Source organism: Chaetodon trifascialis, chromosome 19, assembly GCF_039877785.1.
Source record: "Chaetodon trifascialis isolate fChaTrf1 chromosome 19, fChaTrf1.hap1, whole genome shotgun sequence".
Classification (NCBI taxonomy): domain Eukaryota; kingdom Metazoa; phylum Chordata; class Actinopteri; order Chaetodontiformes; family Chaetodontidae; genus Chaetodon; species Chaetodon trifascialis.
Window position 1 is genome coordinate 8,492,023 of NC_092074.1, and position 110,173 is coordinate 8,602,195.

The 110,173-nt window shown below is 43.1% G+C and overlaps 6 protein-coding genes across 10 annotated transcripts; 3 read left to right on the top strand and 3 right to left on the bottom strand.

Annotated features, from left to right (window-relative positions):
* Nucleotides 1-25,235: 25,235 nt before the first annotated feature.
* Nucleotides 25,236-26,969, top strand: irak1bp1 (interleukin-1 receptor-associated kinase 1 binding protein 1). Its single transcript, XM_070987515.1, has 4 exons — nt 25,236-25,529; nt 26,284-26,365; nt 26,462-26,592; nt 26,694-26,969. The coding sequence occupies exons 1-4, from the start codon at nt 25,255-25,257 to the stop codon at nt 26,953-26,955; spliced, it is 750 nt and encodes a 249-aa protein (XP_070843616.1). The 5' UTR covers nt 25,236-25,254; the 3' UTR covers nt 26,956-26,969.
* A 361-nt stretch (nt 26,970-27,330) lies between these two features.
* Nucleotides 27,331-29,512, bottom strand: LOC139347754 (uncharacterized). Of its 2 annotated transcripts, none has more exons than XM_070987517.1 (7): nt 29,241-29,512; nt 28,839-29,027; nt 28,537-28,626; nt 28,178-28,272; nt 27,830-27,990; nt 27,589-27,705; nt 27,331-27,506 (listed from the first exon to the last, which is right to left on the bottom strand). In XM_070987517.1, exons 2-7 carry the CDS (start codon nt 28,961-28,963, stop codon nt 27,396-27,398), a joined length of 699 nt encoding a protein of 232 aa, XP_070843618.1. In that variant the 5' UTR covers nt 28,964-29,027; nt 29,241-29,512; the 3' UTR covers nt 27,331-27,395. The 2 variants fall into 2 exon arrangements, with proteins under 2 accessions (XP_070843618.1, XP_070843617.1); XM_070987516.1 differs by having other exon boundaries at nt 28,839-29,078.
* Nucleotides 29,513-30,807: 1,295 nt separating this feature from the next.
* phip (pleckstrin homology domain interacting protein) lies at nt 30,808-64,001 on the bottom strand. Of its 3 annotated transcripts, none has more exons than XM_070986896.1 (40): nt 63,832-64,001; nt 63,660-63,718; nt 63,545-63,574; nt 63,334-63,393; nt 60,175-60,325; nt 59,821-59,919; nt 59,360-59,520; nt 55,774-55,995; nt 53,457-53,557; nt 53,012-53,082; nt 52,523-52,623; nt 52,008-52,048; nt 51,322-51,420; nt 50,440-50,596; nt 49,558-49,692; nt 47,634-47,762; nt 47,283-47,508; nt 45,509-45,643; nt 43,861-44,044; nt 43,670-43,772; nt 43,354-43,491; nt 42,584-42,681; nt 42,248-42,455; nt 42,005-42,115; nt 41,631-41,738; nt 40,560-40,684; nt 40,204-40,286; nt 39,955-40,066; nt 38,479-38,540; nt 38,213-38,368; nt 37,432-37,552; nt 37,106-37,231; nt 36,886-36,961; nt 36,542-36,601; nt 36,301-36,453; nt 35,592-35,744; nt 35,200-35,411; nt 34,865-35,106; nt 34,437-34,583; nt 30,808-34,294 (listed from the first exon to the last, which is right to left on the bottom strand). In XM_070986896.1, the coding sequence occupies exons 1-40, from the start codon at nt 63,869-63,871 to the stop codon at nt 33,585-33,587; spliced, it is 5,505 nt and encodes a 1,834-aa protein (XP_070842997.1). In that variant the 5' UTR covers nt 63,872-64,001; the 3' UTR covers nt 30,808-33,584. The 3 variants fall into 3 exon arrangements, with proteins under 3 accessions (XP_070842997.1, XP_070842996.1, XP_070842998.1); XM_070986895.1 differs by having other exon boundaries at nt 34,437-34,586; XM_070986897.1 differs by lacking the exon at nt 63,832-64,001 and having other exon boundaries at nt 34,437-34,586; nt 62,735-63,393; nt 63,660-63,717.
* Nucleotides 64,002-67,515: 3,514 nt separating this feature from the next.
* Nucleotides 67,516-75,833, bottom strand: hmgn3 (high mobility group nucleosomal binding domain 3). The gene is made up of 6 exons (XM_070988092.1): nt 75,674-75,833; nt 73,594-73,644; nt 73,293-73,322; nt 71,018-71,068; nt 69,996-70,094; nt 67,516-68,381 (listed from the first exon to the last, which is right to left on the bottom strand). Exons 1-6 carry the CDS (start codon nt 75,686-75,688, stop codon nt 68,340-68,342), a joined length of 288 nt encoding a protein of 95 aa, XP_070844193.1. The 5' UTR covers nt 75,689-75,833; the 3' UTR covers nt 67,516-68,339.
* A 5,566-nt stretch (nt 75,834-81,399) lies between these two features.
* On the top strand, nt 81,400-88,406 carry enpp5 (ectonucleotide pyrophosphatase/phosphodiesterase 5). The gene is made up of 4 exons (XM_070987607.1): nt 81,400-81,652; nt 83,132-84,034; nt 84,414-84,590; nt 85,978-88,406. The coding sequence occupies exons 2-4, from the start codon at nt 83,155-83,157 to the stop codon at nt 86,379-86,381; spliced, it is 1,461 nt and encodes a 486-aa protein (XP_070843708.1). The 5' UTR covers nt 81,400-81,652; nt 83,132-83,154; the 3' UTR covers nt 86,382-88,406.
* Nucleotides 88,407-90,064: 1,658 nt separating this feature from the next.
* Nucleotides 90,065-102,633, top strand: clic5b (chloride intracellular channel 5b). Of its 2 annotated transcripts, none has more exons than XM_070987317.1 (6): nt 90,065-90,622; nt 98,598-98,707; nt 98,790-98,915; nt 99,541-99,647; nt 99,900-100,081; nt 101,006-102,589. In XM_070987317.1, the coding sequence occupies exons 1-6, from the start codon at nt 90,065-90,067 to the stop codon at nt 101,168-101,170; spliced, it is 1,248 nt and encodes a 415-aa protein (XP_070843418.1). In that variant the 3' UTR covers nt 101,171-102,589. The 2 variants fall into 2 exon arrangements, with proteins under 2 accessions (XP_070843418.1, XP_070843419.1); XM_070987318.1 differs by lacking the exon at nt 90,065-90,622 and adding an exon at nt 94,159-94,609 and having other exon boundaries at nt 101,006-102,633.
* Nucleotides 102,634-110,173: the final 7,540 nt, after the last annotated feature.

Genomic DNA, 110,173 nt, shown 5'->3' on the forward strand with positions numbered 1-110,173 from the left:
CATTTTGAATACAAGACTTTCACTTGTAGTATCTGTATAAGGATCTGGACACATGCTCCTGCCACCACAGGCTGGTTGCATTGTGGGGTATTTGGAGTGTAGTAAAGTGCAGCGCACTGAGTTCATAGATGGGGCTGGTGTCCAGGCTTTATACCTGTACAAGAGTTCTGGTTGATTTCTGTGGTATCAATCTTGTCATCCCTAAGAAAAATACCGATTTCTTCCTGTTCCGTTTCTATCTATTGCTTTAACAGTGAGTGACAGAATACTATGTCCGCCCGTGTCCAAGGTGGTGATGCATGCAGAGGAATGCACACAGAGATTTTGTTTAATTCTTGGGAAACAAAGTCCACAAAATAAACAGATTTGAAGTCGACACAACTACAAAGTGGAAATCATCACATTGGCTGAACCACATGAAACAATAACTATTAAGTCATTCTCCTGCCCTCTTAAAATCCATAATATGTTGAGTCTGTTAATCGTTTCCTCACTGGGTAGGGACATGCTGAAATGTGCTGACAATCAAAATAGCATTTGGTTTATTTTCTCTCCTCATGGTTACCCTGTATACATGAACATAAAACATGAAATGCAGTTCATGGCACTGACCTCAGTACCCTGCCAAGCAACGAGTCCGTGTGTGTGTGTGTGTGTGTGTGTGTGTGTGTGTGTGTGTGTGTGTCTTTACCCTGTTAGGTTTCACATTTATCTTGATTGTTTCCTTCCATGTCTTCTCTTCAAAAAGTTTTCATGTTTCTCGAGGGTGAAACTTAATGTCGACTGTGGTCTCGGGGTTTGGTTATTTTTGAAGGCAAATGCAGAGGAAATATCCCAAACATTTTAACGGCCTTTCTTCAAAGGATGTCGACTCTCTGTTGAATTTAATTAACAGACAGAACCGAGATTGGCCTTAAATAGCTTGGCTTTTTACGGTGCTTTTCAGAAATAAAACATACAACCACATTTAGCAGTCATCAAGTCTATGGAATCACCACCCCGGTTTATTTAAGCACAAAATTAGGCTAAAATGGGAGAAGTCTTTATAAACATAGCGGGACATTTCTGGGACGAGCTTGACTTGACTTCAGGCATTCACACCCAAGACACCACCTGCAGATTTTCACAGTTTACGTTACAAAGATAAATATGGAAATGAGATAATTACATATGCCATCGCTCTAATGTAATCTTCTATTAAAGTATTTTGGGGCTTTTGGGCTTTTAGCAGACAGTCCCTGGATGGACATGGTCACTGTCTTAACAGTCACCTCATAACTGAAACTTTTAAGGACATACAAGCAAACTAAATGGACATTTAATCCAGCTGATGACATCTGACGTAATTAAAAGTTAAATAAACAATCTGAACAGTTACACTGTGTACATGTCATCACTGTCCTACGAAAACCTTGCATCTTTGGAACATCAACATTTATGAGCTGAAAAAACAGATTTTCAGATTAGTGGCAATGCATTTTTCAGATAATCCAGTTGGGTTTTTAATGGTTTGTTTTGCTTTAGAAGAAGGACAATTTTCTCAACCAATAAAAGGTTTAGAAGTTCAAGAATCACCATGACTGGAGATATGAGGTTTTCACTAGACTGGGATGAGAAGTTCTTTTTGTTTGCAAATCTTTGCACGTTGTTTTGTCCTGTTATAGTAATGGCCAAGCTAGAGCAGCTAATCCACTTCTCCTTTGCTCCACATGAGAAAGCACCCCCCTGAGGACAGCCTCAGTACTGCACAGTTCTCTGTTCTGGAAACCTCTGTTATAAGGAAGGAAGGAAGGAGGAAAGGAAGGATGGAAGAGAGAAGGTAAGGAGTGGTCCAGATGTGGAGGAGCTGGATGCCTCAGAAAGCAAAGGGTGTAAGGGCAGGTAAAGTGACAGCACTTGCGTATGTGTGATGTCTTCATTGGTCCATTGCAGCAAAGACCAAGGACTGCGTGTGTGTGCGTGTGTGTGTGTGTTCGTGTGTGATGTCTTCATGCGGGTCCCAGTGGGCTGTAGATTTTAACAGAGCATGGATCACAATTACTGTTCCTCAGAGGGAGAACGGCAGAAAGGGAACTGAAAGCTCTCTCATACACACACACAGACACACACACACACATACATACATCTGCTTTGTTCCTTTAGTCCAGCAGCTGAAATTCCCATCAGAACTTTACATCGTAAAGCCCCATCATCATCATCATCATCATCGCAGCCTTTCTTTGGTTTTCTCCTTTGTTCTCGGGTCTTGCTCTCCATTCTTTCATCCATAGGTCACACACTATTCTCTTACAGTATTTATAACACAGAGCAGAAGTGTGTTTACTCTTATTTTTAAAAGTAAGCGTCAAGCCAACTCCCGCTACAAATATGAGTTCGTGACAACAGAATGTTTTCAGCAGATTTGTGTGTGTGTGTTTCTGACTGAGCCTACTTTTGCGGACACGTTTCAGAGTAAAGGCCAGTTAATCAGGGATGGCTTGTCCAACATGGGGACAGAAGCTGTGTCCCCAATTGGGAAAAAGTTGACTTGTGGGTCAGTGGTTATAGTTAGGGTGAGAGCAAGTCTCAAGGAAATGACTGTAAGTCTATGTAATGTCCCCGAAAGTGAGCTAAGTTACACACGTCTGTGTGTGTGTCAGCAGGCCCGAGCAGTGAAAGCATCAGCTAGTTTGAAGTTTCTCCCCTCAGGGCTCCATCCAAGAACAAAGATGGTAAAAGTTTTATTCTTCAACAGAGTAAAGTGTGTGTGTATGCTCTTGAAACACACACTTCACGGCTCACGCAATCTTTTCAGAGTGCCAAAGCCTCGGCAGAAGTTTTGCACATGGCAGCTCGGGGTGCGACAGAGAATCACAGGGGTGACAGCAGTGACGACTAAAGCAGAAGTCACATCAGTTGGTGACACGAGGACACACACGCGCATGAAATGAGCCACCTCGGAGTTAACATCTTGCCAGCTCATTACATTCACTTGAACAGTGGCCTTTAACACACAGTGCCACCTAGAGAGCTGCACGGCCCCCCCACACTGAACACAGAGGAGCCTTGCATTAGTTCCCAAATCCAGTAAACCCAAAAGGGTGAAGTGAGAAAAAGACAAAAGCTAACTGTAGCTCTGTGTTACGTCACACGTGGAATAAAAGCAAACTACAGCACAAAAAAATTAAACTGATGATGCGTTTATTGTGTGTGTGTGTGTGTGTGTGTGTGTGTGTGTGTGTGTGTGTGTGTGTGTGTGTGTGTGTGTGTGTGTGTGTGTGTGTGTGTGTGTGTCTGCACATTCCAACTCCTGAAGTGGTGTGAGGGTCAGAGGTGAGCCGTATGCAGCCCCTCATCAGCTCTGCTGGGGGGGAGGCTTGTCTCAGTGACGCACACACAAGTAGACGCACTGTTTTTGACCACTTGCTCTATTTAAGTGACGCGAGTGAGAAACCCACAGCCTGTGTCGGCAGCAGTCAGCAGTGAGTAAAGATGGAGCACTTTAACTCTCAGAGCTGAAGAGCTGACATGGATCAGCGTACGATGTCATGTTGTTTAACACACACACACACACACACACACACACACACACACACACACACACATATATACATGTTTTATATATATACACATATATCTAAAATATTTTAATTGAAAATGCCATTTTTCTGATTTTCTACTCTTTGCCATGAATTTCAGTGGCATATAAGACGACTCGCCAATTCAATTGCAAAATCTGGAGACACTGGCCACACGAACAGCATCTTCAGATCTTTTGGAGAATCATGGAAGTAAAAATAAGAAAAACTGAATCCTCGTTCACAGTTTAAACACTAATTTTAACAAATACATTATACAATACAAATTTGTTCATTTTTTTAAAGCATTAATGTTTTTAAACAACACATCTTAACACAAGATACTGAAAGGACAAAAAAAATGGTAAAGTTCTATATGTTTTCAAAATTAAGTAAAGTAGGTATAATGTAAATATACACATTTACAAATAAATATTGTCTCAGTGTTGTGCTTTTTAATAACTACTTTCATAGGTTTTGTTATGTGGTGGTTTTCTAATATTCATATACAAATTGTACATGTTATAATATAAAATATGAGACAAAATGCAAGTCCTTACTACTGCTACTAATATGAATAATAATAACCTATACCTATATAGCATATTTAATAGAAAAAAAAGGAACTACACTGCTCTTTACAAAAGATGAAACAATAAAAAGACAGATGCAAGAAATAAGAACATTACAAACTCAGCAAACACAAATACACAAATCATATACTGCAGTATTTGTATTCTACTCTATAAACAGGCACAGGTAATTAAATAATACAGACGTGTGTTCGTTCACATCTCTGCAGCCTATTTGATAGTTGTTTAGTCATTTTATCTTAAATGCTGTAAAAGAAACCCCTTCAACAATTAGTCTAAACTGTAGCAAGGTAACTTGACCCCCACCCCCCACTGATTTTGTCACCTTCACGTCTCTAATTTAAATTTTGAGTGTGTATCTGTGTGTGTGTGCTTTCACTAAAAACAGTATTTCCATATAGAAGCTGTGAAGTTAAATTCCCATCTGTGCTTTTTTCACTCTCTCTACTCATTCATTCAACTGATTTTTGCTCACTTCCTTCTTTCATCCTGTGTTCATACACACTGGCTCTCTCTCTCTCTCTCTCTCTCTCTCTCTCTCTCTCTCTCTCTCTCTCTCTCTCTCTCTCTCTCTCTCTCTCTCTCTCTCTCTCTCTCTCTCTCTCTCTCACACACACACACACACACACACACACACACACACATAAGACGCACCCACACAGCCAGCTCCCCTCCGCTCTGCTTTAAAGCATTGCCTATCCAAACAGGAAAGTGGCCTCTGCCCCAGCAGCAGTGGAGGGCACAGCAGTGGAGATTTCATTAGTCACAGCTAACAGGCTAATTATCCGCTTCAGCGCACCTGTAAAACTTAACTGTGTGTCAATCTCACACAATCACAGACACTGCATATAGGTTTGTGTGTGGGTGGGTTCGTGGACATGTGGGGCGGTGGGCGGGTGTGAACTGGTGGGAGTGTAACAAACCCGTCTGTTTCTGTGTTAATATGTGAACTGTGTGCCAATCAGGCCTATGTGGGCCTGTGAGCGTTTTATGTGCAACAGGCAATCAAAGCTACAGCTTACTTATTTATTTTAAAGGTCTGGGAAACTCAAAATCGAAAGCTTGGAACTAATCAGCCGTCAGCTCGAGAAGTGTCATCAGCTACTGTTAAACACACAGTGTGTCATTTCTACTGTTAGGGATATCTCAACCAAAACATTGAAAAACAAACAAACAAACAAAACATATAGTTTGATGACGTCGAGAAGTAGCGTGGGATCATGGGAGTTCTTGTCTTCATTGTTAAAAAACCACTATTGTGGACTTGAGCAGAAATGTTCATGGACGAACATAGCTTTAGTCATTTTAAGACATTTCAATATGGAAATGTTTCATATTATACATTTAACTGCCCTCATGTTGTTTTCCACTTACATTTTAGCATCTTTATTTTGTGGCATGAAACTTGGTTTTACAACAGTTGGAATATGTTTTGTGTCCAATGAGGGAACGCCGCTCTCAGCTGGGTATGTCTTTTTATGTGTGATTGACAGCGATTAAAAAATGAGATGGATAAGTCTTGAACTTTGTAAGGATAGACTGCTGAAGAACAGCATCACCCAATAAACTCCCAGCATGCCATAGCAGCATCAGTCGTGTCAAGTTTACACTGAATCAGTAATGATGAGGAGAGATAGGGAGGGAGTCAGGTAGAGCAACAAAGTCAATGTTGGGAGGAGATTGGGATGGATGGACGGGTCAACAAATCATCTGACGAAGGGCTATTATGTTCTTTACAATCAGCTCAATTTTCCACCAGAAAAATTCTAAATAACTTATTTCAAGAGACAAAGATAAAGGTTAGGAGTCGACAAAAGCTCTGCAAATTTCAGACCATTAAAAAGATCTTTGGGCTCATCGATCAACAATTAATCGAAATGTGTCACAACATTCCACTTTAAATGAAGCACTGTGGGGCTACAGAGATGCCCCAGCCTGCAAATGACACTCTCCAGAGGTAAGAGAACATGCTTGTTTGTTACATCATCATTTTTCGCTAAAATTGTACCTTTTTGCATATTATTCCTAGTCCTAATAGTCAGGATGTGAGATTCCAGTGTTACTTGTGCACTGCCGGTCTGGCTTGATGCCCTTTAACATTCTTTTGATAGGAGGAGACGAGGAGAAGATCAGGAAAAGGAGAAGACTGCAACAATCAAATGACCCTTTCCCCTGTTTGATGGTTTAGGATTTCTGTGTGTAAAATAGCCTAAAATAGAAAGATGAAGGAGAGCAGGGGCTACTGATGTGTTCAAGAGTCTTTGAGGTTGGGGGAATTTCTCACCATTTTACTGCAAGTGCCAAAAACCCGCATCCTGCCCCATGAATAGAGCTGGACACACACACACACACACATCACACACATATACACACACACCGGTTCCCCCCCTGCCTGGCAGCCTCTTTGTAGCCATGTTGTGATTGTATCAGATGTGGAGTGATAGAGGTTAGAAGTATGGGGGTGTTGGTAGGGGGATGTGTGAATTTGTAATGTGCTTATGCTGGGACCGCAAAGACAGGAGATAGGGGCACCAGAGCTGTGTTGTACTCCCACACACTCACTCAAACACACACACACTAACACGCTGTAGGGAGTGCAACTCTAGCTCCCTGAACTCCTTTCATCCTGCTGAAGGTGGAAGTGAGTGCAGAGGTTTCCTGGAGTCCCAGCGAGATTCAGCACTCTCTATATCCTCTGCAAAACTACGGCCTGCTGACAACGTGTGTGTGTCTTCGTGTGGTTCAAAGGCTCCGAGTGCACAATGTTGAGGTGAGTTATCAGTGTGTGATCTCTGAGGCTATGTGTATAACACATCACAGTTTGAATTATTGCATTAGCCCATATTGCACCTTTATTAAGGTGGCTCTGCAGAGGTGAGGCTGAAGAGCAGGGAGGGGTTTTAAAGATGAACTTTGCTGTTCTCTACATGCATGCTCTGAGGTAGAGGACTACAACTGCAGGCCTTTTAAGATCGTATCATTGAGCCTCCATGTGTGGGGGTGGCCGAGGTCCGAGAAGGTCACCAGAAGCTAAAGAAAGAGCAGCAAATGGTGACACTTCCGTTAACGGCAGGTTAGAGGTCAAAGGGGAGCCGTACTGGACTGCTGGACTCGACTAAGACGACATACCTACAGCACACTGCACTGGTACATAGAATCAATGGTAGTTTGACTTTTACACTCTACACTTTTATATAACATAGCTCATAATAACCTATAAGGCTGTTCTTCTGGTGAGGACGGGCAGAATTCGAGCTACAACAGCCTCCAAAATCTCTTAACTTCATCCCATGTTTCAGATTCCTCCTTCACCTTCCTTTTTTGGCTGTTTAAGGACGCGAATGAGACTTCAAAAAAGAAAGCTCCTTTCTTTGTCTCCATTTTACCAAAGGCTTTCTTTAATCCCTTAAACCTGCTCCAGCTCTTGAGTTTGACAGGCAGACTTGCTGACTGTGGTGATTTTGTGTGTGCAGTGGACCATGACACACCCACAGCCACATATACTGTACCATACACACTTAACATATGGGTGTGCCTCTAAAAGTGCATGACTGATGTCCCGACTGAATTTTAACAACATTTATTACTGTTTAAAATTTATGATTATTGGAGATTATTCACTCATGATGAGGCACAGAAGAGGTGACACATTAAACAAATCTTCGCTTACGTTTTGCCAGGAGGAATCTCCATACCAAACTGAAACAGAAAACTCAAACTCAACTTTGATTTAGGGTGTTAGGACGTTGTATTTGATAATGCAAAGATTTTGGTGTGCATTACTTCAGCATTCATTCTCTGTAGAATATATTTGTAGCATCTCTGTGTCACAGAGATGCTACAAATTTCTATTTTTACGATGTACACACAGGCTCATTGAGAGCCGAAGTCCTGAAATCACTTCCTGTCTAGACGCCGGTCCACGAGCTTCTGTGATTCAGTGAAATCCCTCATGAGGGGTTTTATTCACATTGTTTTTTTACTTCCTGGATTCTTAGAAAATGAGTATCTACTGTACAACAGCACCTGCTGGAAGTTGGAAGTTGTGATATTAATAAAGTTTAATATGAATAAAAGAAAAACACTACAGTCCACTTTTGAGTAAGATTAATGTGTGTTCCCGTGCTTGATTTTAGTCATAGTTTAGTATAATTACAAATCTTTGTATGATTTTGAACAAGTTTTCAGTTTTTCTTCTGCTCTCTATCTTAATTATCTTGGTACCGATGGCACCAGCTCCTAGAATGGTGCACACTATGGTCACACGGGACATGACAGGCACGCACACACACCAAGATCAGAGGATTTCCTGCTGCTCAGTGTGGTCGTGGCAGTGTGAAGGTGCCTCCTGGCAAAGAGCCTTAGCTGGACAGCACAACGGGGAAGAGGAGAGTGTTTACACACTTGCACCACAACACACACGCATGAATGCGCACGCACGCACGCACGCACGCACGCGCGCACACACACGTCTGGCTCCTGTCTCCCTCTGTTTCTCCATATAATATATCAAAGCATCTCTGGGTGTCTATGGATCTCAGAATATCCGCCCCCACTTCCTCAGCCGACATACTCCCTTTATCTCCCTCTCTCTCTCTCTCTCTCTCTCTCTCTCTCTCTCTCTCTCTCTATCACACACACACACACCGAGCATAGTGATGAAGGATGGTACCTCTCCGGTCTCCAGCTGATGTATACACACCATCCCAGAGAAAACACCTGGAATAACACCACAAATGTACGTACACACACACACACACACACACACACACACACACACACACACACACGCACGCACACACACACAATGGCACACATACGCACAGTGGCCAGAGTCACTGCACCGCTGCTGAGCCAAGATAACCAAAAACTCACACAACTGGACTGTTGTGTTAGATCTGACTGTGGTATCTTTATGCTAATACTTGAAAAAGATACCTGCACTCTGGTGTGTGTTACGACTTTGTCTCTTTTTATGACATTTCAACCAAGGTCCTCCTCTTCAGGCCATCACCCAATAAACTCCCAGCATGCCATAGCTGTGTAGATTTTCAACCAACGTCCCACGTCAGCAACATTACTGTCATGGAAAATCCTATCTTGCTTTAACGAGCTTATTAATTTGACCTTATTTTGACTTGATCCTTAACATGACTGCTCTCTCTGCCAAAAGGCACACACATGGCTTCAGAGGGCAAGACTGAGCTGGAGGACGCAGTGGAACAAATGGCCTGAAGCAGGCCAATGAAAAAAAGAGAGAAGGCGAGAGACGGAGAGAAATAAAGAGAAAGTGTCTTTGTTTTAGCTCATGTGGAAGAGGCAAGACATAGAAAGAGTATATTTGTATCGAGATGTTAGCTGTTGGTGTTATTGTGCACATGTAAGCAGGAGAATGAGTAAAGAGGCCTATCTATGATAATAATGTCTATCTCTGTTCACTTCCTGGTCAGGAGGAGGAGGAGGAGGAAGAGGAGCTGGAGGAATAAAAAGATAAGAGAAAAAACAGTAGAGCCATTCATGGAGCATGTTCCTTTGGGAATGCGGTGCTTTGTACAGAGAGGAACAGTGTTTCTGTTGGAGAAAGAGAGGCAGCGAGAGGAGCTTCATGATCAATCAAAATCATAGAATAGGTAAGAATTAAATATAGAGAAAATGCAAGCCTGTTTGATCTATATGTAGATATAAATACAGTACACAGTGAGCTGCGCGTGTGGTCCCGTCCTCTCATCCTGTTTAGGAAGGAGAGAGAGAGACCCCTGTTTCCTTTGGCTCTGAACCCTCTGTTGTGACTACATTACAGCCCCCTCCATCACCACCCCCATCTCCATATGTCTCCTATAGTAAACGCTCTCCACCAGAGTCCACATGAACAGGGGTCAAACCTTTCAACATTCTCCTCTCTAGCTTTTCATTACGCTCTTCAGTGTTCTGGAAAACATGACAAACACGGTGTTGCTTTGCTCTCATGTTATCGGATCGATCAAGTGCTGTCTCATGGTAGCTAATCATTTATCGTATATGTTTGTCAGATTCCCTACGTTTGTAGGACTTGCAACCTGGAACACAGCAATACGATATGATCCCTTTGATAACAGAATTGGAGCTTCCCACACTGTCTTTTTGTCAACATGTCAAACTAATCGGGTACACGCACAGGCACTAAAAGAAAGAGAAGAAACCTGGAGCGAATTTCTTATGTTTACCCAAAATATACAGAGCCCGATTCCCTCCATCCCAGCTGAGCGCTGACAAATCCGCCAGCTGCTTATCAAATTAAACCCTCATTAGCAGCATAAACACACAGGCTCACACACTCGCACAAACAACTCATTACCAGCACAAACACGCTCGCGCCTCACACATGTTTAGCCACCTTTCCAGTTCAGTGTTTGTCACTGGCTCTTCAAATAATCCTGCACCAAACTAGACATGTGTCCAGACACTGTAAACCGGCCTGTGTGTCATCAACTGCCCCTATCATTATTATATAGCATGGGCGGAGAGATCAGAAGGATTCAGAAATATATTTCTGAACTAATATATAAATGACTGCCTCCACATAAATATTTTTCGATGCACGCAAACATTTATTGTTGTCTTATTTCTTGTAGCATCCTGCATTCACTCCTCTCATCACACACATGCTTATGCATGCATTGAGTAATGAATGCTTTAGCTGTTAGCTGATGGATGATCCAAGGTTGTCTTATCAGCATTATATAGCTAACCTGCTATCAAATGCATGTGTGAATTGAGCCACATCAGTCCCACTCACAACATGCAGTGAAGCTCACACATGACAAGCAGTTAAATACAGGTTCAACAGTCCATATACAAATATAAAACATCCAAATATGTTTTGGGTGAAAACTGCAAATACTTTAAAATACATATTTTTGTGGATATCTACCACAGTTATTTAAAACAAGAAATATTTGCATGTGCATCAAAATTTTTCTTATTTCTGAACCTCATGTTTCTTATATGAGGATTTCATTTATATATGAATCCTGAAATACATTTATAATTGCATTCATTAATAAAAAGTCTGATCTGACTCCATAGCCCCACAAATATTTAAATGTGCTCAAATGTCCCCCAGTACACTAATTTAAATATAAATGAAATTTAAAAAAAACAAACAAACAAACAAAAAAAAACGCTATGCTACGACAGACAACCAGCACCGCCACCTGAAATTAGCAAATGTAATTGTGCACATTAGCCCATACATTACGCTTGGTATCTTGGCGTAAAGTTAATATCCTTCAATGTCCGTAATCAGTTGTTTATGGTGCACTTATTGTGATGAGCAAGCAGAAGGATTTTTGGGCAGCCTCGGAAAAGAAGAAAAGTAAGTTGAAAGCAATACTTTATTTACTTGTACTTGTTAATCCCTAATCCCTGCCATTACATACAGTGAAACAAGATATATATATATATATATGTGTGTGTGTGTGTGTGTGTGTGTGTGTATATATATATATAAAGCTCATGCCATCTGTTAGTGAATTTTTAAATATTATAGAATGACAGGAAATTTCTTTTCAAATTATGAATTTCTTCTGGATGGGGGGGCCTAACAGATTTGGTCCCCACCCCTAATGTTGACTCCATGGCTGCAGCCTTGGAACTGCCCCATACAGCGAGTGCTCCTGACCTGTGCCTTCACCTGTCAGCAGCTGTCACACTGCGTGTCCGGAAGCATGCGCAGATTTAGCCCCATAACGTCACACCTGATGAGACACGGCACCCTGCACGGAGCCCACAGTCTAATTCTTTCCATGCACACTTGTTAACATGTTGGATTTTCTTTGTAGCCACCATAAAGCAGAGAGTGCAGGTAACACAATCTCATGAAACTTCTCTCTGTCTGGCAGCTGTTAGAGGGATTTACCTCATAACGTAGTAATGTAAACCCCAAAAGTAAGACATTGCCGTAAAAAGGACAATTTCATTTGTCTTCCTTCCTCTTCCTGTGTGGCCCTCAGGGGACGTCTGGCCGGTAGTGGAGGGTGAGAGATTGGGGGAAGCAGAGAGTAAATGGAACACTTAATATGCACTCCATCAGCATAAAGCAATCATCAGATGATTTTCAGGTAGACAGCGGTGTTTGGATGAACATGACGATGTGCGTTTATGGGCCGTGTCCTAGGAACGGACAAATGAGGAGAACCCAGTAGTGAGCCGAGACGTCCAAGTGGTAAAAGGCAGCCAAGACCCAAACTCAGGACTTATTGCACGTAAAAGAGGAAGGGGGAAAAATAATCCAGCGTCAGTTCCAGTACAGACACTCTAAGCATCATTAAACAACACTGCTGATGCTCCCTCAACACATTTCACACAACCTGCATACATCACTCAGCCGTAGAGTCTAGCCCAATTACACCGACATGAGATGATTCACTCAATCACATATAATAGAAATCACATCAGGAATATCCGTTTTCCACACTTCCTTCTTATTGAACCAACACAAGCAAGAAGGCCATGTCTCAAAGTCTTTGTCAACATACGGTTTGCCAGAACTTCCTTCACACATCCTCAGGAGTAGGAGCGATTTTGGAGACGTATTTCATACAACTGCTTCACCACTCAGCATTTGGTCTTGGTGGTTTATGGTTGTTTGGTGAAACGTGCTGACGAGCCATATTGTTGCTGGCGAAATCATTTCTGAAAGCAGACCTGCAGCTTTCTAAGTTAAATCACATGACTTAACTTTGCATCTCTTGTTAAGCATGTCCGCTCATAAAAAGTGGATCATGACGTTATTTTCATTGTTTATTTGTGCTCATAGAGATGCAGTCTGTGGCTCTTAAATGCTTGCCCCAAAATGAATCCAAACAGAAAATTCAGACTTCTCCCTCCTCCTCCTCCTCCTCCTCCTCCTCCTTCGTCTTCTTCCTCCTCTCTGGAATTCTACTCTCTCTCTATTCTAATAAATCTGAAGGGGCCTTTCCACTTTTACAGGAACAGCAACTCATTAAATGGTTGATTTCAGATGGCAGAGTGTGAATGTTTTGAGTTAACTTTATTGATCTGTGAGCGAGTCTGCGGGCCAGAGAGAAACTGACGTCCCCTCCGGCACATGGGCAGTAGATTTACACCTCTGCCATTTAAAGACACCTCTAAACCCAGATGGCCACTGGCCCGCGCTCCCCTGTGCTGCCCTGGCAGAGACACTGTAGTTGTCCCTCCTGCACACATATTCACATAAACACAGCAAAAATGCCCCCGGAAAAGGACATTTTACTCACTTACCTGCATGAATACACCTCTCTCCTCCAAAGAACTGGAGTGATGTGTAACGGCCCGTGAGTTCATGCCTGGTTTACTTAAGCCTCCTTCAAGCTTCAACTCTGTTGCACGTAAAGAGGTTGTGTGGCGGTCATACAGAATAAATTCATATAAAAAAATGATTGAATTTTTAAATGATTATTTGAGGGGATTTGCTGTTTTATTAGGCACTGTATATTTAGAAAGATGGACAAGTTGCAGAGCCCAGGGTGGTTGGAAGACAGGGAGTGTTGATAAAACTCCAGAGGCCAAATTTCAGCTCATAAACACAAAATTAATGACATGCAACCTAGCTCACTGGACCATGAGAATAAACCCAAATGATTTTATTCTTCTATGACATGTTTTTGAAATATGGCAGCGCTTTCTCTGAGGGTGCACTAACGATGAGAACTTGGGGGGAATATGAAGGGCCTGAAAGACGTCACAGCTCGGCTTAATTAAGGGGTCTTTGGTGTTTCAGATGCTGCAGCCCCTATTTGCCCTCCCTTCGCCGTATCAGCCAGGGAGAGCTTTGTCTTTCTCCTACGTATGACATCACTCCCTGAGCATGAGCCACTTCCCATAAACCTCTGTGGTCCCCAGGGTTTCCAGCCCATGAGATCAGGGAATAGGCAGAGTGATTAAGAAGAAGCAGGACGACTTTTTATCTGGAGTAATTTCAATTTTATCTTGTCAATTTCTATTTAAGCAACCGGCAGGTCCCTTGGAGAGGCCATGCTGGACATTTTGCAACTGTTATGCTCATTTATTCATTAAAACCTCATCTGTGTGTATCCTAGTAATCTGTTTAGATTCTCTCTTCCGTCTCCCCCTATATGTGTCTCTCTCTCCCCCTCAGGGCTGAAAGCTGTGAGGCTGTAAGGTCCCTCTCTTCCCACAACTGCTCTCAATCGCCCTTGTGACTGCTCAGCTGTCAATCAATTCAACATCAGACCCACGCTGAGCAGATCAAGCAGGCTGGCACACACACACACCGAGTCTCTGACATACACACAAAAACAGGGCTTGTAAGGGGGAGTGGAGAGATGAAGGGGGTCCTGTCAGCACCTGCTGGGCCTCGCCGGAGAATCTGCAGAGACACAGATACACCCACATGCATATACACACCGCAGGGCACTGGTTGTAAAGGTACCACTTTAATTTTGGTCGTATTTACTCAGCCTCCCCCCAAGTTGCCTCCAACCATGCTGTCCCACAGTGTCAGTATGAGCCGCTCTGCCCTTTAACCGAGGAAAGCACTGGGCAGCTGAGAACCACGATGCAAAGCACACACGCACATTACAAAGACACACACACATGCATGTACAGCAAGTCAAGGGAAGCCTGAGGTCATACACACATGCACAGACACACGAACATATCAACACACACCTAAAGTCAGGTATTTTCTATGAGCAAGGGAATCTTACAGAAATATACACTCAATTCTGGAGGTCCTTTCTTATGAACGCAAAACCTCTAGATTCATTTCATCTGTTTCTGTCCAAAACCACATTCACACACACGCACGCACACACACACACACATACCGCATGCAGACACAACGCATGCACACAAACATACACACAGTCCATTAGGCTCATGTGTTGGGCCCAAACCACGGCCCAGAGTGCTCTTTCATGGCTCCATCATTACATCAATAAGTCTTCACATTAATCTCAGCACAGCAGAGCACACAGGCTATTACCAGACCAGCCCTGCACCACAGAGGCTCACTCCGAAGCAGACATGGGCAAAATAGTAGTCAAATATATTCTGGATACTTGATAAACACACAAGGCGTGCTCGGTTTGTCTCGTTTTTGCGAGGGATGTGTCCTGTTTTGAGGCTGGTTAAGCGGCAGAGGATAAATTACGTATGCCTCAAGTAGTTCAAATGCATGAAACCATATCTAGATATATTTGGCCATGTGTGCTCTGAACAGCCCTCAAAAAGACTTCTTTAAGAGGTTTTTTTCTATGTAAACTGCTGATTTAATACAGAGGCCAAAATTATTTTTGAGGAGCTGGTTTCAATAGTGACTAACGAGAATCTTTCGCCAAAGCCTTTTCAAATCTGTGTAACATAAGATCATGCCCTTTTAATGAAGCTCTTGAGAGTAGTCTGAAGAAAAAAATACATGGTAACTAACAGAGATTAGCTTACTCCATCACTTATTATGAAATCAGTCTTTGGTCTGCAGTTAAGAGCTCCTGTGAGGAAACGGCTGCATGGTTAATAATCACTAAGATGAGCTAAAGCAACTGAGACAAGGCTGCCATCACAAACACAGCATCAATCACATCCAGCAACCAAAAACACAACATTTTTGTGCAGTGCAATGATTGCCAAGCTCAGATATAGAGAGACGACAAGAGATGGGGGGGGGGGGGGTAGGAGGAAGAAAGAAATTGAGTGGAAGTGAAAGGAGGGGTGTTTAGCCCTCGTCTGTCTGGACAGGAAATGGGGTTCTTTAACCCTTGACCCAGGTCCACTATGCGGCTGTGAGTGTGTATGTGTGTTTATCCCCTCGCGTATGCCTTAGAACAGGTTCTTTCAAACGCTGGTTCGATGGACAGATGGTCCTTGTTGTCATGGCAGTCCATGCAGGTGTGCATGTGTGGAAGGCTTTCTGCCCTAAGGTGCATGAGGGCAGTTGGGTGGGGGTGTTTATTATCCATAGTGCCAACGGGCAGCAGAGTACTGCCACTCCCAAGAGGTAAGAGGAATGATGGAGGAGGGGGAGAAGAGGGGGGAGAATGAGGGAAGGTAGGACGACTGGAGAAAGGAAAGGAGAGAGAGCGGTGAGCTGTAAAACTCTGAAGGAGCGTCCACTTTTATCACCTTGGATCTGTTCTTGGATGAAAAAAGCTGCGAAGTATGTTTTTCACTCGTCTCTCATTCTCTGCCATAATAAGAGAATAAAAGAATATTGCCTCAGAAACCTCCGCTGTTCCCGGAATGGCAGCCTCAGCTCAGATGACCTCAGATATTGTTCCGTTGTATTCTTTTATTCTCCTTTCAACATTTTCGGACCGCAAATGTGAGGCGGGAGGAGGAAAGAGGGGGTGCAGCGTGAAGGGAGTTGAGCAGCAGGGCCAAGGGTCACTGCTGGAGATTCTTCCCTGAAGGCAAGTCCGCTGCAAACGGGGTAATAATAAACGTTTGGCGTTTTGAGTTTCTGAACCCCGCCACCCCACCCCTCTGTCCCGAGTCCACCGGCTACAGCTCCTGTACCACACTTAAACGCATCAAAGTTAGCATCAAATACTTGGCAAACACTTAAGTAAAACAGTGATCTTGTCTAAGTTTTAAAATTAAGACAAAACAAATATTCATGAATGGTTTTTGTTTAGCAGTGCAAACGAAGAATTAGAAATTGGCAGATTTTTGTGGGTTACTTACTGCCAATATGGTGTAGCCTCATTATGTCCCCTTAGCTCTTGTAGAAACAGCCAGCATTGTTATTGCCATCGTTGTTTGCAAAGCTCAATTCAAAAGCACTTATGAGAAAATGTGTATTTGGGATCATTTGAAGCCAAGTGGCTAAATTCTGTGGAATCTAGTCCCCTTTATTTGAGCAGCTTTAAACCAAACAATCACAACTTTAAATTAACTGAGGACACACTGAAAACAAAACTGATGTCAGTCCACTTTAGAACAAATTTGATTTACTATGTGCAGCACCCAACATCTGCTTGAGAAGTATTTTGATTGTCAGAGTAATATTTTCAAAAAAACATCCCATATACCAACTACAACAAGAAGTCAAATTAAATCAGGTCAAGTATCAAATAAAAATTTGAAATAAAAAACAACAAAAAAACGAGCATTTCTGAAAACTAATGACAGTGAAACCCCAACTTAAGTATTAAAATGAGGAACAATAATAAATGAAATAACCCTGAAACACACACACAGTTTGGCATAGTGGAAATATGTCTATACCACCCGTCCCAGCCCTCACAGTCCGGGTTGTTTGTTTTTGTGTTTACTCTGGAATGTCAGACATCCGAGGACACAGCCGAGAGGAAGGTCAAAACCACAGAGCTCCAAAGACTCAACAAACATTATTAAATTGTAATTTGTTATGAAAGGTTTGTGGAAAGTAGTGTAGTGAAACCATTAACGATTTCTCTGGTTATTTTTGTGTCCTTTAAGGTCTTTATGTGCTTTAAATCTAAAGTACACATATACTTGACAACTATGACACGCATGTACTGAAGACAGAAGTTCTGCATGGCATGCTGGATCTCAAGCGTACAGTATATCTTGCGAAGAAATTTGATTACAGGAAGTGATACATTATCATACAAAGGTGAACGTGGCACTGAGAAGTAAGGGCTTAGAGGTATTTAGGAGTTTTAGGTAGACAACAATAGGATGACGAAGTGTGACTGGAGCCCACAAAAGACAACTAATCTTTCTTATGAATGCATTTAATGACACTTAAAACAAAACGTGCCTTTATGGAGATGAATTGGAGCTTATCTGCCAGATAAATTAAATTTTTTCTAACTTATTTATCAAAGCCTGCATGAGAGGAAATGGAGCATTTTTTACTGTATCCACAACACATTCACTAATCTCTATAAACAAAAAGAAGATGATGAAAACAGGCTCTCGAGAAGTAGAGCTCCGACTGATTGAGAGATCTGATGCAGGGATCTTATAAAATCAGACTTTCCAGTTCATGTGTCAGAAAGGAAGCCTGAAAGAGGGAACAAACAGGGACAGGGTGCTGAAAGGGTTGTTAAGTCTGTGATGGATCATTCTCTCAAAAAGACATGATTCCTGCAGTAACAATGAGCTTTGTGGGGAATATCGCTGAAGCCTCCATGAGGGGAACATGTGTTGCTGTGTGGGCATTTGTATGATTCTGAGTGTGTTGTGTGTGTGTGTGTGTATGTGTATGTGTGTGCTGTGCACTCATTAGTGAAAAGCCTCAGTGCAGACTAGCTCCAGTTACAGTAGTAAACGCTGCCTTTGAACTTTTAATAGAGCCCTGAAACTCAACCAGGCCTTAAAAAACACAGATCTGCAGGAACAGAAAAAAATGGACAGAAAGAGGTGGAAATGGTCAAGAATAAAGCAAAATGGACGTAAAGGCAAGAATGAAAAAGGTGAGAGGACGAATGAAAGTCGTTTCATGACGAGCGTGGAACTGGAAAACTCTGCAGTCACAAATGTATGGACTGACCGGAGTCAACAAAGAGGCCATTATTACTAATGAAGCACAACATATATAAAAACACACCTGTTGAACTGACTGATAGAGCCACATTCCAGCTCTCTGACATGAGCAGAAACATGCCACCACATTAATGGCATATCAAATATCTCAAAACACTCTCTCTTCAGTGCACATGCACACATTATGATCATCAATAGAGCCACTGCTTAGCGCAGGCACCTGTGGGTGTACCTGGACACGGTAATTAAAACATGCAAACCTCTGAAAGCGTGTGTGTGTGTGTGTGTGTGTGTGTGTGTGTGTGTGTGTGTGTGTGTGTGTGTGTGTGTGTGTGTGTGTGTGTGAGTGTTTAAGTGGGTGGGTGTCTCTGCTGCAAAAGCTCCTGGCATGCCTTGCAATAAACAGATGTTGAGTCTTTATGAGGTCTTTACAACAGGTTCAGCGGTGCCCCAAAGTTGTGTAAGTGTGTGTGTGTGTGTGCGTGCACGAGGATGGCTGAGCATACATAGGCCTAACATCGAAACCTCTCATCAGCACTATCATAAAAGAGACCGCAACTGCCAAGGGAACAGGAAAGGTGCGGCATTCGTCCCAAATGTTGAGGGAATTTGAATTATTTTGATAATGTGGCGAGTTGTCATAGTTAGAAACAAGTTGTTCTTATCTACATACACAGCGACAGCGTTAAAGCCAGGAAAACTCTCTGGAAGCCATGTAAAATGTTCCATCTATGGTACTGTTCGCCAAAGCCCACCTATAAATAGGTTTTACGGCAAGCACGTTGACTTCTCATAGCAGAAACAGCACAGGTGTCACTTATAACGTTAACTGTCCAAGGAAATCGTGCCATTGAGCCAGTCTGCACAACACCACAACCATGGAACAAGCTCCAATAAACAGAAAGCATTATTGTTATTAAGGTAATTAATGACACCTGTGCTTTGCCTGCTATGACATGTCAACATATCTGCTGATACAAAGGTTTATTCAGTGATGGGAATGAAAAGGGCTGTGGACAGGACTGTTTGTTTGACTATGAGCTGTTTACAGAGATGGACGCTGTGGAGCTGAGCGACAGCATGAGAAAATACCTCTGATAATACACTGACATGTTGAGAACTCGGCAGTGAACTCGCCTCCTCGCTCGTCTCTCAGGACCTCTGGGCGTCACTCCACAGCTAATGAGAGAGACGTTCATAATTTCCTAATCTGCTCACTCCTATTGCAAAATTTTATGAGCTATTTTATAATAATATCCTATCCAACAATATCTAACCCTTGCTTCCCTTTGCTGTTGTGTTGCACATCTGGACCTGGGGGGTCACTGTGTAACGATCTGAGGGAGACATTTCATGCTTTCTAAGTTTAGGTAATTATCAAATGACCAGTTGCTTAGAAATTGACACCCCTGCACTGCGATATGATGTTACTCTCTCTGCAAGATAAACATTTTCCCAGAGGTCTAACAGAGGGATGGGGAGTATATCTGCTATAGACATTAGAGGACACTAAATAACCACAGATTTTATCTTTCACTTTTAACCTTTTTTCCCCAAAGAGGGTTGACTGAGCCCATCTTAAACAGTCCACAACTGTCCAGTGCAACTGCAGCCTTCAACTAAAGACCTTGAGCGACTCCACAGCAGCGAGGGCCAGAGCTGCCATTGAGGACACTGAGGTCATGTCTTTCTTATTTCCTTGAGTTAACTTTCCACAATTAAAAAGACTGCCATTGTTTACATTTCATAAACCAATTCCAGTATTGTTAGGCTGGCTACTTTTAAGCCAACAAAATAAAATGCTATGAAACACCATTTAGACCTTCATGTTGAGAAACATAATCCAGAGAAAGTATAATTTAACAGTTAAGTGAGTACAAACAATATGAAAAATCCAAGAACGTCTTTTTGGTTTCTGGTCATAATTGTCAGTGTTGAGAGGGCGGTCTCGAGACTTTCTGAAAGCCCGGCTACAGCCAAGACTACAGCTGAAGTAGGAGTTAAGAGCAGCGCTATCTCGTACTCGGTCCCCTTGTGCACGGGCAAGAAAAAACAACAAGGGCTGCAGCATCATCATCTTTTGTCCAAAACATCCTTTTTAATCATACACAACCCAGCTTGGTGCAGGTCATAGTGTAGAAATGTTATGACCCTGTTTACGCTCATGCTATAATTACACAGTTGTTAAAACTCAGCTTTTCTTAAAACTATGAAAGCCAAATAACATAATGACAGAGTGAAACACAGAGATTGTTCATCTTATCCATCTAATGGCCAAGAATCTGCAGCTCGAGTTATGAGTTGACTATTAGCCCACGAGTCCAGAACACCTCCTGCTGATGAAACAATGATCACCACCTGAACCGATTGTTAAACAGAGCTGAATACTGTTGGTTTTATAACCAATAAAACTGTTCATCCGAAGAGTCTGGAGACGTAAACATTGAAAATCTCCATTATTGTGTTTTCTCATTCTATCAGCATCTGTTTTTAACAGGGAGGGAGATTTGTGTCGGGAAATAAAAAATGAAACTCGACTTTTTTTTTCTCTCTCTTTTACAATAAAGTCCGAGACAGATGACAGCTGTGGACACACAGAGTGCACGCTGCATGTTTTATCGCCTTCACCCATAAATAAAAAACGCAGAGTGGAAGAAATACAGTCAAAATATACGATTTATGGCAACGGGCACAGGAGGGAGTCTGGAGATTTCTTGGACAATATGAAAATAAAACTGCAATAAAACTGCATGGGCCTTGATTGTGGTCTATGGAGAGACATGGAGGGCCTCCAACACAGCTAACTTTATTACTTCATCTGAGAGAGCGAGAGAGAGCGAGAGAGACATCAACTGATTCAGAGACCATTACAGTCAAATCTTTTTTCCCTAAGTGGCCACAGTCTCCATCTCAGGACCCCCAGACCCTTTTCACCCAACATCCAGGGACACAGTGGAGGGCAAAACCTCCTCAATTCAGTTTACCCAGCTTTTCATTCACGCAAACCAACACTTTTTTTTTGGTTTGCATAAATCTTTACAACATAATTTCATGGCAGGCGTCACATTAAGCACTATTAAACTGAAGGTAGTTATATAAACATTGGGGGAAAGAAAAATTAATGCTTTTCAGAGTAAAATGGATTCTTGTTTATGTAAGTGGTTGGTAACCTTATGATGATCACCAACTGAACAAATAATTTACCACCACTTTCATTTACCACAACATCACGGCACCCAACTAGTCTGCTCTAAGCCTTTAAAATCATTGTGAGGGAGCCGTCAGACGAGGGGAAAGGGGGACAAAGCAGAGCCAGGGGAGATGTGAGACAGCTAGGAGATGAGTGAAAATGGTCTGCAGGGCACTCAAGGAAAAAGCTCTGGACTTCCATGTGGATCTAACGGTACGGGATGTCCTCTCTCGCTCATTCTCTCTCGTCGCCTGTTGCACGGGGCTGCATCTTTCTTGGCTGGGGCAGCGCATCAGATCTAGAGTTTCACAGAGCATACCGGGGGACCGGCGAAACCAGAGACAATAACAACAAATACGGCCTTGTATTTTTAGGTTGTGATTATAAAGCCCGTTTCACAGTTTAATACTCCAGGGAAACCAAACAAACTTTGTTGTTTAAAGAAACCGGCGTCCAGAATCGGATCAAATCTCCGCTGCTCGCAAATGTTCTCGACAAATGAAAGAGGAGGGCACAGAATAGGTCCACAGTACAAGGAGAGACTGCAGTTTACACGGCCTCCAAATTAACACATTAATGCACAAAGCCCCATCGTCACACAGAGTAACATTTTCTTCGCTGATTTCAGATACACTGAAAATAGAGGCTAAATTTTGCTTATTTTGATCCAGTATGTTTCTTTAGTATTTTGCTTATTATTGTTTCTTTTATCATATTATTTTATTATAATTATTGCTATTGCCTCATTCTTTTAAACACTGCTTTAAAACAATCAAACTAACGTGAGGACATAGATCAAATACAATACTAACCTATTAGCGTATTTGTAAGTAACTGATGATCACAATATGATAAACTGTAAGGAAATAAATTATTCAAACTCATTATTATCATTGTAATTATTAAAATTATTAGTCCCCTCTTCCAATTATCAGAATTACCAAAATAAATATTTGATAGTTTGAATTATTTTCAAAAATGGCAACAAGCTTAAATAATACAAAGGGAAGTAACTACAAAAGTATTTACACTGGTGCATTGAAGATTATGCATGCCTATAGTTTATACTGTACCATTATGTTAGACTTTGTTGCCATCTGCTGGCCAAAAAGACATCCTGACCAACCCAAACCATAACGTACACATTGTGCTTTGACTGTCAAGAGTGACTGATAGTATGTATATGGTGCTGCTACATATGAAACAATATCATGTTTGCTGACAACACACCTGGAGGTAAACTTTAATACACAGAGACACACACACACACACACACACACACACACACACACACACACACACACACACACACACACACACACACACACACACACACACACACACTGATAGCAGTGCAAGGCAGTGGTCTGACAGTCAGGAGCAATTTGGGGTTCAGTGTCCAAGGACCACCACCGCCCAGTTCCCATCTAATATAAACCTGTTTTATACTCAACATCTCGCTTTTTCTACATTTTAGTCAGCATTTTCTTGAGGAAGTAATTTTTATTATGTTCATCATCTCTCAGCATGGTGTCAGGGACCCAAACTCAAATGGTAATCTGAATTTGATAAGAAATAAAAGCTTGTTTAGTGCACAACAGGATGTTGCTGTCCAAAATTATCTTATTTCTATGTTGTTGCTGTTTTAAGGCTTGCTGTCTGGATGTGCAGAAAAGTATTAAGGAAGCCTACTTTGCTTTTAAGTACACTTCTGCTTCTAATACACACACATCTAGACACTGTAAGTCAAACTGTTAAGTGGAGTTATGCATTTTTATCAGAATTTAATTTACACAAAGAATAGCTTTAGTCCACACCACAAAATGCTTTGTACAGGCAGATAAAATAGTAAGTATAAAAACAAACAGACAAGCGAACATTTAACATCTGATAAAAGAGCATAATGAAAACAGGTCAATTAAGGTTTTGCTGTAAAAAGTACATTTTGTGGAGTGATTTAAAAGTAGGTAAGTCTACTAAGTTCAACAGCTGAAAATGTATTTCTATAATATTTAAAAATTCACTTAGTAATGGGATGAGTTATTTCTTATTATTTATTTTTACAATAATGTCTAACAGTATATCATATGTCTTTTTCTTTTTTTTTAAACCTTGGGAGATGTGTCCTATCTCCAATATAGAATTACAGATGTAGGTAATTGGAATTGAATTAACACTGAACATTTGCAGTGTTCGTAGGTTGAAAGCACGTAATTTTTGACATTTTTTCATATAATAGTGTTGACCCAAATACAATATAAATTGAGTTATATTTTTCAAATGAAGGTTGAAATAAATACACAAAAGTGTATGAACCATATGGACAGGCACAGGACTTTTCTAAATGATATTTTGACTGGTCAGAGCAAAATGTCCAACATGTCTGCCATAAACAGTGTGTGTAGACACTGCCTCTGCTGGTTAGTTTGTGTTTGGAGCCGGTGTAGTAACCTACCTGCTGCAGGTACTTGTCAGTCGTTTCTCCAAAGCTTTAGATACATTCTCTTTAGCAAGCCGCTGGGAAAGAAGGATTAAAACAAAACCTGAGCACTGAGACCTTCAAATCAACCAATTAAGTCAATAAATAGAGAATTCAACAGTCAAAAAATTACCTGCAGGCCATGTTTTGGGTCGGAGAACAGATGTTTCAGCAGCGGGGGAACTAGTTCAAGTTTAAAAAAAAAGCTAGCTAACTTAAGCCACCTTCATACTAAATATTAGCGTTAGCTATGCTCAGCTGTGCAATAATTCATTCAGGTGCTAATTAAAACTCAAACTATGTGAAAAGAACAAACGGGGTTGTTCAACAACACACGGAACTCAGCGACTCACAGCTTCTTGAAATGTATTGAGACATTTTTATTTAAAAACATTAGTCATTTGTTTGAAAACAGAGTTTCACGCATGCGTCACAAATGAGGTAATTAGGGAACGAATCACAGGCGTTATATAGGGGACCCAGATCACGTGATCACAAGCTCGCGATTCTGTAGTGAAACAAGAATGTAATCACGTTACACTCAGTCAGATATATGCAATAAATATGCTGTTAACCTCAAAAACTTCCAACATAGATCAAAAATATATTATTTTCGTCAGTAAACAACAGTAAACATTGTGCAAAAATAAAACGATGTACAAAACTGAATAATGTAGCTCAAAGTTGTTTTTTTTTCATAATACTACCTTTCAAGAGAGAACCAAAAATGAATTGAAAATTAACTAGACTAGACCTTTGCATTTTTATATGGTTGTAGTTTAATAATTTATACAAATTATGTGTGCTTTGTTACCAACAGTCCTCTTACAAATCTCACTTCGTCATTTAGACAGGCAGGATCTGACAGGATCTGTAGTTTTGTTTGGCGGAAAGAGCCTACAAATCCCGACGAGCATTTCGCTCATTGCTATAGCAGCGGGAAGTTGGTTCGCGTCTACTATCATGGACAACCAGAGTAGAGTCTTCGCTGCCATACTACCGGCTGCTGCTCGAGAATTAGACGGTAATGAAAACCAGCAGGGAGTCGAAGTGCGAGCAGTCAGTCGTCAAAGCCCCAGCAGCCGGGTGAGGGAGGTTCAGGTCACCGGAACAGCGGAGGTTTGCTGCCCGGCGGACCGAGTGTCGGTCCGGGTCAGTGTGGGCAACAGAAAAGAGTCAGTCAGCGAGGTGACCAGCAGCGTTTCACGGCGACTGGAATACATTTTACAAGCTGTCAGGTGAAAACATACCAAAAAGTCCAAAGTGTCTAACTTAGTAAGAGTGGAAGAGTTATTTTCAATGAAACTTCAGTAAACTTTAAGCTAGCTTGTAAGCTAACGTTGGAGCGTTAACATTGTTGCTAACTTTAGGTCGCTGTGGGAAAAGTGAATGTGCGAGCGTTACTGTTTACTGAGGCATTAAATGTAAAAGTACTGCATTCATAGGTTAGCTAGTATCAGCAGCGAAGTGTACTCAAAATATCAGTGGTGAAAGTAGTCAGTGTAATTGTCCATTTCAGAGGGTCAAGTTGATACTGATGCATTAAGGTACAAGCATTTTAATGGGTTTAATGGTTTTAAGTTGACCTCCAAAGAAACTAGTAACTCAAGCTGTCAATAAAATGCACTGGACCTAAAAAGTGTGATACAAAATAGCATAAAATGGAAATACACATGCAAAGTAATTCAAAATTGTACAGTGGTAGTAGTGCCACTGAGTAGTACTCTACATAGTCATGGATTTCCACTGAAGCATTAAAGTACCTTGAATGTATTACTAGTAGTAGGATTGAACAAGTACTCTAATAATAGTAGTCAGGGATGAACCAATAGTTAAGCATGGAAGCTGTATGGGAGGCAAATTAGAGTTTCTATATCTGTCTATGCTCACTGTCCATTCATGTGAAATATATGTTTTACAATCGAAGGTACATCAGGTCATTTCATCTCGACTGCAGTGGATGTAATATGTTTTCATTCATCCATTCTTCAGACAACATGGCGTCAGTGACAAAGACACCTCAGTGAGGAGGTTTCTCCACCGCGAGGCAGACCAGTATCACATGGATGCAGAGGTGGAGTATTTGGACAAACCGAAGTGATCCAAAGGTGTCATGCAGGTTATATGTGTGCTCAGCTGTTTATGACAGTGAAACTAAATCTTCCCACAGGTCACGGTCACTTTCTCAGATTTTGAGAAGATGGAGAGAGTATGTAGTGTCCTGCTGGAGAAGCTGGACAAGAGTGTTTGTGTTGGGGCACCGCAGTTCTACCACAGTGCTGAATGCCTGAGTCAAATGAGGTATAAAAAACACACCTCAGCAGCACTGTCATATCAGGACAGACTCCTTATTTTGATGAAATGCAGCCATTCTATTTCATGTGTGTTTGTCTGCACTCCAGGCGGCGTGCGTGTGTCTCAGCAGTTGAAAACGCTCAGCAGAAGGCATGTGAAGTCAGTCAGCTCCTGGGGCAAACACTGGGATCCCCCCTACTGGTCAGGGAGGAGGAGACAAGGGAGTGGAGGAATGAGGATGAAGATGATGGAGGCAGACGCCAAGGTGCCACACTGCTTCCCCACCTCCCCAGTACACCCACAATCACTGCCTCCTCGCGGGTGTCTGTGTCTTTCAGCCTCAGGGACAGAAGCAGGAAAAAAGTCTGAAGACATTTGTCACTGAATCATGGAACCAAAGAGCGGACTGTCACAGTTTAAAGTATTTTATTGCTGAGTGGTAATGGCTGAACAAAAGTGCAAATTTTCAAGTTTTTTTTCTACCTCAGCCAACACAAAAACTACATAGACAAAAAAAATAGATTTCAAACACAATTGTTGTCATTTAACTTAACTCCAGCCATTCAAATCTGTATTTAAAAATCAGGCAGTAATCTGTTTTTACATTCTGGCACATCAAATTAAAATACTGTATATTTTTACATCACAAAGAAATAAAAGTTGCACAACTGAAAGCTGTTACTCCACATCTGCAAAAGACACCCTCACATCGAGATCCAGCAAGGAGGGATCTGATTGACCTGCGTATATCTTGGCCTTTACAACTACCAGCTCATTGTTTCTACAAAAAACCCATCACAGCCGAGCAGTCAGTCGTCTTCACTCGCGTCCTCAGGGAAGAGCTCTCTGAGCCAGGGCTGCATGACGAACCGCTCCCCATCAAAATGTGTAAAGTAATTCTCCAAGGTGGGAATGTCCGGCTAGAAACATCAACAGTGAGTCCAAGACATACTGAATGCGTGTGACATGGTGTGTTTACATGCTGTGATTTTCTGTACATACCCTCATCCCTTTGATGCGCTCCAGTTGTGTCTGAGGCAAGTATCCAACTAACACAGAGGAGGGTCCAGGCCCGCTGAACAGCACTTTATAATGAGGCGTATTCTCTGCTTTGATGCTCTGCATGCACACATACACAGTCACAGGACTGGCTAATTAGAAAATGTCCATGAGTTTGTGAAACGGTTAATGAAAAGAGGAAGACTTTCAAGAAGCAGTGCTGTGTAGCATTGTGGCTGCTAACCTCTGAGTCGGAATACATTCTGTTGACCCACTCTGGAGGGGCTCTCAGCTCAGTGTCCCAGCTCACCACCACTCCAACCATATGGCCTTTCCTCTCCATCACCACCTCTCCAACCCGCAGAAACACATATGGAGGACGAGGGCTGCGTGCAATCTTTGAAGCTGCAGGAAGGGAGAATCTCGTGTGCTGCATTCAGATTAAACCCCCAGGTAATTTCCCATCTTACAAAAAGACAATCACTAATGATGCAAGAGCTTGTATTCACTTGCCTACTGTGGGGGTTTTTCTACGTAACTGAAATTTAGATAAAAATGTCAATTTGTTTGTTCCTGAAAAATACTCACAAACCTCCAAAGAATCCCTGGTCATTGTCAAAAATCATGGTCTCCAGGGCAAGTGACTCCTGTGCCATTTCCTCTTCCTGCCTCAAGCTAACCAAAGACCTTTGGAAAGCAAAAACGCTGTCAGTCTGACAGACAAGAGAGCAAGCTGTGTGTGTGTGTGTGTGTGTGTGTGTGTGTGTGTGTGTGTGTGTGTGTGTGTGTGTGTGTGTGTGTGTGTTTCCGTACTGCTACAAGAAATTTAAACTTTAGAAGTCACCTTGAAAAGGACTGCAAGAAGTGCTTGGTGGGATGGGAAAGGATCATGCAAATGAACATACAGTGTCTCAATCACAGTCTTTCTAACTGCAAACATCCCATACTCACTGGATTCTGGACATCTGCTGGCTTGCCCAGTCCATCCAAGCAGTGCCATTAAGGTAAAATGTTCTCCACTCTTTCCAAATTCGAAGCAGCCTGAAACACCATGGTTATTGACTAATTATAGACAAAAACAACAGATGATACCTCTAGGGACGCACTAGTTTTACTGTAATACTTGTACACTCTGGAATTTGATGCATATGATTGAAATGAAGGTCATTTCTCACAACTTTACATGCAAAGTCCATGTGCGATGCACTGACGTACATATGAAATAGAACGGGCCCTTTACGCACGGATCCTACCGTGTGCTCGCGTGGAAGCGCTGCGCCGCCGTGGAGCCACTCCACCTGCAGATGAAGTACTGCGCGGGCACCGCGGACAGCAGCAGCACGAGCTGCAGCGCGGCGGCGGCCGTCAGCTGAGGCATGGCTGCGCGGCGTCACCTGGAGCCGGGTAGACGCGTCAGGTGGAGGAGCCGAGTCTTAACCAGTCTGAAGTCGGTGTGAAAGAAATCGCACCGAGTGCAGAGCGCCTGCTGTGAACTGGGCGAGACGTTTGGAAGCTTTCTTAGTCAATACGGTTAAACTTTAAGGAAGTAAAACGCTCATGTAAACAACATATGGCGCCACAGAAACTGTCGCGGCAATGCAAGACAAACGAAGGAACTGTCAAAGCTCGTTATTATGAGTAATTATGACTCTTACCTCGTATTAAAGTCCAAACTCTTTCTCCAACTATCTGCCAAACATTGCGCCCTAGACTGTGTTTGCGCCTGATAACCAGAACCGTGTGACACGGTTTCACTTCTGTTTTATTTACATAAAGCACACACGCGCCCATGCCGCCACCACCTGTGTATTTACATTTTCCGTACAATCATGTCAAACAGGTAGTCCGCCCAATCGCCGCAGCCCACGGAGGAACCGGCGGGCCTTTAGCGGCGCGCCACGTCAGGAGGAACCGAGCCCGAGTGCTCCGGACGGGGAAGTGCTTCACACGCAGTTCCGCTGTGGCAACGCAAGGTGGGAGAGTTGTTCAGTCACTCAACATGAACACTCTGTTATTATTACTAATATGCTGCGTTATAGTACTGTATTTTTATTCTGTTTTACTTTACTTTAGAGAACAAACTGATGACTGTGACTGATAAGAATTTAGATTAAAAACATCCTGTGAATGGAAGAGCGCTTTTTGTTAATGACAGTCAACAAAAGGAAGGAAAAGTGGATATGGAAACACAACTGTTTATTTACTTAAAATATTGGTATGAACTAACAGGACAGCAGTACTCCCCTACACATACATTCTAGCCTTATGCTTCTTTTTTGCATTAATTCCTTTATATATAAAAAGTATCCAAACTAACAAAAAGACATCCTCATCGATCAGTTCACGTGAAACAGACCCCCTTTCCCTTTCCGTTCTCTCCTGTCCCACACCCTTAAAACTTAAAACATCCCAAAATGCTTCATGGTGGCTCACATGCAGCCACTTCTCCATCTCTCTCTCACACACTCTCTCTCTCTCTCACACACACACACACACACACACACACACACACACACACACACACACACACACACACACACACACACACACACACACACACACACAGTGACCTTTAACCTCTGACCACACACTGTGATGCCCAGTCAGAGGCCACAACCAGCACAACTCTGCCACACTTTAGCACAGGCCCGTGGTAAATGTACGTGTACACAAGCTCCAAAATGCAGTGCAGGTTCCCATAAAGTGAGAGGGCTGATCTGAACTGCTGAGACAGTGATCCAGAATTTGTCAATAAAAATCAACTTAAATCTGAAAACCTAATGAGGTCCACGCTCTGAAGCACTGGGGGCACTGTGACTGATGGGAAATAAGAGGGAATGAATGAATAAAGCCAATTCTTGCTTATAAACCGCCAGTGACTTGCTCTTAAGGCCCCTTTGAAATGATTAGTTGTACAATATTCCTAACATGGTGAAGGTAACCCGACCAGCAACACTAAATCAGCTCTTTTACTTCGACCGGTTTGATAAATTCAGGTAGCGTGGGTGATCTGGTGAAGAGGTGGAAACAGCGAAGAAGAAGAAGTTTGAAGTCTACTTTAATATGATGGAAAGATGACGCACATCCCAACCCATCCCCTTATTATTGTAGATTCAATGGCGGCTGTGTAGTAGGCCAAAGGCAAGGTTAGCCACCGGCCGTTCCTGATTAAAAACAGCCACGCCAAAATCCAGCAAACATCTGGGATTCTCAAGTACTGTGTTTCGTTAGTCAGCTCATGTAAACATTGTGTTTAAAAGTGAGCTCACCCCCTACGGTTTGAGAAGCCGGGCTCTAAAATGTCGTTACCACACTCTTCTCATGATAATCTGTGCATATAAGTAAATATGATTATTTGTGATTGAGATTGAAAAAAAAAAAGAAATCCAAGACCATTATGTGCCTATGAAGAGTTTATCTCTGCACACAAAGTGCATAGTTTTGCGGGCAAAGATCGTTAGCTTCCTATGGAAACCTCAAAAATAATTATTTTCATGCCGACGGTCATTCATGGAGGAAGGTGTCAGTGTTTCAAGCTGTCTCAATCTGGAATAAAACTCTTCATATACACAATATAAACAAATCCTTTGTGAAGTAAATATAAGCCAGACTGACTAAAAGAAACAAAAGTTATTAACTGTATCCTGAAAGAAGTGTGAGGAGTGTGAAACACCTTTCTAACTCCACAGATCTAACCACTGAAATGCTGACAGCACGCTCACTGCGGAAACAGTAAAACTGTTGCAGAAACTAAAACACATTCAAAAGCCATGTTCATAAACTTCAGTGCCCAAAGACAGAATTTGGCATTGACAAACCCACAACAAAAACAATGATAAACAGATGAGATACATGTTCAATAATATGTCACAAGAAAGACAACAGACGAGCCAGGTGTTTATAGATGCTACTGTCCAGTTCGCCCCAGTCAAACCTACAACACACGTGGCTGATTTTGGCATCCAGTTGCTCTGTGCTGGGGTGAAAACAGAAACATGAGGACAGAGGAGGCCATCATCTTCATAGAGTCAGTCCATTATTTGTGTGTACAGACAGAGAGTGACACAGTGTGTTTGTTTCCAGTGGGACTGTCCAGTCTTTTGTCTCTTTCATAAGCCCTCTGTACGAGCCCGTCGTCCGAACCTGTCCCAGAGGTCCAGTTCTCCGAACCAGCAACAAGAACCGAAACCAAAAGAAACAAAAAAAAGGCCCCAAAAGCAGAAACTGAGGATTCAATATGCCAGTATAGCAAAGGCACACAATCAGGGAGATGATGTAAGACTTGTCGCTCTCTCGTCCAAAATCAATCCGATCGAGTTTGATCTGGCTTGATCCCGTTTGCTCCAGGTGTGAGAAGGTGCTAGAACATGCGAGACAGAATTACTGTGTGTGGATGTGTGTGTGTGGTCACCATAGAAACATATCAACATTTAAAAAGTCAATTCATATATGGTAACAATTTTAAAATACACAGGGTTACTCCTTACAACTGCATTGATAACCGGTCTGTGGTAAGTGCATCTCAAAGCTAGTCACCCAAAGCTCCACTGGCTGTACCTTCGGTATAAACTGACAATAGGTTGGTTATAGGATAATATATTGACATGAATAATGGTTTTACGACAACAGTAAAGTCTTTTTTCAACTGCTATAAATACATTTCTTTGAGAGGTTTCACAACGATCAAACCGTATGCCACTGTTTGTACGCTGAAAGAGAATGACACACGCAGTTGTGTTATAAAAACACGCACGCTCCTTCAATTACACACACTCGCATAGTCACGACTTAGTTCGTACACATACAGGCACATGGACTTTGCAGGGCAGAGGCCAAGCACAATTATAGACATGTGCATGCATGCACACACGCGCGCACACATGCACACACGCACGCACGCACGCACGCACGCACGCACACACACACACACACACACACACACACACCAAAGACATAAAGGCACAAGGTATTGCTAATGTTGAGGACGTGTTGAAACATGATCTATCTAGACATATAAATGACCCCTTTCACTCATGCATCCTTTTTGTCCTCCTCACAGTAAGAACTTCTAGAAAAGAAAGAGATGCTTTTTCTTTCTAATTAACATGCAAAAAAACAAAAAAACAAACACCCACTCAGACCCACACACATCAACGGTAAACAAAACCTACAGATCTACAGTACCAACAAAGGTACACCATTTGGTATTTTAGCGCAGACGGACACGCTCAGGTTGTGTAAGACTTCCGAAAACAGAGAGCTGATCATCACGTACAAATCTTAGAAAAAGCAGAGGGGGGGTTGTATAAAAAAAGAGCGGGAACAATGAAGAAGGGGGGCGAAAGATGTTGTCAGGCCGGCGGCCTGTAATCCATCACAGGCCTAACAATTTCAGCTCAGTGGGCGTCTTTGACTTACCCAGCAGAGACTCTTGAAAAGTCCTCAAAAATAGCAAGAGTGAGACAAGATACATCCAGCTCTCCTCGTGAATTTTTCAAGTACTAAAACTCTGTTCGACTACTGTTTTGCCCAGTCTGACACCAACAGTGTTTAAGGTCAGACGGCGGTGCAGAGTGGTTCAGTGGACAGGAGGACAGTCGTGAGACCACTCGCGTAGGAGTCGGTGAGCTCCTGTGGGATCCAACATGGACCAATAATGTCGGAGGACTTGGAACAAATGAACATGCGTCGTCAGGAAGCCATTGGCTGGCGTAGCGATGTGCTCACTGTGCCAAGAGGAAGGAGGAGCGGACAGATAAATGTGCTGCTGTGTCTCTCCACAGCCGCGGCTTCAGGTAGCAGCAGCTGGATTGGCGGCTCCCCGGACGTACACAAACATACGCGCACAATAAATGCATACAACACCGAGCACGACCTCCTCAACTTACGCCCCCTCCCGCTCCTTCAATGCACGAGTGAAGAAATCTCAGCCAGATTTCTTCAGTGTCAGAGCAGCCAGCCCCCTCCTCACGTCCTTTGTGTCTGTTCTGTTGTCTCCATTACCAGCCTATCAGGTTGGCTTTGGCCTTTTCTGTCAGCTTGCGGACGCGTCCCTTTGAGGAGGTGCCAAAGGTGATTGATGAGTCCTCAAACAGCAGCTGCCTCTGCTCCTCCTCAGAGTCCTCCTCCATGTACCAGGCAGACCTTCGCCCTTGGTTGCGTGTGCGCATCGACCCTCCTGCCCCATCCCCTGCCTCCTCCTTTGGAGACTCCTTGCGATTGGATCGCTGCGGAGCAGGTTGGGGAGGAGGCGTGACCTCCTCGTTGGCTCTCCTACTGCTCCTCCTCAGCGGAGAGGGCTCAGGTGACTCAGCAGGAGGAGTGGGTTCATCAGTTCTTACCAGTCGGGGCCGGCCGCGCCGTCTGGGCGTCGACACCACACCAGAGTCCGACAGCACAGATGTTTCCTGCGCGGAAGACGTCCCGCCTTCATCCCCTGTCGACTGATCAAGCTCATCGTCGGGGGTGGAGCTCCTGCGGTTGCCACTGTTTCTCATCTCCTCCAGCTCCTGCTTGCTCTTCCTGCCTCTCTTTTTGCCAGGAGGGCGACCCCGGGGTCTGGAAGGGCTCGCCGGAGTCGTGGCTTCTGGAGGACTCACTGGCAGGTCCGCTCTGGATTTCCGCCCCCTCCTGCCTACGCCCAAGGTCACATGACTACTGTGGCCATTCAGGTGGACTGTGCTCTGAGACGAAGGGGTGGTGGGAGAGCCTGATGGGGCAGCATTGATTTGCAGGACAAAAGGAAGAAAACATATATCAATAGCAGGCAGGTGACGATAAATGTGCATTTTATGACTCGAATCATAAACCAAAGCACCACAAGGTCACTTCTTTGTGACACATTCTCTTACCAGGTGTGTGTCGTACAGGAGTCCTGAGTTTCCTCCGGGTGCTTCCTCCACTGCTACTTTCCACGGCTGGAGGGGGTGTCACCTTTTCAGGAGCTGGTGGCGTTGAAGCTGATGCAGAGTTATGAGCCCTCAGTGAGCGAGTAGACTCTGTTGATGGCAGAGAGATATGCAACAAAGGAAGTCAATAAAACATGTTTGATGCCGTCACTTCTTGATGATAAACTTCATGTCAAAGCTAAATGAAAAAAATCAATACCACACGAAGCCAGCAGCTCGTTAGCTTAGCATAAAGACTGGAAACAGCTAGCATGTCTCTGTCTCAACATCAGCAGGAAAAGAAATACGAGCATTTCCTGTAAAACTATTACTTGAATACAAGTTGTTGTGCTGTTGCTCTATGTGTGCACTGACATCAGAAGCGGTCTCACCTGCTGTGCTCTGTGTGTTGCTCGTGGAGTTGTGTAAGGAGGATGAGGAGGGTGGAGTGTGCGTAGAATGCCGTGCTGCACTTCGTGTACGCCCTGCAGCCAGTGTCTCTGCCTTCCCATTCACCAGCTGAGAGGGCTGTTTGAGGGGGGCGCTCTGCCTCAGAGAGGACGGTCGTGAAGGAGCTGGTGATGGCTCCCTTTTCCCAGTCACCCTGGATGACACACGTCTCTTCCTCTCTGGGCTGGAGCAGGATGGGAGGAGAGAATGCAAAAGGATCACACCTAATGCGCAGCAAGAGACCCCAGAACAGGAAATAAAATGTCCCTTTTTCTACCTGGATGCAGTGCTGCTGGTTGGAGATTCGCTCCTCCTCCTCCTCCTCTTCATGGCGTGCCGTGTCTGTCTGTCTGTAGTGTGTCGTGTCTGTCTGTCAGTGCTCTGTCTGGTCAGTTTATCAGTCAGGCCGTGGATGGCCTTGTAGTCAGCCAAGATGGAGCTGACATGCTCCTCAAACAGCGCAGAGAGCCTCAGACTCATACTGTAGATCTGGAGACACAACAAAGCTGCACTGATTCGACTGTCACACTAAAACAAGAAGAATTTCATTTCATGTGTTCATCGAAGCATGAAAATATTAGCACACTGCAAGGTGTATGAAGCTTAATGCACCCTGGTTTTAAGGACCGTGTGTGTGTGTGTCTGTGCGTCCATGCATGTATGTCTCACCCGAGACTTCTTACTGGGCGTGTAAGCTTTGGAATTGCTGAAAATGAGCCGGACATCTTTGCAGAGCTCAATGGGAGACTGGTACTTTCCGTCTGTTAGCGTGTTGAGAACGGTGCCAAAGTCCATTGGTGACTCGACTATTTGCAGGTAGTCCTGGGAGAAGCGGAGGGAAGTTGGGACATTTCAATTACAGGCTTCAAAAGATGAGAGCACAATAAGGAGCAAAGGAGATGAAGAGAGGGTTAAGACGTAAGCATTTGGGAGACTCCAAGTCTCACTTTGAATGAGCTGGTAAGAAGCTGAACCGACAGCAAAGGAATTCCAGCCTTCCTCTGGTAAAAAGGGAACCGTAGCCCACTGAAACTGTGAGTGCGTTCAGTGTTTCTGCTTCACGACTTCTCCATTAGATTAGTGTTCATTACAGATTCTGAATGAAGAGGCCCGTTCTTCACACCTAACAATCCCTTCGCTTCAAAAACCACTCCTTATTTAAATGAACTGCAGCCACTTGTGCCCCTGACTGACTGTAATGCAAGATTCAAGGACCAAAAAAGGAAACTGAAAATGCAAATGAACATGAGCCGAATGGGAATTCACAACAAACTCAACTCAGATCACATCCAGATGAGTTTGGTTTGTTTGTGAGGAAGGCAGAGTTCACGTGCACACGATACTGAACAAAGAAAGCAAAGAGTCGCTGCGTAGGTACCGGGTATTCCTGCAGGTCCACGGGTTCTCTGAAGGGCTCCGAGTCCTCACACTGAAAGATGAGATCCAACAGCTCCTTGCAGCGTCCCCTCCATGCATGAGGGTCGTATGAGGGGGGTCGAGTTCGCAGTTGGCGCCGCATGGGTCGACGACCCTACACACACACACAAAAAGATCAAGTAAAAAGAAAGAACTGCGGTGAAGGATGTATGGAGACACGCTGCTGCTGTCAGACACGTTACCTTATGGTTTCGTGTGGATGTTCCAGGGGTGTTAGTATCTTCATCCTCCTCCTCATCATCCTGAATAGATTGGAAAAGGGGAGTTAAACAAAGCTAACATACACTGTCCTATGGGCTGCTCTATTATTTAACTCCAAATTGCTTTTCAGGGGTAACTACAGCATATTTTGGAACCAAAGAGGAAAATTGCGTGAAATAGTGAAACAAGCTTTTTTAAAATAAATGACATCAGCATATTTTGGATCAGTGAGAAATCACGTTATCACTGTCAGCAATTAATTAGAATGAAATGGTGACGATTTCAAGACAGAGTGCAGTGTAATCACGTTGATGTGCAAACACACCTCATCTTCAGAGTCAGAGAAGGTCGCTTTCTTCATAGTTTTGTAGAGGGGCATGAGGTCTGTCAGACTTTGGTCCCTGAAGAGGAAACAAGAGGGAGAGAGCAGAAAAGTTTCTAAAGTGCAAATGTTATGTGACAAAATGGAAACATGGAAATAATCTTATCTCAAAAAAAAAAAAAACCAGACACACAGACTTTTAAATTAATGACAACATACTCACTTAATGAATTGCAGCATGAGGTCAGAGACAAACTTGGCCGTAGTCACAATGAATGATCCGGGCTCGTTGAACGTCTGCGCGTTGTGTTCAATATAACGAACCTCCCACATCAGAGAGGACAGTCGCCTGAAAAGCAGATACAAATGTGCTGATGGTGTATTTAATTCTCTCTTTCTCTCTCTCTCACACACACACACACACACACACACACACACACACACACACACACACACACACACACACACACACACACACACACACACACACACACACACACTGTGTCTTCTGCCATCTCTTGCACTCAAACACAGCCTGATGTGAGATACCTGTAGAAGCGGTTCACCAGCCTTTGGCGTATGGTGCTGAGGTCGGTGACATAGGCCACTACTGTGCAGTACGTGGGGTAAGCTTGTAGGTCCACTGGAAAGGCAAATGGTGCTGCCACATCTTAGGGTGAACATACAGGAAAGAGAAGATTATTGCTAGAGACACATCCTCTGTAACAAAGATGGATATCTTGTCTACATGATGCGTGTCCTTCCAAATAATACAGCCTGTATACCTGAATGTCAAATATTCACCTCACATCTTTATCCCTTTTGCTAAAGATTGTCCCACTTGTCCTGAATATTCTTACCTAAATTTAGATACACCTGCAAGAGTTAATACAAACTCTGTCTTGTCAGCCAACTGCAGCATGAAGCGTAGGAGTAACAGGGAGAGATCTGGAAGGACTGAAGTGTGCTAGCTTTTCGTGCTTGTGCGCGTTTCATCCCTGAACTGACACTAGAGGGAGCCCTCTGACTGGCTTTCCGCTGGGAGGATTGCAGCAATGCAAAGCCTGGGCCTAATAAGACATTACATCACTTAATGGGAATTCAAGAAAGCACCTCAATATGTGGCTCAACCTGTTAGCAGCTTATTTCTTTTCACATGAGACCCGTGGCCCTGCTGAGCTCATGCTGATGAGCTCAGAGCTGCAGCTCGTGTTGTGTGGTCATGCTGCTGCTACTATCTTACGAGAAATGTGCCCTCATGGCTGAACCTCACATCCCTGCTTACATGACGCGAGTGGACCGTTATTTTCACAGGCGCTTGACATCATACCGAGCGTGCAGAGCTGGTCAATGGCTTTGATGATGCGCTCGCATTCCTCTGCGCGTGTGCGGCAGCCCCATTCCCCATCGAGTGGGACATACAGCAGCTCCTTCTGTTCTTGCTCTATTAGTGGGACACTCATGCCCAACTCTTCAGGGAACGTGGCTGTACAGTGACAGAAGAAGACATCCATCAAAATGTTGAAATAGTAAAGACATATGAGAGAAAGTTTAAATGTGTGTGTGCTGTCGTGTAGGTGTACTAGAGGGACCTACCATCATCAGGAATGGGCTCCATATCCCAAGGACTCATCTTCTCTGTGTCTCCATTATCCCAGCTGGGTGAGAAAGAGTGTTGATATGAATCATCAACATCATGACATCTTTTGAGTCTTTGTGTTTGTTATTTCTTTTTTTTTTTTTTTTTTGCACAGATGACATATTGCGAGCACCGACAGCCTAAAGTGGATGTCATCCTCTAACAAGGTTTTTCTATGCGTGACCATGAGCACTTGGTGCTGACAACACAAAGTATCTCAAACAGACAATACGCGGATTAATGTTTCAAACTGGAATGTCACAACAATAGCAAAACAAAGGGCAGTGTTAGTCAGCGTCATTGTAAATATCTAATTCAAACTGTCATCCAGGACTGTTTCATCGGGTTTCTTGAGTGATTCAAGCCATGAGGTGTTTGTGCAGTTAATGAGGGCTGAGAGAGGAGGCTTCAGCGGCATAATCACAAGGTGCTATTCTTCTACACTTGCCAGGAATTTGTCCGAGCAGACAAATCCCTGTTACATGTAAACCATTTTAATGAAACTGTTTCACATTTCTTATTCTGTCAGTGAGGGAAGTCAGATCTGAAACTCATTCAGTCCCCGGACTCACAAAAATACCCAGAGGCCAACTATACAGTGGCCATTGTGCAAGTTGTGAGAGCCTGGTCTTCACACTTTAAGAACTTTCTAAGAATAGATTATTGGAAATTATTTCCCTTTTAGTGCTGCATAAAACAATCTCCATTTTGTCCCTACACAGTTTTCCTTCTGTCACCTCCCTGAACCTGCCTGTCTAATGTGCTCCATATATAGTGTTGTACTATATCAGGTTCATGTTATGCTGGTTGTCTGATTGAGGAGCAGAAACTTTCTGCTGGTTATCACAACATTTACAGTTTCATCATATTTTGTTGTGTCGTTTCAGATGGCTGGATGCATCTCTGACATCAGCCTGAAGTGATGCAACCATGGCAAAACATAATTTGCAAGCTATATGATTGTGTGGCACGTTGGTAGCCCATCAGATAGAGTGCACGCCCCACGTTCAGAGGATGAGTCCTCAGCAGTGGCCCAGCCTCAGTTCCAGCCTGTGGCCCTTTGTTGCCCCCCCCCCCGTCTCTAAGCTTTTCTATGATAAAGGATCAAAAAAGGTATGAAAACAGACATCTGACTCTACATCCTTTTCCTCACCAGCGAGGTTTCCTTCACTCTGATTCATTTTGATCTCATTTGTGTCATTTCTGTCCCCTCTGCCTTTGCACATTTTGTCACATGGGCTTACACAGCTTTGTCATTTGTTGATGCTGCTCGGGGAGGAAAAATTAGAACTCTTGGTTTGATGCATCGGATCTCCTCGCAAATGCAAATACGACAGATTGATCATGTGAAAATGAGATCGTGTGGCGCTTTGATCGATCTGCAGTTTTAATAGTGCAGCCTTAAATAGAGTGAATCCGAGCTGTGATCATACCAGACATTGTAGCACTGAAACAGGCTGTCCTGATACTGAGACTGGTAGGGCTCCTGGCTCTCAATGGTCCCAAACCACCAGGCATCGTCAATCACTGACCGAAACCTGTCACCTACACACACACACATCACAGTCAGTTCAGATCTTTACAAGAGAACAACAGCTGCCTTAAACTGAGCTACATAACATATCTGACGTTTGTTTGATATTCTGCACATTTCTCAGACTACTCAGGCAAAACTGGCTGACCTATACTCCACTGCCTCCTCCTGGCGTTGTCAAACTGCTGCCGCAGTACCAGGAAGTCGATGACATCAGGCATGTCGTGGTATCTGCGACAAGACAAAAATGTACACATTAATTCAAAGACTGCAACAAAGCTACGAAGAAATAGATAAAACAGCCGCATTAACAGTGGAAAATAGATGAAACACATACAATTAGAGTAGCAGTTTGCCATTCCCATGACAGCCTTTACTTTTGTATTGTCAGTCAACTGGATGAAATATTTTCTGAGTATGTATTGTGTCGTATGAGAAAAAATGATATATTTAAACTTAGCATGTTTCACAGAAGCACAGGACGTGTCACATGGGGATGCTTACTTCATAGAGAAGGATCCTCCGGTCAGTTTGCCGGTGTCAGGGTCCAGGAAGGACAGCTTCAGACAGCAGAGTGTGGGCAGGCCGACCTCATACTTGATGCCAACTATCTTCATCAGCTCCTGCTCCTGAACACCACAAATACAAGAACATGTAACACAAATGAATATCACTGTTAGGTTAGACACAGATCGATGCACTACGTTTCATCTCCTATTAATATGCATCATTTTCAGTGCTGTGGGCTGACAGGGCGCTAGCAATGCTACAGTAAGTTTTTCCATCTGAGAAAAAGTGAAACTGCAGAGAGCGATGCTTCAGAGTTGCCAGGCCTGTTTGTTCAAATTACAGTAAAAAAAACAAGAACCCCGCATTTCACACATTCAGGCAATACATTCAGAAAGATGCACGCTGTGCCTGCCATGCATTACAGACTGCTGTCTGCACACAAACCGCTATTTCTGCCTCCACACACGGAAGTGAAAAATATAGCCAGTACAAATGCAATCCCAGGAGCTGCTACTTTTAAGTGTTAAGGTCTTTTTTGATTCTTTTAGAGGAATGAAGCTTTGTTCTCTGTAGACATTTTTCTCTTAGCCGGGGTATATTTTTAGGACGGAAAAGGGATTAAAGTAATCATTAAAGTGAAACCAGACAAGCACCTGATATAGAAGAAATACCGGGAAGAGGTTTGCAAGCTAAAGACTGAGTGTGCCATGTGCAGCAGTGAACGAGTACATCTTTGTAGCGTGAAACTGCGGAGCGGTTCGTAGGTGCTGCTGTGTATGCTGCGGAAGAGTGTTTGTTCTTTTTTAGCCAAAGTTTCTCACTGTGATTTTTATTTTTATGTTCAGTAATGACTTGTTATTAATTCAATGGTACAAATGTATTCCCTCTGTGTGAGGACTGTGTTGATTTTTGCTGCTTGGCTGTGCTGTGATATGAGGAGCTTCTCCTCAGTGGTTGTGGGCCCACAGATAAAGACACAATATAAATCTCTAGATACACGGCATCTAAAGAGCCCTGTCTCTCTTCAGAGACTCCTCAATCCATCTTTGTCACACCGCTTCTTACCCGTAGCTCCATTTTGTGCCAGGGCTGCTTCTTAGGATTGATGCTGTAAATCTTTTTTTGTTTAGCCATCTCCACATATGCTTCATGGCCCTGTCTGAAGTAGTATACCTGCAGGCACACAACACGCACAAACATCAATTGAAATATACCACAGAAATGCGTCTTGTATATTTTTCAGGAAAGTAACTCTACTTAAAAAACAACTTAACACACTGTCAGTCAGCGTGCCCCTTGCTTTCTTCTGTGTAATGGCCATCACAGCCTCATGAGGCCGCTAAAATTAGTCTTGTTGCCATGTAAAACATGAGCCGTTGTTTTGGTATGAGTGGCGCACACATGGTGAGGACACTGTAACAGAAACAGGCAGTGTGTACCTCGTCTCCCATCTGGGGTATGTAAGGACATCTGCGGGGGACTGTGTCTGTGATCCAGGCAGAGGGAAGCCACTCCTCCAGAGTTAGCCCTTGATCCTGAAGCTCTGTCCTCTGAATGACACGCAAGGGAATACTCATTAACAGTTTGAAACTTGATGATTTGCATTATGTACCATTTGCTTTCTTCTCCAAAACTTAAATGTGTTTTGGGAGGGAAAAGAAAAGCCGTCACTAATGACAAACCTTCCTCTTCTCCTTTGGCTTCTTCTTCTTTGGTAATGCGCCGTCTTTGTCGGCTTTCTCTTTCTTCCTTTCTTTCTTCCCGTCCCTCTTCTTCTCTCCGTCCTCCTCGGAGCCGCTGCTTTTCTTTTTCACTTTCACACTCTTTTTGGGCGGTTCAAGGTTGATCCCCGCGTCCGCTGTCCAGTCCGAATAATCGCTGGAGTAGTCGCTGCAAATACATCACGGAGAGAGGATTAAACACACAGATGCATCTGCTCGCGTTTAGGTTTTGAATCGCAGACAGCGGAGGAGATAGCTGATAGGATGAATGTGCGTGATATTCTTTCTGTATCTAACCTTGAACTACTGTGGTCATCCGGCCAGGGCTCCTTTCCCTCCTCCTCCTTCTCCTCCTCTGAAGAATGTCCGTTGATTTGCCGTACCTCCACCTCTCCCTGGAAACGCACATCCTTTTATGTTAGAACTCCAGACGAGCAGAATCAATCAGGCATCAGAAAAGTACCAATAAACAGTTTGTGTGTTGCAGTCATATTTATGAGCTGAGCAGTTTGGTGTGCTTGTATCAGCTTGATAGACTGGCTTCTTCTATGGACATAAACAAGATGCACATAAAGAGATAAGTGGTACTGAGCAGAGCTACACCCCCTGCCACATCTTTAAGGTTTCAATTGTGGCTGGATTACTTTTATAACAGGATGTTCTTTTGGAAAACGGACAAAGAGCGAAATGTAACATGCTCATATTCGTGTTATATTTCACAGCATTGCTGGAGTCAAAAGACAAACCAGAGGACAGTAACAGGTTAACATGCTAGCAAAGTCTGAATAGAGGGTGTTTGGTGAAGTCAGCTGATCTAAAATTGGACTAGAAGACAAACAAGTACAAAAGCAGTTCTAACAAGTTGGACGAGCCAACACAAATTGGAAAAATGACATCCCTCAAGTTAAAAAAACACACTGCCAGATTTTACTGCCTGAGTGGAAATCACTGGAACAGAACTATAAGACCTAAAAAAAATACCTACAACACAGACCTACTTCTGCTTTTTTACTTTCAAGAAGGGTTTACCACATAACTAAACAAGGCAGCAGCAGTACTGCATCTACCTCGGAGGTGCTCTCATCGTCATCAGCAGCCTCGGCGCTCTGGCGGCTCGTCTCCTCCATGGCGGCGCGGGTGTGATAGCCGTGGTTACCCTGGCTCCTCCTCCCCTCGTCAGCTACACACTCCGATGTCAGATGAACCTGAAACAGCACAGAATGGAGCGCGGAAATCACGCAAAGTCAGGCTATACCGATAGTTAAAGAAACAAGAAACAACAACAACCACAAGAAACAACAACAAGAAAAATAACTATATCCTTGTAGAACAATAAAGTTAGTGTATAATAGCTCGTGTGTGTGTGTGTGTTAATTCACTTACCCTGCTCTCTTTGGGCAGAGAGTGGATGGTGCGCCTCCTCCTTTCTGACTGATAAATATTGATCTCCTCCTCCCCTTTAGCCTCACGCCAGTTCACCTGTCTCCTACACAATAAACACACACCATCATGAACTCACTTCCAAAAGCAGCTGTGTGTGTTAGTGTGTGTGTGTGCGCGCGCGCCTGTGTTACCTGACAGAGGCGTCCTCCAGCTCAGGGACCAGCACCCTGCGGCTCCAGGCCACCAGGTCTCCCTCTGTGGCCATCTGGCTGCGTGGGGCGTTGCTGTGCATCTGGCGGACACCCTCGATCTGCCCGCTGCGACGCAGACCCACATTGGGCGGAGAATGCACCTCTGTGGGGGAACCCACCGATCCTGAGGGAGAGAGATGGCAGAGAGGAAAAATTAGTGCTCAACAGCATTTAAGTGATCAACTTTTGGGCGAAATCATAGCACTTGTTAATATACTTGATAAATGATGAGGATGTTGACACCAACTCATCCAGTAAGTCATTCACTCAGGTGCTGCATATGCTAACATCTCAGTACCTTAAAGTGATGGCAGATGGCTCAAATCATCTCTAAAGTGAGCGAATTAGGATTTGTAGCTCTAAAATAAATGGGGAAAAGATTACAACCAGTGATTACTGATTAGCCACTGAAATATTCCACTAGAATTCCATAAAGCTCAAGGTGACGTCTTCAGATTGCTTATTTGGTCCGACCAACACTTGAAAATCTAAAAGCATTCAGTTTACTATCACATAAGTTGTCATTAATGATGTGTTTGTGTTGATCAGTCAATTGTCTACTTGTTTCAGCAAGTGAAAGTGACTGAGTGAGAGATAGAGAGACTTGAGAACAAATAATGACTTAAACTAGCAGTCAGGTGTCAGGTGCTGAATTCAAGCTGCAGTAGGCAACAACTGAACACACACTACACGAAACCCTCCAGCTCTCTCCGCTGCCTCTGCTAATCCGCTCCTACCAAACCCACAAGTATGAACAGCAGCAGGAGGAGTCGGTTGCGCTCATAGGACCCATCATCACAAACTGCAGGATTTCCCACCATTGGATCAGACTTTCACTTTTGCTTTCTTCAGCAGTGGCACGGCACTAAAACAAAGCATGGGGGGAAGGTCTGGCAATGCATGACAAGGCTTTCGCCATCTGAGGGGACGTGCGTGCACATCTGCATTTGTGGACCAGCCAATAGCAACACCCCCCCTCTCTGAAATGTCCTGCGTCTCCCATCATGGGCTAGATTTTCTAAAGCCTGAAAATGGAGCCAAGAGCAGGTAAAGGAGTCTAGTTTTCTCTCAGATCACTTGAATTACATCATGCTGAAAGGTTACTATGGATTTTTACTCAATAATGCCAAAAATAAAGTGCCTACCACAGCATTAATGATATGTCACGTAAAAAAACAAAATCTAACGGAATTCACAAAGCAATACAATAAAGACACTCATGATGTTGTTACTACAAAGGCACTGTTAAATAAAGCCAGCTGCATGCAGGCAATTACTTATCAAAGTGTATGTTAATGTGTCAGCATGGAGCACCTGGATGATTTAGATCTACTGTGTGTTTTCATCACTTAACGGCCAAAAGGCTAATCTCCCACTGGTGACACACTGATGTATTATGCAGAGCTCTTTGAGACAGTTTTATTTAGTTTCACATTCCAAGCATGTGATTAGCTAAAATAACCAGAATAACACTGCTGCTCCTCCAGTTGCAGGTGGAAATTAAAAGTAAATGGCAGAGCCTGTGAAGCACACAGACAAGCTGCCCACACTACAATAGTATGACCTTCCTGTCGTGACGCATTCTTACCTCTGCTGGCCCTGGTAGAGGCTGAGACGTCATTCGTTCCAAGTCTTTGGTCCTGTTCCTGCTGCAGCCTCTGAATCATAGTATCCAGCGGACTCGGACCGTCCACCGCCTGCTCGCTCACCACTTGGTTCAGGCCTAGCAGACAGAAATGGAGTCAGAGAGAGAGAGACTTAAAAAGTGCAAGAGAAACAGAAAGAGAGAGTAGAGTGTAAAAAGCTTAAATACATAAAGAAGATCATGACTGTTTTATAATATCTGTATGTACACGTTGCTTTATTGCATTCATTTTCACTTCTATGTAGTGGAAGGGAGCGAAAAGAGTCTCTACTCTGCACAGCACTCGACACTCAACTTCAAAGAAGAAAATAGGGCAAGGGGTTTTTCCCAAAATCCTGCACAGTCACCTCAAAACCAGCATGCTTTTTTAAAACTTTTCAAGGGCAAGGTTAGGTTAACACTATTCTATAAACGGAAAAACTGAGCACACAGAAGGAAAATACAACATATACAGCAAAAACTAAATTTCAGGCCCGCTAGTTAAAAGCTGTATTGAAGAGATACGTTTTAAGCTTTCTTCTGGAAACATTCAGCGAGCTGGCTTCCCTGATATCTATGGGTAGCGTGTTCCAGGGCAGTAACTGATTAAGGCTGCATCCCCGATTTTCTTTCAGCTGTTGCTGGAAACCTTCAATAGACCAGCAGCAGATGATCACAGTGTTCTTGCAGGCAACTACTGAACAAGGGAGTTAGCAGGGTAGCTTGGTTCTAGCCCATTAAGGGCTTTGTACACGAGGAGGAGGACCTTAAAATCAATTCTGTTACAGGAAGCCAGAGCTGAGCAGCTGAAACTGGACTAATGCGCTCTCTACTCTTGGTTCTGGTTAATAGCCAAACTGCACAGTCTGTAATGAGCTTAGGTGGTTTTTTTGAGGGGAGACCAGTAAATATGTGTTACAATAATCGAGTCATCTTGAAATAAAGATATGAATTCCTGTTTCAGCATCTGTTTGATTTAGAAATGGTTGCATTGTCTCTCTCTATGTTTACGAGGTGGAAAAATTATGTTTTGTCACCTTATTGTGGGACCTGAGGTTTACATCTGAATCTAGGAAACAGGAAATGGATACAGCATATTCCGAATTAGATGTTATTCTGATCAACAGACTTTTGGGTTTGCACGAATATGGCAACACCAATGTTTTCAAGAAGCCGGTTGAATGAATCAAAGTCTTGTCGTTATAAATATCATTTTGTTAATTGCAGTACGCACGGCTGCATGTACACAGGAATATTAGCGTAAGATTCATTTTCATTAGCAATGTAAACAGTATAATATGAATGTTGCCTTTTTGAGAATAAGGCCACAAACTGGAATATTTTGTGCGTGTTGTCTCCTTCACCTGTCTCCACTGTGCACTTGTCATACATTTCATTAACAACTGATTGTTTCTGTTTATATCCTTGCCCGGATTTTAAACTGCCTTATTAATTCTACTTTTAATTGCCAATGCTGGTGTAGTTTCAGTAAAAGCATCTCATTGAGCACACTTGAAGACCACTAATGGTCCTGTCAGGCTATCAGCAGTATGATCAGCTTGACAAAAGTGTCTTTGATGAGCTGACAGATGAATTGCTATTAGACAGCGTCACCTCCTCCAGGGTCTGATCTGAAGTGTAGAAGCAAGCGAGAGCAGAGTGGAGCTATAAATGAGTTCAAGCCCACAGACCATGAAGAGAAGAGATACTCCTGAGGGTCTGATTTCAGCCTCTGTACCTGAGGAAGTGACCCCCATCTGCGGGATCAGCTGCTCATCCCTGCAGCCCTCCCTGCCAGGCACCAGCCGCTGGTATCGAGGCGGGTGGGGGTTTCCGTCCACATCCACCAGGAAAGGAGGGGGCATTAGGTGTGGCGCCTGCTGAGTCTGCTCGTCCAGCACGTAATTGTTGGCATCTCGGATAAGTGGCCGGTAGTCGGTATGGAAGAACATCTGGTCCGCAATCTGAAAAGCAACAAGGAACATTTTAAAGACTTGTGTATACTTTCAATGAGGGTGTAAAAACGATCAAATGGCGATATGGGCATTTGGTCTTGGTCATAACAGGTGAGTATGTTGCTTTACAGTACCTTGTCATACTTGCTGCTGGAGCCAAAGCCAAAGATGAGCAGGTGTCCATGGGAGTCGGTGGCTGCGAAATGCTGCCCATCTGGACTACATTTGCAGTCAAACAACGCTCCGTGCCCTTGGCCCTCAATCTACCAACAGAGGCAGGGAGATATGAAAATAGGTGCAATAAGTGCTGTAATCACTGTATTACACTACCTTACCGTAGTTGTATGGCATGGACGCAGTCAACTCAAAATGTCTAGAACGCAACATCAGATGCAGTTTTCCACAAGCCACATGATTGGCACTTACAAGAATTGTTCTACAAGATTTGACTTTAATAATAAATGAAAACACGTTTATGATTCAGCCAGTAGCCAGGTGAAAATAACTGTTTTTCAGGTAAAAACAGGCTGGCAGAGTATCATTTCCAGCAGCAATAGTAACATAAACAGAGTCTGATAGATAGCAAGAGCAAGGATATCCACTATGACAAAGCAGAGCACCACCTGCAAAAGCTGAAACTTCATCAGCAGAACTCTTCTGACAGTCCTGCCTTTGCCTCATTCTGTGGGTTTTCCTTCACTCTCACAATTGCTTCATTCTCTCATTCTTCACAGTTTTTGCCTCGTTGTGCCTTATTTGATTTAAAAAGACAATACACCTGCCAGAAAGCACTTAAGTCACACAGTGCACAGTCCAACGCAGATGAACCTGACGCACTGAACCTTCAATCATCTTCTACTTAAGCAGATGTTGGACAGGACACATGCTATTAGCCAGCTGCAGGACAGGAACTAGAAGAACAGTACAATATCCTCTGTCAGAATTTGGGGAAACAAACAAATTCATATTTTTAAGTTAAAGAAGGACTAAACACTGATGAAACAGTGTTTGAAGACAGTTTGGAAAATTAAGAATGAGCAGCGCATGTCGGCTTGAAGCCATATTGCGAAGCGTGTGTTTGAAGCGTGATGCAGTGCGTCGATAGTGTCACATGGAAAAGCAGCAGCGCAACTGTGCTTGAACAGGCTTGACTCCATTCAAGCAAGACTGAATGAAAACCACATCCTTTCTCTTGTAAATGAAAATTGCAATTTATAGTCAGAGGGACATGAGTTCAGCTCCAGTGCTGAGCATGCTAACACGCTAACATGAGCAACCTTTAGAGAGATGCTGCTGTGTGACTGACATCACTGAGTCAGTTCTCTGGTGTTATGATTCATCAGGACTTGTGCTATTCTTACACTACATTTCAACTTTCACCATTGCCCTGTAATTGTCACTTGTGTCCTTGTGTCTGCAGAGGGCGCCATTTAGCGAACGTCACATGGTCGCACTTAAATTTCAAACTGATATTTGGGCCATTTCACAATCAGACACTTTGGGTTATTAAACAACACCATTCACAGAGAATGATCGACACCAAGATATGACCGGCTGATCAGCTCACTGAGTGACTCACTCATTATGAGGCTGTGATTTATGTTGTCCTTGGTTACCATAGAGACACAAGCAGGAAATACAACAGCAATGACAATGATTAACACACTATGTGAATATGTACAGTGACATATGCACATCAGTGTGGTGTCATGATTTCACTCTAGCCTGGACTCATGCCCACAGCCACACACAGAGCATTAAGTGTCAGGGGAAATTCTAGCACGGAGGTGAGAGAAAGCCAGACGGCAAAGAGAGAAAGTGAAAGTAATGAGAGAGGGGAAGAACAGTGACGGGTGAGAGGGAAAGAGTGTGAGACGAACAGTGATACTCTGAAAGGAAAGGGAAAGCATGTGGAGTGGCAGAGAAGCAAAGACTCAAGGAATAAGTTAACTTAATGCTAATCCGTGTGTCTTTTTACTGATTCACTGTGCATATAGCCAAAGACAAGACAGTGAGAATGAGACATAGAGACATAGAGGACAGGGTCAAGAGTCTCACCATGTTGAAATAGGAGCGGATCTTAACTCCTCTGGCCAGGTCCCACACAATGCAATTCCCATCATGCCCCGCTGAAAAAAGGATTCTCGGATCGAAGGGGTGGGGCTCCAGAACAAACACCTCGTCCTCATGACCCTGTCATTAACCAACATGAACATCTACATTAAGACCCTCCAAGAAAGAAACAAAGAAATGATCAGTGTTTTTTAACACTCAAGGTTCGTCACTCTTCCTGTGAGTGTGTTTAAGGGCTATCTGACAGCTGAGTTTTCAGAGATGATGATACCAGTGTCCGCGTTTTCTTTTTTGGCTTTTCTTCTGAGTTTGAGTTAGAGTGTGGATACCTGACCTAGGGCTCAGATGGTTCAGTCACATCGCCTGGGCTCGCTTACCAGACACGGCACTTTTAAGTTCTTTAAGTGAAAACGTAGGCAGCGAAGTCGACTGTATGGAGGCATTTCAATTTAGTCGTCAGTGCAGATAATAACAAAGCAGTTGGTTATGTAAAATGCAAAATGTGTGGGGCTCTGATAAGATACGACAGCAAGAAGACTGGGAATCCAGCCTTGCAGCAACATGTGGACAGAGGGTGCAGGATGCTGCGTGGCAGGCCGGGTAACTCTAACTCAGCACGTCAGGCTCAGTTACTGCTCTTTTGGACCGGGGTCAGGTTCGAACAGAAAAACGCATCCCGAGCCGCACTCTAGCTTGAACACACTGCTTTTAAAGCAGCTATCAAATGTCCCATGTCACTGAATGCATCACTAAGAAGAGCCTCTGAGAGAACCTTCCCATGAGATTACTTTTCATACTGTGTTGCACGTGTGTATCTGTGTTTGCAACTGCTGTGCTCGCATGTGAATGTGTTTAATCGCTACATACCATGAGGACGTGGACGAGGTTGCCGGTGGTGGAGTTCCACACCTTCAGCGTCAGGTTGTTGGCCGCTGTGATGACTGTGCTGTCATGGCGATCCCATGCTACCATGGTAACCTTCAGCTTAGTCACCTTGTCTTCCAGCGGAGGAGGGTTGTACTTCCTGTTGGGAAAGATGTTCACACACTCACGGCAAAGAAAACACATGTTGCAAAATGCTTAAAATGTCATTAAATGTACTTCTGTACTTTCCAGCTTTCGTTTTACCGTGATGTACGCACATGTAACTGTACAACAGCTAAGCTTTTGTTATCACAAAAATTCCTGATCTTTCCTGCTTCAAATTTGTATTTATTGTCATTGCTGTCTCATGTTTGCTGTGTTCATTCAGGCAATAAAGACTTAGATAGCCTGTCATCTCCATTCATCCACTGTCTGTGATGGCTGCAGTAAATCTATATTCTGTCTGCAAACAGTCGGTTAATCAATCACTGTGTCACGCTCCACGCCACAGGTGTGAAGATCTTTTTTTTTTCCCCTTGAACTTAATTATTTATGTGCTGTCGATCATGCAGTCGGTCACTATACTCTGAACAGATAAAGGCAGGGGTAAATAATTTCAAGAAAAGCATTTTGTTGCCAGCACAAAGGGCGTCAAGTCTCTTTAAATACTTCTCCTGAAATGTTTTACTTCAATCCAGTGTGTAGTTTTCATCAGGGAGCCTTCACACCCTTTAGGTCCGGCACTTTCGTACACAGCATGATTGATTTTGGTCAAATTTAGAGCGACATTATAACCCACAGGATCTTCCCAACCCACAGCTCTGAGCTCCGAACACAGCAGCGCTGGTGGAAAAGCCAGACTTTGACAGCCGCACACACACATACCCGGGTAATTTGGTCTGCATGTCCAGCAGAATGCTCCTCCAGCCCTGAGGCTGCAGCTGCCAGATTCGTGCTGTACCATCCCTGCTGCCGCTGACAAACCTAAAACACACAAACACACACACACACACACACACACACACACACACACACACACACACACACACTGATTTGTGAACACAGATTCATGCAGCGGCTGAACTGTAAATATAACACTAGTTCTATTTTAGCTTTCTGCAGTACAATGAATGCTTTCATCTTCACACATCAGGGTACACTAATTGTATGTACCCCCACCCCTCTGTCTCCTCCACCCCTCCGCCACCTCTCCTTTTTGCATAGACAGTCTACCTCCCTCACTGCTGAGATTACAGCAACCCAGGGGAATTACAGCTGAGCTTGTTTTTCTGCAAACTCCACACAGGCACACACAATTTAACACCCAGAGAGTGTATGATATGCGCAAGTGTGTGTGTCTATGAGTGCGTGCGTGAGAGGACGCGTTTCAGAGCATGCATCAAATAGCAAGTAAAGTTGGTGTTTCTGCTGACATCATCAAGTCACATTACAACACTCGGAGGTTCCATAAAAACACACAGCGGTGCACACACAAAAATTAACTCCACCTATTATGCAGCTCACGTTCACACACACGCGCGCACACACACACATCAACTGTGCAAACCTACCTGTCACTGCCATGTGAAAATTGGATGCTGTCAACTTTGTCCTAAGTGAGAAAAATAAAGGAGAAAAACAAGACGAGTCATGACAATTTCATCGTGTACTACCAATAAATCATGTTACTGTTGTTTATTTTTCAAAGTCTCAACATCAACCCGCTCGAGAACTTACTTTTTCCAGAGCTTTCGACTGCATCTCGCCCTCTTCCTCAGTCGCAGGAGTCCGCTCAGTTGTCATGGAGAATAATAGCCAATCTTTTTCATGACAACAACATCTCCATGACAACTGGGCAGACTCCATCTGCTGAGGAAGTCTGTGAGATACGAGTTCAAAGTGTTTTTGGTCACGCGACTGTTTCCAAGGTCAAGAATGAACGTTCATGCTCCATATTTCAGGATTTTTAGAAATATTCTGTCGACTGAGGTGGAAGCAAAACGTAGTTCTTACATTCAAAAAAAAAAAATAGAAAATCTCTTAAACCTGTTAATTCCTCATCAAAACAATATACTTGTTGACTCACCGTATGGGACTCAAGTTCAGAGATCTTCTCTGGTTGGCCTGACCCGAAGTAGTACACTCTGATGATGTGATCGGTGCTTCCTGTGGCCAGGAACATACCACCTGGACACACAGACACAGACAGCGTCTGAGTAACAAAATCCATACATACAGTACTATTTCTTTACATGTATAATGTAAAAAACTTAATGTGCACTTTACGGATCAAATTGTGGTGAAACAAAAACAGACTGAGTGCAAACTTTGTGCAAAAGAAACTTTAAAGTCATCAATCTCACGCTTAAGGTCAATAACATCTCCAAACAGAAACATACTGTGAAGCGCATTTATTCCACACTTACTGACAAGCGGTCGGTCCACTTGAGCGCGGCTGTCTGCCATGCTAGCTCTCCACTTAATCTGGCCTAATTGTGCACACTTTTTCAGCTCTGTTGCCATTTCCCCTCCCTCTCAAAGCATGCATGAATATCAAAAGCAAGCTGCGCCTCACCTGCGCTGAATGAGGAGCAGATCATCTGGACGCCAGGTCTGGAACGCTCCATGAATTTACTGGGCCTCTGACTGGACACACACACACAGAAATAGACTTTTTAAACGTTTATTTTCAGAATATTCAGCACATGTTAAACAGTGAAAATTATTCTATGAAGCACTGAAGAAAATGCAAAGCAAATAGCCTCAAAACTGGAAGCTGAAATTGGCAGCAGCCAGAAAGAACGCGACAGATCATCCCAAATCTGTGTTTAGCTTCGATCACTACTGTCTGATCAAGACTGTTCTGCATAAAGTGAGAACATAAATATAACATACAGCACAATAAAAACCCTGTAAACTATGATTTTCACAAAAAGCTTAGCAATTTTTAGATGCAAGATGTGTGAGCGGCACTTGTGCATGTGAGGCTGTGCATACTGTCTTCATCTTGTGTTTCTCACCCAAACTTGAGCGTGCGTGCATCCCACTGCCAGAAGCAGATGGTGCCATCAGCTCCGGTGGAGGACAGGTAGCGCTTGGAGCCGCTACAGAGAGGGGAAAACTGCAAACACAACCAATTAGAGGTTACCACTGAGTATAATAGGGAATCATAAGACGCTGCTAACAATTGAGCAAAAAAAGAGGAAAGGATGGACGCACGGATAAATGTGGAAACATAAATAATAAAAGCTCAGAAACAAATTTTAAAGAGGCAACATGGAGGATGTCCCAATCTGTGTGTATAATCAAACATTTAGAGAATACGGCTGGCAGTGTTCTGTATTCTTCTGAATGCTGGCAAATCCCACAAGAAGACCAACAACAATGAACTGATCCCACCTAAAAGTACTGCCTGCATGGCCAAAGCCTGACAGAGCTTATTCCTCTGAGCCATAGACCTCCACTGTAGTCCTAAAACTATTCAAAACCCATGAATGAGCCACACTGTTGATCTGGATGACGTGTTCCTTCATTACAATGACCATGGACACTGTAGTTTATCTCGAGTAAATGCCACTTTAACTCTACCTACTATTATAAATACTTACTAGTGTGTGTATTACCTCAGTGATAAATCATCTCCAACAAATACTCTGTTTACTCTTCTTTGAGTAATGTTTACTAGAAAGTGCAATTCCCATCTGTTTCACAGAGTTTCACACATTTTCCATTTCATATTGCACACTTTTCCAGACCCAGTACATTTTTCATATTTGACATGTTTCTTATGTAAATAAATGGTTTTGAAAACCAACCGTTAACATGCAAATGGACTGTAGTAATAAAGCACTTTTCTGGTGTAGTCTAACACACACACACACACACACACACACACACACACAGGGAGCAGTTTACGGTAAGGTGACGTGTAGAATGCAGGGGCCAGAGATTGAACCATCGACCTCCTGATAAGTGGATGACTGCTCAACGTCCTGAGCCACTCCCGGCCCTTCTTAACATGTGTGCTACATTCTGACTATTACGTTGCCAAACAGGTGTCAGAAGTTTAAAGCTCGGTACTGTAGCTCATGCAAATCCATTAACACCAAACCAAATCCTGAGCCAGCCAGGCTTTACTGTACATTTGGGACTGTCAAGCAAGCCTTCAGAAAACTTACATTTAGAGGAGCCACTGTGGCCGTTCAGCTGCGTTACCTGTACTCATATTATTTTTCCTTTAGATACTGAATAAATAATGCCAGATTATTTTATAAATAACAACTGAAAATGAGCTGAATGGAAATACATATACAGGTATGGTTTCCTTAGAAAAGGCCACATCTCTGTGTGACTCATAAATGTTCAGACAAGCTTAGTATTTTCTTATTCGTGATGCTATGTATACACTGCACACAATTCAAAGATATTGCCACATTTTCTTGGGGCAAAGCTGTTTCGCAGGCTGTGACGTTCAGGAGTAGAGGCTGCTCTGTGAAGGAGAGTGTATTCAGTTGCACACCACACTTCTTGTCTTGCTTTCAGTGACATCAGGCTTGCTCTGGCCCACTCTCTTGAAACGCCATGAAAAACACTGTTTGCATGATGAATTAATTTGTAGAAATTCTGAATTTTATACTTCAGAAAACGGAGCAGGGGCAACAGTCTGGAAACACAAATATTTCTCTGTACTCTGTTTTCTATTTTCTATACTTATCCAGACCTGGAAATTACTAAAATTAAATTCCATACTTGTCATTACCACATAGGAACCCTGTTTCATGGGATTTCTTGACAATAAGAAAGCACAGAATAACATAAATAATACATTTCTGGTTGTGAAAGTCTGCTCGTGGAACTAATACTGGCATCTTATTACACATCAAATATCAGCCAATTATTACCTCATGTAAAATCCACAGTGGACTGCACTCCAGTTTCAGTTTGTCATGATCTAAATATTGTTTTGGTGTTTTGGAATACAATTACACTGAATGCATCATATTTGGGAGCAAAAATTAGCCAACATTCAAAATACGGATAAAGATATCAGCAAAGCTGCAACTTGTTGCCAGTGAGAGTTGCTTAAAAACTGTCCAGTTTGGATGAAGTTTCTACAGTGACTGTCACACACACACACACACACACACACACACACACACACACACACACACACACACACACACACACACACACACACACACACACGCACTCTACAGACACAGACACAGACAGGCTTGTGCAAGAATTGAAAATATTGTTGGTGACTTTCCAATCCTCTTTTTAAGCAAACCAAGACTGACACATACAACAAACATCACACCCTGACCACCCGCGTACCTGCAGTGAGGTGATAGAGGCTGCATGTCCTTCCAGGACAGCCAAAGGGGCGCAGGTCTGTAAGCACCACACTCTGATAGTCTTGTCACAGGACCCGGCAGCAATCATGGTGTTCTCATAGCTGACGGCCATGTCGGAGATCTCGGCGGCATGGCCACGCAGCGTCGCTAGCAGGCGCCCGTCGTCTGTTCCCCAGATCTTAACAAGGCAGTCGTCTGAGCCCTGGAAAAAAAAAAAAAAAAGAAAGAAAGCGCCGCCAATATGGTGTGAGTGAAGACTAGTATTTCATATAGTTTGAAAAGTGGCGTGTCAGCCTCTAAGGCACACTTCTAGTAACACAAATTAAACATGTCAAGTTCAAAAACATTTTAAAATATATGTGGGCATACTGCAGCCTTAGACTGTAAGCAGTTCGGGACAAGCAGAAGGGGGGATGAGGTTCTTCAGATGCAGAAAATAGAGGTGACTAATCTGCAGTGTGTCCAAAAGCGACAATGAACGCTTCAAGGCACTCGATCGTCATCTGCGCAAGTGCTGTCAGTGCATTTACGTGCACGCTACTACTTTGATTATTAGCAGAAAAGGTAACACGTGAACACGTCAGCTGTCATGTAAACACCTTCATGAGTTATCTCAAGTCAAATTATGGACATAATTAGAGTAAGGACTGCTCAATTGAAAGCCAGATTGTCGCTGTGGTGTCGGTATGTATTAGTCGTATTGTTGTTGATCACACACACATCTGTAAGTTCAGATGTAAAGTGGTATTGCCACACACAAAGAGCAGCCTGTCTGTCAGTGGTAGAAAACTCAGTTGAATACATTAACTTCAGAAATGCTGAACCAGTAAGTACAATTTCTGATCTTTCATTTCTTAAAGCCTCATGTCGGCTAAACTACATTAAATCCCTGATGATTACAGATATCATGTATATTTGGGTCATTGGAGGACATGTAAACAACCATGTCAACTAATGCATTCATTTGGTGATTCAGACTGCTGGCGTTCCAGCGTGCAGGTAGGCATGCTGAATGTCATTTAGCGCCATCGTTTAACCACAAGCTACAGGACAAAACAGACACACTGACTCACTACCCAGACAGTTCAGAACTGAGATTTTTCACACCACTGTGAAATAGACCGGCCTGCTCCATGTGCACGCTTCGCTCCGGCTGAAGTACAACTGCACCAAAGAAGATAGAGTAATCTCAAAGTGTAGAGAAACTCTGCTGTGTATCGGCTGCGGCGTCACTAAGATGTCTCATTTTGACAAACGCTGTGGTGGGTTTCTAGCAAAAAGGCAATTTTAGAGAGGCCCCTCTCAGTAGCATATTAATTATTAAGTACTAAATTAAGTAAAAACAATGCAAACAAAGACAGGAACATGAAAGCAACACTTCAATTAAAGGGTCATAACAATAAATAATCCACAAAGCTGAGCCAATAAGAGGCTTGGTAGCTTGAAGGCAGTTTCTTACCCTTTCTTTCGTCTGGGTTGAAAAACATGATCAAGAGCCTTAATCAAGACATGGAAACAGCCTACAGGGACTCAAGTGGGAATTTCTGGCTGTGATCCAGCTTGTAAGGGGTTAAAAGGTTTGCGATTCAACGTGGTGTCAGACCCATCTGTGCCTTGATTACGACGTCAAAGTCATTTTTAAAACCAACAGGTAACCACTGTCAATATGCAAAAACACAGTGCGACACGATGTAATATCATCACTTTAGAAAAACACTTTAGTTTGTACAGCAGGAAATGAAGAAGTGACTAATAAAGATGGTAGAAACACACGCAGAGCTGCATGAGAAAATGACGAGGTGCAAGAATAAATAACAGACATACCAGTGCACTTACAAAATATGACTGCACTATTTTTCTAAACTGATCATCAAGTTTGCAGATCGGACAGAGGATTTGATTCCAGGTAGTCAGTTTGAAAACACGCTGAAACATGCATCCTTTCATATCTGCAAAGTATCTAATAAGACGGGCCACGCTATCAGTATCAGCAGAGATTTTAGAGGAAATGTGAGATGAAAACACCAACCCCCTCCTTTGAATAAATCATAATCACCGTCACCACGGAACAGATTCTGACTGGAGCTGTTATTTTCTGTGGACTGCTCAAAACACCAAGTGTCCTTTTAGAGATTCAGACAAAGCTCTGGGACAAATTACAGCTGTGGCAAGATAGGGGGAAAACTGACATGCCAGGCCTGAAAGGTGCAGGGTCGGTGAACGCCAGAGACTTGTTGATATAGATGTCAAATTATGTTAACTACCGCCACAGGGACTAAAAATGCACAGCAACCAGTCAAATTTGTCCTTCCCAGTGGCCATGATAATGAGCTCGCAGCCATTTCTAAAGCTAAATTACACAAATCAATATGGCTGTTAGCCAATTCATTGTTTAACCAATATACACACACTTGCTTATTGATCACAAACGATCACAGTGAATGTTTGGGCTAAATGAAATAGTCAATAATTATTCAATCTGCTTTCCACTGCAGCAAAGTCTGAGGGAAACGAGTGAAGAGATCCAAAAATAAGAAAATATATAAATAAAAATGATCCTGTGATGAAAGGAGACAGCAAGAGAGAGAGAGAGAAAATGAGTGGAGGAAAAAAAGGGAGAAGGAGAGAGTGAGGGAGACCAAGAACGAATTTTAATTCTGGCACTTAGCCAGCGCCTCAGAGGAAACATTTTCTCCAGTTATGATGAGAAATAGCAAGAAGAGGGGAGGGGGGAGAGAAGGGAACAAAGGAGGGGCAGCGCAGGATGAGAGACGGGGGAGACAAAAAGAAAGACAGAGAGAGAGAGAGAGAGAGAGAGAGCAAGTGCAGAGAGTGAGAACGGTGGGAAGACAGAGATAACAGGGAAAGAGAGACAGAGAGTCAATCTAACCCCCTCCCTCTCAGCAGCCAGCCATTTTTAGAGATTTAAGAAGTGAAAGCTGAAAATGGTGTATAGCAGCAGGCAGTGTTTGACTCAAGAATCCAAACAGAAGGACGACAGCATTAAATCAACATCGTTTCACTGTTCCTTCAATATTTAACACTTCACCCATGCTCCGACCAAACCACGTGGAAAAGGACGCCAAGGCTGCACGTGTATACAAGGGGCATCCAGAGGGCAAAGGTCAACTTCCTCCTTTTCAGAGACCATGGGAACCCTGTTTCCCCCTCTCAAAAATATAATTATCATCCTCAACATGTGTGAATTTGCTTCCCTGCAGGCTTAATCCAGCTATAGCTTTGAGTCATTCAGTAAAGGCACCCCACCACAGCAAGGTAAACAGTAATTACCTCCTACCAGAACTGTTACGACAGGGAACACAAACGCTCGGTCATCGTGGCAAGACAGCTTGTAACAATCAAACACATACACAGCACACAAGAGGTGACACTAAACAAATACAAGGGAGACACTAGCGCACAACAATGTCACTGAAACCACTGTGAATGGGCTCCAAACACCAGGACACAAACACACACGCCGAGGCATCGCGAGCAGTGACAGATATCCCAGCTGAGGCCTGCACACGGCCAAAATCCACACATACGAACGCCGCAGCCTTTACCGTAAAGATGCGTCGTCCCGTCCTGTCGAAAGTGACGCAGTACACGGACGACAGGTGTCCCAGGATCCTCTTGTGCATCTTCATGTGCTGGTACACGGCCGTGGGCACCAGCTGCCGGAGACGGTAGGAGCCGTTCAGTCGGCGGCCAAAGCTCGTCTCGACTGCACGGCGAGGAAAGACACGGTGAGGACATTGTGGTATGTGAAGAAATCAGCAGCAAATTCATGAAAACCCACTCGTTTCATGGAGGCTTTTAACATGAAAATCAAACACGACTGTGTTTATATCCTGTGTATAAAATAAAGTGAAGGAAATCGATAACATTGCCGTCAAATGCGACTGGCACAGAAGACCTTGGAGAGCAGCGACACAGTATAGTATGTAAAATCTGACTCATTCACTGAATATTAAAGGCACAAACAAAGAGTTTTTGTCCTTCAAAATTCAAGTGTTTCTTTTACCAATATTAGGTGGGCTCCCATAGATAATAGGCGGCTCCGGTGGTCGGCCACAGTGCAGCGCAGCCAGCGCTGAGCCCTTCCACACAACATGCTTGCAACCTGGGGAGAACACAAAAGAGATGCATAAAGACTCACATTATACAGACTGTATTAGGACTATGCTGCTCCGACTGCATGCCTTTAAATATTTGCATAAGCACATGAACAAATGTATTTCAATGAGGTCTGTTAGTCCGCAAACACACGCAGAAGAATTTAATACAGTGGCTACCTGAGTGGGTGGTTTTGCATAATGTGGACAAGGAAGTAGCTCATGTGCTATATCATGTCCTACTATACGCTACATCCACTCACTCTTTGTGGTGCGGAGGAGATTCTGCCTGCCGGCCCCCAGCAGGCTGGTGAGTCCGGGCACGCTGGCGGGGACCTCCCTCTCCAGCAGCGGACAAACTCTGGAGCAGACCTGCAGCAGGTGGTCTGCACTGATGTGTCGGTATAGCTTCACCTGGACGGACACATACACACACACACACACACACACACACACACACACACACACACACACACTTAGTTCAGCATGTAGTCAGACTGGTAAACTGCCAGTAAGACGGGAGCAGGGTAGTTAAGTAAAAAGGCAAACTAAAAGAAATGTCTTCAAGTCACTTTGTTGGAAAACGCTGATGTGAAGACATCAAACTCGTACTCGTGCTGCATTTTTTGTTGCCCAGCCTGCAGTGACTCTGATAAAAGAGGCAAGAGGAAGAAAACCTCCCTGTAATGATTAACAAAATTAAAACTCCCTAATGATAGAAAGAAAAACATTTTCAGTCCTACTCCATTTTAAAGAAAAGAATAATTAAGTATTGACAAGCAACTGTGGACTGCAGACCGTGAAGTCCATTCTTTGGTGTGAGTCCATTTAGTTTCAAACTCTAAAATAAAATGATTTACAGCAGAATTAGGAGAGTCTTGAAACAAGGTCACTACCCCACACAACTGCTGGTTTCCAGAGAATTTCAAAAATAAAAGGTGCTCTTTTAAAAGCACCGTCAATAACTATTCCCTGGAGAGTTTGACTGAAACAAACAGAGCTAGTAAGGAAAGAAGAAATAAAATGATGCCCTTCTTTTTTTTACAGAATGACATTTCACACATACGATGAGCACAAAATTAATTATTAAAAATTTAGATCACAAAATGCAAAAAAAAAAAAATTTTTAAAAAGAAGAAGAAACGGCATCCACTACAAGACAAATGCTGAAATGCAGTTCAGCGTTTTGCCTTTTAAATGGATTATGGACACAGTTCATCTGCAGTACAGTGACAGCAGAGGAGAAGGGGGGGGGGTGTGGCATGCAACACAGGCTCAGACACTTTTATAAACACACTCCTGCACCGGCCTACCTCTGAACACACACCACAGGACCAGCAGCGGCACACCACAGGACGAGACAGGAAACATGCAGCACTGTGTTCATCCCAGGATTATTTGAAATGTATTCATTTGAATCAGACATGCAGAAATCAGCTGATTTAAATGTCTGAACGAGGTCAAATAAGCCTGAAATTAAACAATGAAAGCAGTCACTTGCACACACACGCACGCACACATATATGCTCTGTCTCTGTGACACGCACACAATTAATGACCCCTTAATTGCTTTCGCATCCTTGCTGGTTCAGAGACGTGATCAGTGTTTCTAAGCACACATCAAGGCACGATCTGCTCTCAGGTACACACAGAGCCACCACGAACGAACACACGCACACATCAAATGAATGATATGCATTAACAATTTGCTCCATTTTACTTGCTCCTGTGGAGTAATGGATAACATGACCACAGTCACAACAGCAGCACCAGAGCGCACGTGGCCCTACACACAAGTTACCCTCTGTACAATGATCACCTTCAATCCACAGCTCCAAAATCAATAAATATCACTTATTCGAGATATCATTCTCTTTCATATACAGTTGTAGCTGAATGCAGCCGTTGTTGAAATCCAGCCATCACTTAAGGTGAAAAAAACAAAAATCGCAAAATCGATTTAAATATGATTTTAATGATAACAACCTGCTATTTTCATTAAAAAATACGGTCATTTCTTTCTGTATATCGTGTCCTTGATCAATTTTACATGCAAAAATTACAATAATTATAGATCTAATTAATCCGCCTTAATTAATTAACCACAATTAATATGGATTATTATTACAATATCACTTGAAGTCAGCGGTGATTCCTCATTGTCGCCCAACCCCCTTTCTGTACCAGCTCAGACATCAGCCAACACACAAACACGTCCACACCGAGGTCCCCTGCCTCTGAACACCCCGTTTTCCATTTGCTCTAATAATTAAAAAACCCTCCGCAGTGTTTTTTTCAATAGGGGAAATTATGCACAATGGACAGGAGGCAGGCTGAACGGCTGGGAATGGGAGGAGGAGGAGGAGGAGGAGGCACGGAGAGCCGAATGAGCCAAGCAGGAAGAGAGAGGGAGAGAGAAAACACACACAGGCAGGCGGAGACGCTGTCAATAATTTCTTAAACGTGTGGATTTACATCCTGGTCAATCTACACTTCGTGCGATCTGGTCTCGGGGTCTGCATATGTCTGTGTGTGCGCGCGAAAGAAAGGAAAATGTAAAAAAATAAAAAAGCGAATTAAATAGGCCACGTTTATTATTTGCATATTAATGTTAAAATAAAACTTGCGAAATAGCAAAAAAAGAAAAAAAAATGTGGGGATGCACTTTTCAGCAAAAGTGGCCGAGAAATAAACATGTGAGCGATGATGAATTCTCTCCACGCCCCCATGCGTAAACGGCGCGTTCGAGCAGCCCCGTTTGTTTACATGATAATTAGCACGTCAATTAATAGCGCGATTATAATAAGATATGAGCTCCGTTACCTCGCATCTTCACTTCAACTCATCTGCCTCTTCTCTTCCGTGCGAGCTTGCGCCACAATCCCCCCCAAAAAAGCTGCTCTCCATCCAGATCGGAGTGCACAGCGGCCCGGGCGGCAGCCTCCCCTCAGACGGCAGCCGTGTGACTCCAGCTTTACTGAATATACTGTTTATATTCCCCTCAAAATGTCCTGTTTTCTAACTCTTGCCCCCCTGTGTGTTTTCAACCCATGCACACAAATTGTGGCTCTTGCAGGACAAGAGCGCCTCCATCTCTCTCTGGCTTGTGGCGCAGGGAGTCCCTCCTCCGGATCCTGGCGCTCCTACACCACAACACTCATGACGTATCAGCATTTCACACACATTTTTCCAACAACTATTAAAACCTTTTGGACATGCATGGCACCCAACTCGCACACCACGGTGCACGGGACGCAGGGACCCGACCCCCCGGTGGCCCCGGACGGCCCCAAATCGCAGCCAGCTCGCCCTGCAAAGTCCTTTTCGCTTTTTTTCTTTGCCACCTGATTTAAAAATTGCGGGAAATTCAATTTTTATTTTGCTCTCTAAAAACTTTTTCCTCAGTTATAGAGCTCCCTTACCAAATTTTCGTACGTCCCGGGGTGTTCCTGCCCTGTCCAGTCCAGCCTTTTGGGTAGCAGCTGAGGTGGAAAAACAGTGTCGAGTGTGATCATCCAGTTCATAAACGTGTCGAGTGATGTTTTAAAACAGTAAACGACAAATCAGAGTAAAAGCAACATCACCAAGTACAGTGCAGAGAGAAGCATCTCTCTCGTATTGCTGACTGCTTACCTCCTTCTCCTCCACCTCCCTTATCAGGGTCTGAAAATAGGATAAAAATACAAAATTACACCCCATGACGATTTCGGACATATTATAAATTCTCCTAAAATGCAAAAACACCAACCTCGGCTGCTTTTTGACACGGTCCAGCTTCTAGAAATCGGGCTATTAGGAAGTACAGTTCTGGTATGGTTGGAGGGGGAGAAGAGGACGGGAGCTGCGTTAGAAGAGGGCACCGAGGAAATTGGGGGGATATTAAAACAACCATGACATATTTTCCGATCTCCTTTACTCACCAGAAGTCAACTGCGCGATGTGTGTACTGTCTGAAGCCATTTTGGTGTTGTTTGCCAGGGCAGCGCCAGAGCCTGTGTGGTGGGTCTAGGTGGCTGCCCTGTAGCTGTCACTGTTTATCCACCAGGAAGAGGCTGCCTCCATTCAGCTCAGCTCACACAAAGTTCCGGCTGCGTCGAGTATCCCTCCGCGAGGCGGCAATTAGTGCACGCGCCAAGGTTTACCCCGCGAAACACCGTCTTCCAGCGGAAAAGAAACAGCCTCCAAGATATTCTCGGCCTCGCCGCTGCTCGGATTGTATTTTAGTGGTTTTCGTTCGCTTGTGGAAGCACGTTTGTTCCAATCCCCCTCCCCCTCAAAAGAAAAAGCGCAAGCCCTCTGCGGAAGAATACAAGTTGTGTGTTTCACGCACGCCACTGTAGAGGGGAGGTAGAAATGGCAGCCTGCTAAAAGGGGAGATGCATTGCTGCAGAAGGGCTGCTACTTTGTAGATAAATTATATGTATCACGTTTTAATAATTACAGGCTCGAATGTTCATAGTTTAAAGTTTATTGCGGATTAATGCAACGTCATCTCTTGGCCTATTTTTCTTTATTTGTAGCTGCGGGTGTAGAATATGGCTCCCGTGTTTGAGAGGGATTTACAGCCGATCTAACGTGTCAGCTAGGTTTTATGAAATAATACAGCTTGCCGTGTAAATTCTGCGTGTACTCGCCGGCCTTGCTAGTTATTGCTCTTTCGTTATTGTGTAACAAGATGTCTGGCTAACACACCCACTCTCTGGGAGCCGTTTGCTGGGGAAGTCGTCCATTTCTCTTCCAAATACTGCCAGGCAGTAAAATGGGGGAAGGGTTGGAGAAGAAGGGGAATGCAGCCTAATGAATGAAAGCTCGTGAGTTACACGAATTTAATGGCAACGAGACATTAATGCGAGATAGACCATCAAGGAAGGGGATCAAGGAAATACATGACAGCACACTTCCTCCATGGTTCACTAGAAAGAGGTGGAAAAAAGGAACCAACACTGAGATGTTATTTTCTGTTAAATAAGTTGAAACTATTATTCATGTTCATATTTATTATCCTGAAGGAATAAATGTTTACAGCAGATGGCAAAAAACAAAAAACAAAATCCCCTCTCTAACTGACCTTAAAGCTTCCTCTTTCTTCTATTTGAACTGAGACATCAATGAAAGCATAAGTAGTTAATTACTACAAATTACACTACTGCAGTCTCTAAACATTCTCATGAAAATGACTGGAGTCCTCCTTATTAACTGCTAGACAAAACACCTAAGTGAGGCCAACGTTGTGTTCAATCCATGGCCTAAAATTCAATATGAGAGATATTTAGATTCTGGCGAGGAAACAAAAAGTGTATTTCAAAAGCCACTGACAAAGTATACCTTTACACATTTCCCTCCATGTTATTTCCTCTCACCTCAGTATAAACCCTGTTTATTGTGTGTATGTGTGTACTTATATGGAGTCATCTAATTATTCCCAACTTTTTAATCTTGTATATAATGTGTTTTTGTTTTTTTTTCCAAAGGCAGTACTTCAAAAGTCACACACACTGCTATAGAAACCACTCTCCTATTTATATAGCACATGTCTCACTTAAATCCCTGGCAGAGGCATCGGGGAACAGACGAGTTTGTGGCTTGGAAGATGACGATGATATAAAAACTTGAACAGATGACTGGCTAATTCGCAGCCTCTGTTGCTTCTTGAAAATGGGCCTTTTTTGTTGTTTTTTTGATGAAGCTAAAAAAATATTAGTTGGCTTTAATGCTGCTTTATTGTAGTTTTCCATGTAACATATTACCGTGCATGTTTCCCTGTGACATGCAGACACACCTCACTGCTTCTGCTCTCTTAAACAGAATAACTGAATTCAGTTTATTTGTAAGAGCTAGCAAGGTGTGAATCATAACTGCAAATGCAATATCGACCTCGCTGTATACACTGCATGTTATGTCTGAGCTGGTATTTGTTTGGTAGAGGGAACAGACAGTTTGGAGTCCACAAATTCTGCCCAGATCCTGTGTTCCTTCACGTTCTTGTAATTTTTGTCGTTGTATGCTTTGCTGAGCACTTATGGATTAATGTTGACAGACCACAAATAAAACAGACATGGGAACAGATAGGCAGGAATTATTCAGAGACACCACCGACCTTATTTATTCTCCACAAGGCAGCTGTAGTCTCATTCTGCCCTTTCTGCATCAACATATATAAGTTGACCTTCCACTGGCAGAGTTAGGTGTTGAATCTCCTTATGTCATGTCAGACTTGAGGTAATCGCAAGTAAAGCTGACCTACAAGCACTTCTACAGAATTCTCACCAAATCCAGGCCATTACAAGACGATGCTTGCTTGATAGTAACTGTTTTTGCATGCTCGCCTCCTTTGCTGCAAGAGTGAAAGTTTAACCGCTGCACACCAGCGGTGCAGCCGTACCACTTTAAAAATGGTCTCTTTAACTACTAGACCACCCTGCAATATGTAACACACACTTGACAGGCTGTATGACTTTGTGGCACAGAGTCAAGCTCGGTTTGAATCTTTAGGCCTTGTCAATCACTTTCATGCCACTTTTCATCCTGACCCCTGATGTGCAGTTGTTATTGTGCTGGCTGACGTGACCACAAGGAGGCAACCTCACTCTGTAGCACTTTTTGTGCACGGGGCCACAGAGGAGTCAAAGGTTATGAATAATGCGGGACATGTGGCATTGAGTTTTCTGTAGCATAAATAGAAATTTGCTGATTATTAGTGAATGGACGCAAAGGTCCTTTCTGTTATTATAACTCTTATTCTGAAAGCAAACATCCAGAACAGAACCTCACATTCTAGCCTTATGTAATGTGAAAATACACATGCAGGATAAGTTATAGCTTATGTCACGCCACTGAGGTCTGCATGGCTGCACAGAGATTTCAATCATCAGTATTGTACCCATGCAGCTTTACTCTGGATTTGGTGGTTTGGTGTATGGGTTAAAGGTCAGCTCATCCTACTGGAGGATCCCCCCACATCTTTTTTAATATAACCAGCATGTTGCACACTTTCCTCCCGCTTTTACATTCTCTTAACTGAAGCATCATCATTATGGTTGAGCATATTGGCTCCTGATAATACATTTTAAATTGGCCTCTTCAGTATCTGTGGTATTCAGACATCATCACTCCATACCTCCACGTTAGAAAAAAAAGGTTAACTGGTCTACATCATCGAGCGTGAATGACAGCTTGTCCCTCAATGACGAGACCGTTTGGTTTCATCTGTCCCACCACTCAGGCAAATGCTGACCTTTCACTTCCTGACACAGCAGTTGTATTTAACACAGCCACGTGCCCCTGGCGACCTCATACGCACACACACAAAGATACACAGTGCCGGCTTTGTGTCGGTTTAAAAAGTATCTCAAAGCATGAACCCGGTGAAAAGGAGCCCTTGAACACAAGCAGAGCATGCTGCATGCATAGGCGTCTCATAGAGCTTTACGCAGATTACCTGAGTTTTCCCAACGACAACAACCAGCACAGGTGAAAGCATACAATTGCAGTATGCGCATAGCTATAGCAAAAAGATGGCCAATGCACAATATTCACATTTATGCACATAGTAGTTTTCTAAAGCAATAAGAGAAGAGACACAGAAAAACAAATCAACTCCCATGTGACATCAACTTTTTCTTTTATTTCAAAATATTCTCCCAACAGGATGAAACTCAAAGAAGCCCAGAGGGTCCAAAGCCAATAGAGCCGTCTAGAACAGAAGCACCACTCATTATTGCTATGTCACTCTGCTGCAGGACAAGGCGTTCGAGGAGGGGGGGAGAAAAAGAGGGGGGTGGGGTCGGGGGGGGGGGGGGGGGGGGGGGGCGGACGACAAAGTGAACGAAGTCAAACACAGAGACCCACAAACACATTCGCTCCAGCACACACATATACAAAAGGAGCTATGTGAAACACAGTGGAAGTGATTCTAAAAACTAAGATTTTTTTTTCTTTAAAAGCTGCAGATGTTCTCCAAGGTGATTACGAACCCGCTTCCTTGTAACTCTGCAACCAAACTGCTGACACACATCCACAAATCCTCACCTTTACCATCAGGGTCAGAATGCCAATAATAATGATCATCTTTTTGCAGAGACTACAAATACAGGCAGAGCTGGTTTGGAGATCATAACAGTCGTGTTTACGGGCCCCCTCAGGCAAGATGAAGAACATCTGCAGCTGTCTGATAAAAAACTCTTTATTCTGTCTTGCTGCTTCTGAGAGGCGTATAGTGACACAGAATGGAGGAGGGAGGAGAATCGAGCAAAAACATACTGGAGGTGGAGAGGCTGAAAGGAGTGTGATGAGGATGGGGCTGCTGGTTGTCCGTCTCTACTATCACAAGTCTAAAAAAAATTCAGCATGGTACAAAAATCGTCAGTAAAAAAAGATGCTTCGCTGCCATGGAGTCAGAGGGGACGAGTCGGTGGACATGCCCGTGTCTTTACGCCTTCTCCTCGGTTGCCTCCTCCGCTGCCTCAGTTACCTGCAGGGAGGATAGAGGGGAAAGAGTTACACAACGCAGGTGTCGCCCATCGGTAGACGCCGACGCGGACTGGAATCAACTGGCCTCAAACAGCAACCCGCAACGTTCGCTTCAATTCGTTCTGCAGGTATCTGGATCAGCCGTATTCAGGTGATAGATGAAGGCTGAGCTCCTTTATCGAAACATGAACTGTGAGCTGTGGATGACCTGGATGAAGGCGCCGCTCACTGGGTCTGTTCCAGGAAGCACATTTGCTGAGTTATCTGAAGAACTTTGTATTTGTCTATGGTTCTGATTTAAAGGGGTTTATGGTTCTATTAATAATAATTCAGTAAACCTGCTTCTTGGTAGTAGAAAAATTCTACTTTAAAACTGAATATTTACAGAACAACTGCCACATTTTTCTACTTTGAAAAGATGGGGCTTGTTCCAAGAAGCAGGTTTAACGAGTTATCGGGATTACTTTGCTGAGAAAGCCTCAAATCCCCTCAGATCTGGAACATAGACTGATGTCCAGTTTTGGTTTTACTTGCTGAGATTTCAGGATTTGCAACTCTGAAGTTAACACCATGGAAATGGTAAAGAAGTAGCTCCAATGATAACTGTTCACAGAGAGACCTGTTGATGAAGCGGAACCTTGTTTCTGGAAAGAGATGCTGCTGTTGAGCTTTTCAAATGTCATTTTTGAATTCAGCGAGTAGCACAAACAAAATGTCACTCACCTCCATTGTGCTGGGATGTCAGATATGGACATCTTCAAACCTCCTTTTATTGTGACTTGATTTTAATTTGAGATCTACAAAGCCGAGCATGACTTTCGAGAGGTGAAATGTGACCACTCAGCATAATTTGATGATTTTTTTTTTTGTGCTAAAACGCTCTGAAGAGCTGCTCACTGAAACCCATAAGTCCTCTAGTATCTGCTGAAATGAACATGAGCTCAACCAGGGAATCTAATGTGGACGGCGTGATCACACCGGGGTGAACAGCTCCTGTCTATTTCCTCTGCTTGACAACTGGTGGAGCCGGCTGTCTGCGAACCCAGTCAGCCAACCACGTTTCACATCACGCAGCAGCAAACCCTCCTGCTGGTGTGTAAAAAAGTTGTCCTTGGCCCACTTCACTGCACAAGGCGACAAAAATGCCAGACGTCTTCACTTCATCTCTCCTTTACTCTCTCTCTCTCAAACGCGCCACGGCACTCCAAAGCACTCTGGGTAAATGTTGGCTCAATTAACATACAGCTTCTGTTCAAGCAATAAGTTAGTGTCCAAACACACACACTCAAAAGACGGATTAGAAACACTCGACCATACCCTTAACTCTGACTGTCTCACTCTGCCCTCTCACTGACATCAAGGAGGGAGCCGTGCTTCTGATGGAAGACACACTGACAGACGGACGAGACACGTAGATCTGTGTGCGTGCATATGTGTGAGTGCGAAAGGATGTGTGAGAGTGATAGGAAGCAGTGTGATTATGGAGGAACATAGGTGTAGGATAAGTATGTTCATGTTTGTACACAAATTGAGAAAATAAGGGAATAAAGATGGTTATTTTCTGGTCTGTCTCAGACTGAATGTACACTTTTGTCTTTCAATTTCCTCCTCATACCTCATTGGTCTTGGTCTCTCCGTTCTGGGCGGGGCCGTCATCCTTCTTCCCCTTAGCACCTCCTTTCTTTGCCTTCACCCCCTTATCGTCTACCACCTTCTGCACAGAAGTAATGGGAAGAACATACGGCTGCATAAAGATCTCGTGACGGCACGTGTTATTTCATAGAGCTGATCGGATGAATCTGATTTTCAGCATGCATTGTTTTTCTTCTGTCTCCTTCTGCAAACAGTGTTTACCACATGGTTCTCATAATAGAAAGAGAAGGGAAAAATGTTGACTTTGCTGCACATCATCCACAGCTCCTCAAAGTAATGAAAACAAATCAAATCAAATCAAATCAAAATAAGTTGAAACTGGAGAATGGCTTTGCTGCAAATGACACTTAATAATATTTTACCAGTACTTTAATATTCAAAATACAGATCAATAAATTGCTGGATGAAATAATGAGGCCTGGATAGTGTAGGTGTAGCTGCAACGTGTGTGTGTGTGTGTGTGTGTGTGTGTGTGTGTGTGTGTGTGTGTGTGTGTGTGTGTGTGTGTGTGTGTGCGCACAGTGTTTTTCACATTCAGCGGCCTTGGTCATGCACATAAACTAGCCATGTGGAGAAACTGACTGCCTCAGACTGTTGCAAATTTATGGGGATATAAATACATTATTGGAACTCTGTGTGTGTGTGTGTGTGTGTGTGTGTGTGTGTGTGTGTGTGTGTGTGTGTGTGTGTGTGTGTGTGCGTGTGTGTATGTTGATTATTCACATTGTGGGGACATAAATCTGTTGACACAGTGTGGGGACTTGCCTTCTTTATGGGGACAAAACACAAGTCCCCATAGAGGAAATCCTTATATTTTATGTTTAGACTTGGGTTAAGGTTAGGTTTAGGTTAAGATTAGGGTTAGAGTAAGGTTTAGGTAAGTAGTAGTTATGGTTAGGATAACTCCAGGAAATGAATGGAAGTCTATGTAATGTCCCCCCCAAAGCAATGGAAACACACTGTATGTGTGTGTATGTACTTTACCTTGACGATGGCCTTCTTGGGCTTGACCTCAGGCTTGGGAGGAGCAGGCTTCTGCAAATCAGGCAGAAGTCAGTTAATTTTTTGGAGAAATATCAGTTTATTTAAAGTTCTTCCTCCTCTCTACTCTTACAGAGCCATTTCTGGACTGCTTAAAATACTACGGTTTAAGCCACAAGAGCTGCTTAGAGTTACTCAAATTCATTACAACTCACACAGAACACATGGAGGCTTGCTATGGTCTGTGCTGGCTTCCACTGTAATAATAATCAAGTACTCGTGCTGTATTTCCTGAGCAATGGGATCTGACAATGTTCCTGTGTTAAGTAGTTCTAAATATCTGCCTCTTGTCAACGTGAACAGACCTCAGACCGCTGCACAATGACTAAATCAGATGGGAGTTAAAATTCTGGCCACTCAGTGTGAACAAGTTTGCTGCAGAGCTTTTCCAGGCTGCTGAGTGTGGACCACATTACCCTGAAGCCACGAGCTAACCCTAACACCACTGCTGTGACAAAATGAAATCATGTGATTCCTCCTCAGAATATCTCCGTCTGGCTTTAGAAATCAATGACACTCTGTGCGAGAGACGACAGATGACGAGACATAAATTCTTCTTACACTGGGGGGTGGCGGGGCTTAATATTTCCAATTACACGCAGCAAATTAGCTGCATCTACACTAGACTTTAGAGAAGACGAACAAATAGTAGCATTTAAACAACATAGCAATGTTGCTTTACTGCTTAAAAAGTCACATCTTAGTAAGAGCTGAGTTGACCACTGAAGAAGTTCAAAGACAAGGAAATGTCAAACCAGGAAACATGCAAAGAAGTGCTGCTAACATGTTTACATGGTGCTTTTCCTGTAGTGTCATGTCAAAAGCTTTAAGGAGTTGTTCAATATTTTGGGTGATGCATTTATTCTCTTTCTTCTTCTTTTTTTTTATTATTTCGTTGGGCTATTTAGCCTTTATGATAGGGACAGCTGAAGATATGACAGGAAAAGGGGCAGAGAGAGAGGGGACAACATGCAGCAAATAAGCCGCAGGTGGGAGTCAAGCCTGCAGCCACTGCAGAGGACCGTCAGCCTCAATACATGGGGCGCACACACTACCCACTGAGCTATAGGGGCACCCCCTTCTTCTTCTTCTTTAGCTTAGCCTCAAAACTGACAACAGGGAAACAGCCAGCACAGCGGCCTCCTGGAGTCTCCACAGGTGATAGCTAAGCTAGCTGGCTGTGAGCTATAAATAGATAGCATCATATCTAGACATAAGAGTGGTACTGACGTTCTCATTTAAGTCTCAGCAAGTAAGAGAATAAGAATTTTTCCCAAAATATCAAACTATTCCTTTAAAGGAATCAATAATGGAGTGATAAATGATCTGGTGCTCCTTGCTTTATGCTACTTCATTGCTATAGGTTGTGTCTTGTGTTGTTCTATCTGTATTGCTTTCTGAGTTTTGTGTTCTTCGTGTGTGTATTTATTGTTGAGTTTGTGTTTTGTACGGTCTCTTGTGTATGTGGTGCTGAGGCCCATCTAGCAGCAGGTATTGCAAATTAGCTTAGGCTCTGTGGTATGTGTGTGTGTGTGGCATCGGTCCATGCTACATACTTGTCCCCATACAAATAAGCATTAAATAAATAAATAAATGAATGCACATGCAAATGTACAAACACATGCAAAGACCCAATACAGATGGGTTCCATATGCAAAGAACAACACAGATAAAAACACATGGCCTGTATGGCAGAGCTGCATGATCACAATAAAATCATAACCTAATGGTTTCACTCAAATCTGGGGACAATTTGAGCATTTTCAATGCAAATGGAAAATTCTCCTTTAATAGTTTTGGTTACTGTTTAGTATTTTTCAACTATAGTGGAGCATCTAGAAAAAATGCTTTAATGTTGCCAAAATAAGATAATTTTCTACACTCATTTACTGTTGGGATATTAAAATGCAGTATGCACCCTTTGAATCATGCAGCTCTACACAGCAACACCTGTTGTAACAGACCAGACTAGGAGTGGACGAGGACAACAGAGAAAAGACATGCATGCCAAGCCAGACCTGATCCTCAGAGAGCACGTTTATGGAATTCGTAAATTGCCTCGATCAAATCCATAAACCGGGTGAGGACTTTACTCTGAGCCTTGGTACTATGGCACTTACTATCCCATAAGACTCAGGTGGGAGGAGGGGGAAGGCAGGGGCGAGGAAGAAGAGGACAGTGACAGAGGTGAAGACAGGGAGGGTAGAACGACACTTACCGCTGACAGTCTCTCTGACCTTCTGGTGGGCTACCGGAGCAAGGGATGATCAATGAGAGAGAGAGAGACAGCGACAGAGAGAGAGAGACAGACAGATATCAGTTGTACCTTAGCGGGCTGATCTTGACCTGACCTGCTTGGTGACTGCTACAAGTGTCCCACTCGCTAACCTGTCATGTGTCTATTCTCTCACTCTCACACTCACCCACACACACACTCTCTCTCAGTACAAAAAAACACAGCACGCAAACACACGCCTGCACGCCCACACACAGCACACAAACACACCCGAAACATTTACCTCTTGTTTTGTGACTTTGGAGGCCTCCTTGCCCTCAGGACCCTCTGGAGACTGTGGGGAACGCAACAAGGAACGCAGAGACTGTTAGCAAGTGTGCAAGTGTGTGCAGGCGCACAGGTGTCAGACTTTTGTGATTCAGAATTTAGTTTTCTTGTTATGTTCATTGACCCTCATCAATAAATATGAATTCTTCAATTTTGAAAATCAGAGTCGGGTCACGAGCGATTTCTCTGTTCAGTTATGCAGCTGCTTCTTTCTGTTGGGTAATACAAGAAGCCAAGATGAGTAATAAAGATAAATAATGCAAATCAGTAAGCCATGGAGCTTTGGAAAAAAGGTTAAAATCTTAGAAACTGATCTAAAAGAAGTGCTGGAGGCAACCTTTTCAATTGAGACACCTCTTAAATAGAAATCCCACTTACCAATAATGTAATAAATGTGTAACTAGAGTTGAGCTGAGTAGTCAATTAATCAATTATCAACGGGAAATTAATCTGCAGCTATTTTGGTAATCAAGAGTGATTTTATTTTAAAAAATCACCGACTTCACTTTCTCTTTTATGGATATTTGCCTGTTTCTTGGTCTTTTATCATCATAACTGAGTATCTTCGGGTTTTGGACTGTTGGTCAAGCCAAAAAAGCTACTTTAACACGTCAGTTTGCGCTTTAGGAAACAGCGATGGGGATTTTCCTCTATTTTCTGATATTTTACAGACCAAATGAGTAATCCAGAAAATAATCATCCAGCATCATCGATTACAGCCCTGTGCTTAACACTAGTTTTGTTTAACACCAAACTAAAAACAGCAGAACAATATTAAAGAACTTGAGCTCTTTCTTATGCTTCTGGTGCCATCCACACTGATTTACTAATATAACAGCAAGCCTATTAGTAGATTTTAGTTATTGATTTAAGATTTGAATTTAAAGGTCTTCAATTTCCTGATTTAAAGTTACACTTGTATTTTCCTCATTTAATATATGTACTTGCTGTAACAATAGGAACAATGGATAACTCTAATGTTTACATAATAAAATCTGAATTTGAGGTCTGAAACGGCCTGGAGACACTCCCTGGTCATTGACATTTTAACGGAGGTGTCTTGTTGACATGTCCATAACTGAGCCCTCCACAGACTAATGGAATATAAACAGAGGCTCATTTAGACGCGCGCGTTGCACACCGTGCTGCCTGTCACATTACATTCAGATCATATCATGAACACGGTATATTCAGGCTGCAGGTAGGTACGGACGGTGTGCAGGAGAGTCCGCCCCCACCGTGAAAAAAATGTTGGTTTAGCCTGCAGGTTGGCATTCGCATCATTTGCATGTGGGCGACCTCCGCCCCTAGAGGCCTCCCATTCTCTGTCCTCAAAGGCGAATCTGCGCAGACAATGGCAGTTTTTGGATGGTAGAAAAGCCCATTTCTATGTATGCACTGATACAATGCACTGAAGCTCGTCGTGCATTGCTGTTTAGATAGTGTCACGGCCTCTTTTAACACAGCGGCAATTGTCTCTGATCCCCTCTTTCTTTCTTCCTTTCTCTCCATCTGGATATGGGTTTGTTCAGTCGGCTTGGCGGCTACCATTCATCACCACTGGAGAGCCAAGAGGAGGCACAGAGGTGGTGATGTGTTTTTCACGATTAGATTCACATTATTCAGAATCAATAAGTCTTATACATGCGCGAAACGCGCCCCGAAGAATTATCATCACGCACGTCTCCTACGGGATTTACGCATCCATCCATCCGGCGGGTCCGTCTGACATTCACCCAGTGCGCACAGTGGACAGGGAAGTGGCATATAAAACGACCACAAGAACGGCCATTGAGATGAACACAGGGACATTTATGGTGTAAAGAGGAAAAAAATATTATTGAAGAGACATCTCACAGGCACAGAAAGACGCGTTAAATACACCTGGAAGGCTGCGGACGGGAAGACGCTTCCTCAAACTTTGGCATCACCTCACCTGCCTCGACGTCGCCACAGAAATCGCGCACCGCTATTTTCACATGCAAGAGCAGAAAAAACTACAGTGAAGTGATCCTGATGGCACAAACGACACTTACCTTTCTCTTCGGCATTTTACGCGTGAATTATTCTCCCCCAAGCACGGAAAAATTAAGGTCAAACCCGAAGGTCCAAGAGAGGCGAATTTGAACTACCTCGAAATACAGGATCAATATCTAAGCACCTTCGATAATATGTTGATTATATGCACTCCCCAAAACTCTATGCCTCCCACAGCCATTGGGTAGAAGGGTAAAAATCCTCTCCTGTGCTGACTCCCGATTGGCTCGTCTCGTCTCTATGTAAATACGAGGGTCGTGGACATTGGCCGAGATTTACCAGAGGGTGTCTGTGATTGGCTACGCGCTCTTTGTGCGCAGATCCCACCAGACGGCGATGGCCGAGAGGGAAAGTGGAGACAGGCCAATGAAAGCGGGGCCGACTCTCGGTGGATCTGGGTAATGTAGGATGAGACAGTGAGAGAGAATGTTGTAAATAAAACACAAAGGACCAGAAAAACGGGCACAATGGCACAATGTCGGCCATAGACGAGATCCAGAAAAGCTAGTGCGCATTGTGTCTTGTAGGGTGTCCCCTGCTGTAAAGAGCTAGAGTAATCACACACCACACAGCCCATCACTGCGGAGGCACCGGCCCCTGTTGGAACATGATACTAGTAGAACAATACAATGAATAAGGTCATTATTACACATAAATTAGGCCCGTGATAAGTGATTTATTTCGTTATAAAGATTTTTTTTCATTGGAGAGTAAAATATCTGAATGTCAGACAGGTGCACAAATAGGCTAATGATGTACAGCTGCCATTCATTTGGGTTGGCCTGTCTAAGACTAGGATTATCCAACAAAATCAGAATAAAATTAACAAAAAAGCTCCAAACAGCAGCATTAAAGAGCCAGTGTATGCCATATTGTGTTAATATACAGATATAATGCGTTTAGTACATATTATGATTGTCATTCACACTTTCTAATTTTTGAATGGAGCATTCAGTGTATTAAAGCACATGCATTCATAAGCATTTTACAAATGTATATTTTCAAAATAGAGGAAATTGAACTTTCATGTGCAAATAGGATACTCTCTTGATACCCATTCAGGTAGCTCATCTCTGCACATCTGCTCATACAGGCTGACAAAGACAAAGAAGCTGCTTTAAATTTGGATCAGTCACATCACAGCTATGACTCGATCCACCATACAAGCATCTACTAGTACATATTGGTGCCAAAACTTCTTCGGCATATATCTGTGCATCACTAGCAAATACCATAAATCATGCACTGTCCTGGGTCACGATGAAAACTTCATGGACAGCTCTGAAAGGGTATAAACTAAGCAGCCAAGTTTCCAACAGGCAACTCTGTGACACTGAGCCTCTGTGGCTACCAAGACTGCATACACGGACATGTTCACACAATGTTTGTCAGTGCATACCAACTGTGTCGACACATCTTTGGGCCGTATGTAGACAGTCAGATGGACTCTCATGGACGTGGGACAGAGGATGAAATTAAATCTCAGGGATCCCCATGGTCATGTGGATGCCAAAGATATAAACTGAACTTTTTGTTTCCAAGTGGCCCTGTGTTCAGCCAAACTGGAATCAGGTCCTGATCTGATAAGCCTAGGTGCCCCACAGTCCCAAAAGCATCTCTCCTGGCAGCAAGTGACCCTCACTACAAATAAAGTTCATCTGAAACATAATCTGACCCTGTACGGCACAAGTGACTTTTTTATTTTGGGCCTGAATTAAGTTTGGGCATGCTACTGTTCACATTTATTGCGTTGGTCACGCCACATTACTTCTTTCACGGGATACAAAGTCTGTTAAAACAGACAGAACCACAGACTACTTAATAGACTGAAGAGCCTGAGGAGTGCAATTGTGTTATCAGAATGTCTTTTGCTGTGGTTTAAATCAGGATGAACAACCCTCATGAGGGTCATAGGATTGTTTAAAATTCCTCTTCACAATGTTGCTGCTGGAAAACGTTCCCTCTCCATGCATCACTTTGTGCCATAGCTCCACTTTGTCCACAGAGCTTAAATAGGGGGCCGCAACTAACAATTACTCTAATTATTCATTAATCTAGCAATTGTTTTTTACATTAATTGTTCATTTGATGAAATGTTAAGAAAAAATGTTAACAAAAAAATGGTGATGGTCAAGGTGATATCTTCATATTGCATTTTCAACCAATGGTCCAAAACCCAAACACCTCAATTTGTCTCATGTGACAAAGAAAGACATCATTTAAGAAGCTGGTTAATCAGTTACTGAACTGCTTGCTTCAGCTCTATTTTGACAGTTTAACAAGACATTTTTGTCTATTTGTGAAAGATGGTTCACATTAAAATAAATCAGAATTTCTTGGTACTTCTTGTGATATCATAGATAACTGAGGTCACACAATTTAGATTTTTTTCTTATCTAAAAGTTTAAAAAACAAGCTCAAACTTTGTTGATAACCAGAGCAACTCTGTGCTTTGCTATTCACATGAGTCCTAATAATATGTATGTATGGAAATTCTCCTAACCTTGCAACAGTAATAATCTAGAACCTCCTCTATAAAACAATGGCCTTCAACATATTGTACAATATTTAAGTACACACCGCACAGCAAATCCCTTTTAAACATACAATACAATAAAGAAATCAACAAAAGCAACCTTGACATTCTTGTGTAAAATCACAATAGACAGACAGAGAGCTACAGATCTCACAATAGGCCGAGCTTTCCTGCCCAAACAAACAAAAGCCTTCATGTCTACATGGCTGTGAATACACGACTGTTTTAGAAGTCAACCCAGAACACACAGGAGCAGGTATGGCTTGATGGATGCTCCACTGTTCCCACATAGATTCACACTGTCAGCTAAATGCAGGCGAAAACACAATGAGGAACATGCACAGCACATACACACATAAAGGAAAGACACAAAAGGAACACACACTAAAAAGAAATAAGGCCAAAAAATGTAAACTTTTTTATTCACACTGAAAACACACTGATGGCGAGTCCAACTTTTTCACTTTACATCTTCTCTTGTTATACTTGAGTCACTTGTTATGGCCATCAGCTGCGGTGCCCAGTTTTGATTGACTTCACGTGACACATAATACTTTCACTTAAAAAAACTAAATATGCCACAGAGACAATGCCACGTGCCGATATTTTTCAGGTGTCATGTTAACCATGTCCAATATCACAGTTGAGCATGTAAGCATGATAACATTTGCAAATTAGCGCTAAGCTCAAAGCGTAGGTGAGGCTGATGGGAACGTCATTAGTTTCACAGGTGTTTGGTCAGAAATCAAAGTGCTGGACACATTAAATGGTGATGACGCTAGAGGAAAAGAGCAAGGGTCACCAAACTGATTACAACTCACCTTGTGAGGACCGTGACTGTCCACATTTTGTAACAATCCATCCAGACGTTTCACTTAAAACCCAAAAATGTCAACCTGCTGTTGACCCTGAAGGAAAAACTCTGAGGATCACCAAAGTCAGTAGGATTCATCCACTGGGGACCATGACTATCTGTGCAAAATCTCACAGCAACCCATCAAATATTTGCTGTAGTATTTTAGTCTGGACCAAAACTTACCAACTGAATGACATTGCTATCCACAGAGCTACACTGCTAGAATGGCTTCAAATGAATGGAAAGAGTTAGGTGATGCAAAGATCTGAAATAAGCAAGAGACTGATGAGGCAATAAACAATATATGGTTTCAATGTGCATGATTACATGTGTGATGACTATTCTACTATGTTTAAAGAAACCACAACTAACTTGAACCCAGTTTTTTTGTAGGATTGAAACCAAAAACACATTTTTCATCATACAGGCTGTACAATAATGACACACATTTCACCTATAATTGGTCAAATGTGTTTACTTTAGATTATTGTTGGCTCAGTATTTTTTTTTTGACCCAGGTCCATGCTCTGGGGTCTTGGTGCCAGGTTTCATAAAATAATAATTTTTGTTCAACCTTATTTACACCCTTACAGCCAGTCAGTTATACTACTGCCATAACCTTTTGTTTGGCCATTTCAAAAGTGCTGTTAAGAGACTAAAATGAACACAGAATTTCCAGACACAGTGTTTAAACTAGACAATATGATCCCAATCCTCCAGTCTGGAAGTGTCTCTAGAGGCTGCTTTTGAGGGTTGGAATAGATTATAAGATTGTTTTCATTGTGTTCAAGGCTCATAATAGCCTCACTCTATTGTATCAGATATGCTTGGTATCTGCGTTGCATCCTTCAGGGAATGCAGTGAGCAGTTTTCAGCATTCATGCTCTAACCTTGCTCTGAATCAAACTAACTGCAAGCCAGACGCCGAATCTGTATGTTTAATCATGTACTTGTATATTTTTGTGTTGGTTTCCTGTGCTCATGCATGTTTCTGTGCTCACTGACACTGATCAAATGTCCCACAGAGGTGCTGGACCACCATGAGCTTCCACAACAGCTTCACTAACCCTTGACAAAGACCCTTTAAGTCTCTGAAAGCCTAACTGATTTAAGGAACAATGTCATTCCAAAAGACATACATTATTTATTGTTTTTATGATGGCGGTGTAGAGTCTAACGTAGTGCTCTGAAATCTCCCACAGGGAGATGGGTTGGGTTGATCTGTGGTGACTGTGAAAGCCACCACATATAATTCACATCATGCTGATGCTCATCAGGTGATCCTTGTGTGGACCCACCTGTATTTCTTATGTTTCATCACTCATTTATTCTCATTTCTTCTTTAATCACTCACTCATCATAAACATAAACATAACTTCACAATAGACCCTTGCTCCTGTCAAAGTCTATTTCACACTTCAATATCTGAATACACACACACACATACTCACACAATTGCATTTCAAAGTTAATTCTTCACCTTGAAAACAACATCTGGCAAAACAACCCCATCTGAAGGTCCCATTATTAGCTGTTTCTGAAGCTTTTGATCATGTCACATGATCATCAGCAGATGGCTCAGTTGTCACAAGATGTTCCCATTTTTCTGGCCACTTTAAGGATCTGCCTTTGCTTAACAATTGACTTCCCAGCTTCTTTCTTGACCTTGGGGACACTTTCAAAACAATCTTACCTTAAGGTCCATTCATTGGCTGTTGTGAAGCTTCCAGTCATAAATCATAAAATGGACTCTGCATTAATTGTAATTAACAGCAAATGGCTACAGAATTACAAGCATTAGAGTGCTGAGCAGCAGCAAACTGACCTTTCTCTGCACAGAGGTGGGCACGCTTGTCAGTGGGTCAGAAAATAGTCCCCCTCTCACGATGCAGCGTCATGATTGAGATGCCATCTTTCTTTGTAACAGACTGAGAGGAGAGACAGTCTGCTGACTGCTGTTAGACAGGACTGGACTGACACCTTGTGGACAATGTTTGTCATGCTCCTTGCAGGGCGGCTATTACGCTGTACCCTCAGCATTACCATAATGTAAAAAAAAAAAAAAAAGAGAAAAAGAGAAAGAATTGGATGAACAGTATCTTTGCACGTCACTATTTTTAGTATTATTATTATTATTATATTGGGCCAAATTCCACCTTCATGTATTTGAACGTAACGTCCGTCACACTGACACACCTCATTATTTTTTAATTCTTCATCTTAAAGAAGAATGATTGCAACCTTACTGACACCAAAACACCTATTTATAAAACTGGATCCCGACTCCTCTCCCCCCTCCCACCTCCTACCCCTTCCTCGTCCCACATTACGTCATTGGGAGCTGTGCACGGAATCTGGGGGACGCAGCTCTCCACGAAGCGCAGCATGCACCTGCAGGAAACACCGGACAGCCTTTTTGTCTTCACATGCGCTTGCTTGGTTTAACATCTGTTGATAAAAACCGACAGAAGGATTAAAAAGAGGCAGCAGGTTTATAGGCGGGACTTCCTTCGGGCATATAAGCGAGTCCGGCTGTTTATCTCGGTGTGCAGCGCAGGGCGAGCCGGCGCAGAATCAGATAACAAGGTAAGCTTGTTGACAGCAGTGTGTTGAGCTTTTTAAATGTGCATTTTCTTGTTTTGATGTCCCTTCAGCTGATGCACTCATGTGAGCCGGACTTGGTGCTGTGTGCGCTGCTGCAGGCGGAGCTGCGTGTATTAACGTTAGCTGTTTGTTAGCTCTGCGGCTAAAGCACGGAGCCCTCCTGTCCTCTGTAATGTGGCATTCATTAGTTTGTAGTTTAGTCGCTCTCTCAGATGCATTGCAGTCGTTTTCACCTCAGTCTGCTGAATTTCCAGCGACATCAATGCTCTCCTGACCCGTGGTGCGTTCACCGCTCATGTCCAGGGCAACTCCTGCCCAGCTCCATGTTATGTAGAGCCGGATCTGTCAGTATAATGTCAATATCATGCACAATCTACGCTGATTTTATAGAGAATTTTCTGAAATTACCTATAATAGCATGGGTGGAACTGAAACTGATTAATAATATAACCTCTAATCCATCAGAAGCTTTAGATGACATCTTTTAATGTGTTATTAATGTGTTATTTTATCCAACCAACAGTTCAAAACCCAAAGAAATTCACTTAACTGTGTAATATAACAGAGAAGAGCAGCAGATTGTTCCATTTAATTTATAATATAAACATTTTCTGCTCTTTATTGGCCTAATAAATGCGTGAAATGAGTAATTGCCCATCAGTCACTTGTCGACCTCTTTCTGTTGATCAACTAATTGATTATTTGCCTCAGCCATAAACACCATGAATGGTCATTCCTCAAACTCTTGTTTGCAATATTATTGGACAGTTATTATCATATTGTTGGTTCAGAGGAATTTGAAAATATCATTTTATCAGATGTGTGTGTGTGTTGATGAGGAAGTAAACGGGCTAAAAGTATGTGGACACCTAGACAAAGTAGGTCGACCCCTGAATATTTGTTATTGTTGAATGTCTGATTTCAAACAGTGGGCCTTAATATGGAGGCGAAACCGGCCCCTCATGTTTGGAGGCCAGGACAGCTGGCTTCCCCAAGCTGTCACCACAAAGTTGGAAGTAGAGCAGAATAATGAGTCAATTAATCAATTAGTCGGCTCACAGAATATTAATCTGCAACCATTCTGATTATCAATGAATTACTTCAGTCAGTGTTCCAACCAAAAGTCTAAAGATTTTTTTTTTCCACTCACATGGTAGTGAATGTCTTTGGGTTTTGGATTGTCAGTCAGATAAAACAAGATATTTCAAATATTTTCTGACAGACAAAACAATTACCAAGAACAGAATCTGTGCATTTGTCAATGATGAAAAGATGTTAGTTGCAGCTGTAATGGGAGGCACACTATGATCTAAAGTATTGTAGTATGTAGCTTTATGATTTCCATTAACTGGAACTAACAGTTGTACACCAAAGCACTAAAACAGCCTCAAAACATAATTCCGCAGAAGTATGTGAGCAGCGTTGTCCATGTTCCCAAGCAGTTTTTGTGTGCATTTGTAGGTTGACTGGTCACACTCCACACCATGCTTGGCTGCCTGCTGCGAGGAGGCTGCGGTCCTCTGGTCTGCCTGTGGGCCCTGCTGCTGCCTCTGGTCTCCCTCCGTCACTTGAACCAACATGAGCTCCGGGGCCACAGTGTGAGGGACCGGCCCAAGCTGCTGCTCGTGTCCTTTGACGGCTTCCGCTGGGATTACATCGACCGGGTCCCGACCCCTAACTTTAACATCCTTATGGATGAGGGGGTGATGGTGAAGCAGGTGGAGAGCGTTTACATCACCAAAACCTTCCCCAGCCACTACAGCTTGGTGACTGGGCTGTACGCTGAGACGCACGGCGTCGTGGCCAACGAGATGTACGATCCTGTTCTGAACCGGTCCTTCTCCATTGAGACAGACAGTATTTATGAGTCACGGTGGTGGGAGGAGGCGGCGCCTCTCTGGGTGACCATCCAGAAAGCTGGAGGGCGGAGCGGGGCAGCGATGTGGCCGGGGTCTGATGTGAAGATCCACGGCATGTTCCCAAATCAATACCTCGTGTACAATGCCTCGGTGTCCTTTGAATCCAGAGTGGAGCGGATTATTGAATGGTTCTCTGCCCCCAAAGAAGAAGCAGTGGATTTTGGGGTTCTGTACTGGGAGGAGCCGGATGAGAGCGGGCACAGGCTTGGACCACAGAGCCCCCTCATGGATGTAGTCATCGCCGGCATTGATGAGAAGCTCGGCTTCCTCATTAACGAGCTAAAGAAAGCAGGGCTGTATGAGAAAGTGAACCTGATAGTGACCAGCGACCATGGGATGACGCAGCTTTCTTCTGATAAAATCGTGGAATTGGATGAGTATGTTAGCAGAGACCTGTACACCTGGGTGGATAAGAGTCCGGTGGTGGGAATACTGCCCAAAGAAGGTAGCACTTTAAAACATCTGTCATATTCAATGCTCGATAGTTTGTCATTTTGGGAAATATTATAATTTGCTTTCTGACTGAGTGTTAGATGACAAGATTGATACCACTCTCGTGTCTGTATGGTAAATGTGAAGCTACAGCTAGGAGACAGGAGGTGTTGTACTGGTGTGGACGGGTGTTATGACTACCTAACTGGACTCAGTGAACAGGCTGCTGGCTGCACGGACATGAGATGTCAGCACAGCAAAAGTCTAAAATAAGCACCTTTTCTGTTTAAAAATGTCAAAGGTTCAACCAACTGGACAGGATTTAGAATTTGCTTCTCATCTGTTGCGATCCGTGGATCTTTTCTAACGTTGCTTTATCATCTGTCTTGCAGGGAAGTTAGAAGAGGTGTATAGTAAGCTGATGGATGCAAACCCCAACATGGTGGTGTACAAGAAGGAGGACATCCCCAAGCACTTCCATTACCAGCACAACGTCAGGATCATGCCCATCCTCATCGAGGCCAAGGAGGGCTGGACCATCATGCAGAACAGGACTGGGCCCTTCCAGCGTATGTATTCAAACCTCACAAAGCTGTGTCGAAATAATATTCAGATTTGTGGCTGCGCACAAACAGTGGTTTCAAACAGCAGCTTCCATCTGTGCTATTAATAGCTTCACAGGAGATTTTTTTTTCAGTCACCGAACTACAGCTCATGTTATACCAGCGGTAATTAACAAAGAAAGCCAGATTTGTTTTCCCTTAGAAACAGCAGAGTGTGTGTGTGTGCTGGTTGGGGTTTGGAGGTTTGTCGTGCACTGCCTCCAAGTGCACTTGTTCTTCTTCATCCAGTTCAAGTCAAGCAGGTTTTTTTTTTCAAACACTTCCTCTTCAGATCAGAGATCTCAATCTGTTTTCATCACCGTCGCAGACTACATCTGTTCTTGCTGCTTAATTCCTCATCTGTCGCTGAGGGCTTGTTCGTCAGTGGAATGACTCGGTGGAGTCTGCAGCTGGAAGGAAAACCTGCTCTCGGTGGTGTGAGATTGCTCAGCTGGATATGTGTAGTATGATGCGATCCTGCATATCAAAAGTTTGCTTTTACTGTTTGATTTATGGGCCTGAATGATAAAACATTAGCTGTGACTGGCTAGCAGTGTCTCCCTCTGCTTCTCAGTGCGTCACTGAGATATATTAATGTCAACCCAGTGTGAATGAATCGCAGAATGCTTCCTTCTTAGTGACTATTGTTGTACTTCCTACCAGCAGTCCTACATTGTTTACACCAATGTTTACTTGCAAGTAGTCTGCTTCTTTTCTGCCTTTGTTGGTGCTTCTTTGCATTTTGTATGAAGCCAGTAGTAGGACTGTGAATGGTATCACCCCTGTGCTTGTTCATCCTATGTGTTTGTACAATATAAACAAAATGTAAAAATTGTGAAAATGTTCCAAAGTGTTACTGTTAAAAATAAAAAAACTTCCCCAGGTACCCATAAGGCAGGAGAAGTCTGAGATACTGTAGCTGATTGGATGGTAGTTAAACCCACAGATGCTGCTGTCACAGGCGGCACTTTATCAACTCTGTGGATTTTACTCAGCACATTGAGTGAATCCTCTCAGTTCTGTAATATCGCTGCTGTATTTTAGGAGCAATTGTTAGCCAGTCTAAGCTTTCATCAAAGGTCTTCAGGCTTGTGCGTTTTGATGTAATTTTCAGTTTGCTTGTGCGTTGCAGTGATTGATTTAGCAGTAACCAGTCTGCTGGAGCGAGCAGTGACAGCAGTAAATCACCTGAGAGAGCGGCAGTGCCAGATTCCATAAATCTCTGAACGAAAAGTGCTGCCTGTGATTCACGGGATGTGGAAACTGCAGATGTGTAGATTAACAATGCAGGAATAATTAACATCAAAGCACTGCGCCTGTTTATGCAAATGAATTCCTTGTCTTTTCTCTCCAGTGGGAAACCATGGCTATGACAACACCTTACCTAGCATGCAGCCTGTGTTCGTGGCTCGAGGTCCGGCCTTCCGCCAGCATTACGTGAAGGACTCCATGTGCGCCGTTGACCTTTACCCTCTCATGTGCCACATCCTGTCCATCCATCCTCTACCAAACAACGGCTCCCTCTTTAACGTGAAAGACCTGCTGGCCCAAGAGCCAACCCCATCCACGCCCAGCACCCCTCCCAGGGTCAACGAGTACTCCTACGTCCCCGTTATAGGTTCTTTCATCAGTGTGGTGATGGTGCTGGGCTTTCTGGTGGTCTACATCAGACAAGTGACGCTCAAACAGATTCCCTCACTAAAACACAGAAGCAGGGAGATGTCACAGCCCTTGCTGCAAGAGGACTTGCACCTGTAGCTGAAGATACAGAAATGATGGCAGGCTTAAAAGAAGAGGAGGTACTGCTCCCCAAGGTAGTCCGCTCTGTCCAGAAGCATCCCCTAAACGTCTCCTGACTAAATGCCATAGTGCTGCTCTTTTTATTAGTTGGAGATCAAGGGAACCTATTAATGTAGCCTCCTAATCATGTATAGAGGTACGCCTTGCTTGCTTCAGTGCAGGGGAAATGTCTAGGGTGTGCTTCTGAGTCAGGCTTAATCAAGATAATAAACCTTTACATGGGCTTTGTAGTGGCTTTGCTTTGATTGTGAATTTTACCTAATGCCATCTCATCGTTTTCATTGTCACTTTAATGAGTAAAAGTTCAAAGCTACGAGTGGAATTTTTTAACCTGTGATTCTGGCAAGTATGTAGCTTTGTTTGACAAAACTATGACTTGGATAAGATTAAGGTGTCAGTATGCTTGAAACAGACTTGTTTGAAGGTGAAATGTTTATAGCTGAATAGCCAAAGTTGAAGGTCAGGTCTAAAGCCGGCCATCACAGAGAGGGGCAAGAAGCAGTAATTGTGGGGAGAACTGTGCACACTTTCAGACAATCTTTCCTTGGCGGCATTCATAATGTTGCACTCCTTTTCACAGAGGAAAACAGAAGTAATGACGTGTGAAGTATAATAAAAGTTAGCTTCAGGGAAAACTTCACACCCTACATACTTTCCCTCCTCTCCACGCCTGGCCAGTGGCTTCTTGAAGTGGACGCAAGTTACAAAATTGTCAGATACAGCAGCCCCCATCCCCCCTATTCCCAGCATCGGTAAGGTGTGGAGGGAGGCGCTTCGTTTGAAGCATACTGACGCCTTTACTCCTGACAGTAACAGTGGTATTAATGGTAGGCCTCGTCAGGTTCTACTTGTGGTCTGAGCACAGAATTAGAAGTTTCTTTGAGACACAACTCCTGGCATTAATCAGAAAAGTATTCAGCCCGTTTCAGGGGATTGGCTGGGGTCAGTGTTATTTCTGAATGTTACTTAGAAGCAGATGTTCCCCTGAACTCTCACTCAGTGTGCCAGGCTACTGCTCATATGTGTCGATCATTCCATGAGCCGATCACATCGCCACCTTGCTCTTTAGTAGTCAGTTACCATTTGCCTTTTAACTTAATGGAGAACGTCTCTCTAAGGTGTGCAATCGTTTGTGTGTCAGTCCGTTTTCTTTTTGTAGAGTTTGTGTTTGGAGGGCATTTCTCTTGTATAGATGATAGTGTACTACTCTCCTGTTCATATGTTGAATCATTGTTGGTGAAATGTGAAGTGCAATTGCTATTGGTCAGTATTTCATCATAGGGGTTTTAAGGGTTTTGTTGTTGCTTGGCTGAGAAGACTATTTCGGCATGACTTGCAAGAACTGTTCCCCTGATTTGCACTACAGGATAGAAACAAAACCGAACGAAGGGGCAGTAGCTGGATGCTTTTTAGGTGAAGTATAATTTGCACTTCTTGGTCGTAGTTGTTATTTGAGATGATAAAACAAATCTTAGGGTGCCTCTTGCCAAAAAGCTTTTTAATTAGCATAATCATAGGAGGTCAAGTAGAATCCAAATCTGCAAATAAAGAATTGTAGTATTGTTTCACCATCATTTAAGAAAAGAATTGGTTCAATTTTCTATTTGCTTTTACATGCACTGACTAATACCTGTGCCCAAAAATGACAGACATCACTGTGATATATACTTTTTACAAAATTGAAATTCATAAATTGAGAGCATTTATACGGAAATCGTTAATTTTCTGAAAATTGTCTTATTTTGTGAAAAAAGGAGTGTTGTCTGATAATTTTCCCCTGACTTGTTGACAGAAAAGTGAAATCTATCCATAGTATATTTAAATGATTCATTTGGAATTGTTAGAGAATAAATAGATCAGGTTTATCTCAGATGATTATTAAGGTGGATTTGAAATATGGATATTTATTATGATTTACAAAATAACTCTTTGCCATGTTGACGCAATTAGTCTTCTGAAATTAAAGGGACTTCTGTGAAACTGAGCAATGTTTATTTTTTATTTTCTCTCTCTCTCTCTCTCTCTCTCTCTCTCTCTCTCTCTCTCTCTCTCTCTCTCTCTCTCTCTCTCTGTGTGTGTGTGTGTTTGTTTGTTTGTGTGTGATGTCAGGGCCTTAACATATTTTTATACATATTTTATACTTTCCCATTTCCTTGCACGGATGCCTACAAGACAGCAGACAAAATGGACAGAAATAAAATAGATAGGAATAAAATAAATAAGAATTAAAAGTCTTAGCGCTTAGCACACCATATGGAAGTTGTTGTGGTGGAGATGGGGGCTGAGTATTATGTTTAAGTTGTTTTTTTTTGTTTTTTTTTTTGTTTTTTTAAAAAAGCAAGGCCCTCCAAAAATAATTTCTATGAACAGTTCCATTGACTTAGGGAAAAAAAATGCAACCCCGCTCCCAAAACCTCCAGAAAGTATGCCTGAATTGGTACAATTAATCTCACTCTTAATAATAGAAAGAAGAAAAAAAAAAAAAAGCAAAGCAGAAAGATAAGATATTATAAGGGGTAAGATAAGTATCTATTGATCCCACACTAGGGAAATTCAGTCATTACAGCCAGCAAGTATAACAAAAAGCGAAGTGGCATAGTAAGGTCAAAATAAAAAAAGTGTACAGGATACAGAATAGAAAAACATCTATGTATATGTACATTTGTACAGATTAGAAAACGACTAAATGCCATAAAAATCCTACTGCCATAGAAAGTGATATTGCCAATATTCTTCAACTCCTAATGTCATATGGTGTATTGCACTTGAGAAAACACTAGGTCTATACAGTTCATAAGATGTTATACCTCAATTTAACCTTGATATAACATAAGCATGATAATGAGCACAGTGGAGGTGGAATTCTAAAATGCCAAATGTTGAATTGAACTAGCCCTTGTTTGTTGAACAAACAGCTTAAATAAAGTTATTAATGTCACTGAATGAATAAATGTGGCGGATGCAGCTTCGCTCTAAAACCCTCCCTCATTTCTGACTTCACTTTCTTCCCCTCTAATAACTTTCGAATACTCCCTTACAAATCTGAATTATCAGCATTAAAAATGTAAGTTGTGCCAACAAACCAATCTGTTTCAACAAAAGGCAACTGGTCCTCCTGATCAATCTTGAGTCGCGATCCATCACAAAGTAAGAAGCTTCTGTTCAGTTGGAGTAAATCAACAAGTGAAAATTCAAAGCTGTAAAATTTTAAGTTATCCCAACGTGGACAAGTTGGACAAACTCAAAGGCACAACTGAGGGAATTAAGTTCAATCGCTTAAGTATTCTCAACATTTTGACAGTGTGGCTGAAATTAAGAAATGTTCAAATGCAAAATAATTAAAGTCTAAGTAAATATAAGTAAAATCTTTTCACTGTGTCTGTTCACTGCTCTCGTGATATTGCGCGTAAACTGACGCTCCCTCACTGCCAGTCCGCCCTTGAAGGCACAGGCCGCAGAATTTGCATAAATCACCTGTTAACTTGCAGGATCAAAGGTCTTTTATGAGTTATCGCTGGAATTTGCCCAGGCGCTCAGTCAGTCAGAGGCCGGCGGACTGTGTGCCACCGCTTTGACCCTTCTCAGCACTCCTCCTCCACGGTAAAAATTTCTGCCAAAAAACAAGACAAAACCCAGCAAACATGGACAACAACTCCGACACAGAGACAAGTGTGCATGAAGAGCGCAGAGATGGAGCCGGCAGCCCCGACTCACAGCCCAAACATGAGAACTCAGGTGAGGCGAAGCGGCTGCTGCTCAGCGAGGTGCAGGAGGAAGAGCGCAGCTCGCCGGACTACATGGACACCAGAGACGGGGGCAAAGAAAGCTCGTCATCCTCATCCAGCGACGATGAAAAGGTGACGGAGGCAAAAGCGGAGCCGGAGCCAGAGGTGGAGGAGATAGTGAAGGTGGAGGAGGTGAACGGCGAGGCGTACAGCGGATCCAGGCGCTCATCGGCCTCCTCTGCATCCTCCGCCTCCCCCGGAGACCCGTGCGACGACCCGCCGATCCAACCGAGGAGTCCGGATGAAGACAACGCGGAGGACTGCATGCTGATGGCGCACAGCTACCGCGACATTGAGACCAAGCCGGAGGAGCCTGTCGATTACAGCCTGAAAACTCTGGAGGATGTCACTCTGGATGAGAGCAGCGCTGCGCCGGCTGATCCCAGCCTGCCTGTCATCTCTCTGTTCGTCAAGGTGAGAAATGCATAAGGACCACAGGTGAGCACAGGGGGCCCGGGTCGACCACCAGTTTTCTGGTCAGCATTAAAGTTCTCATTTCCTTTAGGAATGAACTCAGCACTGTGTCCGAGTTTCCAAAAGGCTCCTTGAAGCCATGCTGTGTATCCTTCAGTGCGCTGGGGACTTTCCTGTTTCTTTCTCCTGTTTCTTTGGTGTTTCGGTTGATTGCTCTTTAATTTAAGGGGAATTAACCTTTAATTCCCCTTAAATAAGTAGGCCATCACCAAACTGGCATAGACTGCATTCTGGGGATAAAAGATTGATTTCAGCTGTAGAACAACACTATTATATCTGGCATATACTGCTTATTACTGCATATACCATATACTGCAAGTAACACCATCCAAAAGTGTAACATCAGTCTGTTTCTGTGGGTGTTGATGTTGGTGATTTGGCCATTTGTTGGCCACTTCTGTGCCAAAAACATGACTAATCACAACACTAACCTCTGAGGTTATATGGTAATAATCCTATAAAATAATCAGTCACACTGTAGCCAGCACTGATGATATGCTGGGGTGTTTCCCAGTCCAGGTTCGGTGAGCTATTGAAACCTACACTGTCAAAGTTTGTTTTTTTGTTTTTTTTACTTTGACTTAAAACCTAAAACATAGATCAGACCTAAAATGATGTGTGGAAAAAATGATATTATATACCATGTGAAAAACTGAAAAGAAAAGTCCCCTCAACTTAGTTCTAGCACAGTACACACCAGATTAAGTTGGAAGTTTAAAGGTTATTTAGGTTTCACTCTTTGAAGTCAGTGATTAGAGGTGAATGCACTACTACAATAGTATTCGGATATATTGAGGACGAAGTATTCATTCCAGTGAGAAAACATGACAGAGGCATGAGGTCTTTGTATCAGAAGCTTTGTCACTCAAATCCAGAGGCAGCCTGATGTAATCATTAACTTGTTTACTGTACCTCCATAGAAACCAGGGGTGAACTCCATGCTTGAGTAAATCCAACTGTGTGTTTTGCTGCATTTCTGATAGAGCTGGTCTGTGAGGTGTGCTATCAGTACATGCAGGGGTCACTTTGCTGATTGGGCAACAGATTGAGAATCAGTGGGCTGGGTTGAATGAGCTCTGTTTGAGCTCACCAACAGCCTTGTAACGGGGAATGACAGCGGTAGTTTGTGCTGAATCTTCAAATTGTCATGTCTTTGTATTATATCAGCAAAGGCCATGGTCAGATAGGAACGGGTGTCTGCAATCAACACAGATGAGCTGCGAGCAAACAAAGTAATTGCTGCAGTTTGACCTTGATGACAGTTTCTTTAAAGGACCCAGACTTCCTCCCTTAGTTACGACAGTGACTAACTCCAGAAGGAGCATTCAGAGGAGCCTTTAGCTCTGCCCAATCCAGCACTGAGTTGTTTCTGGGAGCATTCATGTCATAAATATACCATTATCATAAGCAGAACACACTCATTGTCCACTGTTATGACATTTACCAAAGGATATTTCTCTGCAGAAATAACTAATGGTATCTTATGTTTTGCATCAGGTCATGCAGAAAGATTACTCTTCTAGTTTAGGATGTATTTTTTCTTGCAGCTGAATTTTGAACATTTTCTTGATGATTAGAAAAAACACTGGAGGGATTTTAGATTTTTTTTTTTCCTCAGTCCACACAGGAACACAGGAAACCTCAGCATATTAACATCTTTACAGTACAAAAGGATAAACACGGACCATAGTTCACAAGGGAGGTGATAACATACTTGGCCCCTTCTCTGCATACCGCTCCACCCTCTATGCTCTCCAATCATGGGTGGATTTCCCAACATTTTAATCCTCAACGACCGCCATAAACCAAATGGAGCTGCGCTATAAAAGCAGGGAGGAGAGGAAGGACATAATCTGTCCATGCTGAAAACCTGCGTGGCTCCTCCCCAGCTTTCTGTGATAAGGCAGACCATTGTAGAATGAGACTATCACTATCATTAAAAAGCAATTTCACAGGGAACAATCTTTAATTTGTATACTGTGCCATTAAGATAACACTAACTGTACAAGATGCTTGAGAAATCGCTGTCCAGGTGGCCTTATAATCATATTCAAAGGGTTTGTGGTCACTGATGGTTCATCTCACGGCTCAGATTGAAGACAATGCTTATATTGACGAGACATTTCTGCTGTCACGTTTGACAAGTGTGTGTCGACAGAAATGCAGAGTTCAAACATTCCCCTCCACCTTTACTGCGAAAAGATAGAAAATGTCTGTTACTGTTTGATGTTTGGGTGAATGATTAGCTTAACAAGTCAGTGACTTGACCTTCCTTTTGTCTCAAGAGGACACCAAGGCCATGTCTTCTATAACGGTGTTATGATCATCAGGATGTAGAAATCCCTAAAGGTATAGGGTGACATTTTAGAAAAACGCTTATTTTCTGTTTTGCCAGGAGTGAGATGTGAAGATTAATATCACTGTCTTAGCTGTCTGATGAATATACAGCAACTGCCAACAGCTAGTTAGCTTAGCATGAAGACAGGAAGCGGGGAGAAACAGCTGTCACTGTCCTTTCATAATCATAAAATCAGCTAAATTAACAGTTTTCTAAGGTCTGCACTGTTAACAATGCTCAAAATAATGCATGGACATGCAGTTGTTCTCATATGGAATGAGCTTTTCTAGTCATTGATGCCAGATTTGGTGGTTGAAAGAGCTCAGACTGAGATCTAAATCTGGAAAGGCTTCAGGCTCATTATCATGTATAGTTTTCATCATGTGGGTTGGGTAAGGCTTTTGAGACGGTAACTTTGATGAAGGCTTTTACAAATAAACCCACCAAAACCTAAAATAACACATTTAGAAATTACTCAACATTTTCCCCCATAAACACTGATAATGAACCGCTTCCACAGTGGCCCTGTAATTGGTTTGTGCTGCATGTTGGTATGTCGGCCAGGAGAGGGGGCTGCTCTATAAATAGACACTGTTTGGAAAAAATAGCTGTAGCCACCTCATCTCTCTCTCTCTGCTTTCATCTGCTTTTCAAATGCACACATGATGATTTTATTCTTGGGTATATTTCTCAGAACTCTGTCCCTTCACTTTCCTCTTTGTGTGCTGATAAAGATTTTTTACAGTCAGACCTGCTTTTATTTTGGTTGCCCTACATTGACCCTTTTTTCCGTCAATAAATGCCAATTCCTGCCTTTAAACCAAAGCCAGGCATGAATAATTCACAGAAGAGTCTCCTGCAGGCCTCTGGTGATCAAATATAACCTGCGAGTCAAACACGTGAATACACACTTAACACCAGTGCTGCTGCTCACGCACTCAAACACTGATGGGGACACAAATATCATCCCATTTTTTTAGCACGTGGGATGATGGGAAGGTATTTTTGACAGCTTCAGCCTGACCTGACATCAAGAAGCAAAGAGGGAAATAAGAAAGTGATTGGACCAGTTTAGGAGACGGGAGACAGATAAGAGAGGAGGTGATGGTAGTGGTGTGTATGAGAGGGGAGTTTGGTTGCAGTGGTGGGAAGAGAGGGATGGGGCTCCACCCCCTGGTTTAGACTGACACCTGTTTCCCACTTTGTGTCAGTGAGAGCCGCCTCTGCTCTCCATCTGTGTCCAAATCAGAGCGCAGGGCTCTACCTGCCACCTGGACCGACTCTCAGCCTCACCTGCAGGACACAACCGAGAGAGACGGCAGTCTTTAGACGACCAAAAGGTGGTGGAGGTCTTGAATCAGTGACTAGAAAGCAACCAGCCTCTTAAGGTGACCCCTGTCAGCGGAGAGAGGATAATCTCAGAGAAGATCTCTTCTTTTTTCATCTTTTTCTTGAGGATGTAGACCTCCAAGTATAGGCAAAGGACTGTAGTTTCAAAAACAGCGAAAGAATCAAGGTGACAGCCTGAAGCAGGCATCATGTCCGTTAACAGTCAAGACAGGGACCCTGATATCGAACTTTTTGTCAAGGTAAGAGAGGCAGAGCTGTGGTTACAGTGTGTTCTAAAGTGAAGTTTTGGTGGGAGATATAGACGCTATATGAGCAGGATTTTCAGTGGAGCACCGCTGTGTGCTGTGGAGAGCTCATGTAACTCAATAGTAGAGGTAGAGTTTCAGTGGCACTGGCACACTGTTCTCTATGCTGACCCGGGATTGTTGTGACAGTGGTACTGAAGCTGCTTGTTGACGGTGGGAAGCTGCCGCGGTGCCATTCGTCCATCCAACACATTAAAAGCGTGATTCAACTAAGACGCCGATTTTTCTCCTCACTCACAATCCATTAAATGAGCCACTCTGCTCTTTTACATTCATCATGGCATTATTTATGGGCACTGATCAATAGACGCTCCAGATTATCACCTAAAATAGAGCACAAATGATAAAGGGACCAGTCTGAAAGTGCCGCTTTCAGTCAGTACAGCCGTGTTGTTTTGTTCTCCTCAGCTACACGCTCTTGAGGCCCTGTGGGAAATGTTAGAGGTAGATGAATCTACCTTAGGCAGGTGGGAAAGCTCATCTCTGCCTGGATGCACTGACCCAATTAGCTGGTGAGAAGGCTGCTATCAGCCAACCCACCTCCTAGGAAACCGGTCAGCTAGGTAACCGAAAGTTCACTGACACTGGGCTGGCTTGCGTCACCCCTTTAAGCCTGATCCTTCACAGCCTTCCTCTGTTGATTCAGCACACGAGACTCTTTATTTCTAGAAAGCAAAAATACTGCAGCTAGATCATTTGTGCTTTGTCATATTTAGTGGTTCTAAGCTTTCGGTGTGCTCAGTGCAGAATGAACAGTTAACGATGTGAGTGTGTGTATATGGATATGTGTATGGATGTGTTTGTATGTACAGTACTGTGCAAAAGTTTAAGGCAGGTGTGAAAAAATGTTGTAAAGTCAGAATGCTTTCAAATATGTAAGAGTTTATTTTCATCAATTAACAAAATGCAGTGAATGAACAGATGAGAAATCAGTATTTGGTGTGACCACCCTTTGCCCTCAAAACAGCATCAATTCTTCTATGTACACTTGCACACAGTTTTTGAAGGAACTCGACTGGTAGGTTATCCAGTAGATGGTGTACCTGGGTCCCACTGGTTTCTGCCAGTTCTGAGCTGATGGCACTGCTGATCATCTTCCAATTTCAAAGGGAAATAAGCTTGGTGTGTTTTTCATCTGCTGCACTGTTTCCTTGGCTGACCACTGCATCTACGATCCTCAACGTTGCCCATTTCATTACGCTTCTTCAAAAGAGCTTGAACAGCACATCTTGAAACCCCAGTTTGCTTTGAAATCTTTGTCTGGGAGAGACCTTGCTGATGCAGTATGTTGCTGTGCTGTGAAACTGTCTGCCACAACCTCACCTTGGTAGCAGAGTTTGGCTACTCCACACCCAGTTTTAAGCCACCTAACAGCTGTTCCTGTTTCAGTTAATGACTGTTTCATTTGCACCTGTTTGGTATAATTGGTTGATCACACATCTATAATCCTACAAAATCCCTGATTTTGTGCAAGTGTATATATAAGAATTGATGCTGGTTTGAAGGCAATGGGCAGTAACACCAAATATTGATTTGATTTAGATTTTTCTTTTGTTCACTCATTCAAAATAAACAATTATTACTTATATTTTGGAAAGCATTCTTAGGTTATGGCATTTTTTCACACCTGCCCAAAACCTTTGCACAGTACTGTATATGAATATTAATCCACCATTTGTCCTATATGGCACTCTTTGATGCAACAATAACACTCAGTTTTTCATCTTTCTTTCTCTTTTTCTTTTCACTCTTCTGCGTGTGTGTGTGTACCCCTTTGACCTTGTTTAAAAGTACAGATCCAGTCTGATCCACAAACCCTGTAAATGGACTGGTTTCCATAGCAGCTGCAGTCCAGATATTAGTTTTTCCCCCCATGCTGCCGCCTGAGATGTGACCTAGATGGACGGAGAACTGTCCTGCATGGTTGAACCTCCTTTAATGCCCTCAGTCCTGCACAAGATTTAATGAATGAAAAGTGAATGAAATGAGAAAAATAATGTGATCTGCTGCAGCATTTTGACCATTCTGTAATCATTAATTTATATATTCTAATACTGAAAAGTTCTGTCATGGCTTGCTGTGATAAAGCTCAGGTATTTGGCGAATTGGATTTAAGTTAAGTTCAGTTTAATGAAATAAAAGTTAAAATTGCTTTAGAAGAGAAAACTGAACGCACATGTAGCCTGGATTGGAAGAAAGTGCATTTGTTGGCCAAATGCTGCAGGATGAATTAATTACAGATAAACATGAGGGCTTGTATTGTTTGCACTGCCTTTGTAGTAAAACATCGTCATCATACATTGTCATGTATTCTCATTAAAATGTATGGTAAGACAAACAAAGAACGCCAGAACCCTGTTAAACTGCAGCATACATGTTTTGTGTGTGCTGGGTTATATGAAGTACCGTTGCCTCCAGTGGACTCTGGTGGACTCAACACCAGATCACTCAGCGGCTCCATGCACTCACGTTCCTTGTGCCCACAGGCCCAGTTGTGTGTGACAGCTTTTGTCCTCCATGTTCTAGATACTGATTGGCTATTATAAGCGGCTGAGTATTGTGTTACCGCCGTGTCGCTGAGCCTAGCCATAACAATGCACAAACAGAAGCATCACATGCACTCAGGCAGCATGACAGCACTGAGCATCAATGGCTGGCGTGCATACAGTTGGCTCAGCTACTTTTGGACTGACAGCTCTGTTTTCTGGTCTTTGCTGGGAGCTGCAGTGCACTGAATGGCAAAATGCTTTCCACTTCAGTGTAGTGTCTTTTATTTTTGGAGCAGTTGGTGGTGCTGTAAATCATTGGATGCTATTTATCATAGTACCTATCTTGAGGATAGTAATAATGGAATTGCACATAATTAAATATGCTAATAATGATTTAAAGAATTTGGTTTCCAGATGTAATAAATGAAGGTAACTGTCCATTGTCAAATCTCTGCTCACGCTGCTGACCTAGAGGTCACTGCACTTGTGTTGTTGTGTGTTGTGGACCTCTCCGTGTCTGCAGGCCTGCAGCTCTAACCCTGCACTCTGTGCCCTGTTGGCCAGTGAACCAGGTGATCGAATCACTATGTATAATTCAGCTGGGCCAGTGGCTCAGGTGTCACTGCTGATGCTCTGCTGTGTATCCATACATGCCGACACACGATCTGACAGCATGCACACAAGTATACAAAGGGGAGGAAGTGATTATATGAGCCGCTGTAAGGAGGAAAACTTGCAAGCCGTGTTTGGTTATTTTCATGTTTTATCTTTATTAGACAAATTATGTGGTTGTGTGTAGGATTAACAGTTGTGCACCATTTGGATAAATAGTAAAATGCTTTAAAGTGACAGCAGGACTATCCTGCTTTTGTTACATGTTCTCAGAGAGTTCTTTTGTTCTGACTTTGTCCTTATCATAAATTTATATCAGAGATTTAAGAATGACGTATTTATGTGGGTTTTCATAGTGTTTACATTTATGACACTCCTCTGAACTATCTTATCGGTCAAATAAAAGTCAAAGATAACAGTCATCTAAATTTGATAAGTATTTATTTTTGCCAGCGAGGCTACCGGGTTCTCTGAGAGAGAACCTTGAGACCAATTTTCCTAACAGCAGAACGCTGCAGGTAGGGGGAATGTCCCTCCTCATGAGACATTTGATCCCGTGTAGCTTCTGGGGTGCAGATCTGGAGCACAGCCTGTGTTCTGACCTCTGTGTTGAGGATGGAAGACATTTAAGAGATTCAGTCTACACAGAATTGCAAGATCAGAACACATCAAGAAAAAACTCAACATCAGCCAGCTTATTTATGTGTGACTCCAGAGAAAACATAAGAGCAATCCCACCAACAGATATTTGTGTTAGCATAGATTCTGGATTTTTTTGAATGACTTCTGCTCTGACTTCCCATCGTCTTGTTTGTGTGCAGGCGGGAAACGATGGAGAAAGCATCGGCAACTGTCCCTTCTCTCAGCGTCTCTTCATGATCCTCTGGCTCAAAGGAGTCGTGTTCAACGTCACCACGGTCGACCTTAAAAGGTTAGGACACAGGAAGCGTCCTGCACAAAAACACTCATGCTCTTCTCCTCTTGACATGCTGCTCTCTCTGCGTCCTCCGTAGGAAGCCAGCAGATCTGCACAACCTCGCTCCGGGGACTCACCCTCCCTTCCTGACCTTCAACGGAGAGGTCAAGACCGATATCAACAAGATCGAGGAGTTTCTGGAGGAAATGCTCTGTCCTCCAAAGTAATTCAACTGGAAGGTTTTACAACACTTAGTTTACAGTCAGATTATATCGCTGACTACACACACGTGTTCTTGGCTGGATTTATTTCACTTCAGCAACACTGCTGAAAGGGCAGGAAACATTTCAGTCCAATAAAAGTGAATATGTGCTGTTTGAAGGCTGATGTTAACTGATATGTTTGTTGTTTATGGCTGTTGTTAATCTTTAGTGAATGAGTGTATATGTGTCTCGGCCACTTTTGTGCATATAGTGTGTGAAAACAAAACCCTTAGCTATACGTGCTTCATTGACCACCACCACGGTGTAACTTAAGGAAACTCAAGACAGGTTTATTGTTTTTTGTATTGTTATTCCTCCCAAAAAATCAAAACTCAGAGCCGGTGTGTGAGCAGAGAAAAATGTCAGATTAAGTAAATCTTTCTTTTATTGCCTGCAAAGTTTTTTACATTATAAATGGACCTTAGTGTGAGAGAGCTTAAGAGCTGGGCGGCCAACTCGGTGCGAGTGTGTAACATGTTTTCAGTCTGAGCTGAGCTCCAGTCCAGGTGTTAATGCTATCCAGATGGTTTGGTCTGACTGTGTCTCTAACTGCGTCTCCTACCTCTGTCCCCCCCGTCTGCTCAGGTATCCCAAACTGGCCGCCAAGCAGAGAGAGTCAAACACAGCTGGAAATGACATCTTTGCCAAGTTCTCAGCCTACATCAAGAACACCAAACCAGAGGCCAACGCCGGTGGGCTGCTCGTTTTGTGCCGTTTACACTCACAGACGCAACACACACAACAGAACAAGAGGAAAAAAGTTTATGACCGCCATTATTATATTCCTCCACTAGGTCGTAGCAGAGTCCAGTACTTCAGGCCTGCTCTGGCTCACATGTTTTACTGTGCTGCCACCTAGTGAGGTTATCACTGCACAAGTTATGTCACTTTCACCTTTTAACAGTATTGTATCCATGCATATTTGTGTTTGCCCGTGTGTGTAGTTCTAGAGAAAGGTTTGACCAGGGCCCTGAATAAGCTGGACGACTACCTGAACAATCCCTTGCCAGATGAGATCAATGCAGACAGCATGGAGGAGGAGAAGGGCTCCAACCGATGCTTCCTGGATGGGAACGAGCTCACTCTTGCAGACTGCAACCTGCTGCCTAAACTGCACATAGTCAAGGTAAAGAGGGAGTGCACCTGCAGGAAATATTCATGTTAACTGGTTCATTTGCAACCACTGAGATTTCTATTCTTGGGTATCAAGTATCTGTGGCTATTTTAAGGTAAAATCCATTGTTTAAAAATCTATACATGGCATTGCTGCACCTAATAGTTACTCAGCTTTAAAAAAAATAACAGAAAAGTAATATGGTGCGTAGGATTTAGGGGGATCTATTGGCAGAAGTGGAGTATAATATTCACAGTTATGTTTTCATTAGTGTAGCATCACCTGAAAATAAGAGTAGTTGTGTTTTCATCACCTTAGAATGAGCCCTTTATATCAGAGGGAGTGGGCCCTCCACCCTGTCGCACCGCCATGTTTCAGTTTGGGTGAGGCACTGGGTGTTCAGTTGGATGCAATCTGCAACCTCACCTCTACATGACACTAAATCCTACACACTGGTCCTGTATTTCCAGCCAAATATGTGTGCACATACAGGGAATTTGACCCCAGTTTAAACATTGCACTCAATGTACTTACATGGGAAAAAAGGAGCTCAACGAGGACAATATAACCAATGAAAAAAAAGTTTTGGGCCAGTGAATTTAAGTGAATTTTCTTAAGCTGTACAGGAGACAATCTACAACTGAAATGCTCAGCTCACTTTCGTGAACACATGCAGCATAGAAAACACCTAGGGGCCTGTTGAAAGTAATTACATTTATCAACTGAAAAGCCTGTTTATGAGGAAGGCTGAAGGAAAGGTACAAAGGGTACAACAATGTCAATTGCAACAGCTCATCTCAAAACACCTCCTGGAATGTGCAGAACGTAAACCGATGGTGCAGTTATGAGACTGCCCAAGGGTGGATTTTTAATGACGAGATAAATCAAGCTTGTCTTCAGTTCATGTTGAAGCCCCAGCTTTGCCTTCTCTCCTAGGTTGTCGCTAAGAAGTACCGCAACTATGACATCCCCTCAGACATGACGGGCGTGTGGAGGTACCTGAAGAACGCCTACACACGCGATGAATTCACCAACACCTGCGCTGCTGACTCTGAGATCGAGACCGCCTACAAAGATGTGGCGAGGAGACTGGCCAAGTAATTCTCCAGCTGATCCTAGCTCAAGCAAAATAAAGCAGAAACACAAAACAAAAAAGATCCCTTTTAAACACACATGTGACTGTCCTCTCGAGTCTTCTTCAGTGGCATTTTCAGGAACACTTTCGTCTGTCATAATAAACAGGTCAGTTGTTGCAGATGTGCGGCAGGATGGCAAAGCCTGCTGCATTCCAGCATGAGATGTGACGGAGTTCAGAGCTTTAGTACATATATGGTGTAGCAATTAGAGAAACAGACGTGGAGCTGTCAATAAATCAAGCACATTTAACTTCATTCACAGGTTTCCAACGAGATTCAAATTTTTCTGCCGTGAAACTTCTGACATAACTTTGACTCGAACATGATTGTGTCTGTATTTATTTCTCACAACACAAAGCTCTCTTTCATACATACTCCAGCAGTGCACACGGCCAAACATTTTACTAGCTGCTGATGTCAGGGTCGTTCACTTTATTTATTCCTAAGCCCACAGAAGTCTGGTCTGACTCCAGTGTTTATTATCAAGCTTTGGCTCCTGGGGAGAAACCTTAATTCATCTGTGATTGATGATTGACGCTAATTGTTAGCTGAATATGACTGTTTCGATGTGCAGGTTCATTTTGATTGTCGCTCATTACTGTAGGTATTGCTGTAGTTGTTCTGTTTCCTTGAGCTCATGCACATCTTGAAATTCATTCCTGCTTCTCAAAGACTGATTTTAAGAAAGACTGATTTAAAAAATGAAGCTCCGTATGCTCGATGACGTTAGTTTGAAAGAACAAAAGTTAGCTGACAATGGCATTGATAGCGAAGATCAAAGTTTGTTTCTGAATTGTTTGCATGCATGAATCTGTTTTAAATTGTAACATTTAAAGCTAATATAGAGCTGCTTTTTAAGATATGAAAAATCCTCATGTGCCTTTATTTGGAAGTATCAACAAATCCATGCCAATGTCACTGATGGATGAAAAATGCATTGTAGCCATAGCCTGAGACATTTGTTCTGCCTCTAGTCATTAGCGTTCAGTCTAGGTATTGATTCCGTCTTAAGTTACACATGATATTATGAATGGAGAGAGTATTTATTTAGCAGCCCCAATCAGGCCTGATTAGGTAGAGCCATTAGTGCTGCGATGAAAAGCGTCTTCCAGGCCAGGTCCACAATGGTCAGGAGCCCTGCCCTCCAGCCCCTCATCAAAGAGACATTTCCTCTGCTCTGAGGAGTCTATCAACATCCGCAGCCTAAAGTTCAAGTTCAAAAGTTTCGTTGTCCACACAGAGGAGGATGGAAATTTGTCTTGGGGCTTATCGTCTTTGGCTTGGTATCAGGCTGCAACTATAGCGAGACTTCCTTGAAGAACCATAAGGCTCTTGTGTGGTTTGGACAAACATATGATATGAAACTGGAGCATGATGACTGAGAGCCACGCTCATTGCGAAGCTCTACAAATAAAATAATATTTTCACAGATCTGCTTCTGCCTTTTCTTTTCTTTTTCAGCGAGGTGATCAATCAATGTGAAGGGGAGGGTTGAGCGGTGTATCGGTGATAGCGAAAGGTGCTGGAGGACCATGGATCCTGGTCCCGAAAAAGGGTTAAGTGTGCTTGACTGAGTTGATCAAATCCAGTGGTGCAGGTCTGTTTCTCCATCTATAACAGAGAAAGAAAGAACGAAGCAGAGACAGAGAGAGAGAGAGGGAGAGAGAGAGAGAGAGAGAGAGAGAGAGAGAGAGAGAGTGATGACCGTTGACAGGCTTAAATAGAGGCTTCCATGCCAGGGATCAAACGCCATCCCTCTTCTCCACTCTCTCATTAAGACGGAAAACCCGAGCGCCGCCATCCGATCTGTCTCCATTTTTCCTCAAAGGAGTCTAACTTGAAAGATCTGCGCCTGTCGGATTTACAATGGTGGGCGAGTGGTGTTTACTGAGACGCGGCCTTGCCAGAAACAACAGTCAAAGAAAATAAATGGAGCCTGCCTAGTGTTTCCACAGGAGTAAGGAAATATGGAGCGAGACTTGTGCCTTGCTGTTTGGTAATTAGTACCTAAACATCCCTGTCCTTGGATCCCATCGCTCACATCCAACATTTCTGCAAGCTGGATAATATACAGTGGAGCATTAACGTCAAACACGTCTGGTCATGGGGCCTGGCACGCCACATTAATCTGTTATTACACTCCCAGTGGATCTACCAGTCGCTGGCCTTGGCTTGGCCACCATAGAACAGGGAGTCCATATAGGCTGACAGGGACTCACACACAGCGCACTTTTATAGCCAGGGTTAGTAAACCTTTTCAGCTCAGGCATAAATTGTCTAAATTGAGTCTTGCTTTGAGACCTGAGCTGATTAAAACAAACTGGCGCGTTTGACGTGTGAGGACCCACCAGAAACAGACCTGTGATCCAATTAAGGGCCAGACCCATAGTTTAAGAAATACTGCCATGTAGACCTCAGTGCTCCTTTAGCTCTTGCTTACCATAGATATTGTACCCAGGAGACGCACACATGTTTCAGCCTGAGGTGAGGTTTGCTTTTACCTCATGCCGTCCCACTATTTGAGAAGAAACCCTCTATTATCCATGTCCTTTAAGTGCAATAGCAGCAGAAAAGGACTTCATTCGCTGTCTAATCTCATATGTTAGTCTCATATGCTGTTTTTCCTAATCCAAACAAAGACGGTAGCCCAAACCGACATGTGTCCTTGCTCAATTTGCGCATGATGTGAACCAAAATTAAAAGGCTTTTGGAGGATTCTGGAAATACCTTCAGAACAGCTCAAAGTTTTGTTAAGTAACCTTCAGGATGCATTAGCTTCGTGGCAAATACTTTGAGCAGAGATTCAACTCTCTCTTTGGCCACTGAAATACTTCCAATCACTAACCGCTGTTACTCCTGATGTTTGGGTAGTGACTGACACGTGACATGAACCTATTGAGAGGGTGACAGCTGAGGTCCTGCAGGCCTGAGGAGGAAGCGTCTAATCAGAGCACGGCCGCCATCGACAGGAACCATCTCATACCAGGAGATCATGTTTAAAAGAGGAGACAGAGCTGCGGAAGACGAGTCCTCATCTCTTCCACTCGGAGACAGAGAGTGTCTGAGAGAGTATCGAATTCTCAGCAGGTCCACCAGCCCTCCTCCGCTGGCCTTCCCTTGGAGGTTTGAGTGACTTGTGGTGAAGCTTGATGGGGATTATTGATCTGCCTGGCGCGCGCCTGCGGTTTCGGCGTAAGACTGACGACCTCACCAGAGAGAGTTCTTGGCACACCCTGCCTTAGATCAGCGGCAGAGCCCTGTGGAGGCTGGGACATGCCTGTCCTGGCCTGAAGTGTGGACTGAGCTTGGAGCCAGGTGATCAAGACATTTTTCTGTGTATTTAAATAATCAGGCCCAAATTTAGGCAGAAGATAACAATAAACATATCTGATTGGCTCTTTGGAGAGGAGTAGTTGAAATGAGTAACCATGTCTGCAGACAGCAGAGCCCAGGGGTATTTATGCTCTTGGTTAGATTTACTGGTTAGGGTTTCTGTTCCAGTTGTGGACCACATGAAATAATCCACGGTCACTGGAGAAGGATGTGGACACTGTGCTAATTATGTGAGATGATGATGTCAGGTATTGATACCTACTAGTGAGCCAGAACTTTTCCTTCTCTGCTGTGTTCCAATGTATATAACCACGCTGTGGTGACCGCACTCGCTATACCACCACACTCCACATCCACATGTCGGACATGTCTGGATCCTCAGCAGCCCTCACACATCCGCACTGTCAGCCGGGCGCTCACTTTATCATTCATAGTTGTAAATCATTGCTTCGACTGCAGGAAACACGCAGCATTTTATTTTCCAGTCATAAACCATAAAACCTGCCTCTAACACGAGTTATGATCCTTGGAGACTGAGAGGATGAATGTCTAAAGCAGAACCAGACACGATGGCGGGCATCCTTCATCCCCCTTTTCGCCTGGCATCCCCATATGGCTACGGTGGCGTGGTGGATTTTCCAAAAAGCCCAAACATGATCCAAATGTCACCAGGGTTGTATGTCATTCAGCAGTGAGCTGGATCTCTGTGACTGCTCTGAATTACCAGTCCATTAGTTCTCAATTAGCACTCGCCTGATAAAGTTTTAACAGCCCTTCATCTGACAGGAAGAGCACATAGCGCTCCTTCATGCTTGGGTTCAGGCAAAGATGGGGCCCCTGCCCAAATTTTTGAAATTTTATTGCCTGGCTGAAACCTATGGAAAAAGGCCTGTTTTGCATGAATATTTGGCACCGAGAGGAGCTTTATCCTGTCTTATGTTCTGTACACTCAGTCGTGCTGCAACAGTTTGCCATTTTTTGACAGTTGAGATGGTGTATAATTTGAAACACTGACATAAAGCGGAGGCCTTGGACAAAGAGGCCTTTTGTTTGCGTGTTTGGTCGCTGTCCATGGTCCTGACACTCGCATTTTCACAGTAATTCCTTTTTTTTTTTTCAGGCGGTGTGGCCAGCATCAGATTGCATAATCTGAACTGGCAGAACTCATTAAATGTAGGCATTTTATGTTTCATAAGTGCACTTTTCTCTGAGCTGCGTTTCACTTTGCAGCAAATGGTTTCATGGAATCAAATGTTTCCAAAGCAGGCTAAAGACACAGGCATGCTTTAATCTAGTGATGAATGGATTCTGGTGCTGGATGTCAGGCCGTCTTACAACCTACCATGTCTGTGAGGTTCTGGGCTGCTGCCTGGATGCAGCTCGCCTGCCAATTGATCATTTCTTTTATTACAGGTCAAAAGACAAGTCGCCGTTTACAGCCCCCCTCCCTGCAAGGGTGAAGAACTTTTCGTATCTGACTTTCATTTAAGGAGCAAAGGCTCTTGTACAGGCTCAGGTCCACAGAGACAAAATGTGGGGTGTTGGAACTTTAGAAGGAGTGCCACTAACATAATAAGTGCTAGTTTGGCCACATCCAGCCTGACTTTGGCTGTATGGAACACCATTTGGGTGGGCCCCTCACCCCGGTCCCAACGGTTAAATAAAAAGCCACTAGAGTGCGCCAAAGTACACAGTTATTGTTGACTCAGTTTGAAATTCTCCTGGCCTGAGAGGGGTGGTGGGGGGTTGCTCAATTACAATCAGATCAAATTAAGATCAATCTTGTGTGATTTATGGTGGGCATGGGCTGGGCTTAAAGATGGTCCTCCTCTGAGATATTAAGGTGGACCATCACCATTTCTTAAACTCAGATGACATCAGATTAGAATGGCTCAAGGAGGTCAGTGCTTCACGCTTATTCGACAGTCAAGGCCCACATTAGAGAGTCCCCTGCCTTCAGTTTATCTGTAGACTAAATGGGAAATCAAGATGCATGGACTCCTGTTTGAAGGCAGGGACGGCACACACACACAGACACACACACAGACACATACAGAGACACACAGAGACACACAGCCCTCATCCCTGTAAGTGGAGATGGAAACATAGGCTGAGATATACTGTGAGTGGTATGGGGCCCTTGAGGATCACTTCCTGCCTGAGATGCTCCTCTGAAACGTTTGTAGAGGTCAAGTAAACAATTGTTTTGGGCTGTCAGCTGTGTGTGTGTGTGTGTGTGTGTGTGTGTGTGTGTGTGTGTGTGTGTGTGTGTGTGTGTGTGTGTGTGTGTGTGTGTGTGTGTATGTGCGCAGTCATCTAAATGGAGTTTTTTTTCTCCTCATAAACTCCTGTTTGTATTCCTCTCTGTTGATTGCATAACATAAAGAAGAGAGTGCAGTCTCCTTTGTGCTGCTGCAAGACTACTCACAGCCTGGTATAAAAATCAAACGTACATCATCGCTGGCATCATGTTCAACCACCAAATTTAACAGGGACGAATACTCCATTCCAAGCACTCATGAGTCTGCCTGGGTGCTGCTGTCTCTCCCGTGCATGGAGGACATTATGTTAATTTCTCTGGGTGTCTGGGTCCCGTTGCTCCTCCGGAGTTCATTATTATAATTGCTAGACATGGCTGAGAATGCTGCGAATGTGAACCTGAAACCAGCAGGAGCTTTTTCCATGCAATCTATATTCAGGGAAATCCCGAGAATGTTCCCAATCTGAACCTTAAAAAAACACATGGGATGGTGTAGCTCGCCCTCTCTTCTCTCTCTCTATTTCAGCATGTGTACGTGTGTGTGCGCACACTTAGATTGGCTCTATTATGTCTTGGAATAATGTAAAACAGCTTCCCTGGTTCTCCCTGTCTCTGTTCCTGTCTCCATCTCTCTGGTTTCCCAGTGTACCTTTGAAATGAAGCCATGGCAGTGGCAGTGGCAGTAGTAGTCTGGCTGAGCGTGCCGGGGCCCCAGCCCGCCTTAGTCCCCGTCCAAAGACAATGTTGGTGCAGACAGAGCGGCAGACCAGAGATGACACCGCTAAATGTGCTTCCTACGCGCAACGAGCTCGGAGCTCTGCTTGTTAACTGTTTCAGAAAATATTATACAAGTGATGACACTGCTAAATGTTCTGGGTGAATTAGGAGTATACGCAGTGGACCGTCTCCAAACAAATTCAATTTCTTCATTAAAAGTCTTAAAAGCACTCAAAGTCAGAATCTCTGAAGATGTAAATATCGGTCATGTGTTTGTGCACTGGAGGCTTCAAGTTTATTCATTGCACTTGTGTAATTTGCATCCTGGACCATTATTGGCTTCCAAGCTAGTTGTGATGTCACAAAGTCATGCTTGTAAACTGTTTGAAAGTAAGCAAAGAAACAAAGAAACTTTCCCCCTTCAAGCAGACGGACATGAAAACAGCCCTCTCGTGTCAACCTCTGCACATACATCATTCATTAAGCTGCACACAAACATATTTTTGAGTGCAGGGAGACTTCAAATGGCAGGGCAATCTAAACACTCAGAAAATGTGGTGGATAATCACATGCATACTGCCTTTTTATATTAAACAAAATTCAATTTCAGTGGACAGAGGAGATTAAGAGGGAAAATTAAGTTACAAAATTCCTATTTTATTCTTAAAATAAACAAAATGTACAATCACAATGCCAATTTCACTCACTGTTGTCAGGTCTGTTTGTCCCTTTAAAAAAAAAAAAAAAAAAAAAAAAGATGATCCTTATGAAACGTACCAGCAAAATCTAATGGAGCCTCCATTAGTTTCAATTTCCTGACAAGTGTTCATGAGAGAAGAAGCATAACAATAGACATAACAAGTGAAGTTTACATAAGAGCAGGGTAAGGTACGGTTCCTGGATATCATACATGTTGGTCATTAAATAATACAAGGTCTCTGAAGACAGACTGTAAGCAACATTTAACCAAAGCAAGGAAAAGGGATGAACGTCTTGCTTTCAGGAAAGAAGAAAAAAAAAAAAAACACAACACAAACAAAACAAGATGAGGACAAAATGGGATGTCAGTGCTGCATTGATGTGTAAACAGTTTTTAAAAGACCATTTCCTGTTCAAAGTTTGGAAAGAAAGACGCAGATGAAATAAATCCCAACAGATGTGCATAGTTACTATGGAGACACTGAATAAATCTGTAATTGGAAAAAAGCTATAAAATCGCAATAATCTCAAAGGTTTTTATTTGCTTTCTTATGTTACACTGTAACAGCAAAAAGACTTCTCGTTTGGGCTGGAGCAGTTGGGGAAATGTAGTGTGACATGTTCAATTTCATTAACTGAGTTCAGAACATCCTCTGCAGACACTGGAATAGAGGCACTGCGTGCAAACCTTCAATGAAAGGCTTGAAGTCTGATCCTTGGACAGGGCCATGTTTTTCTCAGCTTTTTCAAATTGGCTTATTATATTACCTACATGCACTGAATATCATATTGTATGAAAGAAAAAAAAAGGCCCTTTTCAAACAAATACCAACTGCCTTGTGAGATCAGATTCGACTCCAATGTAAATGGCTTGTTTGGCCAAGTGTTATCCATTCTGTGTGTGTATACGTGTGTGTGACTCCAGTGGCGTTATATCTACACCGAGGACCAAAACCACGAGCCCTGCTGGCAGCCAGCCGCAAGTGCTGCGAGAAATAAAACAAGAAATAAGTGCTTTATGAAACAAACATACACAAGTCTCCCATATTTTTTGGTTACCAGTTTGCTGCCAGCAGCTGCATCCAATCGCCTCGTTTTTTTGCACTTTTTCCTTTAACTCCAACACTTTAAGAAAAAAAAAAAAAAAAAATCTCACATAGTAATTTCAAAATGGAAAATATCAGACCTCCCCTTAGACTGGTGCCACAGACTGATTTTAAATGGTGACACTGGTGAGTGAGGATGATACAAATCTATTTGGAAAGCAATGTCAATAAAAGCTAAAAAAAAAAAAAAAGGAAAATAAATAAGTGTCTGAATGAATGTCACAGTCTCTTAATTGTCTTAAACTGTGAGATTTCCTTTTCAGTCTCAGAGACTGAAAGAGAAGGACGCAAAGAAACGAACTAAAGAAGTACCCGTGTCTGTCACACACTAAGACACACTTTTTCAAAGCTATCTTTTGCACATGATATGAAAGCTATAATAGACTTGGCGAGTTTTCCCTATAATCTTGACAGAGCTTTCAGCCGGACTGGGATATGAAAAAAAAGACATGCAGATTTACCAAATCTGTGGGATCATCCAAGGATTATTCCAGTCCTGAGGAGTTCATGTATCATAAAACAACTGAACCGTGAAGTCTGACCTTCTGCTTCGGGGTACACTCAGAGCACCACCAGGCGTGGCACTGCCATAATCATCTTTAGGCTACATGTCAGGTTGTGTATAAATGTACCATTTTTTATTTGGACAAGGAAATACATATGTATCTGTGTGCATGTCAGACCAGACAAACTAAAGAAAATCAAGCAGAATTTCCCCAAAGGGTAATTATTTTCCCCATTGAAGCTCTCTTTCATGCTATGTTGCCAAGAGGCACAATACGAGTTATTGCTCAATAAATACCGAAGGTTTAATTCCAAGCCAAATGTGTGTCAACGCCTAGTGAGGATGTTG

Excerpts from the sequence above, each read along its gene's own strand:
- enpp5 (XM_070987607.1), top strand. The coding sequence starts at position 83,155 with ATGCTTGGCTGCCTGCTGCGAGGAGGCTGCGGTCCTCTGGTCTGCCTG. Across the intron at positions 84,035-84,413 it reads GGGAATACTGCCCAAAGAAG|GGAAGTTAGAAGAGGTGTAT; the intron begins GTAGCACTTTAA and ends TCTGTCTTGCAG. Across the intron at positions 84,591-85,977 it reads CAGGACTGGGCCCTTCCAGC|TGGGAAACCATGGCTATGAC; the intron begins GTATGTATTCAA and ends TTTTCTCTCCAG.
- LOC139347754 (XM_070987517.1), bottom strand. The coding sequence starts at position 28,963 with ATGCCTCAGCTGACGGCCGCCGCCGCGCTGCAGCTCGTGCTGCTGCTG. Across the intron at positions 28,627-28,838 it reads CGCTTCCACGCGAGCACACG|GCTGCTTCGAATTTGGAAAG; the intron begins GTAGGATCCGTG and ends ATGGTGTTTCAG. Across the intron at positions 27,706-27,829 it reads GAATGTATTCCGACTCAGAG|AGCATCAAAGCAGAGAATAC; the intron begins GTTAGCAGCCAC and ends GTGTGCATGCAG.
- irak1bp1 (XM_070987515.1), top strand. The coding sequence starts at position 25,255 with ATGGACAACCAGAGTAGAGTCTTCGCTGCCATACTACCGGCTGCTGCT. Across the intron at positions 25,530-26,283 it reads TACATTTTACAAGCTGTCAG|ACAACATGGCGTCAGTGACA; the intron begins GTGAAAACATAC and ends TCCATTCTTCAG. Across the intron at positions 26,366-26,461 it reads AGTATCACATGGATGCAGAG|GTCACGGTCACTTTCTCAGA; the intron begins GTGGAGTATTTG and ends ATCTTCCCACAG.
- clic5b (XM_070987317.1), top strand. The coding sequence starts at position 90,065 with ATGGACAACAACTCCGACACAGAGACAAGTGTGCATGAAGAGCGCAGA. Across the intron at positions 99,648-99,899 it reads CAAACCAGAGGCCAACGCCG|TTCTAGAGAAAGGTTTGACC; the intron begins GTGGGCTGCTCG and ends CCGTGTGTGTAG. Across the intron at positions 100,082-101,005 it reads CTAAACTGCACATAGTCAAG|GTTGTCGCTAAGAAGTACCG; the intron begins GTAAAGAGGGAG and ends CTTCTCTCCTAG.
- hmgn3 (XM_070988092.1), bottom strand. Across the intron at positions 73,323-73,593 it reads CCAAAGTCACAAAACAAGAG|CCCACCAGAAGGTCAGAGAG; the intron begins GTAAATGTTTCG and ends TTGCTCCGGTAG. Across the intron at positions 70,095-71,017 it reads CCAAGAAGGCCATCGTCAAG|AAGGTGGTAGACGATAAGGG; the intron begins GTAAAGTACATA and ends ACTTCTGTGCAG.
- phip (XM_070986895.1), bottom strand. The coding sequence starts at position 63,871 with ATGGCTTCAGACAGTACACACATCGCGCAGTTGACTTCTG. Across the intron at positions 35,107-35,199 it reads ACCAGCAGCACTGCATCCAG|CCCAGAGAGGAAGAGACGTG; the intron begins GTAGAAAAAGGG and ends ATCCTGCTCCAG. Across the intron at positions 34,295-34,436 it reads TCCTGTACGACACACACCTG|GCTCTCCCACCACCCCTTCG; the intron begins GTAAGAGAATGT and ends CTGCCCCATCAG.